The following is a 144,179-nucleotide window of genomic DNA, read 5'->3' as shown; positions in this document are numbered from 1 at the left end:
CATACACACTATAAACTACTTTAACGTACATGATTACCATTGATCTTTATAATCGCCTTAAGAGGTAAAAGAAGCAGGTGTTATTGGCCACATTTTCAAAGGGTTACATCATAGAAAATGACAGCATAGTCTTTGGAGAAAACCAGATCTGGGTTCGAGTCCTGATTCAGCCACATGAGAACCAGGACTTTGTGTGCAAGAGTCAACCTTGGTTTTCCTGTCTCTGCAAAGGAGAAAATAATGGTACTGGGAGAGAGGATTGGGAAAAAAAATATCAATAGAAATGCCTAGTTTAGTGTAATCAATAAATAACTTTAGTTGCTACCTTTTCCACCAGCAAGGGGCTGTAGAGATCATCCAGCTTTGAGGATTTCAGAGATAGTCTTTGGAGAGCTGCATAAACACATATTGGGGTAAATATATGGATTCCTGGGCCAATGCCAAACCTACTGAATCTCAAATTCTGTTGCAATGGAGCCTAATTTCAAAGATTAACAACCTAAATGAATGTATTGACAGAACAGAATAGCATAGAGGTAAAGTGAGAATAATAATAATATCATCTACCACCAAGGGTAGTGGAATGATGCCTGCTCAGCCTCACCTAGAATGCACTAAATACCTATCATGTTAACTACAAAAAAAGGTTCTTGAAATTACATTATTTGTACTTAAAATTAACTCACCACGAATAATAAAATTCATTTGCATTACTTTGATTATTTTTTTCACTTAAAACATCAATATTTAGATGAATAGGAACATCATATAGAAATTATTATCTATGTAACCTCCAAAGTCATCCTGCAGATTCACTAGGAGGAATGCAGCAGGGATGACAAGGAGTAATATCAGGATCGTGTCCTTTGCTAGTGCTTTTGTCTCAAGGCTGGGGCCAGTCCATAACCTGTTGCCTGGGGCAGATGGAGAAAGGGAAGGATTCCTTCCAGGGAGGCTGAGAGCAGACATGTTGGTGCCAAGCTCTGGAAGGTTTACACAAGACAGGAAACTTCCCGGTGCATAGGACTACTTTGCCCAGGGAGGCCTGGCAACCAATTAAAGTGGTTGTCAAGCTGTGGGACTTGCAGTCTACAAAAAAGAGCAGGCCTGCAGAGGTTCAGATTTATGCTCTCGGACTATAGGAGCGCCACTCAGAATACACAGCTCACAGGAACTCTTGGCTGACTCCTGGGACTCCTTGCTTTTTGTCTGCCTTCTTGGGTTAAAGCAGCACTCAAATATTTATGAAAAAGAAACAAAAAATTTGGCTGAGGTCCTGCACAGTTCGGTGTGGTCAACCTGCCCCAAGCCCTCAATACGCCGGGACACTGATTTTGTTATTCAATAAGTAAACAGGGCTGGAGAGAACCAAACAGAATTACTCCCAGCCCCAACCACTCATCCAGCACCTGCCTCATGCCATGAGTCTTGCTAGAGACTTTTTTCCTGTTAGTATATGCACAGCGACTCTCATTCAGCCCATTTAATGAGGTGATGTGACTTGCCTAAAGTCATATGGCAACTTAGCTGCAGAGCTGTGTTCAAATCCCAGCATGCCTCATGCCAAAGCCCCATTCTGTAGATGTTCTGATGACAGACAGGGTTTAAGGACAGAGAGAAAGACAACCAGGCTCTAAGGAGGGCTAATTTACTGAGGAAATATGTAGAAACTGGGAATTTAATGGTGGCTGTCCTGGTATTGGTAAAACAGAAGAACTGTGCACAATACTCAATCACCCATCTGGTCCACATGCTGCAGAGCCATTAATCCTGGAAGACAAGGAGGCAAGTCTCTTGGAATGAGCTCCTCTGCCGGCCAGTGACACACCTGCTAGCATCATGCCACTGTTGTCTTGGGAAGAGTTTGCCCAAGCCACCTGGCTGTGCCCCTGCACACAGGTGGAATTTGGTGAGAGTGGATAGAGTATTGTGAATCCATTTTCCTATCAGTAGTTCACACAAAAAGCCCACTTGGATGTCAATTTCAACTTTGAAGTGTGGTCATGTGATCAGGTAAGATTCAGATATGAAAATCATTCGGCAGTCCTTTGGCATGCTCAGACGGGACATTTGATAATAACGACAATGATATGAACATAGTGCTTTGCATAGTGCTTTCCAGACACTATTCTAAGCACGTTATCATGCGATAACTCATTTAACCACTGAGGAGACCATGATAATCCCCATATTACAGATGAAGAAGCAGAGAAGTAACGAGATCACATGTCTGTGAGGCGACAGAGCTTGAATTTAAACTAGCCTTCCCAGTTTTCAGCCTCCATGAGTCACGCTGAAGATTCATGATTTAGCATCATTTGTCATTCTTCAGGGGTGATGCATGAGTTCACTTCATTTGCCACAAGGGGCTTTGTGCAAGAAGCAAGAATCTGCAGGATGGCTTAGCTAGTGACTGAGCCCAGCACATTGAGCAATATCCGAATCCCAGAAAAGTTTTATTGGTTTCCAGTTAACCTATTGTGAACCTTTTATGGGAAAATTACATGCCACAGTAGATACGATCATTATGATGCTTTTGAACTACAAGTAACAAATATACCAACTAACAGTAGCTTTGAAAGTAAAGGCAATTAAAATTTTTCTATATCAAGAAGTTTGGAGACAAGTAGTTCTTGGTTGGTACAATGGCTCCAAGGTCTTTGGCCTATTGGTGCCATTGCCCCTCACAATCCCAAGACGGTTGCAGTATTCCAAGCATCACACCTTCACACCCCAGCATTCCAAAAAGATAGAAAGGAGGCAGGGGCAGAAAATATTTCTACTTTTTAAGGAGGAAAATTGTTTTCCAGAATTTTCTCTACCTCTTTCCTGTGCCATTTCATTGCTTAGAACTGTGTGGTATATCAATTCCTACACCAGTGTTTCTCAACCTCAGTCTTGTTGAAACTGCAGGCCAGATAATTTTCTATTGTGGGGGCTGTCCTGGACATTGCAGGATACTTAGGGCATCCTGAGCTCGACTCACAACCCAAAATTGCTAATGGCCTGTGCATGTGTGCACATGTGTGTGTGCATGTGTGTGTGCATGTGTGCATGTAAAATTGCCTGGGTTGAGAATCCTGGCCCTGGACCAATGACTGGTAAAGAGTAATGGGATCGTCAACATTGGCTTAGATCCTGGTCCCTACCCTGAGGCTGTGCACACTGCTGCCCGGAAAGGGCTCTGTCTAAAGGAGAAGGTGTCATGGTTGTGCATTTCGCAATCATTCCCCATGTTGCTTTTTTGTTGTTAAAGAAAAAGCTCTTCTTGGAAGTTGAGAAGGGGGCTTTCTCTCTTCTCACATCCAAGCATTCATGAGGTATGATTCAGGAAGAATCCTGCCCAGGAAAAATGACTTTCCATCTGCAGCTTTGGTGGCCACAGGAGAACAATGAGGAGTGAGGGTAAGCAACCTTCTTCATTTAGAAAATCTACACCCAGCTGCCTTTCTTTGGAGGCAATCCTTTCTTTTCTTCTTGCCCTATCCCCCTTAAAAAAGGGACAAACCTGTATTTCCAGGGATATTTTGGAAACAAGGACTTTGAGTGGAAATTCCTGTATCTGCTTCTCAATTATATGCACTGAGCATTTTAAAATACATGCTGGTTAAAGTATAATTGGTGATTTCATTTCTAAGGTCATTGTAATATGATTATTGGAGGGTATAAGTTTTTAGAACAGCGAACTTGCATTGAGCTCAGATAAACTTCAGGACATAGACTAATGCTGTGAAGTAGGTGGCAGGGCTCCATGTTACAGAGGAGGTGACTTGGAAGTTCAGGGACTTGCCCAAGAGGCACAGCTGGTAAAAGAAGGGGCTGACCTCCATACTCAGAGAGTTTCTATCATGACCTTTGTTGTTTCAAAGCCACTTTCAAAATAAAGATTATGATTTTATCAGGTCAATGCCAAAAAAATCTAGTTTATTATCTTATGACTAGAGGCCCGGTGCACGAAATTCATGCACGGGTGTGTGTGTGTGTGTGTCCCTCAGCCCAGCCTGCACCCTCTCCAATATAGGACCCCTTGAGGGATGTCTGACTGCCCATTTAGGCTTGATGCAGGACTGCTGGCGTCCAACAGCTCACCTGCCTGCTTTCCTGATTGCTCCTAACCACTACCCTGCCAGCATGATTAATGCCTAACTGCTCCACTGCCAGCCTGTTTGCCCCTAACTGCCCTCCCCTGCAGGCCTGGTCACCCGTAACTGCCCTCCCCTGCAGGCTTGATAACACACCACTGCCCTCCCTTGCAGGCCTGGTGTCTCCCAACTGCCCTTCCCTGCTGGCCATCTTGTGGCAACCATCTTGTGTCCACATGAGTGAAGCCATCTTTGACCACATGGGGGCAGCTCTCTTGTGTATTGAAGTGATGGTCAATTTGCATATTATTATTTTTTATTTATGTTTAAAAATATATATTTTTTAAATATATTTTATTGATTTTGTACAGAGAGGAAGGGAGAGAGATAGAAAGCTAGAAACATCGATGAGAGAGAGTCATGGATCAGCTGCCTCTTGCACACCCCCTACTGGGGATATGCCCGCAACCAAGGTACATGCCCTTGACTGGAATTGAACCTGGGACCCTTGAGTCCACAGGCCAATGCTCTATCCACTGAGTGAAACCAGTTTCGGCTTATTCTTTTATTAGATAGGAGGATTAGATAGGATAGAGGTGCACAGGTGGGAGCCAGCTGGTTTGCCCTGAAGGGTGTCCTGGATCAGGATGGGGATTCCCTTGGTGTGTGGGGCAGCCTGGATGAGGGGCCTGTGGTGGTTTGCAGGCCAGCCATGCCCCCCAGTGACCCAAATGGAGGCCCTGGTATCTGGGATTTATTTATCTTCTATAATTGAAACTTTGTAGCCTTAAGTGAGGCCAAGACTCCTGCTTGCTCCATGGCCACAGCCATTTTTGTTGCGATTTATTCATCTTTTATAATTGAAACTTTGTAGCTTTGAGCGGAGGCCTGGGCTGGCCAGGGTATGCAGAAAGCTTGGCTTCCTCCATTGCCGGGGAAACCCAAACCTGCTAGCTCTGTGGCTGAAGCCATCTTCTTGGTTGAGTTAATTTGCATACTTTCTCCTGATTGGCTGATGGGCGTGGTTGTGGGTATAGCAATGTATGGTTAATTTGCATATTACTATTTTATTAGATAGGATTACACACACACACACACACACACACACACACATACACACACCAAGCAAAAACCACTCCACAATTTTTTTAAAAAAATATTTTCAAATTAATTTTTTACAGAGAGGAAGGGAGAGGGATATAGTGTTAGAAACATCAATGAGAGAGAAACATTGATAAGCTGTCTCCTGCACACCCCTTACTGGAATGTGCCCACAACCAAGGTACATGCCCTTGACTGGAATCGAACCTGGGACCCTTCAGTCTGCAGGCCAACACTCTATCCACTGAGCCAAACCAGTTAGGGCCACACTTTTCAAATTGTTTGTTTGAAAACCATTGGTAAATTCTGTCAGGTTGGGTGCCCAAGGTCATTTCCATTTTTCACCGCCTATTTCTGAACTTCTAATCAATCTCATGTGGAAGGTAGAATTTAGAACTTGCAGCTGGAAGACACTGCCTGGGCTTAAAGGGCCACAGGCAGACTTCTCTGGGTTTCAAAGAGCAGCTCTTCAGATCATGGTTTTCATCAAAGTCATTTTCTACATTTTTGTAAACATGTTTAATAAGAAAAAATTCAAATAGCAAAAACAATATGAAGGATTGTTCTAAATATGGAAACACTGGGATGAATGTTATGCTTTAAAGGCTCTCGCTTATGAAAACACTAATTAAAAAGTCTACACTGTGTATCTTAGGCAAGGGAGACTTTTCTTTACTGCTTTAAAATTTTTCTTTTCATTATCCTTTAGCAGAAAGAAGGAAACAATATTGGGAATTCTCAACGGAACCCAAATTTCACTGTAAAAGGGGAAACCCAGAATCAATATGCAACTCCTTAAAGGCAACACACTCCAAGGAAGGCTGAAAATTAATTGTAATAATAGAAAAATCTGCTAGTTAATCCTCCCAAAACCCTGGAGGCAGAAACGCTTCAGGAACTGATTAATTTCCTTTTACTCAAATACTTTATAATGATTCAGCAAAACAAGGTTATAAATACTTCAGCCCTGAGTAACGTGAAATTGGGAGCAGATTTGAACCTACCTCCGCCCCACAGCCGGCGCCTCGGGAGTCGGCCGAGTCAGGGCACGCTTCAGTGGGAAAGTTTATCCTGAATTGATTGGAGCAGACACAGCAAAACCTGGTCCACATATTTGAAAGCTCCTATTCCTCATCCTGTGCTCAGAGCATCTCGAACCTCGTTGCAATCTTGCAAATATCGGATTCAAAATATTTAAATGAAAAACAAGGTTAATCAGGCGTTGTAGAACTAAATCAAGAGGATCTCTACCGTGAGTGTGGACGTACACACAGCCTGTTCTCACTTTCCGGCGGGAGTTCTGTTCTGTACAGTGACAGCAAACACCGTCAGTGGACCCTCCAGGGCACACACAGGCTTGGGTTCCTGTGAGCCTTTGGCCATAGGATTCGGATAACTGATCAATACAACCTGTTTAATGTGTGTCCCTGTTTGAAGACATCTAACTTCATATACAGTGCTGTTCATTACATTGAACTATGGCCGGCAGCGCTGTGAGTGATGGGGAGGGGGACTAATAATCTGATAGAGCACCTGTATTAATCTGGAAAGTAATCACATTATTTTAAATCTTAGAACACATATACTTATGTGCAGAGGGGGTTAAGTTTCTTATGTATGAATAGAGGGTTATGTTTTTATTGAAGTTTCCTTTTCAAGGCCTGCACAAAGCGATCGGAGAGGTGACTCAGCTGGGAATCCGGCAAGCAGAACTGATAAGCATGGTCAGGCCGACCCACCGGGAGTCAAAATATCATCTCATCAACATCATCTCATCGCCTGATGACTAATTACAATAGCTGACGTTTGCAGACCCCCAGGCCTGCACGTAGCTGCATTCCTCACCCCAGCCCCTTCCCCTTTACAGTCCTGTCCCCTGCGCCTTGCTGGAAGACAGGATTGGATGCTTATAAGTGCCCTGTCTTTCCTGGCTGGCTGGCTGGCCTTCCCAATAAACGCATCACATGACCCAACCCTGTCTTAGTTATTGGACACAGGACAGGCGGCCGGAGCGCACCGGGCTTTCCCGAACACGAGCCAGTCCGCAGGAAGCTTGTCCAGCGCGCACTCCTCATGAGCACCTCCTGGGTCCCTCCCTCCATGTGCGGAGGAGCAGCGATGGCCCTTCAGCATGGCGGGGCCACCCCGAACAGCAACATCACCAGTGAGAGCTCCACAGTGTGGGGAAGGGGTGCTGCAGGGCCTGCGGCAAGGACCCTGGTTTGGAACGCAGGAGCTGGAGGAGAGGGCAGAGTTGCCCTTGACCTCGGAGGGGCCTGTGTAAGGTGGCGACCCGCTCCGCTCAGTCTGCGAGGGGCCGTCAAAGGGCTGCGAGGGGCTGTGTGGGCGCAGGTGCATGATAGCGAGTCAGGTGACACATGGATGCGTTAACCAGGGCTGGCCCTGTGTGTGCATGTGTGTAAATGTGTACACACACACACACACACACACACACACAGACACACACACACACACACACACACACACACACACACACACACCGTATTTGATGGATGAAATGCACGCTCTCTGGTTGAAAGCAAGGCTGTAAAAGGTAAAGAAGCAGAGAGGCCAGCAAGGACCGCCGCCTGCGGCACAGGGTTCTGGAGAGTGGCCAAGAGGAGCTGCTATCTTGCCCCCCCCCCCCTTTTTTTTTTAAAATATATATTTTATTGATTTTGTACAGAGAGGAAGAAAGAGGGATAGAGAGTTAGAAACATCGATGAGAGGGTCATCGATCAGCTGCCTCTTGCACACCCCCTACTGGGGATATGCCCACAACCAAGGTACATGCCCTTGACCGGAATTGAACCCGGGACCTTTCAGTCCCCAAGCCGACGCTCTATCCATTGAGCCAAACCGGTTTCGGCAATCTTGCCCCTTTTTAAGGAACCTCCAGGCACCCCACTGGAGGGCCACCTCTGGGTGCGGGCACCGCTGCCTGGCTCAGTGCTCCGGCCGGAGGGACAGGACTCCAGGCAGCACACCTCTGAGTGGCGGGGAGGATTACGTGAGATAACCCATGTGAGGATTCAGAAGCACACATCTCTCCTGGGACAGGCAGACATGCGCCAGCTCCTGATGCGATGCAGTACGTGAAACAGACGGCCCGGGGAACATACTATCGCCAAAAAAGGTGAAGGCTGGTGAAGGCCCCCGAGCCAGCCAGGGAGGGAGAGGAACAAGCCTGACAGCTCCAGGCTCAAAGCCGACTTTTTCTACAATTACTCAAGGGCGTGGAAACAGAAAGGGAGGGGGACTGACTGTTCTAGAATTGGACATGGAAGCACGCAGCAGTCAAGGGCAACAGGCAGAGGAACCAACTGTAAAAAGACCCTTTTGAGACCACTGGGGACATTTGAATGCCGACTGGCTAGTCAATGGTATTGAGTAATTGCTGTGGCTTTATGGCATGAGGTCACGGTATTGCAGTTCTGCAGGAAGATGTCCTTATGTTTAGAGACGTCTATAGAAGAAGTGCTCACGGGCAAGTGACGTGTCACCGGGGATTTGTTTTAAAGTTTTATGGAAAGAAAAAGAAAAAAGAGAGGACTGGTAAAAACTGAAAATCCGTTGTTTGACTAAAATTAGTAGTAAATTCTTTCAAAATGATTGCTCTCTAAAATACTTTTGGAGCTAAAAAGTGAGTTTTGCTTAATTATGCTCCATAGTTGTTATTACTTAGAGTGAATAAGAGAGAGAGAAAGAGGGAGAGAGAGATGCAGTCACTAAATCAGCAGAGATCTGAAACATCTGGGGTCCCTGAGATTTTTCAATGATTGGTGAGTCCAAACGTCTTTTCACAGCAATGCCAAGGGCCTGCTTACACTAAGAAAGGAGAGTGCGGGGTGAGGGTGCTGTGTGGATGGAGGTCTGACTGAAAGGGCTTTTGTGTGACAAGGGGCAGTTCTCTGCACACTGTGAGAGCACAGCCTGGAATGCGGGGGGAGGTGCCTGCCTCAGTCTCCCCTTGGCACAGGGGGAGCCTGGAGACTGGTCTTCAGGACTCTTACGAGGAGGTGAGGTCCTGTCAGGGTCTGGAAGGCCCGCCTGCAAGGACCGGAGGCTGTACGTTTTTCTGTGCGCCTAAACCCATTGCCCTTAAAGACACTCAGGTTCGGCAGAGTAATGACAAGCATCCCAGCCCACCCAACAGAGCATTTGTGGGTCTATAAAGTTCTATCTTACAAACATTTCTGCATGTTGGTTTTGAGCCTACACAGTAGCCACAGTGGGCAGCTTATCCCCACTTTACAGAGCAGGACACTGAGGATCTGAAACATCAAGCTTTCTGATCAGAGTCACCCAGTAAATGGGTGGCCAAGCCAGGACTTGAAGCTTGGCCTCTAGTCACCAAATCATTACAAATCTGTTCAGTTCATGAAAATGCTCAGTAAATTAGCAAATTCTTGCAAAGCGATTGCTCTCTGAAGTATGATTTAAAGTGGTTCCGGATGATTCTATCACAGGTGAAGGCTGAGGGTGAAGGTGAGGAAGACAGTCCTTGCCCTCGCGTACTTCATCCCAGCGGCTCTGCACACATGAAAGCACAGGGTAGGGTATTACAGACCCGCAGGGCCCTGTGTTCCTCCACCACCCAATCCTGATTTTTTGCCTTCATGAGTGGTTGCTGGGTCTGACAGACGAGTCTGATATTGCATGCTAACCGTGAGAACACTGGGGTGATAAGAAGGAATTGCCTACTGGACATTTCCTAATAACCCATTCTCAGAATCCTCTCCATCAGATGCTTCAGGCTACCTGCCTTACTCCTTTTTTAACCAATATTTCATACAACTGCACATGGGGTCAAAAGAATGCAAAACTCTATCACCTCTGAGCTGCCCATAGCTTCCTGCTCTCTAAGTGGCAACAGGCCAGATCCAGCCCTCAGGTGACATCATGCTCACTGCCACAGTGTGGGGCCCTCCCCAGAGGTGGTCCTTCGTTGTGCTTTACCTTGGAATCAGTCACCAACATCTACAAACAGGGAGCGGAGCACATTGGGATCGGGACTTGGCTCCTTTTGAGCATGGGGAGATCTGGCAGTGTCAGCCCTGCGTTGTCCCAGGCTAACAACCGGCTGGAGTGTTGACTGGCCTTTGTCAGTGACTCAAGCGCACTCCTATTTGCCACAGTCCCCTTCACTCTCTCTTATCCCTGGGCCGCTGCAGTAGTTCACATCACTGCCTGGTCTTGGCGTTTATGTACACACACTTGGGCCTAGAGGATCAACTCACTTCTGCCTTTTTCCCATTCTGAACTTCAGACTCTGGCAATGAGAAGATTGAAATGTGCCAGAATGCAGCAGACCACACTGCCTCCTGGGAATGCCCTTGACCCTTTCCAGCAAAGCCACATTCATCCTTCGAGGCCCAGTTCAGATGTCATCTCCTCCAGGAGGCCTTCCCTGCTTGAGGTTGGATAAGGACCTCTTTACGTTCCTCTAGTTGGTGCTCCTTCTAACCAATGATGCTGAGATGATTCTTGTCCGGCTGCCTCCCCAGGGAGGAGGCCCCCTTATCTCCTCCCTGGGGAGGCAGCCGGACAAGAATCACTTTTGCACCCCTTAACCTAGTGCAGGGCCAGGCACCCTGGGGGGCCTGTCATAGACATCCATTGAAGACCCTGAGCTGAAATGCCTCCAATGGAGAAGGCCTGGAGTCTCAGACTGGGGGGCTCCTGGAGCTTGAACCCCGTCCACAGCCTTGTTCTCCTTTTCTCTGCTGGTCCATCCCAAGAGGCCCCGGCTGTCCAGATAAATATCACGAGTTCGGCTCCATGGAGGAGATGATTTCTAATATCAACTCTTTCTGGCTTTTTACCTCTGCACACCTGGGTGATGTGGAGGTGGGAATGTAGGTGAGTCACAGCCCCACCTCTTAGCCTGCCTCATCACAAGGATGAGGAAACCAGGCTCAGGGAAGGTGCCTCAGGCAATCTGGGGAGGGAACCAATTCAGAGATGCCAGCCTGAGGCTCGGATGGGTTAGTAACTATAAATGCTCATTGCAGTTATTTAGAGAGGAAGTCATTAATCTCCACTAATAAGCAGAGGCACTTAGTGTGGAATTAATACCTCCCTTAAGGCCAGCCTGTGCACAGAGACAGGGAGCACGGCAGATCACTCAGAGTGCCTAGTGCAGGCCAACTCCAGAAACTCCCCGGACGGGACTGGCGGCCGACCGTCTTTTTTACAATGTACTTCCAGGCTCCACCGCTAGGTTTCTGTGGACTGGGAGATAGTGTTTTTCCCAGACAATGTAGCGAATCCCACTTCCCTTTTTGTGTGAATTGCTGGAGAGCTCAGAGCCGACTTTGTAACTTGCCTGTTTTCATCTTTATAATCCTGATTTTTAAAATAAACTTCATTCTTAGCTCCTTACTGTTATTTTCCAGTCTTTTGGTCTACCTATTTATAAACACACACACACACACACACACACACACACACACACACACAAAAGGTTTCTACCCTGCCCTTTTACAAAAGTAATATAAATTCATTTTTAGAAAATGTTGGAAATATATATATATATATATATATATATATATATATATATATATATATATGAAATTAGTAAAAATCACTCACAGTCATACCTGGAGAGAACCATCATTTATGTTTTGGTGTATTATCTTCTGCTTCCCCCTCTCCCCACCCTGGTATGCACATCTGTTCTTCAAAATGATGATTTAAACATTGACAGGTTCTTAGAAACTGACTTTAAGCGAAATAATGTATAGCAGAACCAATTTTACCATAGGCTAATTGATATAAACAAGAGTAAGATTCTATGATGTATTTCTGCTCACAAAAACACTACAAACTTTCAAATAAAGACCCCAAACACTTCCAGTATTAAACACTGAGACAAATGTGAGCTGTACACACACGTAAGAAAGATGAATGAAACCAAGTAAGGTAATTATTTTCCTACCCCTTATTCCAGTTCATGGTCTCAGGAGCTGTTGTAGGCAGTTAGACAGATACTTGCAGAGCAAGGACAATGGGCCAGGTACGGAAGGTCACCAGGTGGGAAGCCCCAGGTGCCTGGCAATGGGACTGCACCCCAGGCTGACTTTTTCTCCCCTAGCGTAGTGATAGTCAAACTCATTAGTCAACAGAGCCAAATATCAACAGCACAACGATTGAAATTTCTTTTGAGAGCTGAAAACTGACTTCTGCACATGGGCCACGAAGTTTCAATCGCACTGTAAGTGTGGGCCCGCACGTGGTATTTTGTGGAAGAACTACACTCAAGGGGCCATAGAGTTGCATGTGGCTCATGAGCCGCAGTTTGCCGACCACTGCCTTATTGTATCACTGGTCATGCAGCTTGGACCCCCTGACCTTTCCTCCCTAGACATAACATCTAGGCTTCAGTTGTATGTCAGCTCCAGGCCCAGAGGAACAACAAAATGAGCCACAGCTGACGTCAGGACCAGCTGCCCTGGTGCCAACCAATCAATCAATGGAGTCTACAACTCTGAATGGACACACTTGAGAAGCTGCTGCATATTCTATAAAGATCTTTCTCTGGGATCTGCCTAAAATCCCCACCTTAAAAACCCTTAGGAAGGAGGAGCCAGTGTGCTTTTCCTCAGAGCACGCCAGTGCTTTCCCCCTTCCCTTTCCTTCCCTCTCTACCTTACTCTCCCCGTCCCAGCTCCAGGCACGTTACCATTAGTTTCCTTACTCCCACGCTCCAAGGGCATTCTTTACCTCTAGATTCTAGATTTTAGAGTCTAGAACAGTGGTTGGCAAACTGATTAGTCAACAGAGCCAAGTATCAACAGTAATAAGGATTGAAATTTCTTTTGAGAGCCAATTTTTTTAAACTTAAACTATATAGGTAAGTACATTATTATTAACTTATTTAGGGTACTCCTAAGCTGGCCTTTGCTAAAAACTCAAGGAACCAAAGAGCCATATGTGGCTCAAGAGCTGCAGTTTGCTGACCACTGGTCTAGAACATGCTTGCTAAGCCCGTTTCTTCTAGGAACTACTTTTTCTACGTCTGTAATTTACTTACCAAAGAAATATTCTCTTACAGTTTGGGTCTGGACTTTGAATTTATTCCTAGCCAGAACCCAAATACCAAGGCTGCTGAACTCAGGTTTGGTCTGACCCCTCTGGTTAGACATGTGGTACCATTCCTGTCGCCTACAATAGAAACAGCCCTGGACAGGACAGACCGACACCCTTCCACACAGGGCCACTCACACTCACGCACTCTGATGGGACGATTCAGACACACCCATGCACCTCAGGTGCACAGCTTCAAGATGTGGAGGAAACTGAAGTCCAAAGAAAACCCCTGCAGACCTGAAAAGACCATGCAGACAATGGCCCCACTGGGAATCGACATTATAACAAAACTGCCTTGAATGAAATATGTTATTTGAGGACCTGCTGTAGTGTTTTATAACAGTCCTTCTCTCCCCCCCCCCCCCCACCACTTATTACATTAAGCACATCTTCAGTCCTATAGATGTCCCATAATTTATTTGGCAAATGTAGGACAGTTGAATTTTAGGCTATTTCTAAATTTTCCCTTTTATAAAAAGACACGTTTTCATAAAGTCTTGTAGCTGAATCTTTATACACGTATTGATCTTTCTTTCAGTCAAAATTCTTAGAAGTTCTCATTGGATTCTCAGTGTTATCTGCCATATTTAACGTATCCTGTTGAGCACTTCTGCTTTCTGAAACAAGGTGAGCTATAATTACAGAGAGCAAGTCAGATCAGCCTAACCTTTGTCCTCTGCTCAACACAGCTTTCCCTGGCCACCCGGGTCAGCAGGGCACCACCTTTTCTTTCCTCTCCTCTGCCGGCTCCAGATGCAAAGAACAGATGTTCTCTGCCCTCAGGGAGTTTCACTTTTACCAACAGCAACAGATAAGCTATAAAAACTTACCAAATGCAAGGTGGTAGCTGAAGGGTGCCAAAGAAGGCAGGTTGGGCCATTCAACAAATATTTACTGTGCCAAGTGCCATATACCATCATTGGGGATACAATGGAGATTAAGACACAGACTTTGCCTGAGCTCCAGGTCTATCGGATGAAAGGCTCAAGGGGTAGGGTCTCTGACAAATCATTGCAAAACCAACTTGTACATGGAGGCACCCATGTTAGGGTCGTCGAAGGAGGAACGCATGAGGCCAAAAGTGATAAGGGATTATGCATTTATTAGGTCATCTGGAAACCCAGAAGGGCTGAGCCCCCTAATGGCACCAGCTCCATGGATTGTGAGTCAGAAGTTTTTAAGGACTCTACGTGGGCTTTTTTGGCGAGGACTCTCTGGAGGTGTCCAGATCCTGGGAAAGTCTGGAGGGAAAAGATAATGGTCTTAGCAAGTGGAATGTCAGTTGTGAAATGGTCTAAAAGCCAGTTCACAGGGGAGGGGTATCAATTCAATTATTTGATCAGACTTAACATTCCAGCCTTTTTGTTTTATGGACTAGGGATAGAGGTCATATCATCTGTAGTTGCTTTCTGCTGAGGGGAGGGACGTTGAGATCACAGAAGGATGGACTTTAATTGCGGTCGGCTGGAACACTGTATAGATTCCTCCTGGTTGGATCGAGGGGTCACAGCTGCATGATTTCCCGAGAGACAGGTTGGTGAAGGCTCAAAAGCGGTCCTGAAGGTAAGATGAAACATGACCCAGAATACATGGGCCAAAAACGAGGATGGGGACTAGGAATGTTAATGGTCCGCCAGGTATACCAATTTATATTCTTTAGCCAGTAGTCCCATGAAAGGCCAGACTGATTGACATAAAAACAGCCTTCTTCCTCTGGAAAGAAACATAGACCCCCTTTCTCTGCAGTTACGAGGTCTAGTCCTCTCCGATTTTGGAGGCTGACTGCTGCTAGTGAGTCTATCTGATCCTGAATTTGAACTAAGCCTTTAGCAATGCATCTGGGCTTTCTTGTAGATCCTGAGACAGGGTTTTAAAATATGACAGAGCAGTGGTTAAGCCTTCTATGCTAGTTCCAACCCCTGCTGTGCTGCCGAGGGTTATGAGGAGAGGATTATCTGAACTGCCCTTTTGTGTTGGATCTGATGGGTTACAGGGATAGGTAAAGACTGATTATTGGGGGCTACACCTACATTGGATGAGAGATAGATGAGAGAACAGGTTCCTGTCCAGCTGGTTGGGAGGCAGAGGTATGCGTTTTCCCCACAGAGGAAGAAGAATCCCTGATCATGGCAATTTGCCAGTCTTGTCAGGGATTTGGCCCCTTGCCTGATGAGTGGGGAAAGGAGGAGGTCCTTGGGGAGATACTGAGTAACAAGTAGAACAGGTTTGGGGGATATCTTGCAATAGGGAGTCTGCACTAGGACATGTGGTGAGGGGTTTTAGGAGTTGTAGAAGCAGTTTGTACCTTATATGTAGGAATTGTGAATAGCTGTAAGATATCGCGGGCCTGTCCCTGGGGAAGGATATATTTTCCCTGAAATTTTAACCATGGATCTTCCTGAGTGGCCCCAAGAGCTAATAGGGACTGAATTCCTCTGGAGTGTATTGGGGTGCTATATGGGGTATAGCTAAGAGCTGGGGAGACCCGGGGGGGGGGGGGAGAAGAGGGGAAGAGGGTTGGTGTTGGTGGTGTGGGGGGCGGGGGAGGGGACCTCCTCTAAGCCGCTGCCTTGGCCTCCTGGTCTGCTTTTTATCTCCCTGTGTTATGAGATCATTCCCGACTTGGTGTCCTTTGCAATGTGTGACTTTTAAGAAGGCGAGAAAAGGGGAGAGAAGTTCTTAAACACCAAGCAGGAAGACCTGTGAGGCTTTCAATGGCAGTGTCAAGCACTGTGAATGAGCGATGGAAATAGGAAAGTCTGGGCTCCAATCTAAAGACGTAAGAAATAGGAGAGAGTCTGGACGGGATTGTTTTAGCTTCCTAGGAGAGAAGGGGTCCCTTTGGACGTCACGGTCATCAGGTCCTAACTCACTGGACAAACTTTCTACAACTTTCACAAACCTTCATACTCATTCAGAAACCTTAATTCCCAATGATAACCAAAAAGTAAACAACCAGCGTTTCTTAGATTGACATTTAAAAACACACTTTAACACATTTTTCTTTCAAGAAAATAAACCTTTAACAAGGAACAAAAGATCTTCTGTAATAAAAGCTAAGAGCAGGTGAATTTAAAACTTGTCTAGCAATCAATGTTTCAGTATTTTATGTTATTTAAAAATATTTAGTTGTTTGTCATTTAACCCAGCAATAATCCAAAGCTTTTAAGTTACCAAAGACTTTGGAAAATTATACATGGGCATACGAGGCTGGAGAAAAGGTGGATGGGGAGCCGGGGAGCAGGCCACGCAGCCTGTTCTGGGACTTGGATTTAAAACTGCTAAGGTTTGGGTGATTAGTTCAGCTCTGATAGTAGCAGGACTGTTAAGTAATTGTTTGCAGTTCTGCAGTAAAGAGAGTTGTTCTTTGGGAGGGAGGGGGTGAGAAAGCTCTGAGGTGAGAGCAGTTTTCAGAACATAAAAGGGGTGAGAACACTGGCCTTGGGATCTAAGAGCTCAAGTGAGGGGTTCCTTAGCAGAGTCATAGAGGAGCTTTGCGAGAAGATGAAACTTGGGAACCCAGGAGTGAAAGTACCCATCGAGCCTGAGAAAGGAGAGTATTTTTTGTCTAGAGGAGGGGACAATCATGGAGGAGATAAGGCATTTATGGTCTAAGGCAGTGGTCGGCAAATTCATTAGTCACATGCGGCTTGCGAGCCACAGTTTGCCGACCACTGGTCTAAGGTAATGGTTTGATTTTGTGGAGTGAAAGTGAAACTGAGGTAGGTGACTGTGGTTTGGGAAAACTGGGGGCTATGAGGGGATGTGCAGTAGCCCTTGTCTGGCACCGAGGTAGAATGACAAAAGAGTGGACAGAGGAGGTGTCTAGTAAGATGCAGTGTAGAGGTGAGGCGGCTAATGGCTGTTGAGACTAATCCATCAACCTCCATAATAGAGGCTGAGAAGGGGACAAAAGTCCCAGTGAATTCGGGGAGGGCAGAATAACTGGCCACGAGTCAATTAAAAGGGGAATCAGCTTACCTGCCACCAAAATCATTACCTGGTAAGTCTCTGGGGCTCTGTCAGGGCCTGGGCAGCTTCAATCTTTGGTGGCAAGACCCAGGATGTCTGGAAGCTCCAAACCAGATCCAGAAGATGGCCTTGCTGGACTGGCCGAGGCCTGACCTGGAGGGCCAGACCACAGTCTGCTTTTCAGTGGCCTTCACTTCCGCACCTTGGGCAAGGCCCAGGTGGGGGTCTCGGGTTGGGCAGGACTTGGCCCAGTGTCCTTCCTTGTTGCATGGAAGCATAGGCCCAGAGGAGGCTTAGCCCCTGACTTACCCTTGGTTGGAGGCCAATCCTTCATTTGGGGTTCATGAGAGCGGTGGCTAGGAGTTGGAAGGCCTCCTTCTGGGCCTCAGCCTTGGCCTGACCTCACTTTTGTCTTTGCATTTAGGTCTCCTAGTTTCTATTAAAGACCTTAAAGGCCAGGTTAATGAGGTCTTTTTGAAGGATTTGTGAGCCTGTGTCTATTTTTGAAGTTTATGGCATATGTTGAGGGCTGATTTGGATATAAAAAGACTGTTCAGAAGAAGAGTTCCCTCTGGGGAGGTGGGGTCTAAGGTGGCAAATTTCTGTAAGAACTCCGTGAGGTGGGAGAGGAAGAGAGCTGGGTTTTCATCAGGGCCATGAGTGATTTCATTAAGTTTGTCATAGTTGACTACCATATGGACAGCCTTTTTAAGCCTGGCAATGAGACAGGTGATTGATTATATGGCTATGGAGCCGGTGCCCTGGAGAATTTACCTGATAGTCCCTTCTTAGGTCAGTTTTGGGGGATCATGTGAGGGCCCATTGGGTTGGCCAATGTGTTCTGCCTATGAAGGGCATCGGCATTGTCCTAAGCTGCTGGTGTTCCTTCTCTTTTGGAGCAGGATGACATAATGTTGTTCCAGGTCAGGTCATAGGACTGGGTCAGGTATTGAAATTCCTTGACTTTGAACCATACTTAAAGGTGGCTGGGTAAGTGGAAAAAGAACCTAGTCTTTTTTCAATCTGGGAAAGGTCAGACATAGAGAATGGGATGTGGACTCAGACTATGCCCTCAGTTCCTGCTACCTCCCTCCAATGGGCATGGGAATAGAAGCAGCTGTTGAGGAAGGTGGTCTTTGGTGGCCCGAGAGTGATTGGGGAAAAGTTTGTATTGGAGCTCACATTCTCCAGATTTGGGCTCTCAGGGGCCTGGAGAAGGTGGTTGTTGATTAGGTTGTTGGGTTTTGCAGGTAAGGGAGGGGGCGCATAAGGGGATGAAGGTCGGTGGCCTACTGGGTCAAACGTAGATTCAGAATCAGAAGTGTTTGGGATATGATGTTTTGTGTAAAGGAGAAGGATCTGACGGGTAGAACAGGACTGACAGAGAGAAGGGTGAGACTGAAGGGTTAAAAAGGCCTGGATTAGGGAATCTTTAGCCATTTTTCATTGCAGTGACAGCAATTGTTTAAATTGCACAATGTGTTAAAATCAAAAGTGCTATTTTAAGACCTTTGAGATGTATTGTCTAGTTTATATTGTGAAGGTACTTGGGCCTGAACTCCCCCATGAGTGTGCAGAGGGAATGTAGTGTGGCCCACACGAGAGAAAGCGTGAGTGACAGACCACAATCCAAAGGTGACTGTTTAGGGCAGGCATCCCCACTTCTAAACAAATTACCATGAGAAATAAGAGGTGACCTTCCAGACTGGACATTCCCAGTCCAGAAGGACCTAAGGCCTAATGGCTGAGGAGTCTCCTGGCCTAACATAGGACTTTCTTGACTTGAGGACTTTTGTGAAGTCAGTGAGAGTGAGTGGGCAGAAGACTTGAGACAAGGGAAATTGTGGACCATCAGTCACCTAGAGAAGATTGGGGGAGTGGGATAGTGCTGTGGTCAACAAACTGCAGCTCACAAGCCACATGGGGCTCTTTAGTCCCTTGTGTGTAGCTCTTCCACAAAATGCCATGGCCTGGGTGAGTCTATTTTGAAGAAGTGACATTATAAGAAGTTTAAGTTTAAAAAATTTGGCTCTGAAAAGAAATTTCAATCTTTATACTATTGATATTTGGCTCTGTTGACTAATGAGTTTGCCTACCACTCGAATAGAGGGTCAGCAATGAAGAAGTAGAGGTCCCTGATCTGCTGTCCTCCTTGGCTGGTTCAGGAGTGCCCATAACGAAGGGAAACCTAATTGAAGCCAGCGATTGAGTCACCCAAGTAAGATTTGGAGGTAAGTTCAGGACAAGCTGCCACTGCCTGCTGCTCTCTCAGTAGCAAACTCAGGGTGACCACATTCGGGGTGATGGCTTCCATTCCTGGTGGAACCCTTCCAGGTTTTGTCACCAAATGTTAGGGTAACTGAAGAAGGAATGCATGAGGCCAAAAGCGGTAAGGGATTATACATTTATTAGGTCATCTGGAAACCCAGAAGGTCTGAGCCCCAAAATGGCACCAGCCCCCAGAGATGGGGAGTAAGAGGTTTTAAAGAACTCTAGGTGGACATGTCTAGATCCTGGAAAACTCAGGAGGGAAAAGATAATGGTCTTAGCAAGTGGAATGTAGTCTTAGCAAGTGGAATGTTGGTTGTGAAGTGGTCTAAAGATCAGTTCCCAGGGGAAGGGGTATCAATGCAATTATTTGATCAGACCTCACAACCCACAGAACCTTCTGGAAGCTTGGCAGCCAGGCTCTTAAAGTAGACTTCTAGGAGTTTAGCCTAAAGAATGCATAGAATGTGCTCTGTTTGGAGCACAGCCAATCTTTTCCTACCCCCTTCCTCTAGGTGCATTTTCCTTGCCTCTTTCTCCTAAACTCCAAGGGCCCTTCCTTTGCCCTTCCTTTGTTTCCTGAGCCCATTTCTTCTATGGCTTTCTTCTACCTCTGCCACTTTCTAAATGACCTTTTCCTTGTAAAATCAATCAATCAATTAACCAGTCAATCAGTGAACACCAAAAAGGAGGGCTGTCTCAGTAACAAAAAGACCTTTTGCAGAGAGCAGGGGATTCAAAGCATTTGACTTTGAACCACACTTAAGTTCATTAAAAAGATGGACTGAGCCCCCAAATGGTACCAGCCCCCAGGGATGGGGCATCAGAGGCTTTAAAGGACTGTAGGTGAGCTTTTTGGTGGGGAGCTCTCTAGTGCATGTTGCTCTTTACAGGTCCAGACCAAAGGCAGGTTTACTGGCCACAAAGCAGAAGTGAAAGGTGGAGGTTGGCTCAAGCTCCAAGCCTCTGGAGCAGATCCACAGTGTCAGAAAAAGGCTCTTAAAAATGAAAGCCTAAATGGGCTTTGCTCGTCTTGGAAAAGGAAGTAAAGAACACCTTTTTGTCCTTTTGAGCAGTTTAAAAAAGCCCCTCACCCTTTGTCAGGTAAAGCTGGTGCCTGGGAAGACAAGCCCCGTGTGGGAGTCCAGCCTCTAAAAGAGATCTGGGCTGCACTGGATGGCCTCTCCCAATGGCTGGACTGGGCAGCTGAGGTCCTACATAGTTACCTGGAGAACCACATAAATAATTTAAAGTTTCTAGTAAACACATTTAAAAAATTAATTTTAATATATTTATCCAACCTAATATATCTAAAATAATATTTCAACATGTAATTCATATGAAAATTATTAATGGACTACTTTACATTATTTTTCATATTACATATTTAAAATCTAGTGTATATGGTTATACTTACAGCACATCTCAAAAATTTATTAAAATTTTTTTTAAAAAAATATATTTTATTGATTTTTTACAGAGAGGAAGGGAGATAGATAGAGAGCTAGAAACTTCAATGAGAGAGAAACATGGACCAGCTGCCTCTTGCACACCCCCCACCGGGGATGTGCCTGCAACCAATGTACATGCCCCTGACCAGAATCAAACCTGGGACCTTTCAGTCCACAGACCAATGCTCTACCACTGAGCCAAACCGGTTTCGGCTAAAAATTTTTTTCAATTACAGTTGACAGAGAACAATCCTATCTAATAAAAGAGTAATATGTAAATTGTCCACTACATCCACAAGCCATGCCCACAAGCCAATCAGGAGTGAGTATGCAAATTAATCCAACCAAGATGGCTGCAGCCAAGGAGCAAGCAGGAGGTTTTGGGTTTTCCCGGCAATGGAGGAAGCCAAATGTTCCACTGACCTTAGCCTGCCCTAGCCTCTGCTCAAGGCTACAAAGTTTTAATTTTTAAGATAAATAAATCCCAGATACCAGGGCCTCTGCTAGGGTTGCCAGGGGGCATGGGTGGCCTGCAAAGCACCACAGGCCCCTCACCCAGGCCACCCCACACCCCAAGGGACCCTCCACCCTAATCTAGGACACCCTTCAGAGCAAACCAGCCAGCCACCACTTTGTGCACCAGGCCTCTATCCTCCTATCTAATAAAAGAGTAATATGAAAATTGACTGTCACTCCAAAACACAAGATGGCTGCCCCCATATGGTCAAATATGGCTGTCCCCATATGGACACAAGGTGGCTGCCACAAGATAGCCTGCAGGGGAGAGCAGTTGGGGGGGACCAGGCCTGCAGGGGAGGGCAGTTAGGGGCAATCGAGCTGGCAGGGGAGAAGTTAGGCATCAATCATGCTGGCAGGGGAGTGGTTAGGGGGTGATCAGGTTGGCAGGCAGAAGCAGTTAGGGGCAATCAGGAAGGCAGGCAGGTGAGCAGTTGGGAGCCAGCAGTCCTGGATTGTGAGAGGGATGTCCAACTGCCTGTTTAGGCCTGATCCCAGTAGGGCAGTTGGACATCCCTTGAGGGGTCCCAGATTGGAGAGGGTTCAGGCTGGGCTGAGAGACACCCCCCCATACACGAATTTCGTGCACCGGGCCTCTAGTATTATATAAATTTCAGGTGTACAGCATAGTAATTAGACATTCATATAACTGATGAAGTAGTCACTCCAATATAACACATCTCACATTTGGTTAGCTGCATGTTAGTGATTGAATTGCCACATCTAGCCAGGGGCTGTCCTGGTGGACAGGTGGGCCTGCCCATACACTGGGTATTGTAAGAATGGTTATCATCATCATCATCACCATTGTTGTTCAGTGTTGAGTCAGGGCACCGGGACCTCCTGCAGGTGGTGGCTGTGTGGAGAGGTGGGCATTCCTTTCCTGCCTTCCAGGCGCCCTTGCTGGGATGTTCCTGCCGCATGGCTGAAGGTCAGAGAGTGTGGCCATCCGGACGCTTGCGAGAAGCACAGGGCGTGGCAGCACCTGTGTTTATAATAAGGTCATGTTGGAGTTGTTCTTTTAAAAACAAGAGTGAAAGAAAGGAACAAAAAGACCTCTTCACTTTTTCTTTTGTGTTCTATACTTTGGTTTCTGGTGTGAATTAATAATTTACTTATGATATTTAGTAAAGCCCAGACACCCCCTCCTTTGCTTTCAAACAGCTGTTCATCGTATTAATTCTGCAAGGTCTTCTTCTGCTGTGGGGTTCAGAGGGTGGGGATGGGCAGCAGCCTGCAGGGTCATGTGCCTACAAGGTCAGGGGTCAAAGTTTTGGCTTCTTACTCAGGTGGGTCTCTGGGGGCCACTGCTGGTGGTGGGTGTGGCTTGGGGCTGGGCAGAGAAAGCAGCAGTGCCTGTGGCTGTGCAGCCAGGACATACCGTGAGCGAGCTCTTCTCCTTTGTGAAGGAGAGGGCTCTCACAAGTGACACCAACAGGCCTCGGTGCTGTGCGGTCAAGGCCGCGGCTCTCAGGGAGGAGGGGGAGGGGGTGGCTCCAGCTGTCCTCACTGCCCAAGGCCAGGGCATCTGGTTGGAGTGGGCAGCAAGGGCCACCCCCTTCTATCCTCAGGAAGTGGACGTTGCGGGGCTCACACTCTCCTCCCTTGGAGTTCTCCAACTTGCCAAGTTCTTCTCTGCCTCAAGCCCTTGGGGCTGGCTCTCTCTGCCTGTCCTGTTCTCAAAGTCGCCTTTCCTGTCCCAGCAGGTTTGGCTCAGAGGATAGAGCATTGGCCTGTGGACTGAAGGTCCCAGTGTCAATTCCGATCAAGGGCACATGTCTGAGTTGTGTGCTCGATTCCCAGCAGGGGATGTGCAGGAGGCAGCCAATCAATGACTCTCTCATCATTGATGTTTGATGTTTCTGTCTCTCTCCCTTCCTCTCTTAAAAAAAAAAAAAAAAAAAAAAAGTCGCCTTTCCTGACCCTCCAGAGAAGCAGCTTCCCCCACTGCGTCTGCTCCGTCCTGGCCAGTCCCACTCATCATTCGTGGGTGTGCTCGCTGCCTGCCTGTCTCCCAGGAGAGGGAGGCTCTATGAGGCAGAGACAATGTCTGTCTGGCTTGTCTGTGAACCCCTCGCCCATGCTTAGCACAGTGCCTCGTCCCACATAGACTCTCAGTATTTCTTGCACAAATGAACAAATTAAGATGGAGATCCTTCAAGATTTATGCCCCCGGGTGAGCCTGCGTGAATTCCTTCTCTCTCTGGGTCTCAGTGATCTCATCTGTGAAATGGCCTCCAGGTGACCTGTGAGCTTCCTCCAGGCGCAGACATTCCACAGCTTTCTGATCTGACACTGGAAACTGCCAGCCCCACCCCACTCAGTCATTCTGCCTTTATCACGGGAAAACTTCTTTAGAAAAGGGGGTGGGAATGTTCTAGTAGAACCTGAATTCCCTTTTTGAGCTTTTGGGCAATTTTCCAATTCTTGTAATTGTCCCAGAAACAGGCAAAGTTAGCTGAGGTATTGATCCTGGAGTTTCGAGTCTCTGCTGCCAACCAAGGCTGCCTCTTGGTATTCTTTTCTTTCCTTTTCTTTCAGTAACGTTTGGAGATTACAGGCCCATCCACGAATCAACAATCCTTCCACTCCGTAATGAAGCTGTATCTTTACATTTTGCTTGTGCCTTTAATTGCAGCCAGGCATGAAAGGAGAGCGTGAGGGTGCCGTTCCAGCTGAGCGCACATTCAGAATCATTCAAACTCGCCTTGGAAGAGGAGCTGAAAATGAGAAATGAGAACAAACAGGCCTTTGGGACCAGGCTCCCCCTCCCCCCTCCTTTGGAAAAGGGGACCCCACTCCTAACAGAGTAAATAGGAAGAACACCAGAGCAAACCAACGGAAGGAGGTGCTAGCCCAGTTGGACCTTTTGGTCCAGGCAGACCCGAAAGAAGTGAAGACTGAACGATAGACATGATAAAACCAGGCAATTCAATATGCATTCATCCTCTCACCAACACATGTTTATTGATCACCTATTCTGTGCCAGACTTTGGGCTGGGCAGGGGAATGAAATAGTGAATAAGACATATAAAATCCCTATCCTAATAAAATAGTACTCACTATTCATGACAATGGTACATACAGTGGACCCTTGGTTCTCAAACTTAATTCATTTCAGAAGGCTGTTTGAGAAGCGATCTATTTGGAAACAGAATTTTTCCCCGTTAGAAATAATATAAATTGAATTAATCCGTTCCAGACCCCCAAATGATTCCCCGTGTTAACCTTTCTCAGTTGCCTGTGATCACTGTTTTGGGAGCCATTTCACACCCTTCACAACATCAGCACTCTTACGGCCTCTTTGTCTTAAAATAGTGCTAATCATCGGACTTCACCATGCCATACTCGAGACACACGAGCGCCTCTATCCTTCTTTGCAATTATTTCTTCTTAAAGCTCTATCGTTGCTCTCACAGCTTTCCTTTTACTCTGCTGCTATCACTAACCTTCTTAGGACCCATGGTGACTTGCTGCATTTATTTAATAATAATAAGCATCAATAAAAGCAAAAGAAAAACAAACCTAAAAATATTCACAGCACAGTTTCCTGAGATGTTAATAATCTGGTCTTTAGTGGTAAACGGACTCACATTCGCGAATTCTCTCCTCTGTTAGTTGCCTGAGAGATGAGTGACTGATGATACAGGTATCAGCATGAAAGGTCTGTCAGGTTGAGAACCGAAGTTTTGTTTAACAACCAAGACATTTTTTCTGTGAACAACTTGGTCCAGGAATCAAATTGTTCAAAATGGGAGATGTTTGGGAACTGAGGTTTGACTGTAATAATTGTTATTCATACTTACTATGTGCTTGACATAATATAAGTGCTTTTAATGAATTTTCTCATATATTAGTTGTCCTTATAATACCTTTACGAAGCAGGCATTATTATGAATTCAATTTTATTTTATTTTAAAAAATATTTTTTTTTTATTGATTTCAGAGAGAAAGGGAGAGGGAGAGAGAGATAGAAACATCAATGATGAGAGGGAATCATGGATCGGCTGCCTCCTGCATGCCCCCTACTGGGGGTCAAGCCCACAACCCGGGTATGTGACCTTGACCAGAATTGAACCCAGAACCCTTCGGTCCGAAAGCCAATTCACTGAGCCAAAACAGCTAGGGCCTGAGACCAATTTTAGAGAAGGGAAAACTGAAGCACAAGGGAATGAAATGAGTTGTTCAGGATCACATGATTAAACAGTGCAGCAGCAAGGATGGCTCCTGAGGCTGAGCTCTTGAGCAATGGAGTTTAGAGTCTGGTAGAGCAAGTAGGTCACTAATGTGGTTTGAGAAGTGCGAAAACAAGCAGAGAAAGGGCTGGCTGGAGAGGCTGAGGAAGGATTTGTGTTAGGTGAGATGTCTAAGCTGAGATCTGAAGGGTGAGAAAAAATTGCCAAGCAAAGATTATGAGGCATTAGGAAGCACTAAAAATACTAGTATCTCAGATGAGGGAGGGATGGGAAAGAGAGGAGTGGGAGGTGAGTCTGGCAGGGTGACCAGGAGGCCAGATCGTGTAGGTCTATGAGGCCAGGTTGGGCCTGTGTTTCCGGGTGGTAATGGTAAGGCCCTGGAGTAGCAGTGCCAGATCATGCCTTGGAAATGCCATGTCTGACTGCTCTGCGCACAGACTGGACTGGAGGGCTGGAGGCAGAGATGAACCAGGTCCAGGAGAGAGGTGACTGTGTCTGACTTGAGGCTGGGGGCAATGGTGAAATAGACCAGTGTGTTGGTTTGATAGCAGTGAGGACGGAGAAATTACAAATAATTCAGGTCTCCATTCTTCAAACCAGGCAGGAGACCTAATAACTGTGGCTGCCTGTGATAGCTGTGCAGACAGGGTTACATATGCAAACACTAGGGAACCCTCTGCCTGTGAGGCCCTCTTTCCCCAAAGGCCCAACTAACGTTGGTCTGAAGAACATAGCTGCATCTGTATCATAGACTTTGACATTGTTCTTTCTTCTGTTTTGAATGTCCTTCATATGAATTCCTCTGCCAATTTATAACCAGGATCTACTGTTTTTCCTTTTAACTGGTGCTTAAAAGTGATTTAATCCACCATGTTTGACTTTTTCCTAGGATATTGAGAAGTCCAGGGTGAATTTTTATACTCATAATGAATATATTAGCCTAGATACATGAGCCATATGTTTTCCCCTTTTAAAATGTAATTTCTATCATTTTGTACACATGTCTTTCTTAGAGTCACAAGTGGCCTCCAATACTATTAGGAAGAAGTGGTGTATAAAAATAATAAATACAGCCTGGCTGGTGTGTCTCAGTGGTTGAGCATAGACTTATGAACATGGAGGTCACAGTTTGAATCCTGGTCAGGACTCGATCCCCCATTGAGGCGTGCAGGAGGCAGCAGATCAATGATTCTCTCCCATCATTGATGCTTCTATCTTTCTCCCTCTCCCTTCCTCTCTGAAATAATAATAAAAAAAGATATTAAATACAAATTGTTCATTTGAGTGAGGTCACAGGGTGTAGCTTCTAAACCAACTCTTCCCTCACCTGGTACAGGTCCTACAATTCCCCCAATGGACCCACTCTTTTTTGTTGGGGCACCATCTTCACAAAAGCACACATATACTGCTTTAGAGGGTGACTCTCTGCACTTACTCTAAGTCAGAAGCAATTAGTTTATTGAGTGTAATGTCTGCCACTCAGCAGAGTGTAGGACTTAGGAGGGATGGGAAATCGGACAGGAGGTTTTGGTGGAGACTTGGAGGATAGGGGTACTTTGGAGGCTGGAGCTTTGTGAAGTGGCCCCAGGATAAGCCTTAGTGGGAGGCCAGAGAAGGACTGGCTAGGTCACCCTGCAGGAGCACAAGCGTCATCGGCAGGAGAAGTGGCAAGCCAGAAGTCTGGTCCGGAGAGAGTGGGCTTGAGTGTGCTGTTCAGCCTGTGTTTCTGCCATTGACTGAGGCAGGATAACCAAGCTCCGCTTTTGACTGACGTGAATAACAAACTCAAAATAGCACAAGCAGGTGCTTGCCCACCTGGACTGATGTTAAAAAGGCTTGGAAAGAGATTCCCCCTTTCTCTTGTGCAAATATTTTTATTATGTTTTCAACGTTGGTGGTTCATTCATTGTATGAAGGCATTGCCATTTCAGGAAGTCTCTGCCAAAATGTGAGTCCCCATGCGTCCGTCACACACCAGGGGGCAGATCACAGACCCCGGGGCTTCTGAGTTGAAAGGGATCTTAGAGATAATTGAAGGCAACCAGCATGTGTGTGATATCTGGGGACCCTTAACCACAGGGAGGTTAACCTAATCAGCTCAAAGTCACCTGGAATCGAAGGCAGGGAGGTGTCTGGCCCCCAGTAGAAGCTCTTTCCATATTCTATGTTTAGAGGTCACTTCACATCCAATTCCTTTCTAAGGTAACTGCCACATGAAAGAAAACTTGAGATCTAGGGTGAGCAGGTTTTGATACGAAAAGAGAGGAGAGACCAATAGAATGTGGAATTGGCTATGGAGAGCTGTACCGTTTTTGTGAAGGTCTGTTGTGTCTGTGGAGAATCATCCTTTATCCACCTGGCATGATTCTGGGTGGGACCATCAGTCACCAAGCCTTGGTCTCCCCGCCCTCCCAGCCTGCGTGTACAGGGGAGGGCGCTGGCCGCGCCTGGTCAGTTACAGTTCTCTGAGCCTATTTTGTAGGTATTGGTACAAGCCAGGGGCGGGTTCCATTTCCAGTCAGAGTGCCTCCATGAAATTGGATCTATGGAAGTCTCATTCCATCTGTAAAGACTGTTTGACCTAGAACTAGCTGCAAGCGGCCATCTTTCTCCTGACATTAGAGAGGGCTTATCCAAGTGAAGCCTACACATCTGAAAGCCCAACCCAAAACAAGACACAACAGCAAGAATGGGAAGAACGTACGTAGGGAGAGAAGGAGGAGAGAGAAGCAGATTGAAAAAGAGATTGAGAGATTGAGGCAGAGAATACAAGAGCAAGCAAACATCTGGAAGAAATCATTTGAGTAACTGGACCCAGCCGTGCCTGAAGCCAGATGCACTCCAAGACTTCTCAGTTTATGGAAGCTGGTGAGTACATTTTTTTTTTTTTTTTCTGTTTAAACTATAGTTTAGGTTGAGGTCCTCCTACTTTTAGCTGTAAAGATCCTGTTTATAATAAGCTTTTTATATAAATTACCCCACTTAATTTTCTCAAGTACACTGTGAGAGAGATATTACTAAGATCACCATTTTACAGATGTGGAAATTGAGGCTCAGGGATGTTTAGTAATTGGCTCAAAGTTATAGAGCTTTATGAAAGCAGCCTGTGCTACTCGTTATAAGAACTTTTCTTATTCTCTTTTTCTTTTTGTTAATCCTCACCTGAGGTTACTTTTCCATTGATTTTTAGAGAGAGTGTAAGAGAGAGGGAAAGACAGAGAGAAACATCGATGTGAGAGAAACACATCAATTGGTTGCCTCCTGCACATGTTCCGACCAGGGCCGTAGCCAAGGAGGAGCCTGCAACCAAGGTACGTGCCCTTGACCAGAATAAAACCCGGGACCCTTTGGTCTGCAGGCCTACGCTCTACCCACTTAACCAGACTGGCTAGGGCAGACCCTTTCTTTTTCAACTGTGACACCCTTGCTGTTCAAGGATTTGGGCTGAGAGGCCTGGACACTAGTGTTTCTTTCTGTGGCCGGTGAGGTGCTGCGTCCTCCTTGCAGACTGTTCTTCCTAATCTGGCGTGTCCACTTCTTAGTGGCTAAGATGGCATTAGTGGGTGAGACAGTCACACTTGGCCACGGCCACATGTGGGTTATTTGAACCATTTATTTTTCAAAAATATATTTTATTGATTTTTTTACAGAGAGGGATAGAGAGCTAGAAACATCGGTGAGAGAGAAACATCGATCAGCTGCCTCAGCTGCTTCTTGCACACCTCCTACTGGGGATGTGCCCAAAACCAAGGTACATGCCCTTGACCTTTCAGTCCACAGGCCTGAGCCAAACCAGTTAGGGCTATTTGAACTATTTAAACTGCTGATCTCCATGGTCTGCACACTCAGCAGAGGCGGTGGCCTCCAGCTCCGCGGGGTGCTCCCTGGCCAGCTGCCCCTCCAGCCTGGCAAGCCCGCGGGCAGCACAGCCCAGATCAGCTCTCCTGTGCGGTCAGCATGTGGCAACCCCAACAATACGCTGGCCAGTGTGTGAAAGCCACAGCCCAGTGTCTGCCGGCCACGATGGTCCTTGGCTGGGAGCTGGGCAGTGCCCGTGGCCCCGCTGCGTGTGCCTGGGAAGCTGGTGACGGCAGGTGGCTGTGCAGAGGAGCTCTTGCACACAGGCGTAGGGGCCTGACTCCCTCTGGTTTGCCTCCCCAGCATCCAGAGCTGGACAAGGACATGGACACTCCTTCTCTGGCATCTGCTGTCCATCCCCTCAGAGAGCATGCCGTGCCCTGCCCCTCCCCAGTGAAGACACAGCCCCGTGGGCCTGACGGCTGGTCTCGGACCAGCTCCTTGGATGTCTTGGTGCGCCCACCTCTTTCCGTCCGTGCTCCTGCGCGCCACATGGCCCAGCAGTGCAGGAAGGGAGTCTGGGAGTCACCATGCCCCAACTCGCGAGCCTCTGATGTCTTTCCTGAATGCGGCTCAGCTTTGCTCTTCTGATTCTGTCTCTCCCATCTGGTTTCTATCTGACCCAAGCAGCTGTTTTCTCCATTTAAAGTAACACACTCATGTCTTTCTTCTTTACATGACTTGTTTTCGGTTTGGAAACGCTTTTTCATATGGACTGAAACGGATTGGTTTGTCCCCCTTCTTCTGCAGAAAAGAAGGCTCTGCCATGGGGCTGAGTACGTGCGAGTCCTGTTCGCAGACCCACAGAACAATCGCAAGAGTGTCTTTGCTCCCGGCCCGCATGCCATCCGCATATCCACCGTCGCGGTGCTCTGTGCACGGAAAGACTTTAAGCTGTGACTAATATTAGCAAAGTGCAGTATATATTACAGGGCCACTCGTGTGTCCTAAATATTTATAAATGCGAAGGAACCTCTCGCCCAATGCAGAGATGTGCCTAATAAGAGTTGAGCAGTATGGGCTGAATGCTTTTGGAAAATGAAGAATGGATAAACTTTTATAAAAGGATCCCCCCTCCACCCTCACCCAGGATTTTAAAGCTGCCGAGAAAGCAAAGCCCCGGGATTCTCTCTGCTGACTGCAGGGAGGGGTTGCCATCAGCGATGGAGGAATTTATTCCCATTTTAACTAATGTATACACCGTCCAGCCACACTGCAGGGAACAGAGTACAGGGGAAATCAGAGAAAGACAGGATTCAATATTCAAGACAGTGTCTGATTAAATGAGAGGCAGGATCAGAAGGAGAGCCGAATCCTGACTCCACTTTTCAGCTTTGCGATCTTTTTGTCCCCAGATTTCCCTTCCTTCCCAGTGTCTTTGCTCATGCTGTTCCCTCCCCGTGCAACACTCTTCCTCCGTTTTGCACCGTGGTTCCTCCAGGTCTCTGCTTTGATGTCAACCTCCTCAGAGAGGCCATGTGTGTGCATTGTTTGTTTCCTCAGTGTACGGAGCACCAGCTCTTGTTCTGTCTTTTTCTCCTGTTTTCTATCTGTTTCGCCCTCTGTAAGTTTTCATGATGGCTGTGGCCCGCCTCTCCCATTTATTTACTCATTTTTTTAATTAGTGGGCTATATTTTGTAGCAGCTTTACGTTTACAGAAAAATTGAGTGGCACTTTCCACCTGCCATATACACCATTATGCTGACTCCTCCCCAATCCCTCTAGTATTAACATCTTGCACTAAAGTGGTACATCTATATAGATAAGATCCTAATATACAAATAGACCAAACAGCCGAACAATTGGTTGCTATGACATGCGCTGACCACCGGGATGGGGGGTGGTGGTGTGTGGAACATGGCAGGTGTTGGCAGCAGTGGGATGGTAGAGCAGGTGAGTGGGGGTGCCAAACCAAGGCAGGGTGCCGGTCACTGTCATCAGGGTGAGCCTCTGGTGGTTACTGAAAATTCTTTGCTCCTGCATGCCATGGTCCTGTCCGGCACTTGCACCCGCTGCCAGCACCCACTGCTAGCACCCAGTGCCGGTATCCTCAGTGGGTGCGAGTGGCAGCTGCCAGCCCTGGTTACCCCTCAGGATTTCTCCACCTCCCACTGCACCTGAGGGGCAATCGGGGCAACAACCGCTGCTTGCACCCGCTGACGGTGCTGGCCCTGCTCACACCTGCTGCTGAAGTCAGCCCCAATGGCTCCGCTCTGTCAGCAGGTGTGAGCAGGGCTGGTGCCATTAGCATGTGGGAGCGGTGGTGGCGGGAGTGGGGTTGCCGGCAGAGAGGGGACTGGAGGCATGGAGGATGGGCCCTGTGCCCACTGTAGCCTGGTGGCCCACAGTTCCTTTCTAGGTGCACAAATTTGTTCACAGGGCCCCTAATTTGTTATAATTGATTAGTAGCCCTGTGCATGAATCTGTGTGCCAATCAATAGCTCTCTGCAGAGCCTGGCCGCTCTGCACCCGCTACCCAGAGGCTCTCCGAGACCCAGAGGCCCATCTGTGGCTGGGTGTGGAACGCTTGCCTCATCACCATGGTGACGAAATAAGGGACTCCAGTGAGGCTGAGATGACTGGGCACCACCATCTTGTGGCTATGGGCGCCGCCCGCCACCTTTGTGACAGAGTGATGGTTAATTTGCATATTACTCTTTTATTAGATAGGATGAACCAATGTTGATACATTTTAAACTCAAGTTCATAGTTACATGAGGGTGCACTCTTAGAGCTGCACATTCTATTACAGTATCATTCAGAATAATTTCATTGCCCTAAAAGTCTCCTGTGGCTCCACCTCCTCATCCCTCCATTCCTTGAACATCTGGAAACTACTGGTCTTCTTACTGTCTCCATGGGTTTGCCTTTTTCAGAAGGTCATTTGGTGGAATCATAAAGTACGTAGCCTTTTCATGCTGGCTTCTTCCACTTAGGAATTCTTTCCCCACTTGATTTTTAACCACTGAATTCCAGAGTCCCTGACATAAGAAGTGTCCAGTAAGTATTTAGGTAGTGAACAAATGACTGAGCCATAAGTTATCCTAATACATAAAATGGGTCTACTTTTTGAGTTATGAAGGTTCATGAAGGTAACATGTGGGAAGGGCTTGACAAGAGTATGGCCTCTGTAAGCTCAAAAGTGTTGACCGCTAATTTTCCTATTCTACGGGCATCACCCAGGTCTTGGTGATGCTGGTGTGAGGATGGGGAGCACTTAGGGGCTTTGTCAAAGCTCTGGCAGGTAGAGCCACCATTTCTCCATTAACCTCTGCATCTCAGAACAGCCATCCCCTAAAATTATGGGGCCTGGAGAAGTGTTGTCAACTGTTGATGCAATGTGTCTGTCCTTTTTTTCAGTGAAAAATATTTGCACTCTTTGCAATTATTCTGAGTGAGGCTCCTTTCCAAATAGTTCTGGGCTCTGTTTTTGGAAGGTTCTTGTTTCTTTTCTCTTACATGCAGTTGAGTAACCCCTTGAGGAGTTACTCCACAGGCTTTGCAGCCCCACTGCCTTTGGCTGTGACTGGGCATTCTGATGGCGTTCCCCGGGGGACTTGGTGAGCCTGGCCTGGTGGTGAAAGCGTGGGCTGCACATGTGATGTCTGAAAGTCCCAGGTTGCTGAAACAACATCTGCAATGTGAAACGTGCAAAGCATTCCACAAGAGCTCTTATCCCTGGCCATTTGAAAAGCTTTTTGGGAAATGGAACATTGTTTTGGTCCTTTTAGGCCAAGATAGAAATTGTATCTTCAATTACTGAGTTTTGTCTATCTAATGCCATACCTCTGGATACTTAGGACTGGCCAGGTGACGTCCCTATGAATGCTTTGGCTTTTCCTGGAGTGTTCAAATCGTTTTGTAAAAATAAAGTGCAACTCCTTAAATTTTTTAAATGGCTTGTGCCACAATTGTCATTTTAGTTGGAGAAAAAAGAAACCTATTTTTTGCTCTGGAAAGAAGAAAGTTCTGTAACCAGATTAACAGGGTGAAACTTTTTAAAGCAAGTTTTCTTCATGGAACTATCTTATAATCTTTATAGTCTATTGGTTTTAATAATGTAACATCCTGGTTGTAGTCTTGCAACTTTAGACATAAATGTGATTTCTTTTAGTGACTTGGTTTTTGAAGGTCAGATGAAGCCCAAAGGTGATACCCACTGGCTGTGGGTTAGAGGAGGCGTCAAACACGAGGGTGTGGAGGATCAACATCTAAACCTGGATAATAGTTTCCCCCTTTTTGTCTGAATGAAAATTTGCATGTCTGTGTGACTAGTTCAGCCTTGTTGAATAGAACAATCAGTTGGTTATCAAGATGGCCGGGCATATAGGTTGAAGGCCACTTAAAAGTAATTGAACATACCCCACAGAATGGCAATAATCAGTGTTGGTGAGGATGTGGAGAGACTGGAACCCTGGTGCATTGCTGGTGCGAATATAAAATGGAGTGGCCACCATGGAAAACAGCATGGCAGTTCCTCAGGAAGTTAAACATAGAATTGCCTTGTGATCCAGCAATCCTGCTGCAGGTCTATATACAAAAGAACCAACAACAGTGACAAGCACAGTCACAGCAGCTTTATTCACAACTAGAGGCCTAGTGCACGAAATTCATGCACGGGTAGGGTCCCTAGGCCTGGCTGGCAATGCCCAATCTGAGGGGCAACCAGTGGGGTGATTGGGGGAAGCTTCCTGCTGGCACCCACCATGGCCAGCTTGGCACCGCCTGCTCTCCGGCCCCACCCCCTGATCACCTGGGTTGCCACCAGTTGCTTCCCTCCACTGGCACCCTCCTAGGCAGCTCCTGCATTGAGCTTCTGCCCCTGGTGGCTAGTATGCATCATAGTGATAGGTCGTTCCACGAGTTCTGCTGTTTGGTTGATTTGCATGTTAGGCTTTTAATATATAGGATAGCTAATAGGTGGACACAACTCAAATGTCCATAAATGGATGGATAGATAAATTAAAGGTGGCATATCTAAACAATGAAATATCATTCAGTCACAAAATGAAAAAGGAAGTGCTGACACATGCAAAACATGAATAAACTTTGAAAACATGCTAAGTTAAGTAATCTGGCCCAAAGGGACTAATATTGTATGATCCCAGTTACACGAAGTATTTAGAATAGGCAAATTCAGGGAGACAAAAAGGAGCTTGGGCTGGGGATGAGGATAATGGGAAATTATTGTTAAATAGGTGTAGAATTTCCGTATGGGATGATGAAGAGTTCTGGAAATACAGACAGTGGTGATGGTGGCTCATGTTGTGAATAAACTCAATATCACTGCACATTAAAGTGTACACTTAAAAATGGCTAAACTTTATATTATGGATACTTTACCACATTGAAAAAAAAAGAAGAAGAAGAAATGGAAAAGGGAGATCACCAGCCAAATGAGAAGAGATAGTGAGGCAAAGGGACTTTGGATTTGATTCTGATTCTCATCTCAGCTCTTGGCATTTTATCCTGATAATTGTCTTCATCATTATCTATTTCAGTGAGTGCATACACTCAGTTGGGGTAACTTCAGAGACACATCACTGAAATCCAACAAATGTCTATGTTTCTTCTAATTCTTGTACTGGGTGGTTATCTCAGTGTTGCTGTGAATTTGGTGGGTATTATAATGGCTCATTATAAATATAGGCATGTGTTATTAGAAACACAACAGTCAACCTTGACCTCCAAAATGATGAGCCCTTGCCAACTCAAATAAAAGAACCATTTGTAGGTTATAGCCACAGTTTGGTTTGAACAAAGACAAACATTACAGAAAATAATCTTCAGTCCTACAGAGGATGAGTCCAGTTTTTAAGAGCTCAGTTCAACATATGTAACCAGATATGGACACCATGTAATTAATTTGGTTCACGCAACAGCATTTACTGTGTGTGACGACCAAATCCATCATGAACCACGATGTTCAGAAGACAAGCTTCATGCCTCTGGAATGAAGGAGTGGCCTCTGGTCGACAAAGGGAAGGATCCCACTCAAGCAGGATAAAAATTTTGTCCTTGTGAGAGCACTGGGAAGGATAAGAAAGCTTATGGTGAATTCTAGTACGTACTCTCCACTACATGGAAGATGAATGAACTCACAGGGTCTCTACCCTCTTACATGGGGCACTTGTACAGTCTTCTTCAATCATTCAACAGAAGGAGCAATGTGCTAACCTTTGATTCAGTTTATGACTTCTCAGTGCTGTGTCAACAGTGAGACAGCTACTGTCTGCAAATCATCATCACTGTAGAGATAAAAAAGTAATGAGAACAACTAATCAGTATAATTTAGGAAATCCCATAAAAAAACCTGTGTAAGTGCTAATAGTTGTTTCCATCTTTGAGCTATTGTGACTACAGCTGCTGTGAATGTATTTGTCACTGCCTGTGGTCTCTATAGAAGATATAGTGACAGCCTGGCAGTGTTGCTCAGTGGTTGAGCGTCAACCTATGAACCAGAGGTCACAGTTCAATTCCCAGGCAGGGCACATGCCCGGGTTATGGGCTTAATCCCCAGGAGGGGTGGTGCAGGAGGCAGCTGATCAAGGATTCTCTCTCATCATTGATGTTTCTATCTTTTTCTCTCCTGTCCTTTCTGAAATCAATAAAAATATATTTTTAAAAAGAAGATGTAGGTGGAGCCATCTTATTAAAAAACAAACAAACATGTGCATTTTTTAGGATTCTGAGCTAGTTTTATTAGTATCCAGACACCCCATTAAATTCTACAATCATGACAATGAGGGGAAATTGGATTAATCATTTAACCTTCATTTGTCTTTAATATGACTTTCCCAACAGATGGGGAACCATGCCAGCCTTGTAAATAGATTTATAAAATTTGCAGTCCAAATGCAACAAAGCAGTTCCGTCATTTCCCCCCTTTCCTGCTTTTATTCTTCTTCCACTCATCGTGACCAGGAATCAGTGCAGCATTGGGCAACAGCAGGTGTGGGGATGCAGTGAGGACATGAGCAACGAGTGACATGAATCCCTGCAAACTCCTGCCAAAGCCTGGCTCTCAGCTAAGTCAACCCAAGCCAGAAGCACAGACAGAGGCTGATGGTCCTTGTAGCCATGGCTTCATGTTCTTAGACCCACCATGAACCAGGCAGCCCGAACTGCTCTAAGAAATGACCCCCTTTACCCTCATCGCTCTCCGAAAGAAATGCCTCAGGCTCCGATGAGGTGGAGATTAAACCAGATAATCATGGAAAGGACTTTGCAAGTGCATGACACGTACAGCAAGTGCTCAGCCTGTAGGCAAGCATTCTTAGCATCAGCAAGGCCCCCCCCCGCCCCCCCCCCCCGGGGGCCCTTTCCAGTACTTAGGGTTGGAAACTGTACTGCTCAGCTTAGAATGCCAGTGGCCAGTTTTTGGTAGATCAGATCTAAACCCCCTCTCTACTATCCAACAGTCTTTTGTTTCTTTTAATAGTTCCTCTATTTTTCTTGGAAAAAATGAACTTAGAAAGTAAGATGTACTATTTCATGACGACTATGTCAAAGAGCGTTGGGTGAATTGTCAGACCCTAGCAATTAGCCAACTGGCTAAGCCTGGATTTCCCTTCCTTCCCATCCCAGCCCTCCTGGTTGGAGTAATTGCATCAATTCTACGCTTCCCAGAGTCTCAGCTGTGCAAAAAGGGATGTCCTTTAATGGCTTCCAGTGAATGGCTTTCCATCCGGGAGGACGAGGGCCCCTCTTGTTCTGTATACAAAGGAACCATCCATCCCCTAAGACCTTTCTTCCCCCATGAAGTATCTCTTGAATTTCAAAGGCGGACTTGGAATTTCTGTCCCAATCTTAACCGCAGCTGATTTCTTTTGTCCCTTTAAGACCAGAACACACTACAGGCGATGAAATGACTGCTCTGGTTTTTCTTGGGTTCAAAAGAGGACCAGATTCCAACCTGCTAATGCTCGCCATTCCACAGTAAGCAAGCACTTTGTGATCATCGGCTCCAGCATGCACTTTCCTTCCAAACGGGGTATGGCTACCAGCGGCAGCAGCTGTATTCTGCTCCTCAGTCCTCCTGTTAGAGATTTACAGCCTGAATTCTGTCACTTGGTCGGCCAACTGTTCCTCTCCCCGGAGCTGATCAGTTGTTTCTCAGGGGCCTTGAAGTGGTTTCTTAACTATTTGCACTCCCCCTGCATGACAATGCGCCCTCAGAGCCCCTGAAGAATGGAATTCCTTGTTTACATCCACCAGACTTCTCCCCTCGCCTTCTTTTAAACATATGCAGAATCACCGCAGAAACTGGAACCAGATGAAAAGAAGTGCTGGCTTTTAAGGCGAGTTTGAAAAACCCTAGGCTGGGAGCGGCTTTGCGCTCTCCGGTCCCCTCGGCGTGGTGTGATTCATTTGCTCTAATCCATCACCAATTCCTCATGCCCTTCCGGCAGAGCCTTCAAAGCAAAGCCCACAGCTGCTTTTGCCATTTATCAGTGGGAAATAAAAGAGAAAGGGGGAAAGTAAGGAAAACACATCACTGCGTTCCAGGCTGGGATAATGGGTGTGAAAAAAGGGTGGAGGGCGAGCTTATCTAATGAAACCCAGAGCCTGCCGAGGACACAGTTCCTGACAAAGGATCCCTGGTAAACCTGAGAGCGAGACCAGCACGGTCTGCAAGAAAGGCATGAGAGACCGGGGCAGGCACACAGGGGGCAAGGGAAAGTGCAGGAATGCACACAGAATGCGCCTGCACCAGAGGACTGCAATGCTTGCAAATGCAGCAGCAATGCATTCCCTGGGCCAGCCCTGTGCTCTCAGCTGTGAGGACTGCCTTGCGGGTAGGAAGCAAACATTTGACCTTGTGCCCTTGCTGGTAGCCTGGAAACCACAGGCTGGCAATTCACATGACAGGCCTTGAAGTCAACTGCCATGTATATATGTATGTATGTATATATTTATTTTTGACTGTTATTATCTTATTTATTGTTTCATCTGCTATTCATTTATTTATTTATTTTTACTGTGTTATTTTTTATTGTTTAATTATTTATTTATTTAATGCATATATTTTTTTTTATTGTTGATAGCATTACAGATGTCTCCCAGTCTTCACTACCCTATTTCCCATGTCCATGGCTTACGCATATCGCCTGCCATTAAAACACGCTGATGAGGGTCTCAGCGATGCACCACGTTTAGCTGAAAGATCTGAGGACCAAAAAGCAGTGATTTCACTTCAAGGAGATCAGACTGTGTATTTATAAGCATGGGGAATGCCAGGAGGAGGACTGAAGCTCCTTGTGACAGGAGAAGGTGGAAGCAGTTTAAATGTACAACGACAATGGCATAATATGTGGTTATGAAGAAGGATGAGGAGGGTACACAAACTGTGGGAATACCAGGGGATATATGCCACATTGTGGGAATACTCAGCATCAAAAGGGGAAAAAAACCCACACTGATATTTGGACCAAAATGAGAGGATCTCAAAACCAACAGTACATGCGATATGATCCCATTTATAGGAAACTTTAGAACAGGCAAGGCTACTCTACGACAGGAAAAAATCAATAGTTGTCTCTGGGGGTGCAGGAGTCAGGCTGACTGGCAAAGGGCAGAGGGGAGTTCCCAGGGTGATGTTAATATTTCATATCTTGACAGAAGTTTGGGTTACACAATGTTTTCATTTGTCAAAATTCATGAATGTATACCTACAATTTGTGCATTTGTTGGAACTCAGAATATGTATTTAAGATGTATGTATTTTGTTACATATTAGAGGCCCAATGCATGAAATTTGTGTGGGGAGGCGGGGGGCGGGGGGCGGGGGGTGCCCTCTCGCAATCTGCCCACTCACACCTTCCCTCCTTGCTGCCCGCTTGCTCGCTCCTTAACCGCTTGGCTCACAGCTCCTTAGCACTGCTGTGGAGGCGAGAGAGGCTCCCACCATTGCTGCTGCACTCGCCAGCTGTGAGCCAGGCTTCTGGCTGAGCAGTGCTCCTGCTGTGGGAACATGCTGACCACCAGGGGGCAGCTCCTGCATTGAGTGTCTGCCCCCTGATGGTTAGTGTGTGTCATAGTGACCAATTGTTCTGGTTGTTCCACCATAAGGGTCTCTGGGCTTTTATGTATATAGACTAGGGGCCCAGTGCACGAATTCATACACCTTGAAAGGAACTGTGGACCATGAAGCTGTGGTGGGCACAGGGCCTAGTCTTGGCCCATCCTCCGTGCCCCGGCCTGGCTCCTCCCACTGTGGCCCCTGGTCCCCTATCTGCTGGCAGCCCTCCTCCTGCCACTGCCTCTCCCATGCACCGATGGTGCCACCCCCCCCCTTGCACCCGCTGATGGCATGGAACGATTGGGGATGGCACCAGCAGCAGGTGTGAATGGGGCCAGTGCTGACAGCAGGTGTGAGTGGTGGCTGCTGCCCCAATTGCCCCTCAGGAGCAAGGGAAGGTGGAGAAGCCCTCAGGGATGATCAGGATTGGCAGCCGCCACTCGCATCCACTGATGGCGCTGAGCGATTGGAACTGGTGCCAGGCACCAGCAGCGGTTGTGAGTGGCTGCTCTGGTGCTGACTGTTGGTGCAAGCGGGGCTGGCGCCAGCAGTGAATGTGAGCACATGGCAGGACCATGGTGCATGGGAGCAAAGAATTTTCAGTAACCACCAGAGGCTCACCCCAATGACAGCGACTGGTGCCCCACCTTGGTCTGGTGCCCCCGCTTTCCTGCTCCACCATCACACCGTGGCTGATACCCACCATATTTCTCACATGCCCCCTGGTGGTGAGTGCATATCATAGCGACTAGTTTTTTGGTTGGTTGGTTGTTCTGCCATTTCAGTAGTCTATTTGCATATTAGGGATATATATATATATATATATATATATATATATATATATATATATATATAAATGTTACATAAAAAGAAAAAATGTAAACAATATTGAAGTCCAGCTAATAATACACTTGCTAAAGTGTTCAGGTAAATGTGAATTTATGTCTTCAATTTACCTTGAAATGCACCAAAAGTAATAAGTCTGATGGATGGATAGAAGGGTGGGTATCTTTAATAAAGCCAACATAGTACAATGTCAGTGGTGAAACCTAGCTGGAAAGTGTTCATATTAAAACTATTTAAACTTTGCTTTATTTTAAAATACTCATAAAATGCCAGGGGGGAAAAGAATGAGGAAGATTTTCGTGTCCTGATATGGACTTATCTCCAGTTTTATTGTTAAGTAAAAAGGAAGAGTATTCATGGTATGCTACCAATTGCTGAAAAAAGAACGAATACATCTGAGTATTTGTTACTGTGTGTATTCCACTCCGGAGGGAGGCCCTAGAAGTGGATTCCATACAGGCAATAACTTGAGAAAGAATTGCCTTAGAGGAAAGGCAGGTATGAGGCATATTTTAAATCATAAGGTAAATCATTGCATACCGTTGAATTTTGTATGTGTGAATGGATTACAAAAAAACCCAAAAAGCAAGAACAAGGATATATGTCTGAGTCCTCTCAAATATCTACAGCAGAATTCTTTTGCATGGCTGACACTTGGGATTTATTTTTTTAACATCCACTTACTTATCCTATGTTCACTAATCTCTGTATGCCAGGCACTGTGCCAGACCTGGCAATAGGGTGAGGACAAAAGACAGAGCTGGTCCTTGCCCTCATGGAGCTTTCTGACTGGTGGGCCTAACTGAAGGCCACGTGCATGTGCTGTGGGTGGGTGGTTTGGATTGTGGAGGGATCTGGGCAGGGAGGGAGCATGGCGGTCCCAAGTCTCTTGGAAGAAGGCCAGGAAGAGGGGCAGGTCACAGAGAGCACATTGGGCTGGCCTGAGGTAGGATGAGGGGATACCAGCAGGGGCCAAGTGTTCAGCACATTGATCTTTAGCTGTTATTTAACACTAACTTGCATTCTGATCATCTTCTATATGTCAAGGTACATGTTTTTTTCTTTCTGTATCTGCAAAATTTTTAAAATATATTTTTTATTGATTTCAGAGAAGAAGTGAGAGGGAGAAAGAGATAGAAACATCAATGATGAGAGAGAATCATTGATTGGCTGCCCCCTGTGCATCCCCACTGGGGATTGAGCCTGAAACCTAGACAAGTGCCTGATCAGGAGGCAGCTGATTGATGTTTCTTTCTCATTGATGTTTCTAACTCTATCTCTCTCCCTTACTCTCTGTAAAAAAAATCAATAAAATATATATAAAACGAATAATTTCTTATTAAAATATTTTATATAATAAAGATGTAATATGCAAATTGACCATCACTCCAACAGACAAATGGCTACCCCCATGTGGTCAAAGATGGCTGCCCCATGTGAACACAAGATAGCCACCACAAGATGGCTAGCAGGAGAGGGCACCTGGGAATGACCAGGCCCGCAGGGGAAGGCAGTTGGGGGCAACCAGGCCAGCAGGTGAGAACAGTTATGGGCAACCAGACTGGCAAGGGAGGGCAATTAGGGGTGACTGGGCCAGGAGGAGAGGGCAGTTGGGGGTGACAGGACCTACAGTGGAGGACAGTTAGGGGCAACCAGGCCAGCAGGGGAGGGCAGTTAGGGGTGACCAGGCCAACAAGGGAGGGCAGTTAGGCATTGATCAGGCTGGCAGGGGAGTGGTTAGGAGCAATTAGGCAGGCAGGCAGGCTAGTGGTGGGGAGCCAGCAGTCCTGGATTGTGAGAGGGATCCCAGATTGGAGAGGGTGCAGGCTGGCTGAGGAATATCCTGCCTCCCCATGCATGAATTTTGTGCACCGGTCTGCTAGTATTAAATAAATAAGTAAATACATAAATAAATAAGAAGTACCAACTTTGTAATAATTCAAAATGCATATTTATTTCTTTGGGACACCCTGTGTTTTTAAAGTAAAAACGAGATCACATTATACATATAGCTTTTGTAAATTAAAAACCATTTCTCAGGGTTTATTTATTCTTCTACCTAACATTACTTGTTTCCTTCCAGTGTTCAGGTACACACAGGAGAGGCAAAATAATGTCATGCCCTCACATAGCTTTCCACAGCATCGTGTTTTAGTGACTGCATATCGCTAACATCAAATGGCTGTGCCGGTAATTTATCCAACCAAGGCTCTATTTTTGGACATTTAGATGGCTCCTTATCCCCCTTTTTCTATTCTCCTTGCTGTCATAAACCACACCATCCTAAACATATTATATTTGGGGCCTCGCCTTTACACACGTCCCTGATGATGTCTTCAGAATCGGTTGGGCCCTCACTGCTTGGAAATCACCTTGTGTCACTGACTTGAGGTGAGATCACATGACCAACAGCAAACCTACACACATTTCAAGTGCTGGCTCTCTCTAACCTGGGTGGGAGAGCCCAGGGGTAAGGGAAGGAGGCAGGGCAGCCGGTTCCCTCAGGAGACCTGGTGCTGTGGCATCTGAACCTGCTGGGGCAGGACAGCCTGTGGTAGCGAGTGACTTCATGGTCTTTCAGCTGGAGGCTTCCAACAGTTCTCCACTGCTCCCTGGTTCCCTGCTAAGGCCCTTCATAAGCAGCTTAAAGAAGAAAAAGACGAGCTCTCAGACAAATTCAAACAACAAACACCAATGGGCGGGAAGTCCTCTGTTCTGTGTGTGAAAGGAGGCGGGGGCAGGGCAGAGCCCTAAGTAAACAGCTCACAGAGACAAAGAGGAGGCTTTTCTCCTCTGAGGGCTGAATGTTCGAGAACAGCTTATGTCAGACTTTGCAACCTTCAAGTGAGTTTGGGTATCACAACCTTTTACTCCCGGACAGTCTCAGAACTAATCACCAGGTTCCTTGGCCTGAAAGCCACAGATGGCCATGGAGTCAACCCACACCAGGTTCGAATCAGGGGACTGGTGGGGAGAAAGCCAGGGTGGGAATGAAGATGTTGGAAATAGCATGGTATATTTGTAAAGACGCCCAAATCAGTCCCACTCTGACAGCTGCTTGTATGTGGTGTATGTCGTCACTTTGAACTTACAGAATTCTCCAGGTGAGCACAGGACACGGAAGTGAGGACGTGTTCTGGTCAGACAAGGAACATACCTACCTTATAAATGTGGGAGGGTCTCTGGGATCATGCTCCCAGGATGTAAGGTGCTGAGACGCAGGAAGAAGCCACCAACCCCAAAGCATTTAAAGTCGCCTGGTTTTCCCAGGCACAGGGGCAGGAAACACTCCAGGGAGGGCACAGTGCTTTGTTCATAAACAATAAAGCTAAGCCAACAGGCAGGTCGGCAAGGAATTGTCGTGTTTTAATTCTTGGAAACAGGAGCAGCCTGGGAATAGTTCAGAAAGCATTTCTCCGAGTCCTGGAATGAGTAAGGTGGTGTCCTGCCCTGGACCTGTCCTGTGACGTGTGGTGACCTGTATGTTGGGCAGTAGGGGGAACACCTCCCCGGGGTCAGAGCTCTCCTGCAGATAATTCACCCAGCATCCATGAGAGGTGACAGGATGTTCTTGTCTGGGATTTTATTTATTTATTTATTTTTTGAGTTAAAACCCCGTGGATCCACTATTGTCCATTGATATTTTGGTGTGGATATTCCATGCTCTGCACCCTGCAGGTGCTCACAGGTGCACTCTCTGATCTAGAGTACATTCCCGGTCTCTTGTCACCTATTTTATCCCTTATTTTATTACTACTAGCTGAACTTACCTCATTAATGAATTTTTTTTTTTTTTTTACTTCAACCAAAACATCCGCTGATTGGTTCATGAAGGATATAGCATTTGACACATAGTAGGTGCTCAGTGAACATTTGCTGAAGAAATCGACACGTTTCTATCTGACACACTTTCTAGGTGGGAAGTCGGGGCTCCCTGAAGACTCAACACCAGCTGAGCTTTCTGAATGATGTTCCACCCCTCACCTCTTTTTTTTTTTTCTCTTTTAAAAAAATTCAGGTATAAATTACAAACAGTAACATGTATCTCTCTTAGGGTACAAGTGTGCAAGTTTTGACAAATGCCTATAGTCATGTAACCACTTGACATAGTCAAGATGTGGAATGACTTTTTTTTTTTTATCACCCCCCCAAAATCCCCTTGCTTGTTGCTTAGTAGTTAACCCTACCCTGTCCCACCTCCACTTACCCTCCCCCTTCACACACACCCCCCCCCCCCCCCCCCCACTGATCTGATTGAGCCCTGCAGTAGCAGAGCCTTTGAACCTGGTCCTTGCTCACTCAGCATAATGCCCTGGCTGTGCGTTGTGCTCTATCATTCATTCATTCCTCCCAGCTGCTGAGTTATGTTCCATGTGTGGCCGCACCCGTGGGTTTATCCACCTCCTGCTCAGGCCTCCGGATGCGCTCATCTCTCCTGAGGTGGGAAAGCTGCTCTCACAGTGGCTGAGGGGAGGCTCTGGGGTCAGCTGGACACCAGACTGAATTCTAGGCCTGACCCTTTGGGCAACTCAGTGAAGTACTGTGACTCTTTCCTGAGCGGCGGTTGTAGAGGAGGAATTTTTATATAAAGCGTTTAGCACAAGGGCTGGCAAGTGAGAGGTGCACCCAAAAGGGCACCTTGTCTCTTTTGAGAGGGTGGGGAGAGGTCCTGCCCCAATTTCCCTTCCTCTGATCACCTAGTCAAGGTTTAGTCATCCAGTCATTATGTAACTGGTCTGAACCTCCTCTTCTTTAACTGAAAAATGGGGCGAATAATACTAACTTCAGGGCTGCTTCTCAGAGGAAGTGTGCTGGTGTATGAACTACCCGGAGAGCATGCAGTGCTGGCCAGGAGGAGGGGCTCCGTTGGGGTGCAGAGAGCACTGGGTGACTGACTGCCGTCTCCAGGCCCGAATGAGGAGGAAGCAGTGCTTTGTAGGTGGTAGGGAGGACGGGCTCTGGAGTCAGACTGCCGGGGTTTGAGTCACTGCTCTGCCCCGTCCCATCTGAGGGGTTCTGGAAGCTGTCTAACGGCACTGTGCCTCAGTGCCCCGGCCTGGAACCCAGGGATGGCAATGCCCGCCTGCGCGCTGCTCTGGGCGTTCCCTGTGGCAGTGGCTGTCAAGTGCTTGGGACAGTGCCTGGAGGAGCTGTGAGGATGCTGCTGCTGCGGGTCAGGTCCTCGGGGGTCTGGCTCAGGAATCACCTGCCCTGAGGGAGTGCTGTGTCACCATGGACCAGCACAGCGCCCCCCAGCACGGTCCAGCGCATGCTTGTGGGACTGAGTGAATCCCAGAAACATATTTCCCTCCATGACCTCAAATTTTATTGCATATATTGAAACGCAATGCAGAGCAATTGCTCAGAGGCTACATCCCACAAAACCGTTAGCAAGGACACACGGAAAGGCAGGGGAGGACATCCATTCCCCTGGCCGGGGCCTTTCGTTAGGCGGTCACATAAACCTCCACAGGCACTCTGCTTTCCAGGATTCATCCTGCTCTCCTGAACGAGCTCCTGGACAGCTCGCTGCGTTTCCCTCCACAGAAGAGCACATGGAGTGCTTGCCATGGCCTGGTGGCCTTGGGAAAGCAGACTTGCCTGGTTCCTTACTCTAGGACTGGCCTGCTGTGTGACTCCAGATAAATGATTGCTCTCTCTGTGCCATGAGTGCTCCATCAGCAGAGTTAAATCAGCAATGCTTGGAAAGTTGCTCGGTGTCCATGAAGGCGGCAAGTATGTGCTGGGGTGGGGGAGGCACTGTTAAAGTGACTGTCATTCGTCAGAAAGATGTGAGGGGTTTGAGACGTTACTTGGTAAGAAGACAGGCTTGTGTGGACTGTACTATTCATTTAAAAATATATCTATAATTGATTTTTTACAGAGAGGAACGGAGAGGGATAGAGCATTAGAAACATCGATGAAAGAGAAACATCGATCAGCTGCCTCCTGCACACCTCCCTATTGGGGATGTGCCTGCAACCAAGGCACATGCCCTTGACTGGAATGGAACCTGGGACCCTTCAGTCCGTCAGGCTGACTCTCTATCCACTGAGCGAAACTGGCTAAGGCTAGACTACTATTTTTGCATGTTAAGTTTCTCAGCCCTCGCTGGGCTCTGCGTCTGGACTCATTTATTTTACTTGCTCACGCATCTACTAAGCTCCTCCTTAGCAGTAAGACTGTCTGCCTTGGGTGGGCACAGGCAGGTTTCGCATTTGCTTTCTGGCCCCTGTGAATGATCGGGGATGTGTAGGAGTCAAAACTGGTCCAACTGGAGAGAATCTCTAAATTTTGGCGGAAGCTGCCAGAAAAGAGGCTCACTGTGCCCTCCTGGACTGGGCATCGGAAGCAGCTGCAGGTGGCCATCCTGCCACGCAGGGGAGACTGCCCGGAGCGGAGCCCAGGCAGAGGAAGCTGGCTCCGGAACAGAGAGAGGGAAGAGGGCCTGGTGACAGGGTCGGGGCCTGACTCCAAGAGTCTATGAAAGCCACACTTTCTGTCAACGCGTCTTTCTATCGATGTGCCTAGGGATGAGCTTTTTAATTTTGTGAGCCTTTTTTTTTTTTTCTATGTTGGTTTGGGTTGGGTTTTCTATGGCTGGTACTAGAAAGAGTCCTGTTACTGGTTATGAGATCTGGGGTCACTGAACCACTCTGAGCCTCGATTTCTCCCTCTGGAGCAGTGGTTTATACTGTGTGGTGTTCACTGAGTCTGGGCTCCATCATGGACTTGCTTTGGCCAATGAGATATTGGTCACTATGATGCGAGCAGAATATGCATTTTCATCTGCCACTTGGCGGGACTGGACTGCTCACATCTGTGTCTGCCCGGCCCTGAGAGCGTGCCTAGGGTGTCTTTCCACCCCCGAGGCTCATCTGCTGGGGGAAGTGAGACACCCCTGACCAGAGGGCCTGCTGCTGCAGGTGACCCTGGGTGACTGGCTCCGCTGCAACAGAGCTGTGGGCAAGCCCAGCTGAGACCAGAGGAGTCACCCCATCCACGCTGACCTGCAGACCAGGATCTAAGAAACGGTCCTCGTTCCACGCAGCTGAGAAATGCTGGTCTGTTAGTCTCCAGTCACCCCCACCCCCCCGCCCCGGTCTCCTTGCTGTGCTGACAGGTGGATCAGTGGCCTCAGCTGCCAGTCCCTGGCAGGGAGCCAGCAGCCGCACAGAGGGCTCTCTCAGCGCCGGGGCAAGGCCCCCCAGAAGCCTCCTGCCCCCTTTCCGTATAGCCGGCCCTCCAGCCTGCTGGGGCAGGAGCGTTTGGCTGAGCGGCTGGGAATCCAGCTGTGGCCGCCCTGAGAACAGCTCCCGATGACGCAGGGGCCTGGCGAGATGGGCAGGAAATGCATGCCAACAGCCCGCCTCCCGCCCTAGCCAGCAGCCCTGGGAGAATGTGGTTGGCACGAGTCCAGAGGGGCTCATTATTTCCTATCGGGTGGCCCGGAAGGGCACTGGGCAGGCCCAGGATCGCGGGTCAGGAGGGTGGGCGAGGCAGCCGGAGCCTGGCTGGGCAGGTCCCAGGGGGCAGGTGGCGGGAGGGGCCCGGTGGCCAGCAGCCGAGCCGTTTCCCTCTCAAAGGCTGGCCTTCAAGCAACAGCGCTTGGGTTTGGGGTTTGGAGGTTCAGGTTACATCCATTTGAGCGAGATGCTTGAGAATGTTATCCTTCTCTTGTTTAGTAAAAATGGGATTCATGAAAATAATAAGAATAGAGTGTCCATTTGTGAATTCTTCGTTGGAGGGTGTACACGTACAACCTTTCGTCAGATTTTTATATTCGATGATCTGTCCACGTCAGGGTTGCTGGGCTCAGCACATGGGCTCGGGTCTGCCGAACCTGTGGGGGTTCTGTCCTGCCCTTGGAGGGATGTTAGCAGCGTCCCTGGCCTCTACCTGCCAGATGCCAGGAGCTCCTTTCTCCTCCCAGGTGTGACAGCCAGCCCTATCCCAGACAGGCCGCGTGCCCCTGCGGGGAAGGAGCTGCAGATGCGCCACCAGCTGTGAGAAGGGGCAGCGGGAAGCACAGGCGGCCAGCCGCGGGGGTCGTGTCTGGATTCTGGATTAGGGCTCTGCGGTTGATATGCTTTGCAACTTCAGGCGCATTGTCTAACCTCTCCGGGCGAGCCTCAGTTTCCTCTCCTGTGCAGTGGAGATAACGCTAGCACCCACCTGATGGAGTCATCGTGAAGGTGAAGTAAGTTGCTGTCTGCATGTATGTATTTAGCATGCTCTGGTGCATAGCAATCTCCCAATCTCCGGAAGCGGTCATTATCGTCATCAGCAGCGCTCTTGGTTTTTTCCTTTTTCCCTCCCAAACTGTAAACTCCTTGGGTGCAGAGTCCAGGCCTCCTGACCTTGCACTCACGATGTTTAGCCCAGCAGCTGACAGAGCCTGACTTCGGAAGGAAGGAGGAAGGTGGGGAAGAAGAGGGCGCAGGGGAGATTCCACGCAGACACCGGCCACGTGCAAAGGGATTCAACCCAAACCTCACAGTGGGCCGGGGGCCTTGTCTGCCCAAACCCCTCAGCGGTGGCGGATGGGCCCTCTGCTGGGCTGTAGCCGGAGGAAGATGCCTCGGGAAGCACTGAAGTGGGGCCCCAGCGAATGATTTCCTCCTCCGTTCACAGGACTCCCGGAGCTCATTCATGGGCTGGGCTAGAGCCCCGCATGTCGGGCCGGACAACCCAGGAGGGGACCAGCCTGGCGCGGCTCCGAGGGCAGGGTGGGGGGCCCCGGGGCACCGCCCGGCTGAGCTTTGCGGTGAAGGGAACACTTTGGACCCCCATGTCCAATGTAGTGGTCCCTAGTCACATGTATCCCTGGAGAACTTGAATTGTGGCTCCTGTGGCTGAGGAAATAAAATGAAAATGAAGTTGAGTAGCCACTTGTGGCCAGTGCCCACCGATTGGAGGCGCAGGGGCCTCTCCGAGGACTGGCTGGGCGATGCGGGCTCCCTGTCGCCATGGGGAGGGGAGGCGCATACACAGCAGTGACCCTGCCAGGCCCATTTCATCCTCCTGGGCCGCAGGAGCCTGGCGTGAGGGGAGAGAGACAGAGGCACAAACAACAGTGCGGATTGTTCTGGTAATTAGCAACATTAACAGCCCCCAGGCTACGCCCCGTACTGCCCTAAGCTTCTCACATGGACCATCGCTGGCTGGCGGGGTCCAGGCGTGATCGCTGGCTTAGCGGTGCAGAAACGGGGGTCTGAGAAGCTGTCAAAGCCACCCAGTCAGTGCACCTGGGAGCTGGGCTCAGTGGTCAGAAACATAGGCTTAGGGATTAGGCTACTTAATGAGAGACCGCATCACTGTGGGGAGGGATCTACAGGAAAGCGTAATGTAGGCTCTTTTGCAAAGAAAGCTTGGGGCTTGGGTTGAGCAGAGGAGTTTTTCCCCTCTTTCTGTATTTATAGCTGTATCATATAAAGAAAGTCACCAGTGTATGCTTAGTTAAAAATATATATATTCTTATTGATTTCAGAGAGGAAGGGAGAGGGATATATATATATATATATATATATATATATATATATATATATATATATATATATAAACATGAATGATGAAGAGAATCCTTTGATTGGCTGCCTCCTGCAAGCCCCCTATTGGGGATCTAGCCTGCAACCCAGGCATGTGTTCTTGATCAGAATCGAACCTGGGACCCTTCAGTCCCAGGCCAACACTCTATCCACTGAGCCAAACTGGCTAGGGCAGTACATGCATAGTTTTTAGTTAAGGAAAAAAACAGGGTTTATCTTGCTGTTGGGTTGTGCTCCTTTCAATTAAAAAAAACCCAAAACCCCAAAACTTCTGTATTAAAGCCACCAAATTATTTTAGGATGAAGAAAGGCCACTTTGTGCGTGAGGCCACAGTGGGCTGCACAGCAGGTTCCTGGGCTGGCACCTGGGGGTGGGGCATACACTGTGTCCGTCTGCCCAGGGCTGGGGCTTTCCTGGGACATGGACTTCCACTGCTGGTGGGGAAAGTCCTGGGCAAACTGAGCCGGTTAAACCCTCCCTGCAAGAGCCCTCTTTTCAGACCCACACAGCTGGGGGGCGGGGGGGAGGGGGAGGATAAGGAGGGGAAGGAGGAGAAGAAGAAGAGACAGAGTCCAGCAGGCCACTCTTCAGGCGGAGGCAGGGGGTGGTGGTGGGGGCTGACGAACTCAGGGCATGGGTATCTCCTGACAGGCATCTATCTCCCCACACTGCTGGTTTTATACGTTGTCTCAGAGACAGGGCGCCAGGAGGGCCGGCAGTCCCAGGCAGGGCTGCGGCATGGCCTCCATGAGCTTTAGGCACCTTTGCCTTTGTGGGCCCTTCCTCCTAAAAAAACCCAAAAAACCCCAAAATTATATTTAAGACTGCGTTTGTACAAATATGATGTACCTGCAGTTATTATCCATTTATTATTATTACGTTCTCTTTTTTTTCTATTGATTTTAAAAGAAATTAAAACATTTTTATGAGCCCTTACAAGTATTCATTGGTCCGAGGCTTGTGCCTAAAAGTCAAGTGGCCCTGCTTGCAGGGCTTGGCCTGCGCGGGGAGAGGGGAAGGGGGGCTGGCAGCATCTAGGCCAGGTTTCCTCCCCTGGATCCCCTGGGGTGGGAAAAATGTGCCTTAATTCCAACAGCCTCCACCTGCAGCTCAGAGTGTCCTTGGGCAGCACACCCTCCCCGCCGGCAGTGCCAGCTCCGTGGACAGCAGTAGAAATCACAGGTGTTTTGAGGTTACCTTATATTTCTGACAAACGTCTCGAAATAGCATTTTCCCTCATCACATCTTCAAAATTGTGGTGGTTATTAGACCAGCCACTAGACCATGCTACTTAAAGTGTTACTAAATAAGCTTACCTATTACACCACAAATTTAAATCTTAAATAATTTTAGTGTACGTCTTTTCTTTTATAATCTTACGTATTTTGTGTTATGTGTTTCAAAACTGCCTTCTGAGAAGTGGTTCTCAGGCGTCAGCATGTTGCCCAAGGGTAAGGTGACCAGATGTCCCACTTTTGGGGGGACAGTCCCCCCCAAAACTGGGACGTCTGGTCACCTTACCCAAGGGTCCACGTCAGCACCAAGGCGAGGCAAATCCGGTCCTGTCCTTAGCTTCATCCCTCCACGCAGTGAGGACCGTCCTGCTCAGCCTGCCCCCCTGAGAGCAGGCCAGGACAGGGTTAAAGGGACTGGTGGGGTGACGTCACTTCCAGGTGTGCAGCCTAATGAGGTGTTAATTGGGAGCCAGCTGTGCTGGAGAGGAAGCCGGGCAGGTTGCACTGGGTGTTTTCCCTGTGGTTTGGTGGTTGACAGAACATCGTTAACCCTTCCTCCTGGGTGCAAGCAGACTGAGTGCCTTCCTTTGCCAAGCCTCTTCCTCAGAAAATTCCATGCCGTGGCCCAGGAGTACGCCTTGATTTTAGTTCAATGTGTCTCACATCTTGCTTGTTTTAAACCTTCCTTGAGCACTTCTTGTGAGCCATGCAGTTTGCTAAGCACTCTTCAAACATCATCTCATTCGAGCCTCACAAGAACTCCACAGGGAAGGTACTCATCCTATCTATTATTATGTCTGAGGCAATAGAGAGAGGCTCAAAAGAACAAGCACCTTCCTTAAATCCATACAGGCAGCCAGTGATGGGCTGGGACTTGAACTTGGTCAGACTCTTCAGAAAGTCTCTTCTCTTTAAACTTTTGGGTAATTGTTTTTATTCAATAGAATTTTTTGTTTTGTTAGTAAGCCACTTTATTTTCTATGTAATATAATATTAAATAAAAATCAGATAGTGGCCATCCTGGTTCCCAGCTCTCTGCTGGTGAGGGTTCTGTCCCTGGAAAACCTGTCTCCTCAGAGGGATGCTTACTTATAGACCTGTAGCATCCTGCCTTGTAGTTCCTGCTGCTCCAGGGTCAAGAGGGCCTACCCCACTCCTCAGCCAGTGAAATGATGGATAAAGATGAAATATAGCTTAAACTTTCCGCCCTAAATTGTGACTCTGAGAGTTGGGCTTTCTCCTCCTTTAGGTGGTGTTACAGAAGCACGAGCATGCGTGGTTTCCCGAAACACAGGGCAAGATTTAAAGTGATTATAGGTCATTTCATGTGTTTATTTCCTATTCCTTTGTGTCCTGAATGTGTTATCCTGTCTGTATGACTTGCTGTTTCTGCTCAAAGAACATCAATGATATTTTATCAGCTTATCTTTCCCTAGAAGGAAGAATTTTCTCAGGCAAATAACCAGGAAGAACACTGCCCACTGAGAAAAACCTAGGATCCCTTCTAAAATTAGGCATGTTGACCACTAATATTTTATTTTATTTTTACAATCTTTCTTTTACTTGATTATAGTTGATGTACAATATTATGTGAGATTCAGGCATCCTATATAATAAAAGCCTAATATGCTAAGTGTCCAGTTGGCTGTTCAACCAATCAAAGTGTAATATGCTAATGATATATCAAGGCCACTCAACTGCTCGCTAAGATGTTCACTGACCACCAGGGGGCAGATGCTCTGAGCAGTAGGTTAGCTTGCTGCTGGGGTCCAGCTGACTGGGATAGAGTGAGACTGGACACACCCTGGAGCACTCCCGTGGTCTCTCCCTGCTGGCCAAACTCCCACCTCTTTCCCTGGCCCAATTGTGTACCCGTAGGGTCCCAAGACCTGGCCTGTGCCCTCTTGCAATCTGGGACCTCTCAGGGGATGTCAGAGAGCCAGTACACAGGCCAGGTTGAAGAACCCCACTGGTGCATGAATTCTTGTACCAAGCCTCTAGTATGACATAGGTAGTCAAAATGTACATACCTTACAAAGTGATAAATGCAACAAATCTAGTAATTCTCTGTTGCCATACAGAGTCATGACAATTCTATTAACTATATATCTTAGGCTATACCTTACATCTCTGAGACTTATTATGTGTTTTATAATTGGAAGTTTGTATCTCTTATTTCCCTTCACCTTTTTCATCCATCCTCTCACTTCTTTCCCCTCCCCTTTGACAACCATTAGCTTGTTTTCTAAACCTGAGTCTATTTCTATTTTGTTTGTTCATTTGTTTTATTCCTTAGATTCCATATTAAGCAAATGCATATGGTATCCTTCTTTTGACTTATTTTATTTAGCACAGTACTCTCTAGGTCCATCTATGCTGCCACAAAGATCAAGACTTTATTCTTTATGGTTGAGTAGTATTCCATTATGCATCTCACAAGCATCTTCTTTATCCACTCATCTACTGATGGACACGTAGTAACTTCCATATCTTGACTATTGTGAATAATGCAGCAGTGAATATAGGGATACATGCATCTTTTTGAATTATTGTTTGTTTGTATGTGTGTGTTTTTCATATAGATACCCAGAAGTGGAATTGGTGGGTCATAAGCTAGCTCTATTTTTAGTTCTTTGAGGAATCTCCATACTATTTTTCATAGTGGCTGCATCAGTTTGCATTCCCACCAATAGTGCACAAGGGTTCTTTTTTTTCCTATATCCTCCCTAATACTTGTTATTTGTTGTCTTTTTTATAATAGCTAATCTGACAGGTATGAGGTGACACCTCATTGTGGTGTTCCCTGATGATTAATGATGTTATCATCTTTTCATGTGTCTGTTGGCCATTTGTATGTTTTCTTTGGAAAAATGTCTATTTAGGTCTTCTGTCCATTTTTTTTTTATTAAAAAAGTATGTATTATTGAAAGTATTACATATGTCCCCTTCCTCCTCCATTTACCTCTTCTAGCCTGCCCCTGCCCTCCACCCCAGGCCTTCACCACCCTATTGTCTAAGTGCATGGATTATGCATATTCTGTCCATTTTTAAATTAAATAGTTTATTTTTTGATGTTGAGTAGAATGAGTTCTTTATATATCAACCCTTTATTGGATATATCATTGAATATCAACTCTTTATTGGATATATCATTTGAGAATATCTTTTCCCATTCAGTGGTTGCCTTTTCATTTTGTTGATTTCCTTCACTATGCAAAAGTTTTTACTTTGATATCATCCCATTTGTTTATTTTTGCTTTTGTTTTCTTTGCCTGGAAAGATATATAAAAATATATTTCTTAGACTGATGTAAAAAAGTTTACTGCTTAGTTTTCTTCAAGAAGTTTTATGGTTTCAGGTTTTACATTTAAGTCTTTAGTCCATTTTGAGTTTATTCTTGTATATGGTGTAAGAAAGTGATCCAATTGCATTTTCTTTTGCATGTTATCTGTCCAGATTTCTCAAACCATTTATTGAAGAGGCTGTCTTTTCTCCATTGTATATTCTTGCCTCCTTTGTCATAGGTTAATTGATCATGTAAGTGTGGGTTTATTTCTGGGCTCTCTATTCTGTTCCTTCAATAGAACTTTCTTAAATTTTCAGCATATCTCAGAGACATTGGCCAATAAGCAGTAACACAGATAGAAACAGCTTGTGAACTAGAGCCCAAGATGAGGTAAAATGTGACCATAAGCACAGTGTGGTCTACCTTTGTCTCCCAAGACCTCTGGTGGGGAGTACAACTTGCATCACACCCAAACCTTATTGCTCAGTGATGTTATAGAGGCTGATACTAGACAGATCAGGTCACATGAGTGTGTGTGTGTGTGTGTTGGTAGGGTGCTAAGGCTGAAAGAGGAAAATATTCTCTCATGTTTGGGTAAAGGTCATACAACTCCTGTACACATCTTCTTAAATATTTAATTAAAAAGTCAGGGGGGATCAGTCACCCCTCTCTCCCTGTAGCTGCCTAGCTAAGTTCAAGTCTCATAGTGCTGGAACTTTGAGAGGAGTAGCTGGTTTTTCTCTGGGACACTAGGTTGGGAGGGTTTGCTAGCAGATTTCTACTCTCCTAGGTCTGGGTCAGCTTTCTCTGTCCTACCTTCAATCCCCCAGACCCGTCAATGGTCAGATGCAATGACTCAACAAGGCACCCACCCTTTGTCACCATCTGTTTACATCTCAAAGATAGATTTGATGTTGCAAAACACTGAAACTTAGAGTAAGCGGAGAAAGGAACAATTCATTCCTTGTTTTAAATCAAGTTGTCATAATCCTAAAGCAAGCTCCAACTTTAATAACAAACACCCAATGTTATGACATTTTACCTTTTCCAACTATTTATGTCAGCACAAATATTGTGTTTAAATTTTAAACTATACAGTTAACATAAACCAGTCCACTTACTTAAATAGAGTAAAAATCAAGCTAGGTATGCCAATTTTGTTTCTCTTGAAGGCCCCATTCTTTAAATAGATCATTCATTCAACAAATGTCTGTTGAGTGCTCAGTGTCAGGCTCCGTGCTTGGCATGGTATACCCTAAAAGGAACCAGAAACAGTCCTTGTGCTCTGGGCATCATAGGGAAGCAGTAGGAAAAGGTGGGACCCACTTTTACTCTGTCCATGCTTTTCCATCTCTAACATCTCAAAAAAGAGATATAAAAAATAGTTTGCATTCCTTTTCATTCTCCTCCAAATCAAGCTGTAATGGCAGCTGGAACCAGTCCACTGGGAGTATGGTTTTTCCACAGTTTTGTGAACTATGGCTGTGAAACACAGATCTGAGTGGTGGAGGAAGCTTCATGGTCACCCGAAGAAGACTCTCCAGACTGGGCCTCAGGACTCCATCGCACACTCAGGTGCCAATTGGATTTTAACAAGGAATGGGCTTGTGGTTTGGGAAATAGGGCATTTTTACTGCCTTGGATCATATTTGAAATATTTTCAGGCATTTAAAATAGCATAATGTTATTTTTTCCCTGGTTTTCAAAACAAACCCAGCAAGCTTTCAAAACTCAGAACAACAAGCATACACGTGGGACGTTGGCAAAGCCAGGGGCAGGGCTTTGGAAAATCCATTCTCCCTCAGGACAAGTGAGAGGACCATGAGCTTCGTGGGGGCCCACCTAACCTTACATGACTTTGGGATCCTGAGGAAAGGGGAGCGATGGCTGGGACCTCCCATCCAACCACTCTTCAGTGCAATGACAGAAGTGCAGGCTAGGGCTTTGGAACATTCCTTTCAGCCAAGATGTCCTGTTTCCACTCTGGAAATTTCTTTGAAAGAAAAATAAAAACTCATATTTATATAAGTGACCAATTCCCAAAACCCATTGCCTTGGGATTTGGTCCCTGAATCATGCAGTCTGAACCTATTCTTGTCAAAGGGTCTAAGGTGGGGCAGCCAATGAAACAAAGATGTGAACTGTTCTTGAAAGCAAGGCCACCCAGCTTTCTGTTTGTTAGGAAATGAGGGGTGGTCAGGCTTTGCCCAGAAGGAAATATGTCAGTCAATACACATATATTAATACTACAGGCACATGCATGATTCGTGCACAGGTGGGGTCCCTCGAGGCCAATTGGGGCCTTCTTGCCCAGTCCCAATTGGGGCCAACTAGGGGGAGGGATCATAGGAGGTTAGCTGGCCTGGGGTGAGGTGGTGGGGGAGATGAGGAAGGACCCCAGGAGGTTGGCCAGTAGTGGGAAGTTGGTTGTGGAGTGCACTGACCACAAGGGGGCAGATCCTGCATTGAGTGTCTGCCCATTGGTAGTCAGTGGATGTCATAGCTACTGGTCGGTCATCCGGTCATCCAGTTATAAAGGTCACTTAGGCTTTTATATACATTGAGTGGCCAGATTATTATACTCTCTGAACGCATAATAATCTGGCCACTCAGTGTATATATATATATACACATTAGAGGCCCAGTGCATAAATTTGGATGGGGTCCGGCCAGCCTGATAAGGGGAAGGGGACATGGGCGGTTGGCCAGCCTGCCTGCTGGTGGAACTCCTGGTCGAGGGGACAGTTTGCATGTTAGCCTTTTATTATAGAGGATATACACTGAGTGGCCAGATTATTATGCATTCAGAGATCATAATAATCTGGCCACTCAATATACATAGATACAGTAAATTTATAGTTACATATTCAAGGCAAGTTTATATTACTTGACTACCTAGGAGCATCAAACCCTATTAATTCTCATAATAATTCCATGAAACATATGTGATTCTTATCCTGACTTTATCGATGGAGAAAACTGATGCACAGAGAGGTTAAGTAACTTGCCCCAGGTCGCACAGCTGGGAGGCAGCAGAACGAGGAGGATCTGGACCCAGAGGCCTGGCTGCAGGGGAGGAGCCTGAGCACTCTGCGGCATGGCCATCACTCGCCCTGGGCTTGTTAGTCAAGCCCAAATGTAGAGAAATCCATATCTGAGTATCTGAAGTTCTGCACACCTAACGGCAAGGGAAAGTTATGGCGTTCTTTCTGATTTCTCATATTAAAAAATAGATTCGTACAATTCTTAGGTTCTTTGGACGGTGTAAGAAGAACAAACAAATTAAGAGTGATTTAAAGCATATCCTCCCCCAAAGAGCAAAAGAAGGAAGAGAAGGGGAACTTGTCCCTATTTTTTGAGATCATCTTTTCAAACTTTTAAGTTCCTGGTCTTGGGAATGGGAGAAGGACAAACCAAGGCAGAAGTGCTTTAGGAGTGATTGGAAGCGGCAGTGAAAGGCTGGGTGGCAGCTGCTGGGCTGGCTGGGGAGGCCCCTCCCCCAGGAAGCACTGACACCCCCTCCCTCCCGTCCTCCCCTGGGTCCCCCCTCTTCAGCATCCGGATGAAAGGCTGGAGAAGAAAGGCCCTCCAGGAATGGTGCTCCCCGCGGGCTGGAGCACAGGGGAAGGCGCCTCAGTGAGAAGCGGGAAAAGGGCCTTTTTGTTGGTCCCCTCGCTGTGAAGTGCTGCGCCCCTTCCTCTCCAGCCCCTTCCCCAGCTCGTCTGGCTGGGCGCAGAGAAAAGCCTTCTTGTTGTGACCCCATCTGCCTGCTGCTCATCCACATTCTTTTATCTGTGCCCAGGGCCTGGCAGTGGGGCTGGGGCTTCAGCTGCCAGAAAATTTGAGTTTCAATTGAATATTCCCAAGAAGGGCGTCTGAGAAATGTCAGTTTACATCAAAACTGCCTTCTCTAACGAATAGCCAGGACGTTTTTTTTCTCCAGCGAGGTCCCGGAATAATACTCTTTTCAAGATCACGCCAACACAAACTCCAGTTCACATGTGGGATGATCTGACTTAAAGGGACAGATACCACTTTGGTTTTACACTTAAAAAAAAAAAAGGATTTAATTTTAAAGTTAAATTAAGAGAGAAAATGAGTATTGCTTCCTTCCTAACAGTGCTGATTGCACTGTAACAAATTCTGAAGAATTTGTGGCCATGGTTACAGAGAGCAATTTGGGGAAAGTTAAAAAATCACCAATAGAAAACACATCCTAAGGTTGTCGAGTACAAAGGGTACCGGGGGTGGGGTGGAGGTCAGAAGATAAAGAAGAGATGGGAGAATGTCTTGGGGAAAGCTCGCTGATCTTTGGAAAGTTCTGAAGCAAACAGAGCAGCAAGGCTCTGAGGCAGCAGGTGGGTTGAGCGCCCAGGAGAAGCTGGAGGAGATCTGGTCTGTGGGCCCTGCAGGAATCTCTGCTCTAAACGCCTGTGTCCGGGGAGAGAGAGTCAAGCTCGGTGCGCAGCAGAGCTGCCTGGATGCGGAGCGTCTGGGCTGCAGACTGTGGGTCACTGTTCCCAGCCCGAGCTCTGAGCCAGCTTCCCAGGGCCCAGGAGCCGGCCTGCCCTGCCAGCGGGGAGCTACGCCTCCCAGGGCCCTGCTTTGTTCGCTGGGCTTTCACCGAGGGGTGAGTGTGGGGGGTGGGGAGGCTCGGGGAGGTGAGGAGAAGGGCTGGAGGGGTGGGTGTGAACGAACAAAGGACTGAGGTGGCTGGTGCAGCCACCCTAGCCCCAAGCTTGGCGTGATAGCCTGGAATTGTGCACAACTGTGCAGGCAGGTTTTGAAGTCCTTGGCAGGACTCTCCTCCTCGACCCTTCGTGGAGAATAAGCACGACCTTCAGGCCGGCCTTCCCTCTTCCAGCAAGAGTTCTAATCCCAAAATCTAGCAGGGTGCTTGTAAAATAAAAAACGAGATCCTGACATTCGCTCAGATGCTGCCCAGGGCTGCCCGCCATCCTGTAAGGCGCAGTCCTCAGCACGCTCACGTGGTGGGCTGTTCTGTTAGCACCCAGAGAAGGCGTTTCTGCCAGAGAAGGGCAGGCAGTGAGAATGGCCGGGCAATGGATGTGTGCAGGTCTGCCCATCATTCACCCAGCAGCGGCCGCTGCAGCCTCTCCCCTCTCCCGGTGCCCGCTGCCCTGTCCATCCACACTGCTGTTGTGCCCTGTCCCACCTCAGGGCCAGGTCCATCCTGCCAACCGCTCTTCCTGGTCTGTTGTGCTGGCCAGTGACTGTCCCCTTGGAGGCCACTCTGCCCAGGGAAGCTCTCCTGGCTCCCACGGCCTTGCTGGGCCGCCTTGTCTCATGGCCCCCAGGACCAGGGGAGAGAGCCAACACATGCAGGACTCTGAATGAACGAACAAGTGGACAAATGGATGAATAATCCTCTCCCTCGTCTTAGTCAGCAGGGGCTGCCAGAACAAAATGGCACCCGGGGTAACTTAGGCCACATGTATGTCCCAGCTCTGGAGGCTGGGCGTCTGAGCTCAGGGGCCACGTGGCTGGGCTCTCGTGAGGACCCTCTTCCTGGCTTGCAGATGACTGCCCTCTCACTGAGCCCTCAGACGGTGGAGAAGGTGGGAGGAGCAAGCTCTCTGGTCTCTTCTCACAAGGGCACTAACCCGATGGCCAGGGCTCCATCCTGGCCTCCTCTAAAGCTGGTTTCCTCCTGAAGGCCCCACCTCCAAATACTCTCACATTAGGGATTGGAGGTTCAACATGTGAATTCTGAGGGGATCATAGGTCAGACTCTAGATCCCTTTAATTCTCTACATAAATTAATGTTCAATAAATCTGCTCAATGAGTGCTATATTGCAGTGTAAATTGTTCATCAAATCAGTATAATACTTTCCAAATGACTTTACAAAACCTACTTATTGTGAAATAATTATAGACGCATAGAAAGTTGCAAAAATAATACAAAGAGTCCCCATGTCCCCTTCACTAAGTTTCTTCCAATAGTAACATTTTATGCAGCTACAGACAACATCAAAACCAGGATCTTGGTATTGCTAGAACCCATGGATTTTATTTGGATTTCATGTTTTCCTTGTACTTTATATTTGTGTGTGGTGGCATGTGTGTGTGTGTTGTGTATGTGTGTTGTACATGTATGTGGTATGTGTACATGGTGTGTGGTCTATATGTTTGTGTGTGGTGTAGTGTATATGTGAGTGTGGTGTGTATATATATGTGTTGCATATGTGTGTTGTGTATGTGTGCTGTACATATGTGTGGTGTATGTACATGGTGTGTGGTGTATATGTTTGTGGTGCATGTGTGTGTGGTGTTGTGTATATGTGAATGTGTTGTGTGTATATGTGTGATGTATATTTGTGGTATATGTGTGTGTATGGTGTACATGGTGTGTGGTATATGTGTGTGTGGTATGTGTATATGGTGTGTGGTGTATGTATATGTGAGTGTGGTGTATATGGTGTGTGTTGTATATGTGAGTGTGGTATATATGTGGGTGGTGTGGTGTATATGGTGTGTGTGTGTGTAGCTCTACAATTGTATCACAATTATATCACATGTGTAGATTCGTGTAACCACCATGGTCATGCATAGGACTGTTTGTCACCACAAGGTCCCTGTGCATCCCTTTACAGTGAGACTCGTCTACGTCCTCGCCATTCCTACCCGCCTTACCCCAACCTTGCGAGCACTGTTTTGTCCCCATCTCAGTAATGTCATCTTGAAAGGGTAATGTCAGTGGAATCCTATATATAGTATGTCACCTGTATTTAAACCGCACAATATGTAACCTCAATTTTAAAAATAGTTGGTGCAGTGTTTTCTTTGAGGTGGTTCCACAGGCTACATGTGTCCTATGGGTCATGCTCTGACACAGGAAGCTGTATCAGCATTTTCCAACAACTTCCCTGTGAAATTGACAGCTGTGAGGCCCCGGCAGCTTGTTCCAGCAGGGCACTGCCTGCCCGTCTGGCGGAGCATCCCTGTGGGCGCGGGCTCCCAGGTGGCCCGGCGGACCCCTGAGCGGCTGACTGAGTTCAGTGTCTGTCCTCTAATGCCCTTGAAGGCAGGTACAGACTTGCACTTGTCGCCTGGCTAGCACCTGGCTCCGTGTCAGCGCACAGTAAGTACACAGGCATGTCTGCTGGGAGCAGGCGGCCTTTGTTTCTCAGGGAGCTTGTCGACTCTAAACTGATTGCTGTTGAGAAGTGACTATTCTTTCCCCAAAGATGCTTCCCCCTCAAATTCCCCAGGAGCTTTTTAAATGTATATAATACATTTTTATTGACTTTTACAGAGAGGAAAAGAGAGAGATAGAGAGTTAGAAACATCGATGAGAGAGAAACATCAATCAGCTGCCTCCTGCACTCCCCTCAACCCCCGACTGGGGATGGAGCCTGCAACTGGGCATGTGCCCTGACAGGAAATCAAACCGTGACCTCCTGAGGTCAGCCGCTGAGCCATGCCTGGAGTTTTTTTTTAATTAAGAAAGAGGGGGCCGTGGCAGGAGCTGCAGCCCGAGTGGCCTCCTTATGGCGTCCGCAATCTCCTGCCCTCAGGACGATCTGGAAATAAGCTCAGGAAATCATGGAAATGGCAGCGCGAGTCCAGCCGTGGGCCCGGGAGGCCTGCTTGCTCTCCCGGTGCTCTCTCCCGGCCCAGGAGCACAAGCGCCGGCCTGCCACGTGCCTCCAGTGCCATCGGAGAGAAGTGTGCCAATAAGGTGGAAGCAGCAGGTTGAGTGCTTCCCTCCTTATTCCGTCTGAAGGTGAGACAGAGCCACCTCCCCACCCCCCCATCAACCCTCCTCCCCTCCCCCCCCGCCCCTGCAGCTGCCAGTCCTGGAAATCCTGCCCAACTAGCAGGGCTCTGCAAGGGCAGCCCACCTCCAGCAGTCCATATCCACCTCTCATTGCTTTGACCGGCTGTACTGTGTGTGCTCTGTTCTGTCACCCACAATGGCTTGTAAACCCGAAAGGGACTAAGCTGTATTTGTCCTTTTCCCTACATGTCCCCAGTGCCTAGCTTGGTCCCTGGTCCAGGGAGGGGCTCAGCACATATTCGTTAGATGAATGAATGAATGAATGAGTGAATGAATGAAGGGTGAGAAGAGCATTAGGCAGAGCTTATGGCAGTCAGACAGTCACTATATGTTCTGGTTCTTGCTGAAGACTCACTGGAGAGGCCGATGCCTTGTCATCCATTGGTCAGTGTCTCAGTGTGGAGGTCACGTGGAGTCACCTGGAGGAGTGGTCAAACCCAGGCTGGCGGCCTCTGCTGCTCCCGCTGTCTGTCAGGGCAGCTGGGGAGCCGCATTCGAGCACATTCCCAGGTGCTTGCTGCTCTGTGACCAGCCGGAACCACTGCGATGAGAGAGGAATTGCGCTGTAAGAGCATCTTTTAACGGGATTTTAAAGAATGGCAGCACCGCTGTCTGTGCTGTAAAATGGGCATGATTGATACAAGTGGGACTCGAACTTAGGGATCTCTGTCTACAACCCATGGTAGTTGCACCGATGGGCGTTTCATATTTGCGGTGAGTTCCATATTTGAGAGGGACGCAGAAGAAAGGTCACAGCCTTTGGAGCCAAGAGACCTGACTTTGAACTTCACTTCACCATTGACTGGCAAGGACCTGTTAACACTGGGCAAGTTACTCTGAGAATCCTCATCAGAAAGACGGGGATGGAAAAAGACTCTCCTCAGTTCTGAGAAGAAACAGTAAACAACAAAAAGTATCCCTACTTAAGCCAAAGCTTAATTAATCAGATTATGAGATTTAAAGTATTGATTTTGTATAGCAAGGGATGTAGTGTTTTCTAAAGCTATTGAGCCCTGAATTTTAGGTAGTGAGGATTTTATTGGAAAAGGTATCTCAGTTTATTTGGTTACTGAATTTGATAGAGTTTGGATAGAAAGGAGTATTTGCATACGTAAAGTGGCTTTTCACTGAGTAGATGCTCAATAAATGATAGATATAACAGAAAAAATAAAAATCAATAAAAAGAATTACCCTCCTTCCCATTGTTTCAGTTCCCCCTCCCACACTCCCAGGCCCCCTGCCCCCTGCACTTCTCTCCTTCTAACTTTGCATTTGTATTTTAAAAAGTTGTTAGAGAGGCCGCAGGTGAACAAGGACCTCACTGTTAGGTAAATTTATTTATTTTTTTATAAATATATTTTACTGATTTTTTCTACAGAGAGGAAGGGAGAGGGATAGAAATATCGAGAGAGAAACATTGATCAGCTGCCTCCTGCACACCCCCTACTGGGGATGTGCCCACAATCAAAGCACATGCCCTTGACAGGAATCGAACCTGGGACCCGTAGGCAGATGCTCTATCCCACATGTGTCAAACACAAGGCCCGCGGGCCAAATCCAGCCCGCCAGGCCTTGCAATGTGGCCCGCACCGTGCTGTCATCACTGCACTCCGCTGTCAGTTTATGACATTGTCAGTTTATGACTGTTCAGTAAACCATTCGGCCCGCGATTTAGGCTGGATTTGAGATTTTGGCCCCTTCTCTGATTGAGTTCGACACCCCTACTCTATCCACTGAGCCAAACCGGTTAGGGCATACATTTACACCCAAAGAAGAGACAATCCAGAAGACGATGCTATCACAGTTTCAAAAGGTAAGTATTTGGCTGTCAAAGGATTGGGCAAGGCTCAGGGGAAGGTGAGGAAGCCCTCCAATATTTTGCACAATTGCCTTTTTATTTATTTATTTTTTAAATAAAACTGCTGACATGGACAGCAATGATACTGTATTACATTAGCACACATTTTGTCAAAAATATTAAGTTAAAAACCACAATTCTTGCTTTGTCCAAGAATGAGCATACATTACAATTATGATCCAAATCAAGGGTCAGCAAACTACAGCTTGAGGCCAAATCTGGGCAGCCACCTGCCTTGCAAACAAGTTTCTGGCGGAACACAGCTGTGCCCGATCTTGCTCACTGTCCATGCTGCTCGGGCAGTGGGGGGAGACGGTGGTGGGTGCACTGCTTGGGCACCTTAGGGGAGGCCGAGGGGGCAGAGGCAGATCTGATTGCTCACAGAGCCAAAAATGTCTACCACCTGGTCCTTCACAGAAAGTGTCTGTGACTCCTGGCCCAACATGATTTTTTGAAACAAACTTTCTTTTTCTTTTTAAAATATATAGTTCTAATACATTTCCACCTCCGTTAGTTACATTGGCATTTTGATTTCCCTTTTCAGTTGATTTCTTCTAGGTGATGCCTGCCTCTCTCCTCCTCACACTGTCCTTGGCTGGAGAGGCCCGCCTGAGATCCCGGACAAACATGACTGTAAAGAGGAACTCACTAGTGCTGGTTCCGGTGTGAGAGTGCAGGCAATGAGGCTGAGTGCTGGGATCCTGGTACCGCTGCCTCCTTCCTGGCCACTTCCCCTCTCTGGCCTCAGGCTCCTCCTCTGACCAATGGGACAATAGCACTCACCTGAACTAGTTGGTGAACTGAAGATAATGAAGGTCAGGCTCACACCCCAGGCGGTGGCCTGCAGCACACGCACAACCATATGGTGTGGAATGGCCACGTGGGCAGCCTGGGTTCTGAGCTCTGGTTCTCCAGCCTCCCCAAGGCCTTGCTCTGAGATCCTCACCCCTCTCCCTCCCTCCCCGGCACTGTGGTTTATAGAACCCAACTGGGAGGGGAGGCAAGTCCTTCTGCAAACCGTCAGTCTGCTCTGCTTGGAAAGGGAGGGATGCGCGAAGAATTCGCCCTCCCTTTGGAAGGTGCTTCTTTTGATCAGCGGGAGGGGACTTCTCACAGCAGCCTGGCCCCAGGAGAGTCGGCCCAGCGCAGCCTGCAGGGATATACTCCCAGGTGCTCTGCCGCCAGGGCTGTTGTGCCATCCGGAGCAGTGGGCAGACGTTACAGTGTGTGGCAGTGCTCATGCAGATCACAGGCTGGCAACCAGCAGGCAGGGGAGAGGAGATGGCTTCCTGGCTAGATGGTGGCAAGGAACAATACTGGCCTTGCTCCTCCAGACCTGGTCCTGGTTCGCCATAGCTGCAAGGACAGTTCTCGGTGAGTCCCCCATAGGCAGCTTCTGAATTGACCACCAAAGATGCCGCCTCCCTTACAACGCTGTGTAACCCCCTGCCCATGAGTGTGGACCTAGGGACTTACTTATTTTTTTAAAAAAAGTGTTTTTTTAAATTGATTTCAGAGAAGAAAGGAGAGGGAGAGAGAGAGAGATACAAACATCAGCTGCCTCCTTCAGTCTGCAGGCTGACACTCTATCCACTTGAGCCAGTGTCGGCACACTCATTAGTCAACAGAGCCAAATATCAACAGTACAAAGATTGAAATTTCTTTGGAGAGCCAAGTTTTTTAAACTTAAACTTCTTCTAACGCCACTTCTTCAAAATAGACTCGCCCAGGCCATGGTATTTTGTGGAAGAGACACACTCAAGGGGCCAAAGAGCCGCATGTGGCTCGCGAGCCACAGTTTGCAGACCACGGCACTGAGCCAAGCCAGCTAGGGCCCTACAGACTTACTTTTAACCAACAGAAAAGGGCAAAGGTGAGGGACGCCACTCCCATGATTAGGTTTTAGCTGTGTCTAATGTCTGTCTTACTAGCAGACTCTCTCTCTTGCCTTCTTAGCTTGTTCATTTTCTGGAAACAACCTGCCAGTGGGACAGACCCACCTGTCAAGGAACTAAGGCCCAACAACCCTCCATGTACCGAATCCTGCTGACAACGGTGGGTATGAGTGTGGAATGCCTCCCGACGAGCCTTCTCCCCAAACTCCGGTTCTGGTTCTGACTGGGTTTTGTACTAGCTTGGGGTGACCCTGGAGCAGAGGGTCTGCATAGGGCACCCCCAGACTCCCGGGCCCACAGCTGTGCTCTAATAAATGTGGGCTGTTTTAAGCCACCAGGCTTCAGAGGAACTTGGTATGCAGCAATAGAATCTAATTCAGGCTTCTTCTTAAAGTTAAAAAGTAAGTGAAAGTAGATTTCTGCGGAATGTTTGTGATTAGACTGTCACTTATTTGATTTCCTCTCAATTTTCCGTTAGCACTGCTGCATCTAAGGACAGCACGGTCTGATAGAGAGACCCCGCACACACCTCTGGTATGGATGGGCCCTCCTCTATTTAAAACGTGTCTGTTGGCTCTTCGTGACTGATGTTCAGCTTTTCCCTTTGGCTCCCAAGGCTCACCTGGACACCCACCTCCCACCCGCTGCTGGGCGGTCACAGAAAATGCCACTGGGCCAGGTCACGTTTGTTAGAAGTCTTGGCTGGAACCCCGTTGTTGACCAGGTTAAATCTGTGTCCCGTGGCCTGGCGGGCAGCCAGCCACCACCGGGCGCCCCTGCCACTCAGCCTCACACTTAACGTTTCAGCAACACAGAACGGCTCATCCTGGGCCCCAGATGTGCTTTCTCTTCCTTTCATTCCCCACACCCTCATCTCTGAACACTGGTACTTAGAGACTCAGCTCAGATCCCTGTGAAAGGAGGAAAATCACAGAACCCAGACGTGCTTCCTGTGTGGTTTTGCGTAGAGCATCTCCAGCGGGATCCAGAAGGAATGGTGGCATTGCAGGTCTCGGAGGGGTATTGTGGGTCCTAGGGAGAGAGCATTGTAAACCCCTTCTTACCTTGGTCATTTTCCAGTGTGTGGCCGTATTTCCTACTCACACAGCAAGCGAAATAATTACAACGAAGGAAAGAGAGTTAACTTCTTGCCTTGCCTTTGCTGGGAAGCCTTTCCTGGCTCGCAGGCTGCACTGTGTCCTGACTGTGTGTATCTGTCAACCCCTCTCCTCCATGAGGTCCTGGAAAACAGGGTTCCCCCTTACTCACCCCTCATCCCTGTCCCCCACTGTCTAGCACAACGCCCTCCCGCTACTTCAAAGGCCCCCCAAATACCCGAGTATAAAAACCCAAAGTCCTCATCACTCAGCAGCCAGACGCACTAGTGACTGCCTCCTGGCACTCTGGCCCTCCCTGCCTCTGGCCTTGGCCCCTCTGTTTCCTCCAGCACCCTCCCTTCCCCCCTCCCGTATCTCAGGTTTGGGTCTCCTTGTCTCCAGCTCCACTCTCATCTCAGGAGGCCATTTTCTCCGCTGCTGTGCACAGCGATCCCCAGGGTTTTATTTCTGTTCCCTTTACGGCAGACCCAGGCCTGCTTCTGTACGTGAAGATGTCAGATGTCCTCTCACTTACATACTAGCAGAGCTTCGGGCCGTTGTCCCTCGAAAAAGGCAGAGTTGAGTGGTCCCAACAGAGACCTTAACAGCCCCTCAAGGCCAACATATTTACTTCCTGCCCTTGGAGAAAAAGCTGTTGACCTCTGATTTATGTCAAAATTATAACTACGACTGTTCTGCTCATTAGGACATGAACTCTGTGTTGGATCTGGCCAAACTCTTTACCCTGCAAAAGGCTGCCTCCCCATCTGCAGGGCATGCTGAGTGTCATCCCTGCACCCCTTCCTATCCCCGTGCCCCTGCCCTGTCTCAGACTGGAGTTGCTGTCCCTCTCTGTCTGGAGCTCAGCTCGTCCCTGGCCGGTGTCTTCTCCTCCTCACACCCCAAGTCTGGCTTAGAGAGGAGGTACCTGGCTGCTTACTGTAATCCCACGAGGCAGCTCGGCTAGTCCTGCTGTGTCGTTCCCGTGTGGCACACTGCACACTGAGACCATTCTTATTTGTTGTGGAACTGGCTCTCTCTCCTAGCGGGCCAGGAGCTCCTTGAGGGCAGGGAGCTGTCTAGTTTCCCACTGTGCTTGCAGCGTCTTGAACAGTCTGTCACAGGGTACACACTGTAGGAAACACAACCGACTGGCTAAACGCATGAATGAATGAACACATCTTTGTCTTCATCAGAGTGACTACCTGAGTGTCTGACAGGCACTTCAAACTATTTGTTAAATTAATAATGTAAGAGAGGACATTTAATCATGATAATACTGATAAATGAAATGGCATGGTTCTCCCCACCCATTAATATCAGCTCATGGAAAAGAATAGCTTCCTTCAGCTGCATTTAAATTATTCAGGATAAGGGAAAGGAAGTAGGCTCTCTAGGGACATACTAGAATATCCTTCTCTGATTGTGTGTGTGTGTGTGTGTGTGTGTGTGTGTGTGTGAGAGAGAGAGAGAGAGAGAGAGAAAGAGAGAGAGAGAGAGAGAGATATCAGTCTAGGCCTAACTCTAAATCAAGGTGCTGTCCACAGAGTAGGGGAACAGGGATTGAACTAGTTCCATGCAAATCTGCAGCCAGTGGACTGTGAAATCTGTGTTTCCTCAAAGCCAGCAGTTCAGAAGTTGGAATACTTATTGAATATGATTTTTAAAGCAATACTCTTTTGGATTATGAAATTGGAACATGCATTGCAAAGCGTTTAAAAACTAAAAATGTAAATAAGAAATAACCATCATGGTTATTTTTTTCTCATCTGTATGTTTTTTAGATTCTCTGTTTCCCTCCCTTTCTTTCTTTCTTTCTTTTCTTTAACACATTTGGGACCCATTTAGCATTTTATCCTAAAAATTATCTCTTAACATTAAATGTGTTTTGACAAGATTGTCAAGAACTGTACTATACTGTTCCAACGAGTTTACCTCAATTCCTTATATTAGTTGTTTCTCTTCATAGCTACAATCATTCTACAACTAACATACCATTCTACAGTGAGTAAGTTAGGTAACTGAATTTCCTTTAAGTAGATTCATTAAGGTGACATTATTGGCTAAAAGAATATAGAATTTTAAGATATTGTTTATAGGTGTGGTTATATTAACTGTGTAGAAGTATAGACCCAGGTTAGGAACCTATTTTTCCACACCCTTCTGAGGACTTTCACCAATATCACATAATACTCTATATTTAATTTAAAAGGATCAATTAAAATATGTTTATCAGATATTTCTTTCACTAGAAATTTGTTTTTCCTAATCCATGTACTACTTATGGATCTTAAATATTCTAAAATTCAATTAAACTTAATTAATTATTGATATCATCTATGTGATGTGCTTGATTATTCTTCCAATTAAAAATAATATTTTAAATATGATATACAGGGACATTTGATGTAAATAATCATGCTGGAATAAATGACAAAAAAAATGTTGTACATTAACAGCTCACTTTCTATTGGCTGATTTACTAATCCATTCTAACTCTTCGGAATATTGAGTACATAGCGATTCAAAAGAATGGATTTGAGAAGCCTAAATCAGGATCAAAGACCACACCCTAAGGCCGTGATCCCCCCAGAGATAGTCCAAAGACAACACCCAACAGAGACACCTGGGTGGTGCTGTGCTTGGGGTATTGGGTCTTATCCCACACAGACAATTAGGTTATCTTCTTGGTGAGGCCTGGGAGTCTGCATTTTAACTGGGATCCTGCATTGTGGGCATCGCTATTGACTTTCTCCTTCCTGCTGACTCTGTGCTTTACCCTCAGTCTAGTGGGCCTATCATGGTGTGCATGTCCCCACAAGATGGCCTGTATTCAATCAGAATCATAACGAGGGGAACTTGTCACAAGGGCAAAGTATTCCTTTTCGGATATGAGATTGACTCAGAGAGAAGCCCTATGTCCTAGGAATATGGTATAATAAATACAATACCTGGAGGCTGATCTTTAACTTGAGAATCTATAAAGATGATCTGGATGCGTTTGCTGCCAATGGACAGGCTAGTCTTTGACTTGGGGGTACAGCCTCGCTGGGGTTGGGGTAGGAGTGGGGTGTTTCGTGTGTGGGTGCTCATAAAGCAAGGTGGAGACAGACAAGGAAAAGGCATCCAATAGAAAACAGGAGGTGAAGCCATAGAGAAATATTGGAGTAATACATTCAGAGGGGAAGTGCCCTTGTTTGCAATGCTCTTCAAATACTGTTGTTCATGTGGCCCCTAACAGCATTTTGAAAAATCACTTATCCCTCACATTTTAAAACTGAGAGCTAAAATATTTCATCATAAGGTTAAATAGTTGGGCAATTCCTAGCACCTGTGAAAAAGTTGATGCTGTAAATATCACTCTATTATTATTATTATTATTATTATTATTATTACTACTACTACTGCTACTACTATTACTACTACTAGAGGCCCGGTGCATGAAATTCATGCACGGGCGTGTATGTCCCATAACACAGCCTGCACCCTCTCCAATCTGGGACATCCTTCTCACAATCCAGGACTGCTGGCTCCCAATTGTTCACCTGCCTGCCTTCCTGATTGCTCCAAACTGCTTCTGCCTGCCAGCCTGATCACCTCCTAACCACTCCGCTGCAGGCCTGGTTCCCACTGCTCCGCCTCCTCCCTCCCCCCTCAACTGCCCTTCCCTGCAGGTCTGGTTGCCTCCAACTTCCCTTTTCTGTTGGCTTGGTCATCCCTAACTGCCATCCCTTGCAGGCCTGGTCCCTCCCAACTGCCCTTCCCTGCTGGCCTGATCATCCACAAATGCTCTCCCCTGCAGGCCTGATCCCTCCCAACTGCCCTCTCTGCTGGCCATTTTGTGTCCACATGGACACAAAAATAAACTTTACCTGGGGCAACGGGAGTCTCTACAGTAAGGCTAAGGGCTCAGCCATGGCGGTGAGCTAAGGGTGCGTGTGGGCACTGCCCAGGTAATATGTTAGGAAGCAGCAGGGCTGGTAGCAGTGGCAGGTCCTGGACGGCTTCATTTCTGGGCCTCATTCATCCATAGCCTGGCCCTGCTCCAGCCACTGCTCCATCTCAATGAGCAACTTTACGCCTTCCACCACCATCTGCACCAGCTCCACCTCTGAGAAGCCCAGGCGTTTGCGTTAGAAATGTCAAAGACTCCAACCACTGCGGCCAAGTCCGCACCACCTGTGCCTCGCTTCTGAAGCCACAGACGCTTGAGCACCTCCTCAAACTTCTCATGCTTGCCCAGTGGGGCAGCTTGATGTGCACATCTGCCTGCAGCCTTGTGCCCAGTTTGGATGGTCAGGTGAGGATGTAGCCTAGGTGAGGGTCCACAGGAACTTGTAATTCTTAGACTTGAAGCGTGCTTCAATCTAGTGAGGCCATTGCAGAACTGGGTGAACGCCTCCTTCATGTCGCCCCCTTCTGCATGGAGATGACCCGCAGGTGGTCCTCCTCTTCGATCCACATCAGGAAGGTCTAATTGTCATTGTGCCAGATGCCATGGGCGTCAGGCCAGTCCCAGGCCATGCCTGAGGCCAGCAGCAGTGGTGTCACGGGCTTGTGGAAGAGGAAGTGGTCATCGAGAAGCTGCTGCTGCTCTGGAACATCATGCTCTTGAGTGTGTCATACTTGCCTGCCAGGTCGCCATCCAGGCTTGACAGTGCTTCCACTGTGAGCTTCTCACTGACACAGTGCTCCCTGTGGCTGCAGTGCAGGTGGGGGGTGGGGGATGTGGGGACTGGGTGGGTGGAGACAGAAGCTGTGGATGCTGTGGCTGTGGCCCATGCACACCCGAGAGTTCAGCACGTACTAGGGGGTCCAGATTGCCGCCGCAGGTTGTCAGGGTTGAGGTCAGTCTTGTGTTCATCTCCCAGCTTGTAGCCGCCACGCTGGTCCTCAATGATGGGGTCTAAGAGCTCCTTGGCCACTTCGTAGGATTCCTCATCGCCCATCATGGAGCCCACGGTCATGATGAAGGGGTGGCTGGGGTTGTCCACTCTGGTCTGGATGACATCATCTAACGTGAAGTTGCTTGACAGGCATACAGCTCAGGGGTCAGCACCTTGGCCAAGTGGTTATTGTGGCTGTTGGAGAAGGGTATGGCGCCTTGTGGGTGGAGAAGGCCATGGCCGTGGGTGGCGGGCCCGCAGCAGGGAGCTCGGTGCTTCCATAGCTCCCGGAGTGTGGCAGGGGGACAGCCATCACTCTTAAATTCGTCCCAGGGAAGCTAAATATTGCTTCTCTTTCTGTTTTCATGCCACTCTCTGCACAGAATTTACCACAATGGGATATAGTTTAATGTATGAAAGGCTTTTTATTGATAAACTCTGACACCCTTTTTTGGATCAAGATTCTACACAAAGTTAAACTTTAAATATTTCATATTTTCTGTGAATTTGATGTTAAATGTTAAACAATTTTTATGTGTTGTTATCAATTATTTTTATCTGTACTTAATTGCTCTAAACAACAAATACGCTATCAATTTTTGTAAATAATTATGAAACATGAGAAGTAAAATTGTATTGAATGAGATGGATGAGACCTTCCCCCACTAACTCCTGAACATTTCTTGTTGTCCAAAAGCTATCCCCCCACGTTTTCTTTCAGTTGTGTTTAAGAACTGAAAAACTTTGTTCACGTAAGTCGATGGGAATGCCAAGAATTTTGTTATAGCAACATCACTCAAGTCTTTATACTTTTTCAAGTTATTTACCAAAAATCATATGGTGATCTATCATCAAAAATTATTTTTAATGATCTACCAACTCCATCAGATCATTCTTCAGTTTTGTTGAAAGCAGAGAATTGAAAAGGATTTGTAACCCAACCATTAGGACAATTCACTTTCCCAACACTACCTGCTCGGTTCTGAATCCTTCCTTTGTTCAGAGTCCTGGCTTTTTCACCTGGCAGAACGTGCCACTGTGGAACTCAGATGGGTGTGAGGTGGGTCTTTCTTTGGTAAAGGGAGACAAGGCAGACGTGAAAGGGGCCGTGGAGAGGGACCAGCTGGGGTCCATGGCCAACCCCAGGGGCACCCTTCACTTTGGGATATCCTGCAGGGGGTGTCCCCTGCAGGTCTTGGAGGGAGACACAGCATGCTCTGAGAACAGTTTTAGAAGCATCTAGTGAGGAGCTGAAAATCTGGAAATTACTCCTTTAAAGCCATTCATGCCAAAGTTGCCCTTAAAAATCTTCGTGGGTACTACCAGAATAACAACAGATGTAGGCAAGAACAGTCAGCAGAGGCTGGACCTGGCTGGGGAAAGTCTGATGAGGAACAGGACAGTGCTGCAGCCTCAGAGTGTCTTCCCACAATGCATGAATTGATGACTCACGAGGACTGGATTCTTCTATCGTGTGTCTGATCTCATGTGGGCTCTTGCATGCTGTAACGTGCACTTCTCGGTTCTTGATCCTTACAAGGAGATAGTTCTCTCTGAGGCATTATCAATTGATTTCTGTTGTAGGCTGAGCTTCCTTCCATTGACTTGGTACATGATGGCCATGTTGTGGTTCTGTTACCAGCTAGAGCCACCTGTTTCTGTCCATATTCTAGACCAGTGTTTCTCAAACTTTTGACCCCTTCTATATGTGTACCTTTTCTATAATTTTCGTAACGCTGAGTACCTCTCATTCTCATGAGAATGTAGAATTAGGCGCAGCTAAGCACGGTGCAGTGCATATCCCCACCAAACTCTGGTGCAATGCGTACCCCCAACAAACTCTTCCCGTACCCCTGGGGGTACGCATACAACACTTCGGGAAACACTGTTCTAGACTAAATATTTCCCCCTTAGCAATTGTTTGGAATAGTTACTGTTTAAATAAAATAAAACAAATTACCTTCATCTCACCAACTGATTGGTAACAGGCCTCCTGGAGTCCTCCACTAGGTGGGATTTTGAAGTTCTTTCTGGACTCAGTGGGAGAGAGCACTAGAAGTGATTAGTGATGCTTGCTATGAAAAATAATGATATGATGCTTGGTATGTGGGGTAAGCAGCCTCCATGGTGACCCCAATGATCCCCCTCCTGGTATGCTTCCCCTTGAATGTGGGTAGGACCCAATGACTTGATTGAAATCATTAGAATACAGCAAAGGTGACAGAATGTCACTTTTGTGAGCAAGCTACTGAAGACTATGGCTTCCATCTTGCTAGCAGATGCTCTCTTGTTGGTTTTGTTGGAGAGGCTCATATAACAAAGCACTGAGGTGGCCTTCAGACAACAACCCGCAAAACATGGAGGCTGTCAGTTCATAGTCCTTGGGGAACGAGGTCCTGCCTTTAGACGTGACCCCATCCTGGCTGACCCCTGGATTGCATGCAGCCATATCAGAGACCCTGAGCTGGAGGACCCAGCAAAACATGCTAGATTCCTGACCCACAGAAACTGTACAATAATAGATGTGTGTTCTTTTAAGCCGGTAAGCTTTGGAGTAATTGGTTATTCAGCAATAGATAACTAATACTCCAGGTATTTGCCATCCTTAGTTTAACCACTTTATTCACATTATTGTGTAAAAAAAAATAAAATAGTGGGAGCAGCACCACACACCGAGAAAAGAGCAAGAAACTGGACTGACTTTAAAGGAGAAGATAAAGTGACCGGAGATCAATCACAAGAACTCAAGTCATGGACAGCAGAGAACATTTAGCAGAGAGGGAAGCAATCTGGAGAACCCAGCAAGTGTGAATTCAACTGTTTGCTACTCAGTTCGGTGTAGCTCACAAGTGTCTATGCTTCTCTTAGCACTTCAGTATGACCCGTTGCTTATCTCTCTTCTCCACCAAAACAAGGTTTAATAAGGATCGGTCTCTGCCTCTCGTTCATTCATTGCTATATTGCCCAAAGCAGCCATAGTGCCTGGTACATCATAGGCTTCAGTAAGTATTTATTCAATGAATAAAATGTTTATGTTTTATAAATGCCAATAATTCACAAAATATTGCCACACATTTTAGAAAAATAAGCATCAGAAATGGTTATAATAAATGTGTGTGTGTGTGTGTGTGTGTGTGTGTGTGTGTGTAAAGGAAGCAAGTTTCAGTATCTGGCAAATTCAATTATTTAGGGCATCTAATTCCCTGATAATGTCAGTTAAATGGGCATTACTGTACTAGGAACTATTAATTATTCATTGCTAACACAGTGTTCAAGGTCAAATGAAATCTGATGGAAAATCTCCTCATTGTGGAAAAATCACTTGCTGATGGTTATAATTTTCGCTGCTGCTGTACAGAGCTTTTCTCCTCCAGCATTTTCAGGAGGAACCAGAGCCATTAAACAAGGCTATTTCACTTGTATGATCGCACATTTCTCTGTTGCCCTTCCTTTGTAAATATTGTGTGTGTGTGTGTGTGTGTGTGTGTGTGTGTGTGTGTGTATGTATGAGTGTGTGTATGTGTGTAGTTTTGAACTATTATAAAGAAATAAGCTGCCGGGACCGGTTTGGCTCAGTGGATGGAGCGTCGCGTCGGCCTGCGGACTGAAAGGTCCCGGGTTCGATTCCGGGCAAGGGCATGTACCTTGGTTGCGGGCACATTCCCAGTAGGGGGTGTGCAAGAGGCAGCTGATAGATGATTCTCTCTCATCGATGTTTCTAACTCTCTATCTCTCTCTTCCTCTCTGTGAAAAATCAATAAAATAAAAAAATAAAAAAGAAAGAAGCTATGGTAGGATAGATGCAGAATAGGTAAAAAATATATTACTTATGTGAAAAAGAAACATAGAAAATACCACCAAACTTCTGAGATCAACCCTGGACTGCTGAGTGTAAGTTAACCAACATAGAATCCAGAATCTACACTGAGGAGGCAAGTTAAGTGTCTGCTCTGCCGGCACAATGGCACGTGGCCGGGATGCCTTTGTTCATGGAGAACCAGGAATGACACTTAGGCTTCCTCTGCTGCTCCTGTGAGAAGGATCCAGAGACCCTTGGAGGAGCTCTGTCATTGTTTGATGACGGCACAGAGTCCAGAGCAGATGTAAGAATACGGGCACTTATGAGCCTTAATTTTTTCTAACACAATACAATGAGCTAGATTCAGGGCAAACTGTAACTCAGTGAAATCCAGTTATGACTTATGTTCTGTATTGCAATAGTATGACCGGACAGAATCTGTTTCCAGATTCAAGTTAATATCCAAAATTTAGATTGAATTCACATAACTCAACAGCAAAACCCCAAACAATTGAATTAAACATGGGCAGAAGACCTGAATAGACCCTTTTCCAAAGAGGACATGCAGATGGCCAATAGACATATGAAAAGATACTCAATGTCACTGATCATCAGAGAAAAGCAAGTTAAAACTACTATGAGATATCACTCCCACCTGTCAGAATGGCTATGATCAATAAATCAGTAAATAACAAGTGTTGGTGAGGATGTGGAGAAAAGGGAATTCTTGTGCACTGCTGGTGGGAATGAAGATTGGTACAGCCACTGTGGAAAATAGTATGGAGGTTTCTCAAAAAATTAAAACTGGATTTGCCTTATGACTCAGCAATTCTGCTTCTGGGAATATATCAAAAGAAATGCACAACACTTAACTCAGAAGACTATTTGCATCCTTATGTTCATTGCAGTGTTATTTGCAATAGCCAAGCTATAGAAACAACCCAAGTGCCCATCAGTAGATGAGTGGATAAAAAGTGATGGTACATATATACAATGGAATATTACTTGGCCATAAAAAAGAATGAAATCTTGCCATTTGTGACAGCATGGAGGGTATTATGCTAAATGAAATAAGTCAGATAGAGAAAGATAAATACCACATGTTACATTTATTTGTGGAATCTAAAGAGGAAATAAGCAAACATAAAATAGAAAAAGATTCATAGATGCAGAAAAGAGATGGAAGGGGGGCTTGGAGGCTGAATGACAAAGGTGAGGGGATTAAACACTACAAATAGGCAGTCACAGCCTCGTCATGAGGATGCAGAGTGCAATAGAGGGGATATAGTCAGCAGTGTTGTCAGAACTATGTGCCAGGTGGGTACTGGAAATACCAGGGTGTTTCTGTCAAGTATATGATTGTCTAACCACTATGCTGTACATCTGAAACTGAGAAAAGCAATATTTAATATAACTTTAATTGGAAATAAAATTAAAAAAAAATTATATCTCTGCTCTTATAGTCTTCACTTGGTGTACATTTACTTCCAACAGGTTCTTTTAGCTTAGGGAAGGATTTCAGGCTCTGAAATATTATCAGGCTTTCCATGAGTGAAAAACAAAGCCCATAAAAGAGCGAATGATTTTTCAAAGGCGACACTATCTAAGGATGCTGCTGGCTTACATGTGTGTATTTCACCATAAAACGGTAACTATGTGTCCACTGGTGATTTGCTTTAATCTTAAAATAAATAAAACCTGTTGGAGCAGAAACTGGGGCTAGAAGGTCGAAGGGTGAACAGTACTGGGAGTACTTGGTTCACACATTGCACATGATTTCCTGGAGGCCTCCAGCGCCCCCTCCCCTGAACCAGTGCACCAAGCCTTTCACAAATGCCAGTTAAGACAAAAGGAGCCAAAAGCACTTTACAACATGGCCATCGAATTAGCGATTGTAGATTGCTTAAAGGCAGTAAATTTTTTTTGACAATTTCAACCTCTCAAATCCATTCTCCTCTCTCCATTTTGAAACTGGCAGTGGCCTGACATCCGAGAGAGTAGAGCCACAGGTTTCTTTTATGTGGAAATTCTGCAGATTATCTGGATTTAGTTTCTCCCACAGTTTCTGCTAAATGCATCAGCTGTGAGGCCTTCTATGCCTTCCCCTTAAATCCAAGGTGTGGAGCAAATACCCTCTCCAAGGACCTGCCTTCTCTTGATCACCCCGTACCAGGCCCCCAGCTTGCTGAACTTCCATTCACTCATTCACATATAAGATTAATAAAATGTGCTCAGAGCCCCGCACATTTACAAGGTAGCAATGCTAGCTACAGGATGAAGTGACAATGGTAAAGGAGATAACAGGCTGCCACTCTCCTAGGTGACGTACTCTGGTGAGGAAAACAAAAAATAAACTAGTAAACAAATAATGATAAATTATGTGTTTCAAAGGGAATACATGAGGGACCAAGAAAGGGAAGAGTAGTCAGGGATTTCAGTTTTTGGCCTTATGGTAGACTGGATATTTGCAGAAATCCACTCAGTAAAGTGCAACAAAAATTGCTAAGTAAAACGATGAAGACAACAAAACAAAACAAAAAAGAAAAACCACATGGCTTGATGGGCAGCAGAGTAAGGGTGTTCTGTGGAGGCAGAAATGACCTGAAAGCAGGAATCATCAGGGGAGAGGTAACGCTGGAGTGGTCATCGCCTGGGGTAACTTTTACCTCTGGCAGCCTACATCCTACATTTTAATTGGCCATGTGTAGGAGACAAGAGGTAGAGCATAGCATAAGACTGAGCTAAGGTTTGGATAGATGGACATCTGTACAAGACCAGGAGACAAAAGGGCCACAGTCTTAGGGAGTGTACTAAGAAGGAAAAAAACCAAACCAAATCCTGGCCACGGGAGAGCTCTGGGGGTACAGTGCCTGCTTCCACCTTGGCTTTAGGAGAAGATGAAAGATAACAAATCCTTTGAGGATTTCTTATCATAAACCCATGGTAAGGGCAAATAAACTATGTTATTGACAAACAACCCCAACTGAAAATGTAATTTTAGGTGGTCCTAATATGGCTAGGGGAAGGAAAATCTGAAATTCTCTGAATAGAAACATAACCAATTTCAAGCCAGGTTTCAATGAATATCTAGAAACTACATTCACTAGCAATGGAGGGAAATGGGATATATCCACAATACTCGCAACAATAAAGATTTAAAAAATCCCACTACAAACATGAGGAAATGAAGTCATTTTAAATGTAGGGAGAAACGTGTAAAATTCCCAAACCACCTAAGAGAAAAAATATGGAATTAGGAAGTCTTGCCCAGTCTGAGATGGGATGCAGTCAATAGAAGACTTAAAATAAGATTGCAGAAATAAATCCAAATATATCAGTAGTCATAATCAAATAAGTAAAAATAAGAGGGTTACTATATTTTGATAAAAGTTTCAATTCATCAGAAAGATAGAATAATTCTGAACTTATGTTTCCAAAAATATAACTCCAAAATATCTAAAGCAAGAGTTTCAGGACCCCAAAGAAAAACTACCCCCCACCCCCGCCACTATAGTGAGTAAAAACTTCTTTATCAATAATTGATAAATACCAATAAAATAACTAAAAATTTTAATAGATAAAGGAAATTAAAAAGTAATAAGAGTATAGAAGATTTAAAGAACATTAATTAGCAAAAATAATCTAGTGGACACAATCAATACTATTCCTAACAACTGGAATAAACTCATTTTGTGTGTCTGCATATATGCAACATATAAAATTTGGCCATATACTGGGGCATAAAGTAATTATCAACAAATTTCAAGCAATTGGTATCATACAGACAATGGTGTGCTGGTATGCTACGTGTGTAGGAGAAGAAAGAGCAGTGATTTGGAATGTTTTCAGATTTCTGTAGTATAAATATTTCTACCAGAGCTGACTTCAATCTATCAATAGTTTAACAATGCATTTGCAAAATCCCTGAATCATTAAAAAATGTAATCTTGTGAGTCACTACAAATTGGCTGCAGCATTCTCCAATTACAAAAAATAAAGTTAGCTATTAATAACAAAAATACAACTAAACCCGTCATTCAGTTAGATATTAAAAACATACTTCTCAATGGCACATATGTCAAAGACAAAATTACAATTCAAATTTAGAGATAATGAAAACACTATATTAGTAAGGTGAAAATTGTGAAATGCAACTAAAGTGTTTATCAAGGGAAATTTATATCCCTAATTATTATACTTAAAAAAGAAGAGGTTAGGGCTAAGATTAATTTGAAACAAAACAACTCGAGTAAAAAACAAACAAACAGATAAAAAGCCAAAGAAAGTAGAATGAGGGACATAATAATGAAAAGGCAGACATTACTGCAAAATAACACAATATACAATAGAGATCATTTCCACAGACACATATTGGTTGGTTTCTTGAGGTGATATAATTGACAAACCTCTTATGAGGTTGAGCAAGTAAAAAGAAAGCCCAAACAAAACAACTAAAAGGAGAAAAAAGATAGGTGCATAAAAAAAATCCAATCTAATTAAAGAGGTAATATGCAAATTGACAATCACTCCAACACACAAGATGGCTGCCCCAATGTGGTCAAAATGGTTGCCCCCATGTGGACACAAAATGGCTGCCACAAGATAGCCAGCAGGGGAGAGCAATTGTGGGCAATCAGGCCAGCAGGGGAGGGCAGTTGTGGGCAATCAGGCCTGCAGGGGAGGGCAGTTGGGGGTGGTCAGGCCTGCAGGGGAGGGCAGTTGGGGGTGGTCAGGCCTGCAGGGGAGGGCAGTTAAGGGGAAATTGTGCTGTCAGGGGAGCAGTTAGGCATAGATCAGGCTGGCATGGGAGTGGTTAGGGGGTGATCAGGCTGAAGCAGTTAGGGGGCAATCAGGCAGGCAGGCAGGCGAGTGGTTGGGAGCCAGCAGTCCTGGATTGTGAGAGAAATATCCAATTGCCTGTTTAGGCCTGATCCCATTGGGCAGTTGGACATTCCTCAAGGGGTCCCAGATTGGAGAGGGTGCAGGCTGGGCTGAGGGACACCCACACCCCCATGTATGAATTTCATGCACTGAGCCTCTAGTATAATAATAAAAGTGCAATTTTCTAATTAGACTGGACAGCCAAACGACTTTCCAGATGTCCTTCAGGATGACCTATGAGATGAAGCCAGGGCTTCGAGGGAAGCCTGGGCCCCAGGTGCCAGAGGGAAGCCAGTGCCAGCAGCTGGGGGGAAGGAAGGCCTACTCTTGCATGAATTTTGTGCTTCGAGCCTCTAGTAAAAATATAATATGAGACTGTTATAGACACATTTATGCCAATACATCTTTAAAATTTAGGTGAATGGATTCATTTTTAGAAAAGTATAAATTACCCAGAACTGATTCAAGAAACAGAAAATATGAATGGCCATATCTATTGCTGCAGAGCAAACCACCCTACACCCTATAACCTAAAATAATGAGTTTTTATTATTGCTCAGAAGTCCACCGGTCAGCAAAAGCATTCCCTGGTCTGGTGAGGCTCACTCATCTATCTTTGCTCAGCGGCAGGTTGGGTGGTGTCTCTGCGAATGGAGGTTGCACTCTCCTCACACTCCTCCCAGGGCCTCTGGTTGTGGGCTGGCATAGTGTGGTGTCTGTTGTGACAACTGAGCTGACTCCATAGGGTCTTATCCTCCAGCAGGTGAGGCTGGACTTGCTCCTTGGTGGTGGCAGGTTCTGAGCGAGTTAGCAGAAGGGAGAAAGGTAACTGGTCCAGTGGAAGAGCTACAGTCTGTTCACTAAGACATTCACAAGGCTGGCCAAGATTCAAAGGACGAGGGGACAGGTACTTTTTCTCTACTGGATATAGAGAAGAATGAAGGATTGTGGGCATTTTGTAATCTATTCCACCCTAAAAACCATTAAAGATACTGACTCAGCAGTTAAAAAGTCTTCTTCAACTAAAAACAACAAAACAAAACAACGTTTGGCCTAGATGTGTTCACTGTCAAGTTCTACCAAACATTCAAGGACCAGATACATCCAATCAAACATAATTTCTTCCAAATGAGAAAAAGAGGGACTACATCATAATTCATTTTTTGTGAGGCTAGGAAAACCCAGACACTAAAATTAGACAAAATACTATGAGAGAAGAAAATAGCCCAAATGCACTGTGGATCATCAACACAACAAGGCTAAGCAAAATTTAAGGAAATTAAATTGCAACTGGGCACTGGGATCCTGGCTCTCCTGTGGCAGTGGGTATGCTCCCCTGTGCCCACGTGGCTTATGGCCATATGGAACTCCACACATGGGCTAGTGGGCATTAATTAGCTGGGATGCTGAACTATACCCGGCTACAACATGGAACAGAAGCTCTGGACACCGGCCTGCTTTATGCATGTGTGTAAAGAGAGGAAGGAAGAGAAACATCAATGATGAGAGAGAATCATTAATCGGCTGCCTCCTGCAATCCCCCCCCGCCCCCCGGGATTGAGCCCACAACCTGGGCATGTGCCCTTGACTGGAATCAAACCTGGGACTTTTCAGTTTGCAGCCTGACACTCTAGCCATTGAACCAAACCAGCTAGGGCTGGCTTACTTAAAAAACAAAACAAACAAACAAAAACAAACAAAAAACCCCCAAAACACGAAATTGTAACTATACAAAAGAAAAGAGAATACATATAACTAAGAGGAGATTATTTCAGGAAAGCAAGGTTAATTCAACCTTGGAAAATCTACTAATTCACCACATAAACAAAACATAGGCAATACATTAAATTAAATTCATTAGCTAAAGAATAAACATTAGATAAAAATTCAATAAACATTGATGGTAAAAACTCATGGTAAATATTAAGAACAGCAACAACACATATTCTACAAAAACCTTTAACCAAACAGCAGACTCAATATTAAAATGCTAAAAGCAAAGGGGGTGGAAGAGGGTAAAGGCAGATAAATGGTGATGGAGGGAGACTTGACTTAGAGTGGTGAACACATAATAGGATGCAGAGACTGTGTTATGTAATTGTACACCTGAAACCTATATAATTTTATTAACCAATGTCACCCCGATAAATTCAATAAAAATCAAAACAAAATCAGAATTAAAAAAAAAGGAATGATTGTTATTTCACATTGTTTTGGAGGTTCTAGTTCATGCAATAAAATAAACCAACTAAATAAATGTATAAATATTAGAAAGGAAGAAACCAAAGGCTCGTTATCTGCAGATGATACCTATGTATATGTTTATGTAGAAAGCAAACACATAAAGTAATCTATTATTAATTAAATACTAGAGGCCCATTTGCACGAAATCCATGCAAGAGTAGGCCTTCCTTCCCAGGCTGCCTGCACCGGCTTCCCTCTGGCACCGGGACTCGGGCTTTCCTCATAGCTCCGGCTTCATCCGGAAGATCATCCAGAAGAATGTCCAGTCTAATTAGCATAGTATGCTTTTATTATTATAGATAATATAACAATTTAGCAAGTTTGTGGGCTATACCTATATAATGTACAGTTAATTACAGTTCTCTGTACTAGCAATGCATTGAAAATTTAAGTAAGATTATGTTTATAATAGCAAGATTTTTAGTTTACCTTAGAAACAAATATAATGAAATATGTATAAATTAAAAAAATTGAAAGAATTAACAGCACCTACATAAGGGTAGTTAATCCCTATTTATGGATAGGAAGACTCAATAGTTTAAATACAATATGTCAGTTGTCACCAAAATAATGTGTAAATATAAAGAAATTCCAATGAAAATCTCAGAACTGGATTTTTCTCTTTTTAAAATTTATTTATTTATTTATTTTTTAGTGGAACTTGACAGGGTGTTTCAGAAATTTACATAGAAAAGCAAGAATTAGTAAGACACTCCTTAAGAAAAAAGTTAATACAGATGACTTGCCCTCACCTATAGGCAGTTATTACTATGCCAGGGTCTGCCTAACGTACCACAGAAACAAAAGGCCCATGTCAGACCAGTGGGGGGAAATGGACCAATCAATAATTGATTTTAGGACATTTAGTTATCCATATGGAAAAAGAAAGGAAATAGAATCTCTACCTCATGACTTTCACCAAAGTAATTCCAAATGCATCAAGGGCTTATGTGTAAAAGGCACAACTTAAAAACTTTTAGGAAAAACACAAAAGTCTATCTCCATGACCTAAAAGTAGGATGTGATTTATTAAACAAGAAACAAAAAGCACAAACTACCAAGAAAAAGATTGATCAACTGACTAATTAAAATAAAAAATTTTGCTCACTGAATGATTCTATAAAGGTGAAAAGATGAGCCCCAAACTGCGAGAAGATATTTGTGATTAATATGTAAAATATATAAATATATAAGTATATAAATATGTAAGAGATATTTGTGATATCCACAACCAAGGAAGGATTAATATGTAAAATATATAAAAAATAAAATGTATAACAATATAAAAAATATAAAAATATAGAAGATATTTGTGATACCCACAACCAGGGAAGAATTAATATGTAAAAGAGAGCCCTTACTTTGATGAATTAGTCATAGGAGCCCTCAGTGAGGTGGAGACATGCAAAGGGAAATCACAGGATGGGAAGAGTGTAGGGAGGAAGAGCGCTCCAGCCAGGAGAAAGACCAAATTCACAGGCTGTGCGGGGGAGAGAGACCAGTGTGGCTGCAGCAGAGGGAAGAGAGAGAAGGAGATGGGCTCGGAGGGAGAGGCAAAGCCAGACAAGACAGTGCAGGGTTTCGGAGCATGCCTGGCTGCTGTGTGACCGGGGAGGGCTGGACGGGTCCATGCTCTGCAGTAGTCTCAGGCAGACGGCATGGGCCTGTGTGAAGGCATGGATCCTGGAGCCAGATTGCCTGGTTTTCTATCCTCGCTTGGCCTCCCAGTCTATGAGGCTGTGGATTCCTTCTCAGGAAGAATACTTTAAAATGAATAAAATTAAACACAGGATTCCCAAGGACACCAGCTACGTCAAAATACAGTCATCAGCCGAAACCCGTTTGGCTCAGTGGATAGAGCGTCGGCCTGCGGACTGGAGGGTCCAAGGTTCGATTCAGGTCGGGGGCATGTACCTTGATTGCGGGCACATCCCCGGTGTGGGGTGTGCAAGAGGCAGCTGATCTATGATTCTCTCTCATGGATGTTTTTGGTTCTCTATTCCTCTCTCTTCCTCTCTGTAAAAAATCAATAAAATATACTTAAAAAAAAAACCCAAAACAAAAACCAACAAAACAACAACAACAAAACACACACAGTCATCAAGATACAGAAACAGATCTAGTGATACATGCTTCTTACTAAATCACGAGCAGTTTAGGGTGGAATAGCTACCATACTTTTAAAGTCGTGGTTAGTAAAAATATTTCAAGACAACTACAACAGCTCTATGACTTCCAATGTGATCCCAGCAATTTTATAGCTTATATAGTTCACAGGCACTTCTCGTTTCACTGTGTGGTCTGTTGCCTTCATTCATAATGGGAGGAAATGTTAATTTAACATAAATTAAATATTCCCCTCCTCTTTCAAGTTGAAGGACCATTTAAATTCTAACTACCCATCCCTTGGCTGAGGCTGGATACTTGGATACAAATCCCTTGTCTTAGTCAGCTCAGGTTGCTGTAACAGAACAGGCTGGGTGTCTTACAAAGAACAGAAATTTACTTCTCACAGTTCTGGAGACTGAGAAGCCCAAGGTCAAGGTGTCAGCCAACTTGGTGTCTGGTTCACAACTGCCTTCTCCCGGTCCCCACAGGGAGGGAGTGAGGAGGGGTCCCCCCTGGTCTGTTCTGTAAATACACTGATTCCATTCACGAAGGCTCTACCCTCATGACCCAATCAGGTGCCAGAGGCCTCACCTCCTAACACCATCACGCTGCGGATAAGGTTTCAATTTATGAATTTTAAGAGAGATACAACATTTGGCCAATCACACTTGGCAGTTTTAGTTACTGGTGCTGTGACTTTTGCCGTCATTTCGAGGGGCGGCGTGGGGAAGAGTGGAGGTTTTACTTATTTTATTATTTATTTATTTATTTATTTATTTATTTATTTTTATTTTCTATTACAGCAGGCCCACAGCTTTGCCACCAGCCTCGCCTGGAAGCTGATAGAGAGCTAGGGAGGGTGGGGAATAGGAGGAAACAGCTCAGATGATCCTGGCGGACCACCTACTACCCAGATCATTAGTCATCAGCCTAACTGCTCAGTCTCTAGGCTTTATTGCTCGTTAGGAGCTGAGCGTAGAAGGTCCTTAATTGAAGTCAGTAGTTGGATGCATAAGAGAGGCATGGAGAGCATCTGAAATTCTGAACCTAAAATAACTCTTTAAACAGATTATTTTTGTAAGAAAGAGGAAAGCTTTGTATGCTCATGGGGAAAAATACTTTTAAAAAAATAGTTTGGGCCTGTGAAGCTTGTTCTGAACCTAGTGGTTCCATAATTCAGGGTTTTCCTGCTTGAAGAGTACTTGCAGATCTGCTATCGCTACTGGCTTCTGTTTCCCGCCAGGCTTGTAGGACAGGCACCACCACCTTAGCCGGAGCCGCCGGAGGAGTTTCTGTGGCTTGCAACCTCCTTTTCTTCACCACCCAGCTGCTCAGAGCCCCGAGTGCTAATGTGCGCTGGGAACCAGACCGGGAGAGCGTCACATTCTCCCACGCGTGACTCACTTTCCATCTGAAGGTTCCTCAGAGGGCAGGTGGGAAAGGCTGCTTCGCATACACGCTTACACAGAAGTGTTTTCCTTGGGGAGTTTACAGCCGCCATAGTTAAAAGGCGATCAGAGAAAAAGGAGGGGGGTTGGATGTGATAAGGCTGACTCACCGGTGGGGATGAAGCTGTTTCAGGAAGATCCCATGAATGTTGAAAGATCATCTTATTTGCCCTGGCTCGTTTTTCTCAGTGGATAGAGCGTCAGCCTGTGGACTGAAGGGTTCCAGGGTTGATTCCGGTCAAGGGCACATGCCTGGGTTGTGGTTTTGATCCCCAATGAGGGGCGTGCAGGAGGCAGCCGATCGATGATCCTCTCTCATCATCCATGTTTCTATCTCTCTCTCCCTCTCCCTTCCTCTCTGAAATTAATACAAACATATTAAAAAATAAAATAAAAATCATCTTATTTGCCTATTCCTCTCGTGGCTGAAATATTACTCATGGGCTCCTGGTTCTGCTTTTGGAGCCATCTGCTAGGTCCTGGGCCTCGCAAACAGCTCAGAGTAGCTTGCGGTCTCTCTGGCTGTGCTGAATGGTCAGGCATTGGCTCTTTCTTCTGCCCACCTCTCCATCACCATCTCAGTCACCCCCCCCCCCCGCCCAGAGGAGCTGCTGCTGCTCTGCCATCTGAACCACGTGGTCTCCAGGCAAAGCTGCAGGGGCGGGGCAGGGCAGGGAGGGAGCACACCTGGGCCCCCAGACTCCGTTTCTGTCCATCATGGAAGGAAGCAGCCGGAGCACTGCCCAGTTGGGGACGTGCCTGTGGGTAACTCGGGAGAGTGAAGGGATGACTCTTGCTTTCCCGGAAGAGGAGGTGGACACGAGCCTCTCACTTGCGGAAAGGAAGCCGGTGTTTTGAGAGGCGTCTCCTCCTCATCCCTCTGACCGATGGTAACTGGCCTCCTGGAGCCGGGCCTCAGTCAGGGAGGGCTTATCCTGCCCCCCACACCACGGACAGTGAGCGATGTCTGGGGACAGTTAGGGTTTCACCAATAAAAACGGCGGGTGGTGGGTGGGCAACCCCTGGCGTCTAGAAGGCAGAAGCTGGGATTCTGCTAAACAGCTTGCAATGCACAGGGGAGTCCCCCCAGCAGACCGGTCCCAGAGGGGCTCAGGCCGCTCCAGGCTCTGTGGCCAGGCCCAGCTCTGCGGGCAGGAAGGCTGGGGCAGGGGGCGGCCTGGCAGCGGCCGAGCTCCATCGTTAGAGAAAGAGCTCCACTCCCACCGCCCAGAAGGCGCTCAGTGGGCACAAGGCACTGGAAATGGCAGGGTTTTACTGTCTTGGTTCTGGAAAAGGTCCTGAGTGGCCCAGGAGAGACGGGGAGGTGCGGGTGTGGATGGAACCTCGGTGCCAGGCCGGCAGCACGCGGGTGGAAGCCGCGGAGTTGGCGGTAGAGAAAGCAGGATCCGCGGCCCTGCTCTCCAGGCTCCCGGACAGCGGCCTGGAGCTTCCCGGTGGGAACCCTCACGTCTGCGCTGCCCCAGGGGACGGTCAGGAGCCACGTGTGGTCCTGAGCACCTGCTCTGGTGCCACTGCAGCCAGGGTGATTTTAAACTCGTGTTCATTTTAATTACTTGCAATTAAGATGCTGCATACCTTGGACAGAGCAGATTTAGGAGAGGAGAGGAGAGGAGACTGATGGAGACCAAATATTGACAATGTGTATATGTGTGTGTGTGTGTGTGTGTGTGTACCTGTATGTGTGTATACCTGTGCATGTGTACGTGTGCGCACATATGTGTATGTGTATGTGTATGTGAATGTATGTTCACCCGAGCGAACGTGTTTGCAAGTGTGCATGCATGTACATGCTTGTGGACATATAAGCGCACCTGTGTGTTTGTGTGTGCATATGTAAGTGTGTGAGTATATGCGCACATGTGCGTGTGTGTGTGTGTGTGTGTGTGTGTGTGGAGGGTGCAGCTGTGGCACAGGAGGCCTTCCTGAGGAGCTCTGGGAGAGGTGGACCTGCAGGACCGCCCAGAGGTGGAGGAGTACCTTCCAGGGGAGGAGGCATGAGGACACGGGGTCGGGGGGGGAGGGGCAGGGGCTCAGGAGCTCAGCGTGTTCAGCGTGCACAGCTGTGCCATTCGGGTACAGCCCTCCTGACAGGCAGCATCGTGGGAACCGTGTGGCAGCACGTTCCGCCTGAAGCCCAGGAAAAGGAAGTGCCATGCTTTATGGGACACGTTTTTAGTGAACCCAGAACATGGTCAGTGTAGTCTTAGGACGCAGGTCTCAGTTCCAATTCAAAGGCTTCCATTCTACAATAGCTCCTGAGGGCAAGGGTCTTGTAGGCACAGAAGCTGGAGATGGATATGAGAAACTGGCAGACCGCGGGAGACAAAGTTCCACCGTCTGACAGTTTGCCTCCGGCTGCGCTGGCTTCTGGAACCCAGTGGAGGAAAGATGACCCGGATGGGCAGCGGATACTTGGCACTAGGAAACTCCTGTCTCACCCAGTCTTACTGCAGACACCCAGACCCTGCTGTAAACGCTTCTAGAAATCTATTAAGTATCGTGACTCTACTAAGCAGTATGTGTTCAGTAGCCGCTGGGCGGGACTCAGATGGGCCATTACTTTGAGGAAGAGGCTTCCTTCGCGCGTAAAACCTGAGGTTTGCAGCGGAGCGTCCTGCGGGAGAGAGGAAGACTGATCTCCCAACATGAGGAACATTTGCCAAACGTGCCCAGCTGTAACGTTCACTAAAGACAAACAAAGGGCTGTCTGGAGGGCATACACTTCGCACAACGTGAGGAAAACATCTTGTGCAAACCAAAACTTTGTCAGCTCTGGTGTCTGGCTAGAACCAAGGATTCATCTATGGCTGGAAAGCAGCTCTGGCTGCAGAGGACGGGCAGAGTTTTGAGGCTGTGCCTGAACACGCATGGCTCACCAACACCCCACCATTTTGGTGAATAAAATGAAAACAAAAACTTCAGAGTCTGTGGCCTGGGTACTCATTTTGGAAGGAAAAAAATAACACGAGGTAAACCATATTCACCTCAAAATGAATGTTTGGATGGTACTAACAGAGAGAAAGAGCTATCCACCTCAAAACCGTCTTTGGAGACTTAGCGGCTGCTCCTGGGGAGAGTTACAATGACGTGAGGCAAACGGAAGCTCAAGGACATTATCCATCTTTGGTAGCTCCACTCACGGTTTTAGCCATCTGGTATTAATACAATATTCCATAACTTAAAAATAAATTTCAAAATAGCTTCTAGGTCACCAGGAAGGCTTGTAGTTTTCCTTCATCCAGAACCCTGACAAGAACTCCAGGTGACCGGGCTGCTGCTCTCCCCCTCCCTGGCTCACAGACATCTAGTCCTTTCTGAGCTCAGACACTTTGGGTGAAGTCAGATGTGTTTTCAAACTACGTTGCCTCGTCATTCTTAAACCCTTGTTTATTTTAAATAAATTTAATCCATATGTTTCTGATTCATTTACACTTAACTCATCAAAATGCTGTTTCATAAAAAACTCTTTGATGTTCAAATTGCCTTTGGAGCTATTTCTAATAAGATTTTTTTAAAGCCTCCCTACTTAGAAACAGAAAGTCCCATTTCATTGCTATTTAACAACTAGGGGTCCAAAGGGTTGGGTTCAGTTCATTATTTAAATGAAATAATGTATGTAAAATGCTTCATAAATTTTGAAGCCATCGACGCCTGCTAGTGATTAGAGTGGCTATTGTTACGGCCACGCAGAGGACAGAAGGTTTGAGGTTTCTGCTTCCCACAGTGGGCTGTATGCAATCATTTCGTGGCTTCTCCTATTTATTTATAACACTAGAGGCCTGGTGCACGAAATTTGTGTACTGGGCGGGTGGGTGTGTGGGTGTGTGTGTGTGGAAGGGGGGAGAGGCAGCAGGGAAGGGAAGTTCCCTCAGCCTGATCTGCTCCCTCTCACAGTCTGGGAGCCCCGAGATCGATTGCCACCACAGAGGGAGCCTGCTGGTCGGTGGCCAGGTCCTTCCTCTTTGGGGCAATTGTGGAGTCCCCTGATTGATCACCCTGCCGGCCGGTGGCCTGGGCCTCCCACTGCAGGGCGATCATGGGGCTTTGGCTGGGCCCCTAACCAGTCACATTGCACCCACCTTGGCTGGCCTGGTGCCTGTGGGTGTCATAGCATGGTCATCCGGATGGTTGTTGCGCTGTTTGGCTGTTTGGTCGATTTGCATATTACGCTTTGATTATTATACATTTTTAATTCTATGGCTTTTTCATTCTTAGCAACACAGTCATCAAATGACTAATAAAATATTAAGGAATATGTCAGACAGTGAGCTGCTACTCAAACAAACCCCTTTTACAGTTGAGGTCCACTTGGACCTTCTATGTGTAGCATATTGATTTTCAGTAGGGTACAGAGTATGGCTGGCTGCTACTGACTTAGGAGTTAGGGTCTTCTTGCATACATGGACTGACTTGGGCAGAAAAATGATTGACTAAGAAGGACGTTTTATGAGCAGACACCGGGGGGAGGGGAGGGATGGCCAGCACCAGGTGGGTCTGTTCTCCAGTGACATGGAGAGGTGGCGGCTATTTCCGAGGCAGGCTCTGGGAACATGGCACATCCACTGCTGCTCAGGGTCAGGTGGCACCATGCGAGCAGAGCCCTCTCCCACTTCTGGGTGGAACCAAGCTATGCCTTGGCCGCACGGGAGTCCTTATACGTTGGTGCCAATGCCTGGAGGAACTGCGGGCTGAGATTCTGTTGTCTTGGTAGGAGATGGTGTAACTGGACATTCAATGGGTCTGAGCTGCCTGTCACTATTTGAGCCAATGAAGCAGAGACAGGGTTGGATCATATATGAGTGTTTATTCCAATAATGCCGGCAGCATGGGAGAGCAGCAGGTCAGCCACAGAAATCTGCTCGGCACCCCACCATATAAGGGCTGCTTACATTGGTAGAATTACAAAGGACCACATGGGGAAGTAGACAAAAGGACAAATGGGCAGTGAACAGGTAAGCAGGGGGCTGACATCTTCAAAGGGCTCAGTGCTATGCCAATAGGGCTGGGACCTTCAAAGGGCTGGCGATGCTGGTGTCTGCAGCAGAGTTGTCAATCTTTCCATGGTAACAGGCAGCCCAAATGGGGAGGGCGGGCTGCATTTCCAGGTGAGCTCCCAGGTCCCAAGTGCAGCTGCCAGCCAGGTTAGAATGTGCCTTCTTTAATCAGAATAAAGCAATCACGGTTCACAGAGCATGATTAATATTTCTTACAATTCTGGCTGGTTCTCCAACATTCTATATCTGCCCCTATCAATGACTGAAGAGTTCTGGCAACACACTGCACTTGCTAGCATATGTTAGTTTATGCACCGGTGAGCCGCCCCTGGGTCTGCACCAGTAGAAACACTTGAGGTGTTTGCTTGTGTGTTCGTGTGTGTCCCAAAGGTCTCTCCGACCTCATTCCCAGCCAGAGTCTGGTGAGGACGGGGGCCATTCAGGCTGCATGTGGAAATAACAAAGTGGCCATTTCGTTGCCCCTGTCTTGGTGATCACACAAAGGTCCGGACCACCCTGACCCAAGCGAACAGGAAACCTTTGTCCCCCGGAAGCTGACCCCTGGCTTGTGTGAAGGTCGCCCTTGCAGCTTTCGCATGCTCTTCCCGTGGCTCAGCCCCGCACACCAGGCCGCCTGCAGGAATGTGGAGGCAAACATGAAACTCTGTGCCACACAATGAAGGGAACACGGCTCTGCCCTTTCGCACATCAGTCTTTCCTGGTGAATGGCTCACCGGCCCTCTGATTCTCGCCGTATGGAACAATCGGTCCCTTCAGTGGACTTGCCAGCAGCAATCAGTTATTTCTCCTCGCCATAAATTTCAACCATTCTTTTTGGAGGGGGAAGAAATGAGAGAAACAAAGGGAGGTGGCTATAAAGAACAGAACTGTCAGAATGGCAAATGTTTGAGTCATTTGTTGGGTCCTCGGGTGAGGGTTGACTGGTTTTAGCACTAATTTGGGGTTGGAGTAGTTCTTGGGACAAAGAGGCCCTCCTTTAATCTCCAGTGAAGAGTGTGACTTTAAGTGTGGAGAAGCTTGTAAGGGAGATTTTATTAAAACTTTTAGTGATTTTTCTTCTTTTTGGAGAATTCTGGTATCTGTCGGCTACCTCCTGTTTTCTAAAACAAATCAAATTTTGGATAACATCCACCAATGTTGGCCCATTAAACGCATTGCCAGAGAAACCACTTGATAAACGGTAATGACCGCTGAGCATTTAATCCCAGGTCTCATTTGGAAAAGTGGGGAAACTCCCTATATTACTAATGCTTTTAGGTCCAGTGGCAGCTCTGTCCTTGTCTTCACAGCACCTGGGGTAGCCTGCTTGCTTTCAATTCTCCCGAGAGCCTGTGCACTTGAAATGAAAAAGAAAACAGGCTATGTCCACCGGGCACGGCAATCTGCTTTCATGACAAAAACACCGAACATTTCTGAACATGTCCCTAAGCCTCGGTCAGGGTCAGGTTCATGTATCTGCTCTGGAACCAAGCTTTTTGTACACCAGGCAGAAGGCCTTGGAGAATTACAGTGCAAGCTGTTTTCCTACAGCGAACAGCTGCTCCGCCAAGCTCCGCAGGCCGGTCCCCGACGTGGGAGCCAGAGCCTGTCCCGGAGCAGGTGGGCGGTGAGCAGGAGGAGCCCTGCCTTGGGCCTGACTCCCTGGATGTCGGGGCATCTCCTCCTTCCAGAGATGCAATCGGATGGCTTCTGAGAGCCTCTGAAGAGGCACACATTTTCTTCCTTTCCCCTCGATAAGAAACATTTAAAAAGGGTCCAGTTATTACAATCAAAAGGGAAGGGCTGGGTGGCCAGCAGAGGAAGCTGCAGATAAAGTCTGAGCTGTTACAAAGGCACTTTATCTTCATTTTTTTCTTTTTTAAAAAAGATTATTTTACTTAAGAAAATTCCCCTCCCTCTTTTCTGGCTGGGAGGGTGGAGGCTTTGGGTAGGCGCTGGAATCTGTGAGGGAAACAAGAGGCAGAGCAGGGGGCGGCTCTCCCGCCTGGAATTGCCTGGCTGCCTTTGCTGGTGAGAAATGCCTGGCTGGTTCCTCAGCGCAGGTGTGAGTCCACCGCGTTCCTGGTTCCTGCAGACAGAGCTTCGAACTCCAGGGCGGTGCATGGGGGCCTGGGGTGACTCGTGGACTCACACCTCCCCTAGATGCTTGTTAAGGACCCACTTGGTGTTGGGGGCTAAGGTACCTGTCAGTGAAGTAGGAAACAATCTCTGCAGGAAAGCAAAGATGGCTCCTTCATTAGCTGACCTCAATCCTTCATAACTCCCCATGCCTTCTCCCTTTGGAGAAGAGCTGATAAAGTGGAAATGTTATGTGAGAATGGTACACCTATAATAATAAAAGGGTAATATGCTAATTAGACAGGACGTCATTCTGGACGTCCTTCCTGAGGAAGCTGGGGCCAGAGGGAAACCAGCCCGGGTCCCTGGTTCCTGCCAGTAGCTGGAGGAAGGAAGTGTGGAAGCCCCTTTCATGTCCTGTGTGAATCAGGGTTCTGGTTAGGGTTTGGGTTCTGGAGAAGGTTGCACACAAATGAAAAGAGACTTTGAAAAGATTTAATTTGGGAATGGGGGACAGGCAGTAGTCCAACTCTAGTGGGAGAACTACTACTCTCTCTGGCTTTTCCATCCCTTTTATTAAGATTAAAATTATAGGATACACCCATATGCCCTAGGCAGGAAACTCCAATAAAAGCCAATCAGTGAATTTAGGACTAACAGGTGGGGGCTTCTTCAATTACCAATATCTACCATAGTAATTAGCTCTGACCCTTTGAGCAATTAAGGTTGACCAGCCCTCAGAATTCGAATTCCCTGTCCACAGCTCTCTATTATTAAAACAATGATTGGCTTCCGGCAGGGAAGCAGCCCGGGTCCCAGGTGTCTGCCAGTGGCTGGAGGAGGGAAACCAGGTCCCAGGTGCTGGAGGGAGGCCAGTGCTGGCAGCCAAGGGAAGGAAGGCCTACTCTTACATGAATTTTGGGCCTCTAGTCCTATATAATATAAGGGTAACATGCAAATAGACCTAATGGCATAACAACCGGTTGCTATGATGTGCACTGACTTCCAGGGGGCAGACACTCAGTGCAGGAGCTGCCCTCTGGTGGTCAGTGCTCTCCCACAGGGGGAACGCTGCTCAGCCACAAGCCGGGCTGACGGCTGGTGAGCACAGCAGCTGACCTTTGCAGTAGCGCTAAGGATGTCTGACTGCAGCTTAGGCCCTCTCCCCATGGGTTGTGCGTGGACCTAAGCCATCAGTCCGACATTCCCTGAGGGCTCCTGGACTGTAAAAGGGCACAGGCCAGGCTGAAGATGCACCCCGCCTCCCACAGTGTACAAATGTCATGCACTGGGCCTCTAGTCCTATATGATAAAATAGAAATACACAAATTGATTGTCACTTCAACACACAAGATGGCTGCCCCCATGTGGACACAAGATGGCCACCACAGATGGCCTGCAGGGGAGGGCAGTTATGGGCAATCAAGTCAGCAGGGGAGGGTAATTGGGTGGGACCAGGCCTGCAAGGGAGGGCAGTTGGGGGTGACAAGGCCTGCAGGGGAGGGCGGTTGAGGAGGACCAGGCTTGCAGAGGAAGGCAGTTGGGAAGGACCAGGCCTACAAAGGAGGGCAGTTGGGGGAGACAAGGCCTGCAAGGGAGGCAGTTAGGGGTGACCAGGCTGGCAGAGAGGGCAGTTAGGGGTGACCAGGCTAGCAGGTGAGGACAGTTAGGGGCAATGGGGCTGGCAGGGGAACAGTTAGGCATTGGTCAGGCTGGCAGGGAATTGGTTAGAGGGTGATCAGGCTGGCAGGCAGAAGCAGTTAGGGTAAGGTGACCAGATCATCCGCTTTTGGTGGGACAGTCCCGATTTTCAACAATTTTTCCCGTGTCCTGCGGCGTTTGAAAAAAGTCCCGATTTTTGGAAAGAATCTTAGTGGTTATGAGAATCCAGCTGCCTGGGATTAAGCCCACCATTAAAATTTTTTGCATCAGTGTAAAATAATGCTAGTCTTCTCTCTCATTTTTGTCTTGATTTGGAAAATATAGTTATTTTTCATATATTTCCAATCTTTCAAAAAAATCAAGACTTTTTAAAAACGCTGTGGGACTCGGGAAAATTTGTTAGAAATTTTCCCTCCAAAAGCGGGATGATCTGGTCACCTTAAGTTAGGGGCAATTAGGCAGGCGAGCGGTTGGGAGCCAACAATCCTGGATTGTGAGAGAGATATCCCACTGCCCGTTTAGGCCCAATCCCATTGGGCAGTTGGACATCCCTTGAGGGGTCCCAGATTGGAGAGGGTGCAGGCTGGGCTGAGGGACACCCACCCCCATGCACGAGTTTCGTTCACTGGGCCTCTAGTATAAATATAATAATTCTATCCTATTTACAAATCTTATTTTGAATCAGGGGATCCAGCATAGCTGGAAGATCACAAAATCACAGCTGGAGCGGTGAGCTGTTGCTCTGGCTCTGCTCATAGTCGGCTGTGCTATGTGACCATTTCCTCCTCTGGGCCTCAGTTTCCCCACAGGCACAATGAAGGGGAAGGGCTTTTAACTGGCTTTCAGCTTTATGATTCTACAGTTTGTTAATGGTTTAAAAGCAGATATCCAGAAAATAAAAATGTGGTGGGTGGGCTGAAGTGCTTGGCATGTGGTCTAATCTGAAAGAGAGAAAGGCAGAAAGGAGAGAGTCCTACATATGCGGATTAAGGCTGCCCATGGCACTATCGCCGGGTAACTGGGGACAGTGGAGGACAGGAAACGGCACAGCATATGGAGCCTACTGCTGTCCTTACCTTTCCTAGCCCTCAGGGTCCTCGTTAATAATGGGTTTAAGCTTGGTCCCTCCATTGAGCATTGCTGTGAGGAGCCGGGCAGACTGCCCGTCCAGCACAGAGTGCCCGGACACACTCATTCTCTGTTTTGGGGATCCATGCGGGGTGGCCTGGATCTGGGGAGTCTGTCAGGAGGGGTCTGCAAGACCAAAACTGTTTCCATGATAATTCTAAGGTATTATTTACCCTTTCACTCTTACTCTCACATGAGCGTCCAAGGGAGTTAGTTTTCCAGAGGCCACATGACGTGTGATTCTGTCGCAGATTGAATGCAGCAGTGGTTATGAGAATCCAGCTGCCTGGGATTAAGCCCGCCATTAAAATTTTTTGCATCAGTGTAAAATAATGCTAGTCTTCTCTCTCATTTTTGTCTTGATTTGGAAAATATAGTTATTATTTTTCATAAATTATGCATGTTTTGTTAGCATGGAAGAAGCTTATTGCTCTTTGAAGTGCATGAACGATTACTTGACACATTCTCAGTTTAAATTTAAAGTAAGGCAAATAGCAGAGGCTCTAACTCACATACTCAAACACGACATGGAGTGGTCGATAATTTTTAAGAGTGTGATTTAAAAATAAAGAAAAAAGATTAGTTCTTGCATTAGTTCCCTATTGCTACACAAGTGCCATAGCAAAACAGCACAAATGTACAGCGCCTTAAAAGGAGCACAAATGTGTTCTCTTGCTGCGTTGGAGATCCAGAGTCTCAAGCAGGTCCCCAGCTGTGCTGCCTCTGGCGGCTCCGGGGAGGGTGGGGGTGGGGCAGCTGCTTCCTATCCTGTCAGCGGCTGCCACTGCTTGGGTCCCAGCCGGCCTCTCCCTCCGTCCTCCAAAGCAACAGCGCAGCCTCTTAAACCTTTCCCCCTTTGTGGTCACATTGTCCTCTGTCTCTCGGACCTCCTGCCTCCCTCTTACACGATCCTTTAGTTACATGGTCCACCTGGATGCCTCAGGAAACAGGCTCCCCATCAGGTCCTTGGTTTAATCACAACTGGAAGTCCCTTTTGCCATACAAGAGAATCCGCTCACGGTTCCTGGGGAATAGGAAAGGGATATCTTGGGAGCCGCTAGTTAGCCTACAACAATTCCATTTTGAGCAATTCACAAATTGGATCCTGAGCCTATAAACAAAATAAAACAATGAAAATTCCCAACGGTATATATCAAATTGAATGCAGATACATATATTTTTTATTTAAAATACTTTTATTGATTTCAGAGAGGAAGGGAGAGGGAGAGAGGGATAGAAGCATCAGTGATGAGAGAGAATCATTGATCAGCTGCCTCCTGCAAGCCCCACACTGGGGATCGAGCCTGCAAACCAGGCATGTGCCCTGACCAGGAATCAAACTGTGATCTCCTGGTTCATAGGTCAATGTTCAATCACTGAACCACGCCGGCTGGGCCAGATATATATTATTTTATTAATTTTGTGAACAGCTATTCTTAAGGATCTATGTACATCTCTGCCCAACTTTTCAGTTGTCAGTGTAAGAGCCTCCTCTTGTTGATGTCTTCTCTACTTCTCCCAGGTGGGTTTTCTTTCCTGGGCACCTACCCAGAGCCTGGCACAGAATAAGAACTCCATAAATGTTAGCTGACATTATTTTAATTACCTTTCCATGCTTCTCTCTTCTACCAGCCTCTACACCACCACTCCCAAAATCAGGTTTCACAAAACACATCTTCCATGAGATTGTACCACACAACACAGTTATATGGTCAAAACGTTTCAGGAAACACTACATGTCTCCTTTGTTGGAGACTCATGGTGCACAATAGCTTAAACCCTCCTACTCCTTCACAGGACTGAGAAGTCCTGTGCTGTCAGAGAGGTGATGTGGGGTTAATTTAACACACCATTTTCCAAGTTTATTTACCTAGAAAATCTCTTTGCCTATAAAATTGGGTAACATTCCACTGTTAGAAACACTGCTCTAAGCTCTTTTGTGTTCTTCCTTCCGTCTTTTTGGCTGGCCTGTTCCTGGGATACTGAAGGTACTTGATAAATATATGCTGAAGTAGTACATTGAAGAAGGGGAAACAAAACTATCAAGATAAGATCTTTTCCCCCAAGTTGCTAAAAAGGAATAAGATAGATGCTTAACTAATTATTTATATAGTAGCAGATAAATGAAAAAGTGATCCAACCCAGGATTGCTAACAAGAAGGAGAAAATCAAATCCAAATGCTGAAAACCCACCTAAATGCTAACTAGAACTGAAATAGGTAATTCAAGCAGCCCTTTGCCCCCGGTTGGACTGCCCTCTCTCAAAAAGGAAACAAGACAATTCAATCTGTATCGCCCAGAGCAGGATAGGAAGAAATATATGTCTTCCGATAAAGAATGAAAATTGTTATAGAAAAGATTAAGTTAGGATTAAAACTCCAAGTCAGGTCCTTATTGTGCCCTAGGGGTGGCTGAGAACCCAGTGCTCACATCCAATCATGCCCTCGCACCTGCAGGCCGTCAGTTTGAGGGCGCGAACTTGTAGCTGCTGCCAAAGGCTGGGCATGAGCTTTCCAATCCCGACCGCCATCATTTATCAGAAAGGAAGGGTCTCTTGACACGAGAAGCATCCATGGCCCCGCTCTGAGATGGAACCGAAGGCCAGGGCAATCACTGGATGAACCCGCCATTCCAACAGATGCCTCCCGGCCACGCGGGGTCCCTTTGCTGGGTGACTCTGAGAGCTGATTCAACCAAGGTCATGAAGGGGCACCAGCAGTCTTTCCCATACGCTCCGCCAAACTCACTGGGAGGGGGAGCGAACAGAACTAGTTCAACAAGAGGAGAAAGAAGTTGGTATGGCTCAGTGGAAAGGGCAGAGGATTTGGGTTTTGAATCATGACCCCAACCATATTCCAATTATTTATCCTCTATGAGCTTGTGTCTTCAGTTGATAAATGTGAATATAACTTCGGTGTGGGTTAAGTCCCAGAATTAAGTTCTATAAAGAACATGTGGTGGCATTCAATAAATAGTAGTAAGATAGCATGTTAATGTTTAATAATGTTTATTAATTGGTATATAGTAATATTTTATAGTTTATATTAATGTAATAAAGTATAATGTAGTAAAATAAACATGGTAAATTTACTATAAGGAAATACCAAATAATGGATAAAAAACGGCACAAAAATAGCTGTGAGTTACTACTCTTTGCTCCCTTCTTCCAAGTGTTCTTTTCACCCCGTAACCAGGGTCCCCGTTGGGGAAGCTGTCCGTTCCGGGCTCACTATGTCAGAGAGCAGATGTACTAGCAGAAAAGCAGATAAGAAGGATGCTTTTCTAGATTTTGTGTTTCAAAGGCAAAGGAATGAAAGGAAGACTACGGCATAGACTTGTGCCACCCAGGTGGTGCCCACGTGGCCTCCACAACCGGAGCCACTCCTCCCAGAGAAGCCCAGTGGCCCCGGGGGCACCCACAGCACCTGCTGTGGGCAGGTGTCAGCGGGCGGGCGCAGCGGAAGCTCCTGGCAGGGCCTCGCACAGCACAGAGCTCATCCTCAGAGCTCAGCAGCCCCGGGAGAGGGGAGGCCACCAGTGGGCGGGGATTAAGTTTCCTCTGTCTTTCTTGAGAGGGGACATGAAATGGTAAGTAAAGCAAGGCATTGAACAGTGAAATTATAGTCCTTGAATACCTGAATCTTGGATTGAGATTCACTCCTTGTTTTAGTGATTACTAAGGTACAGCAACTTCATATAAAGGTGGGGTCAAAGTGTATGTGAGGAGGGGAAAGGGACATTTGGTGACAAATATATATATATGACTTTCCTATAAAGTAAAAAAAGAAAAGAAAAAAGAATTACATGGTATTGGTCCAGTACTAGCTATTGATGATGCTGGAGAGAAGCATTTATACATCCCGGTGGCCACGTGATACAGTATCCAGGTGGGTGCTGAATGCCTTGTGGCGAATCTGGAGTGGTGGTACTGCCACCGTGAATACTTCGCTCACAGAGTGTCACCACCTGCAAAAAGAAAGCCATTATTGACAGCATTCATGTGGTGAAGGATTCGGGCTTCTCAGGAATTTTACAAACATTTAGATCTGTTGAACTTACGAAGAAAACAATCTGGGCCAGAGGAAGCTGTCAATAGCTCAGAGGCTTTTAATTCTTCCTTTGTGTCACTTAATAAGAATCTATACAGCAGGTTTTTGGTTTTTGTTTTGTTTTGTTTTTGTTTGACTGATTCATCACATTAATGCCAGTTTATGTTTTGTTTTTTAAAAAATATATTTTATTGATTTTTTACAGAGAGGAAGAGAGAGGGATAGAGAGCTAGAAACGTCGATGAGAGAGAAGCATTGACCAGTTGCCTCATACACACCATCTACCGGGGATGTGCCCGCAACAATGTACATGCCCTTGACAGGAATCGAACCTGGGACCTTTCAGTCCGCAGACCGATGCTCTATCCACTGAGCCAAACCAGTTTTGGCCCAATTTGTTTTATCCTTCCCTAATTTATGAAGTATCAAATGAGAACTTTAAAATCCCAAATTCAAATTGTAATTGAAAAATAAAATAATAGCCGAAACCGGTTTGGCTCAGTGGATATAGAGCGTCGGCCTGCGTACTGAAAGGTCCCAGGTTCGATTCCAGTCAAGGGCATGTATTGTACTTTGGTTGCGGGCGCATCCCCGGTAGGAGGCGTGCAGGAGGCAGCTGATCGGTGACTCTCATTGATGTTTCTAACTCTCTATCTCTCTCCCTTCCTCTCTATAAAAAATCAATAAAATATATTTTAAAAAAGAAAAATAAAATAATAAGCCCTAACATTCAAAATAGAACAAGGTCAAGCTCCCAAGGTTGTATAAAAAATAATCACTATTTTGCCAAATATTCACCAGCGCCAAATGTACTAATGAGCTCTTCCTCCCAGGGCCTCCCCCTCAAGCCCTCCTGCCCTTTCACTAGTCTCCCCTTAATCTGAGTTGGACTTGTCCGTGTAGTGTCCCCTCTGAGGCCCCTAAACATTTTCTGCTTCTTCTGCTTCATTGACCTGGTCCCTTTGGGTCACTCACCCATTTAATTCCAGGCACGTCTCCTGCGTCCCTGCCTCGTGCGGGGCTAGGCACCACGATTCAGTGGTGAACCGAACAGGTCCTGCTCCTGCCTTCATGAAGTGAACACCAAGCAAACTGCCATCAGCCGACTGACAGAAGCAGCCTCAGATCTGTATTTTGAACCTGGTTTCTTTCCGGTGGCTTTTGTTCAACCGAACAGTTGTAGCTAGTCATGGCAGTAATGAATAATGTCTACTACCCATCAAGGCTTTAAAACAGACTCAATATTTTTTCCTCCCAATAACACAATTTCCCCCATTTTACAGAGGAGGAAACTGACCCCCAAACCCCACAGCAGACCAGAAGTGGTCCTAACGTCTTTGTCTTATTGATCCGCCCCTCGCCTGAAATCACTGATGGGCTGCGTGTGTAGGACACTTTATTCCTTTTATTTCGTTTTAGAAATCCCTGCCCATTAGTGGTGACCCTCCCTCCTGCCATGACATCACTGGATCTTGATGTCACATTGGAAGGGAACTGAAAATGAATGCCTGCTGAGGACTCATGATGTTCCCTAAGAGAGAGCGTTGGCTGTCACTGAAAGTCTCTCAGCAGGAAAGGTCTGCAGTCTGACCCAGGCTTCCAGGTGCTGCAGCAAAGGTTGATACTGTTCCTGCAGGTGAGTGTGCCCCCACTGCCTAATAACAAAACACCATTTTGTAGCTGAGACCATGACTGCCCCAAAGAAAAATTGCACCCGCAAGTCTCCCTCATAGCTAAGGTGACCATGACATTGAGTTTTGGCCAATGGGATACTAAGAGAGTGGTCTGTGCAACTTCCAGGAAGTGTCTTTACTGGAAGGTGTTATGATCTTTATGTCTGCTCCTATTGGCTGGAACTCAGACATGCAGGCTGGGGCTCAAACAGTCAGTTTGGATCATGAGGTTAAAGTTGTGTTGATGACGATGGATCAGTAAGCTGGAGGAAGCCTGTGTCTGGTGATTAGGGAGCACCCACCAGCCCTGAGCATCTTATCTTGGACCTTGTTTATGTGAGAGAGAATTCAGCTTCCATCTGGGTTTCTGGTTGTTGTTGTGTTTTTTGTTGTTGTTGTTGTGTGTGTGTGTTTCAAAGACAAAGGAATGAAAGGTAGACTATGGCATAGACTTGTACCACCCAGTATGGTGCCCACAAGTCTTAATCTAATCCTAATGAAACAGGCACCAGGACAGGCTTGTGGGGAAATAAAAATAAGGACCAGTGACTTCCCTGGTACCCTTGAGTCAGATGGTTACTGATTCTCCCTACTTGGCCCATAAACTGTGCTTAATTCAGAATGAACTTGACAAGGGAGAGTTTATCAATGATCAGAATGCATTTTGCTAGCCATATGTCCAGTGGCCAACCCCTTGCTCCTGAAAGATCCTGAGAGAGCCATCCTCCCCACAGTCTGGCCTTTGCAAGCTTCCTCCCAGAGAGCAGGCCTGTTTGTGATCGCCACCATCAGCTGTTACCTCAGTCCCTGAAGTCACTTCCTCTGAGGAGTTACAGCCTACCTTCGCTACCTCATACTCAAGATGACCTTGTTCAAAGGAGCCCAGAGGGCAGAGAGCAAAGAACAATAATATCAAATGTGCAACTTGAAAATATTGGTACAGGATAGATTGAAAAGAAAAGATGTCAAATTAGGAGTAAGGAGAAAAATAAGGAAGGCATCAAAATAATCCAGGAGGCCAGTGACAAGAGCTGGAATGAAGGCTCTGCCATAATATTGTGAAGGAGGCAATAGCTTAGTCATAGTTGTTGTGGGCATAGGATTATTCATGGAGGGAAGAAGGGACGTTTACTAATGAAGTGCCATTTCAAGGGGACTTAAGAATGAGAGCTGGCAAAGGAGATGGAGGTCTACCCAAAAGGAGGAGGAAGAGCAGGGGAGAGGGCATCACAGAACAGCTTTTGCTTTTAAAGAGGGGGTGGAAAACAGAATAAAGGCCACCAAAAGAGTCAAGAAGGACAAGGAGGAAATGTATCTATTGGCTTGGCAACACGGTGGTCCTTGGAAACTACCCTGGGCAGATCTGATGGGCACAGACCAGACCGCAGCTGCCTGACGAACCAAACCTCTGCTCCAATGAAAGGCAGGGGGTGGAGGGTTGTTTCTATGGGAATGCAGAAACTGCTGATCACAGAATCAGGTGAAGGCAATTTTTATAAGAAGGTTATTTTGGTAACATTGAGCCCTTCCAATTCATATTTACATTGTCTTTGGCTCGTTGGAAGTGGTATGAATAGAAAAACATCAGCATTGTGACTGCCCTCAACTGTTTTGGACATCTTCACTGCTACCCAGTTAATTGGGCCAAAACCAGCTGAGAAATTTTGCACCTGGGTGTAATAGCAATCTATCAAATGTTTATTATCCACACCAAGAGATAGTAATGGAAAGTCCTCCTAATTAGGTGCTGTTTATATTTCCATTATCATGGCTAATTACCTGTTTTATTCAATGATACGCTTTATTAATGATCAGTGGTGCTCTTGTTTCTCAGTACACTTTAAACATCTTACAATGCTTTCTCTATTTCCCCAGTGTCCTTACAGCCAAGATGTTGTCTGGATTAGAAAAAGCAATAGATAAATGGATCATCACATGCAAATCGTTCTTTCACTGAGAAACATGGGCATATGCCGGTATCTCAGAAAGGATGAAATTATAATTTTATTAGTGGAGCAGTTTTCACCCCATATATTGGCAGAAGATTTCTTGGAAGAATGTGGGAATTTTATTCTAGTTAGAAGACAAAATTGGATGTCACCATGGGATGCATTTCTGTAAAATGACTGCCGTTTTCTTCCTTAAAACTTTTCCTTTGTGGGCCCAATGACAACATAAAATTGTATTTCTCAGAAAATAAGGTAGACTTTTGGTTTTTATCATGGTAAGCTCCAGGTGTTTGAAGAAGTGATTGGTGGCTTCTAAGATAATTAGGGCCATATCTGCATTTGAGGAATGAGAGAGGCTGAAATCCAGATAGATCACAGGGACTGTCTCAGAACTGCCAAGTGTGGGAACGGCCATGTTTGAATGGAATCCCCATCACCTGCTTCTTCCCACGGACTATCCTATGCTGGAAAGGCAGGGGTGATGGTTGCTTTTATAGATCAACTTGAATGGGACTAAGGGATGACTGGATTGATAACAGAATATTACTTCTGGTGTACCTGTGATGGTGTGCCAGGAAGGGAATTTGAATCTGTAGATGGAGTAAAGCTCTCCCTCATCAATGCAGCGGGCATCATCCAATCTGCTGAGGCCCCGGAGAGAACAAAAAGGTGGGGGGAGGGGGAACTTGCTCTTCTTGCTTGAGCTGGGACATCCATCTGCTGCCCTTGGGCATTGGCACTCCTGGTGCTCAGGCCTTTGGACTCAGACAGGAATTTACACCATTGGCTTCACTGGTTCTTGTCTTGGAACTTGGAAGGACTTATACCACCACCATCCTGGGTCTCTAGCTTGCAGATGGCAGAGCATGGAACTTCTCAGTTTCCACAATTGTGTGAGCCAATTTCTATAATAAATCTCCTTTCACATCTATCTTCATATGTCCTACTGGTTCTGTTTCTCTGGAGAACCCTAACACCACAGGGTAGCTCAGGTTCTGGGGTCATGCAGGCCTTACCAAACCCTGGATCCACTCTGTACCTCATTTACCTCATCTGGAGAATGGGAGCACAGTAGTTACCACCACTTCCCTGGGGTGGTTTTGATGGTTAAATGACGAAATGTATGGGAAGTTACCAGTGCTTCACACGTGGTGATTACCAACCAAAGTCAGCTGCTGTAACAACACAGAGCTGACTGTGGCCTTGCTGCCAATCCCAGAAAAAAATACAAATAAATAAAAAAAGCCTAGAATCCCTGAAACTGAAGCATGATTGGTCCACACAAAACTCTGGTCTGTGCTCTTCAGACACTGGCTGTGGGTCAGATTCAACTCAGACCCAGTCATAGTTGCATTCAAACGTCAAAACCATGTGGGTGAAAGCGTACTCCCTTTCTTGTTGTTTTCTACTTTGTGTATCTGACTGGGTTAATTGGGGGCTACGACCTTATGGGATCCTGTGTCTAACTGAAGCCAAACCAGTGGGATGGAGTTTTGTGCTTCCATCCCACTGTCTAATTTCCCTGAGGGAAAATAACCTCTCTGTGCCTCTGTTTCCTCATCTACAAAAGGGGGTGGGGAATGGGAGAAAGGAAAAGAGGAACTACCTCTTGAGTTTCAGGACACAGTGAGATGTTGCACATAAAGCATTGAGCCAGAGAGCCCATCCTGAGCTCTCAGCCATTAGTTCTACATCCCCTGACATTTCCACCATCTCATTTGAGCCTGGTTCTAATCTGGAGAAGGATATGCAAATGTCACCCTTACAGATCTGTGAGGCTGCTGACAGCGCCCGGCAGGCTGGAAGTGGGCCGGCTTCTCCTCTACTGCAGCCTGTGCGTCTGGTGTCTTCGAAGTGGCGTGGATTTTGGGGGGTGAGAGTGGGGGAGGGAGGCGAGCAAAGCCTGTGTCTCAGTTCTTTGGGCCTTTGAGATTATGGGATTGGATTTCTCACAGAAGCCAGATTTAGGGGATTAGAGCATGAGGGAGATATGGTCTCTCCTGACTGTAATTCCCTGTTCTCTCCATTCTCAGTATTTCCTTGACTGGTGATAAAAGATTTCCTTTTGCCTGATGGCTCTGTGTAAAGATCTCCATTTGATTCTGGACGCATGTTCTAAACAAGATGAGGATGAGGAAAAGTTGTGCATGTAAAGCAGCAGTTCCAACCTGTACTGAGCATGCGGATCACAAGGTGGGCTTGTTACCATGCAGGTGGCTGGCTCCTCCCTCAACTCTCTGGACTCAGTCCAGCCCCACAATCCATACCTTTTCTAAGCACCAGCCCAGGTGATCCAATGCAGGAACATCCCTGAACTTCATGGTGAGAAGCATGGTTCTAACCCATCTTTAAAGCTTCTTGCTAACCTCAGAGTACACTGGCTCAGGTGTGTAGGGGCTGCGTGCAAGCCATGTGAGCACTTCTCCTCCTCCCACAGCCAGGCCATTTCCCTGGACAGGAATCGGTATCAAGAAACACTTTTAGCCCTAGCTGGTTTGGCTCTGGATAGAGCATTGGCCTGTGGACTGTAGGGTTCTAGGTTTGATTTTGGTCAATGGCACATGCCCAGGTTGTGGGCTCATCCCCAGTAAGTGGTGTGCAGGAGGCAGTCAATCAATGATTCTCTCTCATCACTGATGTTTCTAACTCTCTCTTCCTCTCTGAAATCAATAAAAATATATTTAGAAAAGAAACACTTTTAAAGTCTATTTTAAAAAATAATTTTTACTTTTTGACTGAAAGAAGAAATTTAAAAAATTATAGCATTTGAGAAAAAGGATACTATTTAAGTAGAAATTTTAAAAAATAATTATTTTCAGATGTCAAACTTACTGATTTGAAGAAAACAAGGTATGCAGAGCCCACTGGCTAATTCAGCGAAAATGTAATTCAGAACTGACTTCTGTCACACAGACCAACCTCCTGAAGGATGGAGGCAGCCCAGTGTAACAGAGAGGGCACACATATTTCCATCAGAAGACTTTGATTTGGATCCCAGCTCCATCAATCCACTGATGGGACTTGAATGTCCTTGAGAAGTTGTTCCTAGAGTGGTAATAAGAGTGTGGTAAACAGAGATAAAGTATATCACTTGCTTAGCCCACTATTGGTATTAGTCATGACCAATTAGTCATTGCTATTGTCATTTATCTTCTCTTACCTCAGTCAGTAAGGTGGTGAACATTATGGCATTATCTTATAACTTTGTTATGAGAATTATTAAATTAGATATTGGTAGGCTATGTATTTAGTACTTAGGATGTGCCAGGCACTTTTCTAAGGACTTCATATACATTAACTCACTTAACACTCAGAACTCTATGAGGTTTTCCCCATTTTACGGATGAGGAAATGGAAGCTCAGAGATTCTAAGTACATTATCCAAGGTCATAGCTACAAAGTGAAGCTGGACCGTTGAATATGAAAAACTCAGCTCAGTACCTGGCACACAGGAATGTCAAAATGGTTAGCACTCATTGTGTTGTGTAGAGAGTAGTCTTCTTAAGGTACTGCCTTGCGGGTGGGGTCAGAGTTACGGCCAACATGTTAATACTGATGGAAATTCATACACTCATGAAAATGGGTTCAGTCTTGTCTTGCCTGACAAAAAGAAATATCTCTGGTGTGTGAGCTGCAAACAAGAGTGCACGTATATTTAATAGGGGTTAAGTTCACCTCATGTTATCCCCAAATTAATGATCTCTGTCTACAAGGAAACTGAGTAATTGTTACACTTATAAGTTTTCCCTTTTAGTCCTGAGAGAATGATTATGCTACAAAAAAAGGAGTTCTTAAGATGGGCTAGGAAAACAAAACAAAAAAACAAATCTCTCTTGTAAGTTATATTTTGATGGGCAAGCGTTAAACACAATAAAAGCGGTGATATTTAAGTTGATCCCAGGGACAGATGTTTAACATATTTCATGTAAGAATCATAGACCCCCGTTAACTGCCAAACTGACTGTTTCCTGAAACACTGGACACATGGAAGGAAGCAAGGAGATGAACTCCCGAGGAGTCTGAGCGCCTCAGTGTGACCCTTACTAAAAAAGTAATTAATTTGATCAAAGCCCTTCATTGATTTTTTTAGTTCTTTTGTCTCTGTACTTTGCTCACTCTGTCATGTGAACAAAGGTGTTTGGGATGTAAAATTTCTCTTTCTCCCTCTCTTTGTGTCAGTGTGCATTACACATGTGTGAGTATTCCTGGTTTCAAAAGCATACTTTGTTTAATTTTCCTCCCATCAGTCACTGTGGGAAGATGGAGTGTGCTCTGCACATGGTTGGCTGTCTCCCCAGCATCTGCTCCCCTCCCCGCTTCCCAACAGGGCCCGCTTCCTGTTTGGGGATCTGGGGTTCCAGGGATGCTGATTCCAAACCCAGCTCCATGCCTTGTCTCGCCTCTGCAGGAAAGCCTCCCATAGCTCGCTTTCTTGTTCGGAGTAAAACCCAAGATCGTCCCACTGGCCTGCAAGGCTCAATACAGTCTCGTCCTGTTACCCTAACTTCATCTTCGACAACTTCCCCACCCCCGCTCTGCCCCTTCACCCTGGCCCCTGCCCTTCCTTAAATATGCCAGGCATGCGCCCACCTCGAGGCCTTTTTAACTGATCTGTTAGGGACCATCTCACAGAATAAATCAAGTGGAAGACCTGGACTGGATTGAACAGCTTCCCCAAATCCCTCATGTTTTGCACAAAAGAAAAACAGCAATAAAATCAGATTAATTTTACGTATTCACCGTTAAACGTCTCGAGGAGTTTGCACCAGCATTCTGCCCTGGTAAGAATTTCAGGGGATGTGTATGCAGCCTTTCTTCTTGTGTTCATAAAGAACAATGTGCAATTCAGTGTGGAGGGAGGGTTTCTGGAAAGCAGCTGAGAGTTATGTACAGGGTGGGGTTTCAGTGGTGCTGCCCTCACATGGCATCGGCTAGTCTGCTGATATTCCTATAACGAAACTGAAAAATAAAAACATCTGGAAAGTGTGCCAACCTGTGCCTGTTTCACCAGCCCGGCTTTCTGGCTTGCCTCAAGTAATTTTAATAAAGTATGTTAACTCGACCGGGGTCTTGAAAGAATTCACGTTCTATAATCTGGCCTTCTTCTCTGCATCAGGAGTTTTGGAAATAGGCCCATGAATTTAATGAAATACTTAAAATAATACTTCAGGAGACTTACATCTTGATAATTATGCGAGGAGCTGCAGTTCAGGTATATGATATGTTCTTAAAATGACGCATTTTGCCCAGAATTCTGATTGTTGCACTTTAAAGGAGCTATGGTTACCAGGATCGAATTTAACTAGAGTTTTCAAATCACAGATTACACAAAATAAAATTCATGCAACTAGCAGTGGGGCGGGATGGTGCTACCAGTCTCCTGAGTATGCCTTATAATGACTCTGTTTAATTTCCTGTTTTAAAGAGAGAACCTGAATGGAATTTCTTCCGAAGGGATTGTTTGGTTTAAACCTGATCCTCTCAAATGCTTTCCTAAATCCCTCCTTTGAGGATTTGGACTCCGGACTCACCTGAAGGTATCGTTTCAGTTCTTGGATGAGAGACGCACGCTTCATCATTCCAAAGCAATCCGAGAAAGGCCTTCTCTGCTGCCGAGGGCACGGGCAGGGGCACAAAGCCCACTTTGTTCTGCGGGGGTGGGGGGACACGACACGTGAACAGGGCATCCTCGGACTGAAACGGGAAGAGCCTCCACCTGGACGCTAATGAAGGCAGAATCATGCGCGTTCGTCACCACAGTCACCTGTATCTGGGTCTTGTTTCTTTCGATAACACAACATCTGCACCGACGAGCAACTCCAATCTGAACGTTTCGCCGTTAACCCAGCCGGGAAAATTAGTAGTCAAACCGGAGAGTCTAAGGCCAAGGCCTTCGTTCTCCTTTCCCATTGGCAGTGAGTGGAGCCAAAGACCTCGCGATCCATCCACCCTCGCTCCTCGCACATCCCAGTGGAAAGCTCATTAATCGAGTGATACCAGTGAAGAATCGGTGTTCAAACAGATTCTTTTGGGATTCTGCGTCTATTGGCTTCAGTGGTACAGTTGAGGTTGGGTCATGCTGAACCACAATGCAGAGGATGCATGCAAGTCAAGTGACTGGAAAGTTTTAGGTGGACATACTGCTCATCCAAATAGGAATTTCTACATATTATCAAGTGAAGCACACAACTCTGACAATATTCAGTGAGTCACCGTGAGGCTAAACCAAGAGCAATTTAAGATTAACAACGGCAAAACCAACACCAGCAGGAGGAACTGAAGTGCCCTCAAGTACGGCAGCAGTGCGATGTGCTCTGCTCCCTAGCTCAGCGGTTCCAGGATCCCACGATGCGTCCATGCGCAATACCAGCATCCCTGGGCAGCTCTGCCAGGCGGGCAGCTTTCTGTTAGAATCTGCAATTAAAAGTTACAGTAACTTTCTGGTTCTAATGAATGAATACCAAGTTTTTTAGGAATACTTATTAGGCTACTATCAAGTAGACCTCGATTATACATACAAATCAATGACCATAGGATTACAAATCATTCACCCAGAAGCCACAAAATAAAAACATACATTTAAAAAAATTTAACTTTTTATTTGGAGGTAATTGTATACTCACAGACAGTTGTCAAAAATAGTACAGAGGTCCAGTGTACCCTTTACCCAGATTCTCCCAATGGTAATATCTTGCAAAACTGTAAATATCATAGCCACACTATTAACACTGATACACTAAAGACAGACAATTTCCACAAAAACAGGAATCTCTAATGTTGTCCTTAGCCATAGCCACTTCTCTCCCAGCCCCATTTTCTCCTTAATCCTGGGTAACCAGTATGCTGGCCTCCATTTGTATAATTTCCTCATCTCCAGAATGCTAGATCCATGAAATGGTACTGTATGTAACCTTTTTGGAAAATGCCAATCATTTTCCAGAGTGACTGAACCATTTTACTCTCTCACCAGAAATGCATGAGTGACTCAGTCTCTGCACATCCTCACCAGCACTTAGTGCTGTTTCTCTTTTTTTCTAGTCGTCTGGTCATTCACCAATCAAAGCATAATATGCTAAAGATATGCTAAGGCCACTCAACCACTCACTATGACATGCACTAACCACCGGGGGCAGATGCTCCAACCAGTCGGTTAGCTGTTCTGATGGGTGTGTAGTGATATCTTACTGCATTTCCCTAATGGCTGATGATGTGCTTACTGCCATCAGTATAGCATCTTCAGGAAAATGTGTTTTGCTGATTTTCTAATTGGCTTTATTTACTTGACTTTTATTTTTATTTTTTTACTGTTGCATCTAAGAGTTCCTTTATAGTCTATAATAGATATATCTTTTGCAAATATTATTTTCTCAGTCTGTTGTTTGTCTTATCATTCTCATACAGATATTTTGCTGAGCTAATTTTGATGAAGCCCCTCTTGTACTTTTCCTTTTATTAATCATACTTTTGGTGTCAAATCTAAGCTAAGAATTGTTTGTGTAGCCTTATATCCCAAACATTTCTCCTATTTTTTAAAAATTGTTTTATAGTTTTACATTTTCCCTTTAATTCTGGGATTGTTTTTGAGTTTGTTTTTGTAATGTATGAGGTTTAGGGTGTGGTTCAGTTTTTGCTTATGGATGTCTGCTTTCTCCAGAATCATTTTTTGAAAAGGTTATCTTTACTCCATTAAATAGTTTTTACACTTAAAATCGACCGAGCTTATTTGTGTGAATCTATGTCTGGGTTCTATTTTCAGTTTAATTGGCCTATGTGTCTGTCCCTCCATAAAAGTCCCACAGAGTCTTGATCACTGCAGCTATATAATAAGTTTCAGAATTGGGTAGACTGATTCTTCCCATCTAGTCCTTTCTAAAATTACTTCAGCTATTCTAGTTTCTTCGCCTTTCACTATCAATTTTAGAAAAATCTTTTCTTTATATACAAAAAAATTGCCGAGATTTTGATAGGAATAGCATTAAGCCTGTTTTAAATTTGGAAAGAATTGACATCTTTATTGTGCTGAGTTTTCCAGTCCATGAACACAGTATGTCTCTATTTATTCAGATTTTCTTTGGTTTCTTAATCAGCTTTTTATACTTGTCAGAATACAAGTCCTGCACATATTTTATACATCTTAAATAAGTGTACTTACACATCTTAAATGCTATTATATGTTTCATTTTAGTGTCAACACTTTCATTGTTAGTATATAGAAATAAAATTATTTAATAATTTTATTAAACTCACTTTTTATTTTCTAGATTTTTTTTTTTGGTAGAGTTCTTGAGTTTTTTAAAATAGAAAATTGTGTCGCCTGCAGAGAGAGAAACTGTATTTTTTTTCTTCCTTTTAGGTCTCTATTCCTTTTCTTTTCTTATTGCACTGTCTAGAACTTCCAGCCCCATGATAAATAAAAGTGGTGAGTGTGAGCATCCTTACCTTGTTCCTCATCTTAGGGAGAAAGTATTTAGTCATTCTCTATTAAGTATAATGTCAGTTTTCATCCCCCCCCCCCTTTGTTGGTAGATTCTGTCTATTCCTGTTTCTCTGAGAGTTTTTCTCATGATAGGTGTTGAATTTTATTTGTACCTTTTCTGCACCCCACCAGTGCATGATCAGGGCTGGGGAGGGATGTGGGAGGTTGGCCAGCCAGGGAGGGAACATGGAGGGCTCCAGCCTGTCTAGCTCAGTCCCAATCGGCTGGACCCCAGCAGCAAGCTAACCTACTGGTTGCAGCATCTGCCCCCTGGTGGTCAGTGCATGTCATAGTGAGTGGTTGAGTGGCCTTAGCATATCTTTAGCATATTATGCTTTGATTGGTGAATGACCAGACGACCAGACACTTAGCATATTAGGCTTTTATTATATAGGATTTTGAGAGTATTAGAGATGTTTCCCTCTCCCCCCCATTTCTCTCCTCCATCAGATCTTGCCCTACACCAGGTCTTCACCACCCTGTGATCTGTGTCTATGGGTAATGCATATACTATGTAATAAACAGGTAATATGCAAATTGACCATCACTCCAACACACAAGATGGCTGCCCCCATGTGGACACAAGATGGCTGACACAAGATGGCCAGCAGAGGAGGGCAGTTGGTGGTCACCAGGACTGCAGGGGAGGGCAGTTAGGGGTGACTGGGCTGGCAGAGGAGAGCAGTTGGAGATGACCAGGCCTGCAAGGGAGGGCAGTTAGGGGTGACCCAGGCTGGCAGGGGAGGGCAGTTAGGGGCAATTGCAAGCAGTTAGGTGTAGATCAGGCTGACAGGGGAGTGGTTAGCGGTGATCAGGCTGGCAGGCAGAAGCAGGTAGGCAGGCAGGTGAGTGGTTGGGAGCCAGCAGCCCTGGATTGTAAGAGGGGATGTTGGAAATCCCTCAAGGGGTTCCAGATTGTAGAGGGTGCAGGCTGGGCTGAGGGACACCCCCCCATGAATGAATTTCATGCAATGGGCTTCTAGCCTATATATATAAAAGCCTAAGTGACTGTTATGACCACACAATTAGAATGACCTGAATGACTTGTCACTATGACACACACTAACCACCAGGGGGCAGATGCTCAATGCAGGAGCTGCCCACTGGTGGTCAGTGCTCTCCCACAGCCAACCTCCCCTGGTCCTTTCCCCTGGCTAATGCTCTGGGCAGCAGAGAATCTAGATCCGAGAAGCCTGATTGAGACAGAGTAGCAGCTCAGAAGGGCAGAAGGGACAAGGCAGCAGCCTAACTGCAAAGACATAAAGTAAGCACCACCACCATCTTACCTCTGCCATCACACCATGTACGCCACTTATTCTTCTGCCCCCATCAGCCACTTCTAGCTTGGCCCAGCGCCTTCCTGGGCTCTAAACTGTTGATTGACTAATGCTTCTATGATGGTGTGCCACCATTGGCCTAAATCAGCTATCATGCTTGGGGGTGGAGCCCTGAGAAAATGTGCAACTGAGGTAGGAGAGACAACCTGTCTGTCTGTCTGTCAGCAACTCTCACCTTGGGGAGAGTGAGGCTGCCTGAGCATGGGCAGTGAAGTAGAGCTGTATTTCCACCTCAGAGTGTAGCTGGTGTTCAGGCTGTTTTGGGGTGCTCTGTCTGTGGTCTTTGCTTGCCACTACTTCAGCACATCTACACAACTAGATCAGGGCCTGCAAGCCAACCTCCCATGCCCCCTCCCCCCACCCACCCCCGGCCCCATGCACAAATTTGTGCACCAGGCCTCTAGTATCCATATAAATTCTTTGGCTAATCTATTCCCACCCCTCTTTCCCCCTTTCTTCTGAGATTTGTTAGTTTTTTTCATTTTTCCATGCCTCTGATTCTATTTTATTCATCAGTTTATTTTGTTAATTAGATTATTCATTTATTCCGATTTTTAGATTCAATTGTTGATAGATATGTATTTATTGCCACTTTATTATTCATAATTTTTATCATTTTTTAATTGTGATGAACTCCTTTAGTTTTTTCTTATCTGGGAAATTCTTTATTTGACCTTCAATTCTAAATGATAGCTTTGCTGGGTAGAATAATCTTGGTTGTAGGTCTTTGTTTTCTATCATTTTGAATATTTCTTGCCACTGCTTTCTGGCCTGAAAAACTTCTGTTGAGAAATCAGCTGACTGTTGTATTGAACTTTCTTGTAGGTAACAAACTGCTTTTCTCTTGCTGCTTTTAGATTCTCCCTTTGCCTTTTGCTCTTGGCATTTTAATTATGATGTGTCTTGGTGTGCACCTCTTTGGGTTGACCTTGTTTGGGACTATCTGCATTTTCTGGGCTTGTATGTCTATTTCTTTCACTAGATAGGGAAAGTTTCCTGTCATTGTTTCTTCAAATAGGTTTTCAATTTCTTGCTCTCTTTTCTCCTTCTGCCATTCCCATAGAGTGAATGTTGGTATGCTTGAAGCTATCCCAGAGGCTCCTTATATTACCTTCATATTTTTGGATTATTTTTTCTTTTTGCTATTCTAATTAGGTGTTTTTTTTTTACTTCCTTATATTCAAAATCACTGATTTGATTCTCAGAATCTTCTACTTGATTGTTGATTCCCTGTAAATTATTCTTCATTTCAGTTAATGAAGCCTTCATTTCTACTAGTCCCTTTTAATGTCTTTGATGTTCTCACTAATTTCCTTGAAATTCTCACTAATTTCCTTGACATTCTCACTAAGATCCATGAAAAACTCATTAAATTCCTTGAGCATTCTTATAACCATTGTTTTGAACTCTGTATATAGAAGTTTGCTTGCTTCCATTTCACTTAGTTTTGTGTTGTTGTTTTTTCACAGTTGGCTGCTTCCCTGTGTGTGTTTTATGTATTAAATAGAGCTGCTAAGTCTCCTGGAATTGATAGAGTGGCCTTATGTAGTAGGTGTTCTGTAGGGTCTAGTGGCTCAGCCTCCCCAGTCACCTGAGCTGAGCACTCTAGGTGCTCTCCTGTGTGGTCTGTGTGCACTGTCCTGTTGTAGTTTGGCCTTGATTGTTGCTAGTGTTACTGGGAGGAATTGAACCCCTGGCCATTTGGTTGTGAGGACCAGCTATAACTACAGTGGAAGAGCTGCTGTGCTATGGAGCAGGACTTGATTCAGTGGGGCTTTGGTGCTCACTGAGTCTGCCCCTTGAGTGTGTCACTTGTGAATGTGTAGAGTTGTAATAAAGTCTGATCTGCAGCTGTCCAGCAGATGTACTGGACAACACTCAATCAACTAAGCCACACTTTCCAGAGCCAGAATTGTTATTTTTTACTACATTAAAAAAAACAACAAAACAAAACAAAACAAAACAAAAAACAAACAAACAAACAAAAAAAAAACAACCAACAAAAAACCCCAGCTTTTGGTTTTATTAATTTTCAGTATTGTTTTTATATTTTCAATTCCATTGATTTCTGCTCTTTATCACATATTTGCTTTATATTTGGTTTGCTCTTCTTTTTAAAGTTTTTTTTTTAATGGTAGAAACTTAGATAATTGATTTGAGACCTTTCTTCTTTCTTAATATAAGTATTTAATGCTACAGGTTTCCCTCTAAGGACTGTTTTAACTGCATCCAACATTTGTTTTTATGTTTTCTTTTCTTTTTTTTTGTCAGTTTGAAATATTTTTTAATATCCCTTGAATGATGAGTTACTTAGAAGTGAGTTGTTTAATATTCAAATGTTTGGGGAAAATTTTTTTTGTTATCTTTCTTTTATTGATTTCTTGTCCAATTTCATCATTGTCTGATAACATGCTTTCCATTTCAGATCTTTTAAATGTTAAGGTTTGATTTATGACTATCAGTCAGAGTTTGGGACTCTGGCCATGTTTTATCTGTTGTTTCAATTTTCACAATCTGGTTTGCTGATTGGAATCAGACTCCTACAAATATAGATCAGGGCGAGCCCACATGTTTATAGATAACTTTGTGAAATTGCTTTCTTAAATCCCTCCTTTGCATTCTCCCCGAGGCTCCTTATTTTGGTCCTCTGGCCTGAGAGGTGGGGTTATATTAACCCTTCTGTCATGCATCTCTGCAACTGCACCCAGGTCTGGGCCTAGCAGAAAGAGGATGGAGAAAGAATGAAATGCAATAGAGAGCTGCCCCACTCTCCCGGGACCTCATCTTCCCAGGCCAGAGAGGAAGGTGCCCTCCCCTCACTCTGGTCTCTGATAGATCCAGGTGCGGTTTTAGTTCCTGCCACCATGGCGTTGCTTGGGGAAGGGATAAAACAAAGAAAAGAGATAAAAGGCAAACACTGTCTCCAAGCGTTAGGGAGTTCCCTTCTGCCTCTTGTGAAGCCAGAACTAGGACTCTTGTGGAGCCCTGTCTGCAGCCCAGTGTTCACTTTGGGGTGCTGCAGTGTGCTCAGGCCAGGGGATGTGGGGAAGAAAAATTAATGATGAACTGATAACCGTTTTGGTGGTACTTGAAATTCTAGTCTTCCCCATCCACCTGCTACTTTTCAAAGTCCTCAGATAATGGCTGTATGCATTCTATCCAGGTTTCCTTCAATGGGAGACACAGGGTGGAGTGTGCTTATTCCATCTTGCCTGGAACAAGTACCTTAAAACATGCATTTTTAGAAATAACTTATACTTTTTAGACATATGTTTTTATTGATTTTAGTGAGAGAGAAAGGGAGAGGGAGAGAGAAAACATCAATATGAGAAAGAAACATCATCAGCTGCATCCTATACTCCCTCTACTGAGGATCGAGCCCACAACCTGGGCATGTGCCCTGACCCGGAATTAAAGTAGTGACCTTTTGGTCCATGGGACAATGCTCAACCAACTGAGTCACACCAGCCTGGGCAAACATGCATTTTAAAATTCATTTAACGCCTATCATAAAAAGCCTTACACCATTCTGCGAGATTCACTAGTCAAAAGCAAGGTAGTTCCATCTCCCAATTTTTGGTAAAAGAACAATGACATGTTTATTTGTCTTTTAGTCATGACACAGTTAACATTAGTTAAAGATATTTTACTTAAGTTCTTAGATTCTGTAAGCATCTTTAACAAAACTTTATACCTGGATGATATTACTTTGGCTCTTGGTTGAAATGTACTCAAGACAGTGATTGAAAACAGACTTTGGTTTTTATCCAAAGTTGAAAAAAGCAAAAGTAATCTATGTTATCTTTTGCAGCTCTACTTTGGAAGACATTGTCCATTTTGTTCAATGTTGTTTAAATATAACATTCCTCGCTTAATGTCCAGTAAAGAAAAGGTTCATCACTTCTCATGAACACACATGCTTCTTATGCAACTTAGGTTTTCTTTCGTCTTGCCTTCCAGGAATATCAGAGTCTCATCTATTTCCTGTTCAATTACCCCTAGCTCTTCTTAGCTAGGTTTTCTGGAACGACTGTTTTTTTCCTCTATCATGTTATTTTTGATATAATATTATTATTATTATTTTATACTTATTTTAATGATAGAGACTAAGTCATAAATTAATAAGTGGAAAGATTACTAAATTCCTCTCTCCCTTTTCTTTGCCATTGCTTTTGTGTGTGCGTGTGCGTGTGTGTGTGTGTGTGTGTGTGTGTGTTTTAATAGTGTTGAACTTAGGTGAGGAGTTCATAGGATTTTATAATGTTATTATATTTATTTTGCATATTTTTGAAATTCTCCATAATAAAAATAATGAAAGTTAAATAAAATACAGATATAAATTATTTTCAAGTTTGCAAAGGATGTTCACCAAGATAAAATACATTTGAGGACATAAAACAAATCAAAGAATTAAGATAATTAAAATTATGCAAGGAGCTGAAACCAGTTTGGCTCAATGGATAGAGCATCGGCTTGGGGACTGAAAGGTCCTGGGTTCTATTCTGGTCAAGGGCATGTACCTTGGTTGCGGGCATATCCCCAGTAGGGGGTGTGCAAGAGGCAGCTGATCGATGACTCTCTCTCATCGATGTTTCTAACTTTCTATCTCTCTCCCTTCCTCTCTGTACAAAATCAATAAAATATATTAAAAAATTATGCAAGGAAGATTCTCTGATTGTAACTGAATTAAAGAGTAAATCTCAAAGGGTAGCTGTTAAAGACTGAAGACACACCTGAACATGTGTAGGGTCTGGCAACATAGCAAATGATTCACATATCACGAGCAAGTTGAGTTCATTCTTGACATGTAAAATTTGCTTACCTTTAAAAAAATCAATAAATGTAACATAGAAAAGTCATATACTTACCTCAACACAGGCAATAAAAAGAAGTGATAATTAATTATTAACAATAAGTATCTACAAAAAAGGAAGTCAAACAATATTGAACAGTGAACTGTTGAAAATACTCCTTTTATAATCTGAGTCAAGCACTAGTGTCTTCTTTCACCCCATCTGCCCACCATTGCACTGGAGTCCCTAGCTAGCCAATCAAGCAAACAAAAAATATTGTAGTATAGCCCTAGCCCAGTGGTCGGCAAACCGTGGCACGTGAGCCACATGCGGGTCTTTGGCCCCTTGAGTGTGGCTCTTCCACAAAATACCACGTGCGGGCGCACACATACAGTGCAATTGAAACTTTGTGGTCCATGTGCAGAAGTCGGTTTTTGGCCTGGGCAAGTCTATTTTGAAGAAGAGGCGTTAGAACACTCAAGGGGCCAAAAAGCAGCATGTGGCTCACAAGCCGTGGTTTGCCAATCACTGCCCTAGCCAATTTGGCTCAGTGGATACAGCATCAGGCTGCAGACTAAGGGGTCCCAGATTTGATTTCGGCCAAGGGCATGTGCCCGGGTTGCGGGCTTGATCCCCAGTGTGGGGCATGCAGGAGCCAACCGATCAATGATTCTCTCTCATTATTGATGTTTCTATCTTTCTCCCTCTTCCTTCCTCTCTGAAAGCAGTAAAAATATATACTGAGTGGCCAGATTATTATGCGTTCAGAGATCATAATAATTTGGCCACTCAGTGTATATCCTATATAATACAAAGCTAATATACAAATTATCCCCTTGTCTAGGAGTTCGACCAGCAGGCAGGCCTGCCAACTGCCCATGTCACCTCCTTGTGACCAGGCTGGCCGAACCCCACCCATGCACGAATTTATGCACTGGGCCTCATTAACACACACACACACACACACACACACACACTGAGTGGCCAGATTATTATGCGTTCAGAAATCATAATAATCAGGCCACTCAGTGTATTTAAAAAATAGTGTAAAAATTAGAAAGGACTAAATTAAACTATTATTCTTGATAATATGATTAGGTATGTTAAATATCCAAATAAATCTGCAGTTAAACTACTAAAATTGAAAAAATACAATAAGGCTGCTAGGAATAAACATTATTATAAATCACTAATTGCAGTCGTAAAATGTTTTTATCCAGTTTTATTGAGATATGGTTGATATGGCCTCTCTCCCTAGCTCTGTGCTCCCAGGAGACTGATCTGTGTGGTCTCTGTCAGTGGACTCCCTCGCTCTCTGACTCCCTGTTGAATGCAGCCAATCGGGTCTTGCCAGAAGATCTGAGGCGAGGTCATGATGCTCATTTTCTTTCTTCCTCCCATGTTTCTCCTGCCACACTTCAGTGTGTCTTTCTACTGAAGGCCACGCCTCCTGCCAGGCAGCCCTGGATGCTGTTCTGTCCTCTTACCCCTCCCAGCATGGGCTGATACAGCCTCAGCAGCTGAGCACAGCTTCTGCACTGCCCCTTGCTGGTTTCCCTAAACCCTACCCACCTTTTTAGAAACAGCACTGCACTTTTACTAAGTTCTGCTTCACTGTCCCATGGGAGGGAGCCAAGTGGCCTGGCCTATCTGACCTGTTTCTTCATTGGTCGAGTGCTGCAAGCCATGTCTGGAGGCTAAATGTGGGGGTTTGTAGACTGAGGAACAGGGTGCTCTGCAAATACTCCGCCCTCCCTCTGTGCTGGTCGCCTAAGTGAGAACTCCTAGACTCTCCAGTTGGAGGCTGAGTTGATTAGATGTTGGTGTGTCTTTGGATAGAAACTATCATTAGCCAATAGTTTTAAAGAGACACTTACCAAGATCAGAAGTCACTGAGGGCTGGGGGTGAGCACTGGCATCATGCCTTTTGCACATGTTGATTGACTTCGAATTGCCCATCTGGCTTCACATGCTTTTCTTTCGCTGAAAACCATTCCTTGTCTGACGGTTCTGTCACGAGGCCTCATCCTGAAGCCACACTGCATGCTCAGCTCTTCAGTGAAGGCTTGAGAGGGAAGCATCCCATCACAAGAAAAGTGTGGTTTGGGGTCCTACCAGGCCAGCAGGGGGGACAGTTGGTGGTGACCAAGCCAGCAGGGGGGTGCAGTTAGGGGTGACCAGGCTGTCAGGGGGGCCAGTAATAGGCCACCAAGCCAGTGGGGTAGTGCAATTGGAGGTGCTTAGGCTGTGGGGGGGGGCAGTGAGGGGTGACTAGGCCAGCAAGGGGGTGGGACAGTCGGGGACAACCAGGCAGGCAGATGAGTGATTAGGAGCCAGTGGTCCTGGATTGTGAGAGGGATGTCCGACTGCCAGTTTAGGCCTAATCCTGCAGGGTTCAGGCCTAAACCGGCAGTCGGACATCCCCCGAGGGGTCCCAGATTGGAGAGGGTACAGGCTGGGCTGAGGGGACCCTCCCCACCATGAAAAAATTTCATGCACCGGGCTTCTAGTGCTGTAATAACAACTCACATTCATGGACTGTTTACCACCTGCTGGGCACTTGACTTGTGTTATCTTGTTTGATCCTCACACTCACTCTTTGAGTATACAACACTGTCATTTTCTTGACTGAAAAAACAAGGTGCAGGAGTTTAGATAGCTTGTCCAAGGTCACACTGCTATAGGGGCTCAGTTGGGACCTGAATCACCTCCATCTCTAGAGTTTTAAAGCCCTCTAACACAGTAGTCATCAATCACAGGCTGAAATGGGATTGGTCCAAGCTGAGCTGTACTTTGGGAGTAAAACACACTGGATTTTGGAAATTTAACATATATATTATTCAGACTATCAAACCTCAGAAGGAAGGTAGGGGAGGGTGGGGGTAAGGAGGAGAGATCAGCCAAAGGACCTGAATGCATGCATATAAGCCTAACCAATGGGCACAGACACCAGGGTGGTGAGGGCATGAGTGAAGGGGAGGGTGAGGGGCAATGGGAGGGGGGATAAGGACACCTATGTAAGACCTTAATCAATAAAGAAAAAATCTTATAAAATATTTCATTAATAATGACACACTGGTTGCATATTTTGGATATGTTGGTTTAAAACTATGCGATTAAAATGAATCTCAACTGTTTCTTTTTACTTCCCAAAATATCAGTGCTAAATATTTAAAATTGCAAACGTGGTGATCACCTGCCCACTGGGCAGCGCTGGAGCTTCTCGGTCTCTGGGCCTTGGTACAGATTCCTGAAAGGGCAGCCCCACAGCCGTGACAGAGGACAGCAGACAGTCCAGGCCCCTGGCCGGGAGCAGGGGGAGCACAGGCCTGTGTGTGTGGCTGCGAGGAGGCCGCAGCCACAGCCCCTCGCCGCGGGGTCCGCTCTGCGGCTGCATCGTGGCTTCTCTAAACACGTGGCGGCCGCTGCGGCAGAAAGCAAACATCCCGGGGCCTTTGGCAGCAGAGGTTTAGAGAGAAGCTTCCAAGCCACCAGGCTGGCAGACGCTGTTTACTTCTTGTGACATAATTATCAAGTCAAATTTCAGTTCATGGCAGTCACTTTCATGAGCTGAGAGAGAAAAATCCCTTCAGATGGCCCAAACACCCGGACAACCCAAATCCCATTAAATAAATCTGTGGCTTCCCTGCTTTTGAGGAAAGCTCTGGTTCTTTCTTCCTGGGGGTCTGGGAGCATCCGGGGATGCTTCTAGCGTTAGCAGAAGTGTGTGTGTGCGCGTGTGCGCGTGTGCGCGTGTGTGCGTGTGTGTGTGTGTATGGTGTGTGTGTGTGTATGTGTATGGTGTGTGTGTTTGTGTGTGGGGTGTGTGTGTGTATGTGGGGTGTGTATATGTGTATATGGTGCGTGTGTGGTGTGTGTGTGTATGTGTATGGTGTGTGTGGTGTGTGTGTGTGTATGGTGTGTGTGTGGTGTGTGTGTGTGGTATGTGGGGTGTGTGTGTATGTGGGGTGTGTGTGTATGGTGTGTGTGTTGTGTGTATGGGGTGTGTGTGCGTGGTGTGTGTGTATGGTGTGTATGTGTGTGTATGGTGTGTGTGTAAGGTGTGTGTGTATAATGTGTGAGTGTGTAAGGTGTTTGTATATAATGTGTGAGTGTGTATGGTGTGTGTACAGTGTGTGTGTGTATGTGGTGTGTGTGTATGGTGTGTGTGTGTTGTGTATATGGTGTGTGTGTGTGTGTGTGTGTGTGTGTGGTGTGTGTGGTGTGTGTATGGGGTGTATGTGTGTGTGTGTGTGTATGTGTGTAGTGTGTGTGTGTGTTCTTTTAAGCAGGTTGATTCTGGCCACGTTCACAGGTATGGCACCAAGTCCAGTAGGGTGATTTGGAGATCTCAGGCCCTTCCTGGGGACAAGCCCTGGCAGAAGCAGTGAGCCATGCTGCCCTCACCATCTCATAGCACTGTCCTCCCCAGCCCCGTGAGGGGAAGGAGGGCGCTGAGGCCAGGCCGGCTGCAGCCCAGTCCGGGGAGAACGGATGAGGTTTGGAACCCGCGGGCTCGCCCTGCCATGTCCGCTCTGCTCCTCTGCTGTGTGACTGGGCAGCCTCCTGACCTCTCCAGCTTGCTTTGACTGACTTGTAAAATGCGGCTAACACAGACCCATAGGCTATACTCGGCATGGCTTCATTTAGGGAATAAAATGTTAGACAAGACAAACTGTAAGGACAGACAAACAGTGGCTCCAGGGGTGAGGGCTGGGTGGGGGAGGGTTTGACTACAAAGGGGAGATCTGGGGGAGGCAGAACTCTTCTGCATCTCTGTCATGGTGGTTGCACAACTTGACACATTTATGAAAACTCACGACCAACTGCACAGAAAAAAGGTGAATTTTACTGAATATAAATTTGAAAATATTTACATGGTTCAAAAATCCCAGCTGGTAACAAGGGCCTCTCTCCCAGGATGGCTGCGGCATTTGAGTTTACACAGTGAACATTGCAGCTGAAACCTATTCCCAACTAGGTATTTCTAGAAGTATAAGAAATGGAACCAACTAAGTTTCATACCAACTCTTAAAACCAGTGAAAAGGAAGGGGACCAAACCCAGGGCTCCTACTGGAGTGCCCACGTGGTGACAGTGAGACCAGCCGGCGGGACTCAGAGCTAATGGCTCATGCCCTGTGCTATGGGTGTGCCAGCAAGAGAACTCGAAAATGTGGGTCCCCTGTGCACCCACTTGCTCTTCCGCTGGAGTCCCACCTTGGCCCAGCAACACTGACCACCTCATGAAGCCTTACAGACCTGGCTGTTTCTGGGTCATTGGCAGCAGGCGCAGTGCCAGCTGGATTAACCTGCCTACGGCTGCAGAAAACAAATCTCCCCTCCATTTCTCATGCATTGCCGGCTAACAAATAAACTTCTGTCTACGTTTTACACTGATTCCTGCAAATGAGCCAGCCCTTTCCACGCACAGTGCTTTCTGCAGTCTGGGTTAAAAAAAAAAAATGAATGGCCGCAGTGTGGTCCTCAGAGCTGGCAAAGGGTACTGTCACTGCGAGGTATTCATGAATTACGCTGGCTGCTCCTGCTTTCTCCTGTCTTGCTGAGGGGAGCATGTGGCTTTGGAATAGAATGAGATGTGCCTGCAGGGTCCCAGCTCCGGTTCTCAGGGATGTCATAGTCATGTCCTCATTTTTAGAGCACTCTGAACTTCAGATGCCTTGTGGAGGGATTCAGGAGAAAGGCGAGTGCCCCTCCCTCCTCACAGCTTGTGTTCTTTCTGCCTTTGCCTGGAAGATAGGCTCAAGGTCTGTAGCTTTTGCCCTTGACCCCACTTCCTTTTAAGGGGGTGGTTGTCCATAGACAAAAATGTAGAATTCCTTCTTGTGGACGGGAGTTGGGGAGTTAGACTTCCAATAACATCTGAGGACAAAACTAGGAGCTTAAAGGGACCTGGGTAGTGAAGGCTTACAATGAGAAGTACTCTGACATGTGTGACTCCCTGTCAGCAGAAGCATTAAGAGGAGGCTGAACAGCCCCTTGCTGAGGATACCTAAGAGAATTAAAAAAAAATATATATATATATATATATTTAATTATATATATATATATATATATATATATATATATATATATATATATAATATATAATTATAAAATATATATAATTGATTTTTTTACAGAGAGGAAGAGAGAGGGATAGATAGAAACATCGGTGATAGAGAAACATTGATCAGCTGCCTCTTGCACATCCCCTACTGGGGATGTGCCTGCAACCAAGGTGGATGCCCTTGACCAGAATCGAACCTGGGACCTTTCAGTCCGCAGACCGACACTCTATCCACTGAGCCAAACCAATTTCAGCCTGAGAGAATTTTTATGCAACCCAGAGGGTTTGGTGCTTTCAAAGTTCCCCGAAGCTCAGGAGTCTGCTTAACTTGAGAAGTCTGATGCTGGCTCAGGGACAGAGGGCAGTCAACCTTTCTTGGAAGTCAGTCACACAGCCCTGGACTGGATAGCTTCTGCTTGTCCTCCAGCTCCACTACTCTCCCTTCTAGAGTCTTCTGTGTTCCAGGAGGCTGCCGGATATGAGTTATGACCCACAGGCTCCTGTGCCCTGTGGACTCCAGGCCGGTCAAGCCGCTAGCCCCAGGAAGGGGCTCAGAGGGAGGGAGGAGAACATGGGTAAGTTTTATCCCCAGCTCTCACATCGTGGGGAGTTGACACGGTGGATGTATTTCTTGGACAAAGGTAGCTGTCTGTCTGTCTCTCCGGCCCCCTTCGTCCTTGTGTCTCCTCCCCTGCCATGTCCCCTCCATTTCTTGCACCTTTGCAAACTGCCCCTCTGCTTGATTCTCCTCAAGGGACTCTATTGGGTGCCATTTCTTTGCTGGCAAGATCCCGACTGACAGGACTATGCCATGCTCACTGTGCAGTGGAGAAGGGGACGTGGCTCTCGTCTTGGGGCTTTCCAGGATAGTCATGGAGATAAGGTGAAGATGGGGAAGTCAGAGGCATTTTTGCTGTGGTGGCTGTTGATGGCGTTTTCATAACCTAGGACTGTGGTCTGCAAACTGCGGCTCTCAAGCCACATATGGCTCTTTGGCCCCTTGAGTGTGGCTCTTCCACAAAATACCATGACCTGGGTGAGTCTATTTTGAAGAAGTGGCATTAGAAGAAGTTTAAGTTTAAAAAAATTTGGCTCTCAAAAGAAATTTCAATTGTTGCGCTGTTGATATTTGGCTCTGTTGACTAATGAGTTTGCTGACCACTGCCCTAGAAGATGTATCCACAAACATATTGCTAGGAGACATGTCTGAGACTTTGCTGCCTATGGTTTCTTCTCAGATCTTAATGGTTTCATGACTTAAATTTAAGTATTTTATCCATTATGAGTTTATTCTTGGGTGTGGTGCCAATTGGTAGTCTAGTTTCATTTTTTTTGCATTTATCTGTCCAATTTTCCTAACACCATTTATTGAAGAGACTGTCTTAACTCCATTATATGCTCTTGCCTCCTCTGTCAAATATTAATAGAGCTTAATGGCTTGGGTTGATTTCTGGGGTCTCTGTTCTGTTCCATTGATCTATATGCATGTTCTTGTGGCAGTACCAGGCTATTCTGATTACAGTAACTTTGTAGTATAACTTTATAATATGTGGTATTGTGATCCCCTCCAACTTTGTTATTTTTTCCTCAAGATTGCTGTGGCTGTTTGGGGTCATTTTTGTTTCCATATAAGTTTTTGGAGTATTTGTTCTAGATCTGTGAAATATGCCGCTGGTATTTTAATAGGGATTGCATTGAATCTGTAGATTACTTTGGGTAGTATGGACATTTTAATTCCACCAATTCATGGAAATGGTTTATTCTTCCCCTTGTTTATATCTTCCTCTATTTGTTTTTCTAACATCCTGTAGTTTTCCAAGTACAAGTCTTTTTTTTTTTTTTTTTAAATATATTTTATTGATTTTTATGCCGAAACCGGTTTGGCTCAGTGGATGGAGCGTCGGCTTGGGGACTGAAGGGTCCCAGGTTCTATTCCGGTCAAGGGCATGTACCTTGGTTGCGGGCATATCCCCGGTAGGGGGTGTGCAGGAGGCAGCTGGTCGATGACCCTCTTCTACCTCCTCCCACCCCAATTCCTCTCTGGTAACCACCATGCTGTTTGTGTCTATGAGTTTTTTGTTTTGTTTTCTTTTGTCTTTGTTTAATTCTTTCACCTTTTTCTTTTTTCCCCCTTTCACCTTTTTCACCCAGTCCCCCAACCCAATCCCCTCTGACAGCTGTCAATCTATTCTCTATGTGAACACTTCTTAATGCACGTCCTAAAAGGTGCTGTGATGCTAAACTTACCTTTCCTTTAGCAAAGTTATTATGTTTGGACATTAGGCTGGATTAAAATTTCACATAATTTAGTAGCTGAACTTTGGCTATTACGAAGATGGGCATTAGGGCCAAGCTCTAGAAAGTGCTATGCATTTAAAGGCTATCATGAGAAAATTTTATACAATATTTTAATCTGAACACATGACTCTATCTTCAGAATGTTTTCAACTATCTTGAAATAGTGATGTTGAGACAGGAGACCGGAATGCCTGGTGGCCCTTGTGTGGGCTCATGAGGGAAAGCCAGCCCCACCACCGGGGCCTATGTGGCAGTGCTCGCTTGAATCGAGGTCTACTGACCATGCTGACTTCTCTGCCAGTAGTCCCAGGAGAGAGAAATTCCATTTTGTGTGACAACCAACAAGTAGGACAAACTTTTCGAACTTTCACATATACACAAAGCACCTAGAAATAGTGCTAAAATGTAGATTCTGACTTGTAACTCTGAGGGAACCTGTGAGCAGCAAGCAGGTGCTAGAGGGTGGGCTACTTAACCAATGGCTACATAGACCAACCAGCCTGGGCACAACAATGAGGTGCATGCACTGTTCTAAAGGGGATGAAGCAAGAACCTTCTAGAAATAAATACTAGAGAAGGAATTCATAGATTTAACAACAAGCATCCTACCAAGTGTCAGAGAGGTCAGGTTCATTAGCCTAAAGAACATATTTTCCTTTCTAATCTGCAAAGAACAGAGAAGGAGGGTGGTTACAAGTGGTTGCAGGCTCTGGAGTCAGACAGAACCAGTCCGACTCCCAGCGCTGCCTCTCACTCATCAGCCATGACCTTGGGAAAGTCGCCTTCTCTTGCTGAGCCTCTGGGAAGTAGGGATAACACCTATGGGGCTGCTGTAAGGACAAAGAAAGAACACATGGAAAGTGCTTTATTTTTTGTATGACACACACTAGCCAATAAATTGTAGTTTTAATTTTTTAATTAGGAAATTGATGAGTTGAGAATGATTGAGTTCTTGCTGGGTGAACACTATGGAGGATCCTGGAGAAAAGAGAGTGAGAAAGAGAGGAGGAGTAGGTGAAGGACAAGGAGACTAGATCACTAGTTCTCAAGTACATTCCAAAATATACCTGGAGAGGCCAACACATACACATGTGGAATGATTTAATATTTCCACAGCAACACGCCAAGAAGCAGCCCAAGTAGAGTTCTGTAGAGCGCTGTCATTTGGAGAAAGCAAATGTCTACAATGATATCACTGGAGGCAGGGAAACGGAAGGAGCCCTGGACCAGGTCAGTGCTGTATACACGTTTAAAACATGTTTTATTCTTTAGCAGGATCTTGACAAGTGCTGCTATCATATGGAAACTATTTTTTAGAAACACCTGACAGGGCCAATTTTGGGGATTGATTTTTTTCCCCACATGAATTTAACACAACAAAACATGAGTGTGTCTGAGATGCCAATCTGGTCGGAGATGAGATCACTAAAGGTTAATTACTCTAACGCCCATATTATTTTTGATGATGGTTTGAATGGGCTTTTATGGTCACAAGCCACCATTTTCAAAGGTCCCAAAGAAATTTTTGTAAAACTCACAATAGTCTGAAGGCTCTCTACTTGATGTTTTTCTCATAAAGGCAATTCTGCAAACAAACAGACAAAAAACAAACAAACAAACAAAAAACCAAAACAAAAAAATCAAGAAGGAAAAAAAGAAAGAAATCATACTAAACATTTGTTACTTTCCTAAACTTCTTCCTTGAGTTGAGGTTATAGTTAATTAAGTGTGACCACTTTCCTGGCCCCCCAGACCAGCCTGCCTGCAGCAATGGGGTGACCCCTGGCTCCTGCAGGGGTGGAAGAGGCGAGCTGGGGAGCCGGCCTGTGGGTGTGGTTAGTTGGTTGCTGAGCCTGAGCCTGTGCACCCATGTGACCATTCTCCCCGAGGAAAGAGCTGGGAAGAGTCACAGTTATAGCTGGTTCTCAGTCTGAGTCCATCTACTGGGTGGGACTATTCACAGCTCTTTCCAATAGCGTTTCAGGTTAGAGTCATTTTAGTTTTATTAAGGAAAACGTTACGTTTCCTCTTAAAAAAAAAAAAAAAAAAAAAAGCAGGTGTTTTCACTGCCTCTTTGTTCTCTCTCTGCTTAAGGCCCCATGTTCAGCTTCTCCCCTTCCTCTTCCTCCTCTACCTGGCTGTTGTCTGCAGCGTCACCAGGGTATTCAGCGGGCACCACAAGCTGGACCCGCTGAGACGCCGATGGCGGTGGACTAGCTCAGATGGCTGAGACAGGCCCCCTGCCCTCAGAGAGCTGAGTTCTAAAGATGCAGACACAGAAGCACGCCATTCCAACACAATGTTCGCTACGAGCTGGCGCTCCCCCGGGTGCAATGGGAAGTACGGAGGAGCCGTCTTGGGAAGGCTGAAGCTTAGAGGAGGAGGCAGGCTCTGGCTTTGTCCTGAACGAGGAACAGCTGTAATTGCAGACCCCTTCATGGCTCTCACTGTATCAGCCGTAGTTTCCTCATTTGCACAATGGTGATAGTAATAATCTACTTTTAGGTCATTGTGTGGACCTGTAATTTATACACAAATAAATGATTTGACCAATGCCTCATGTATAGGATCTCAATAGTTGGCAGAGTTGTACCCTGAGTGAGCGGTGGAGCTGGGTCTGAACCCCATGGCGGGGTCTCCAGGCTGTGCTCTTGATCACAGCACTGTCCTGTGGGGAGAGATGAAGGGGTGGCAGACTGAGGGGAGAGGGCAGCCAAGGCCTGGATGGGTGACGCTGCACACTGGTGCTGGAGACAGAGTGCCCGCCTACCAGAGTGGAAAGTCCAAGGCAGAGGGTGTGTGTGTGGGGGGGGGGGGGGAGGGGGAGAAACTGGAGCATGAGGAGGGACTCACACCCCTGCTAAGGAGCTGGGCCTTGTCGCCTGGGCAGCAGGATTCAAGCACAGGTGTGTGTGTGTGTGTGTGTGTGTGTGTGTGTGTGTGTGTATGTGTGTGTGTGTGAAGAGGCAGGCAGACCCAGCTTTTAGAGACCACTCTTGCAGTGAGAGGATGTGCCTGTGGAAATAGCAGGGCCTATTAGAGTGAAGCAGCAGCAGGTTGTAGGAAGCGAACACTGCCCTGGAGCAGTGGAGGGGGTGCGGTGAGGGGTTGCACTTTAACTTAAGGGGGGCAGACTTTGGAGCTGGTGTGCAGCATGGAGACGCCCTGGGGTCCCTGCCTCTGACAGCCATGCTCCTGTGTGTCCTCTCTCACTGGGCCAGCCCAGTCAGTGTGACTAATTGCACATGACGGAAGTGGTGACAGGTCCTCCTGAGATTAGGTGGCAGCAACCTGTGCCTTCCGCCCTGAGCTCCTTCTCTGAGCTCCCTTGCTGTGGAGAAACCAGCTGTGTGGTGTGAGCTGCCCTGGGGAGACCCCGGGGTAGGGGGCTGGCACCTCCAGCCAACAGCTGGTGTGGGAATGAGGCCTGCAGCCACCGAGTGGCCTGGGGGTGGATGCCCGGGAGCCCTCTGAGTCTTCAGATGCCTGACCCTGCTGACAGCTCGGCTGTTGCCTCATGAGACACCCTGAGCCAGAACCACCCTCCGAAGTCAGGACTGCCTGCCTGACCCCGAGGAATTGTATGAGAATAAATGGTTGGTTGTTTATGCTGCTTGAGTTTTGGGATGATTTGTCCCAGCGATGCTGACAGTGGCCTAAGGGATGGATGGTAGGAAGAAGAAGCCATCTATGATGGCGCCAGACGGGGTGGCTGAGCTGGCGGCACCTGCACGGCCCCTATGAGCTCACAGTTCTCCTCCGCCCACTCCTCCTCCTGATTTCCCATCCTACCTGGAGTGCCACTGCCCGCCCGCTGCCCAGGCTCACAGTCCCACAGCCCACAGCCCCACAGCCCACAGCCCACAGCCCCACAGCACAGTGCCTGTTGGAGGGAGAACTGATGCCCAATCTGCTGTCCTACTTTCATGTGGCTTTCACTTTGGCCTTCAAGGGCTTCACTTCCTCACCACATTTCACCACATCTTCGCTGGGAAACTGCAAAAACTTCTTCACTTAATCTCCCTGCCCCTCGTTCCTCTCCTTGCTATACATGGACAAAGGTCCATCTTCCTAAACCGCCACTGCCCACTGCCCACCAGGTAAGGTCCAGACCCCTGAGCTGCATCAGAGCTCCCGCTGCTCCCCAGTCTGGGGGCGCAGCCTGCCCCGTCCTCCCAACATGGGCCTTGCACCTCCTCCAAACCCTGTGGGTGCACCGGTGGGCACTCCCCTCACTTCTGCCTCTTGGCTGCTCTCCTCCTTCGGGTCAAACTCGCAGTTCTCGGTCAGAGCCCATTTTGAAATGTCCCTGTTTCATGAAAACGCGTTTGTACCTAAATGACTGGCTGTGACTTGGCTCTCTGTTGAGGTCCTCACCGGCCTTTCAGACCTTCGGTGGCACTTGAGCTGCCTGTCCATGTGCTCCTGCCTTTTCCCTCTTGCTGATGGGAACCTCTTCTGGGTGGAGCTGCATCTTCTCACCTTCCCCGCACTTGGAGGAGAGCCCAGGAGCTGTTTGCTTTCATGGCTGAGCCTCCCTAAACCCAGTCAACTTCCCTGAATTCCTCTGCTGTTTTACCCTCTCTTTGGTCAGAAATGTATTATCCAGCTACAAAATAAACCGCAGTCCCACCTCGTTTCACCGCACTTTGCAGATGTTGCTTTTACTTTTTACAAATTGAAGGCAAGACCCTCTCCAGGCAAAAAGATTACGACTTGCTTTATTGCGATACTCGCTTTATTGCGGAGGTCTGGAACCAAACCTGCAATATCTCTGAGGTCTGCCTGTACAGGAATGAAATAACTAAAAGGACGCAACCACTGAATTTTTATTACACTCAGTGCTGCAGTGACCGATGTCAAATAGATTAAGGAGTGTCTTTGGACCATTATTCGGGGATGTGGGGAACAAATGAGATAACATTCCTGCCCTCATGGAGCTTGCATCCTATTGTTGGAGGCAGACAATAGACACTAAGCAAGTCAATGTATAACTGTCTTATGGGGAAGGGTAGCACCATAGCTGCTGGGAGGCGCTGTCTTGCACATCCAATAAGCCCAAGTGCATGCTGTCCCGCCCCGGGCAGGGGACTGGGATAAAGTCTCTCGTTTGCAGCCAAGGCAAGCTCTGGAGGAGCTGTGGCTGGTCAGGCTATTTCTCTCTCTCGGTGTGAGGGTGGGACTGCTTTTCTGTCCATCCGTCAGCAGCAGAGGCTCGAGGCCTGCAGCATGGAGCTTCCCGAGAGGAAAAGCAGATGTTCCCACGGCACCAGCCATGTTTGTGCTGCTGTTAGTGACATGATCCGAGAAGGCACCGCTTCAAGGGGCCAAGGACAGCCCCCTGGTGCCAGTTACCCAGGCTGCCACCAGCGTGCACGGTCCTGCTGGCCGCGGCCTGGGGAGGTGCAGTCGCTGGAGGGAAGTGCCTCGCCCGCAGCCTGAGAAGAGGGCTCTTGGCAGTGTGCAGGGATAGACCCAGTCCTCACTGCTCCTCCCCGTGGCCTCGGTGCAGAGCTGCCCTGCAGGGGGGAAACTGAGGCAGGGAGGGATGGCTCACAGACTTGGATGGGTTCTTTTGCAAAAATTGCTGAGGGCGAGGCAGTGCCAACTGCTGAGAGCTGTAGCAGAGCTGGGAAGCCCTTCACTTGGCATCTAATTATACATTGACTTGCTTAGTGTCTATTGACTGCCTCCAACAATAGAATGCAAGCTCCATGAGGGCAGGAATTTTATCTCATTTGTTCCCCACATCCCCGAATAATGGTCCAAAGACACTCCTTAATAAATATGTGTTAGTAAAGGAATAAAGAACTACCCCTCCTTGTTGCGGAATCTTTTAAACACTTTTATTCAGAAAGTTCTTGGCTGCAAATCTGCCTCCAAAAGAACCAGATGCATTGATCTGACAGACATGGTTAGCTCATTGACTCAATGATGCTCAATAACGTCCCTCCTTTCCTCCCCCTCCCTCTCTCCTTTCCTCTCTCCCTCTCTCTCCTTCTCCCCTTCCTTCCCTTTTTCACTGCTCACCGAATATTCCCTGAACACATAGGGAACAAGGCACTTCGAAGTGTACAGTGCTAAGACATCATCTTAAACACATTTGTCTTTGCTCATTTAGTGGGCTTGAGAAAAACAAATAAACGGGAGCTTCTACTGTGTGAGGGATGGAGGTTTATTGGTGCTTGGAGAATCTGTTGAAAGATGGGATTAAAACTAGAGATACAAATTGAACTAGGCAGTTACAGCAATGTCCTGAAAAACCACCCAAGGGGAAAAATGCAAGAAGAGAACACATGATCTTGCTAAGATGTTTTTATGGTAGGAACATATCTGGGACTAAGTCACTGATTGAAAATACACAACCCAGATCCATTCTACTGAGAAACCCAGCTAACTTCTTGAACATAAAAGATAGGATGTCAGCAGTAATAGGAGTCGTTTGGGATCTGGGGTGACGAAAATAGAGTATATTGATGTAAAGCAGGGGTCAGCGAACTATGGCCCATAAACCAAGTATGGTCCATGACCTGTTTATATAAATAAGGGTTTTGTTTTTTATTGTTTGCTTGTTTTTGTTTTTCTCACCCGAGGATATTTTTCCATTGATTTTTAGGGGTCCAGGGTGGGATGTTTAGAGAGAGGGAAAGACAGAGAGAAACATTAATGTGAGTTGTCCCCTGCACGAGCCCCTACCAGGGCCCTAACTGGGGAGGAGCCTGCAACCAAAGTATGTGCCCTTGACCAGAATCAAACCCAGGACCCTTTGGTCCCCAGGCCAATGCTCTATCCACTGAGCCAGACCAGCGAGGGCCAGTTTATACGTTTCATTGGAGGGAAGTCATACTCATTTGTGTATGGACTGTCTATTGTTGCGTCCATACTATAGCAGCACAAGTGAGTGGTTTCAACAGGTTCCGATGGCCTGAGAAACTAAAAGCATTTCCTCCTGGCCCTTTACAGAGAAAGTTTGCTGACCCCTGGTCTAATGGAAAGATGTTCTGATGCCAAATGAGATCCTTTAAAAGAAAACCTGACCCGCGTTGAGAGTGGTACGCTGATGTTTACACACCTGCCTTTCCTACCAGGAGAGGCAGCCAGCAGCTCATTTATTACGTCACCAACCCCCAGTGTATTATTGTTCTCTGGAACTCCTTCTGCAACATGGCCACTAAATTAATGACCTGAGATAATTTTCCATAAACAAAATTGCCGGGCAGTTGAAGTATTTTCAGCCCCGGCTTCCCACGGCACTGCCCTTTTGCTCTCCCCTCCCCTCCTATCCTGAGGCGGACTTGGCCTACAGCAGCCTTATAACCGAAGACTTCTTCACCTGGGCTTGTTTTGTGGATGCAGGTCTCCAAATGCTCAGAACTTGACTAAACTTGTCCCTTGTAAGCCTTGCCTTCTCGTTTTGTAGGCGGATTGTTTATGATTTTGAGTTACATAATTCTTGGTTTCCCAACAAAGAAATCAGCAGGTGGTATGCCTCTTTGTTTGTGAAGTTGACTCCCTGTGTGAAAATCTGGGGCCAGGTGTCTCAGTGAGTTCATCAGACCCAGGCGTTCAGACCTCCTAGGCATTCCTTAAAACCCCACCCTGAACTTTAAAACATTTTTAAATAAATATTTTTACAGAAGGGCTGAAGGTTTGACCGTGTGCTCTTCTCTCACTGCAATGCAGAACTGAGAAATGGGACGCTCCTTCACGGCTTTGGGATAACGCCTTGCTGGGAAGATGCCTGACACAGAAGTTTCCAGATACACACTTAGTGCAGCCTCACAACCCAGGAGAGGTGTTTTCACCCTCCCACCAGTGAGATGCAGAGGTTCTGAGCTTTCTACGCTGTGGTTCCCAACAAAAGCATGGGCAAGAGCTGACAGAGTCCTCTGTGCTCAGTACCTAATTGATAGCCTATAGTCAGAAGTTTAGAGAATTTTATAATAAATGAAAGTTGGTTTATATAATAGCTTTTAAAATTTATTTTTAATTCTCACTTGAGAATATGTTTTGTGGGTTTTTGTTTGTTTGTTTTTGAGAAAGGCAGAGAGAGAGAGAGAGAGAGAGAGAGAGAGAGAGAGAGAGAGAGAGAGAGGAACAATGATGTGAGAGAGAAATATCGATCCGTTGCCTCCTTTATGTGCCCAGACAGCGGATCTAATCTGCAACCTGGGTATGTGGCCTGACTGAGAATCGAACGCACCACCTTTTGTTGTACAGAGCGATGCTCCACCCAACTAAGCCACATGGCCAGGACGGTTTACATAAGCTTAACCAATGTGCATTGAACAATTATTTTGGTTATCATTTCAAATGAAAATGAAGATGGTGGGAATCTGGAAGGTGATGGTGGAATAGGAATGAAAGAACAAATTAAATTCTATTTTCATTGGAGAACCATTGTAAATGAGGAAGCCCAAATCTGTATGACGAGGTGAAGTGTGGCCAAAGTCAGCTTTAAGAACAGAAGTATTCTTTAAGTGATGCAGAGCCTGTTAAAATGTAATGGAGCTCAACAAAAGGTCAGTGATAATTGCTCTACAATAATGGAGCTCAACAAAAGGTCAGTGATAATTGCTCTACCACAAAAAGGCCCTCCTGTCCTTTGACCCCTCTTGCCTTTCACCTTTTCTTCTCCTCCCTCTCACTCATTTGCACATTTATTGAGTGTTGACTAAAGGCCAGACTTTATGAGAGACCTTGGAGCTATAAAGACAAAAAGACATAAAAGACATATATCTTGGTCTCCAGGATCTTAAGTTTAGGGCTTTCATGTTGAAATCTCTCTCTCTCTCTCTCTCTCTCTCTCTCTCTCTCTCTCTCTCTCTCTCTCTCTCCCCTCTCTCAAGTAAATCTTTATTGTTGAAAGTATTACATACATACCCCCTTTTTCCCATTGACCTCCTCCAGACCACCCCCACCCTAAGATCACTTTTTCCATTTCCTACTTGTGGGAATGGAGAATGCAGGGGATATTATTTTATTAATTTTAATTTTATTGATTTCAGAGAGGAAGGGAGTGGGAGAGAGAGATAAAAACATCATGATGAGAGACAATCATTGATTGGCTGCTCCTACATGCCCACCACTGTGATCTAACGGGCACCTGGGCATGTGCCCTTATGGGGAATTGAACTGTGACCTCCTGGTTCATAGGTCTATGCTGGGTGTGCAGGGGTATTATTGAAATGAGATCCAAAATGTTTCTAAGGTCCCAACATGGCATATGCCAGGAAGTTTGCCCCCACGGTTCGAAGTTTTGTCCTAGGAATCGCCTTTCTGGGCATTTCTTCTGCCTCGCCACTCCTCTTTCAGCCCCTAAGACCACCACTCTAAGTTTAGCTTCTTTGATCCATGGGGATATAGGCTAACAAAGGGGTGGGGCGTAGCTGGTTCTTGTTTTTTTGTTTTTGTTTTCTTAGCTTCCCAAGCAACCCCAAGGTAGGGAGGAGAGATTCAAAAAAATATTGCTCTAGTGAGTTAAACCTACACTCTCCCTTCTAATGATTCATTCTCATTTAGGGATCCTCAGGAGATTAGGGTAGGTAGAGATGAGATGATAGCATAAAATTCTGATTTCCATTAATAACTCAGATTATTTCATTAATCCATTCTTCCAAACCTTTAAAATACTTATACTGCTTTAAAAAAAACCATACAAGCCCATAGAATGTACAACAGCAAGAGTGAACTCTGATATAAACCATGACATGCAATAGTCACATGTCAGTGTTGGCTCACCAGCTATAACATGTGCCACTCTGGCTGAGGATGTTGATAGTGGGGAGGCTGTGCATGCAGTGTGTGTGCCTGCATGAGAGTGGGGGTGGGGAACGAGAACTCACACATAAATTTTTTTTTTTAATATATTTTATTGATTTTTCACAGAGAGGAAAGGAAAGGGATAGATAGCTAGAAACATCGATGAGAGAGAATCATCGATCAGCTGCCTCCTGCACATCCCCCACTGGGGATGTGCCCACAACCAAGGTACATGCCCTTGACTGGAATCGAACCCGGGACCTTTCAGTCCGCAGACCGACGCTCTACCACTGAGCCAAACCGGTTTCGGCTCACACATAAATTTTGCTGTGAATCTAAAACTGCAATAAATTCATTGGAAAAACTTGCTAACATTGTAGAAAAGTACAGAGGAATGTAAAAATCCCTTAGTATCCTTCTGTTCCTCACGTGAGACGAGTTAATGCTTACGTGAACATTCCTTAAGGCATTTTTCTGCTCAAACCAGTATGGGTATAAATTTCCATAATTAAGGATTGACGTGTGTGTATTTTCTGTTTCATGCAACATGTTTTCAAATCAGTTAATATGAACTTACATAAAATTTAATAGCTGCCTGGTATTGCAAATATGAATATGCCATCATTTACCCAGCCAGCCTCTTATTTGATAGTCATTTAATATTTTTTGCTCATACAAATAATGTGGCAGTAAGCAATTCTTAATATATAACTTTTGCCCATTATAATATTTCTTATTACTTTCCCTCCTTTTTTATTGTGGAATAATCAACATATAACATTATCCTTCTTTTGTGTATACAACATAATGATTCAATATTTGTATTGCAAAATGATCACCACAATAAGTTTGGTTAACTTCTGCCAGCATACCATACATAATGACAGATTTTTTTCTTGTGATGAGAATTTTAAAAAATTTCTCTTAGCAACTTTCAAACATACAGAGGCCCAGTGCACGAAATTCGTGCATTGGGGATGTCTCCTCAGTCCAGCTTAGGGGATGTCCGACTACTGACAGTCAGGCATGCCTCTCACAATCCTAGACTGCTGGCTCTTAATCACTCACATGCCTGCAGGCCTGATTGCCCCTAACTGCCCCCCTGCCAGCCAGGTACCCTCAACTGCCCCCTCCCTGCAGGCCTGGTTGCTCCTAACTGCCCCCACTCCCCTCCAGCCTGGTTACTCCTTATTGCCCCTCCCCTGCCAGCCTGGTTACCTCTAACTGCCCACCCCTCACTGGTCTAGTTGCCCTTCACTGTCCCCTCACCAGCCTAATCATCCTCAACTTCTCCCCCTGCTGGCCTGGTTGCCCAGGCAGCCTGCTGTTCAGTTGTTTAGTCATCCCTCAATAACTCCCCTGCAGGCCTGGTCATAGACAGTCATTTTAGAGGATGTGATGGTCAGTTTGCATATTACCTCTTTATTATATAGGATAGTCACCACATTGTACATTATATCCTCAGGCTTATTTCTTTCATAAGTTGAAGTTTATACTTTTTGACCCCCTTCATCTATTTTGCCTACCCCTACTACCTGCCTCTGGCTACCATTTTGCGCTTTGTTTGTTTGTTTTCAATCCCATACATAAGTGAGATCATACAGTATTTGTCTTTTTACCACATTATTTTGAATCTGTGTATCTTTCCTTACCATGCCACATCTTGGGAGAGATTATGGGGCATGTATACTTAATACACACTGTATGAAGTAGTTCTCTACACAAAGTACACTTCTAGCAGAGAACCTTGAGTAATTTTAGGTCCAACACTTGTATTAGAGAATAAGAGAAGATGGTTTGACTCTGAGGTCACATATGTAATGGTTGCAGCACAAAGCCTTGCACAGAGTATGTGCTCTGTAAATAACAGCTGCTGACATGTCATTATTATTGTTGTTTCTTTTGTTCTGCTGAAAAAGATCTGTGCATGGCACAGTGTGGCTTGAACCACAGAACATGCAAAGATAACCAGGTTTCCATTCCTTAAAGGTTTCTGGCTCTGGCTGTAACACACTGTGAGTTTTAGAAACAAATAGTCAACTTGATAATGCAGTTCATTCAACCACCCTCTTTAGATACACAGTGTAAAAGCTATAAAATAGCACATGTGGGCCACATATTCATTAGCAGTGATAATAATGCCACTGTCTGCTTTATCTTGTTAATTACATGGCAGTTGTAAATAAAAACTCCAAACACCAACTAACCAACCAAACTAAACACACACACACACGCACACACACACACACACACAGCCCCCAAACAACAAATAATACTAAACCTTTTCTGCTGAAACTTACCTTTTTTTTTTTTTGTGAGAATACATGTGGCTCTTGTGTGTAGTATGATTTGGAACATGGACTTTGGGGGAAGGGAGTGGGAGGAAAGGGGTGAAATTGGCTCTTGGTCTAGGCTCAGATTTATGCCATTGTTCTTTGTCCCAAGAGGAGATGGAAGCAAAATCAATGAGGTTAGTTTAGGCTGCTAGAAGTAGGTAACATGAGCCAATTCTCAGTGATCTAAGATTAGCAAAGCAGGAAAATAAAAAACTATGTAAATGAAGAGAAAGAACTTCCATCTCTCGTTTGTGTCTGTGATAGAATTCACTTGAAACTTTGAAGTGATCATGTTTCATTAGCATTAAAGAAAAGAGTAGGTAGCATTAAATTTGATACTATTGATACTAATAAAAATATTAGAAATATTAACAAAAAAGTTTTGTCTGGTACCTTCTTGACCTTCAGCCTATAACCAGTCTTACCAATCATGGCACCTCCCCCACAAAGTCTCGAGCACCTTCTTCATGAACATAGTGAGACTTTCCAAATCAAAATCTTATGTCATCTCAATGCAATTAGCTATAAATAACAATTATGACTACCATATACTGAGCACCTATGGAGTGTCTGGCACTGTATTCGGTCCTTTGCACATACAAGTCAATCAGTGCTCAGTGAGAGCTTAATATGTGCCAGGCATTATTCTAGGTGCTAAATATAGAGCAGTGAACTAGATACCCAGAGTCCTGCTTTTTTAAAGCTTCCATTCTAGTCAGAGGAGACAGACAACAAGTTCATAAACAAACAAAAGGAGAGTCAGTGCTCTGCAGAGAATGAAAACACACCATGTGCTAGAGAGCGGTGGGGCAGTCAAGAAAGGGCCCTCTGTTGGGGCTATATTGAAGCTGAAATTTAATGAAAGGAAGTCCCACCTTATTAAGGGTGATGGGGCACAACTTAATGCTCATGATCACTCTACCAACCCTGTTTCAAAGAGGAGGGAAATGAAGCTCAGGGAGGCTAGTAACTCCTCCATGGTAGGCCTGGGATGCAGATACTGTCCCCATGTCCACTGAGCCTACTGTGCCGGGAATAATGATGGTCTGTTCACAGATGCCTCTCTCAAGAGATCACAAGGAGCCTGGCTGCTTTGGGTTGTGGGGGTGGGAAATGGAACAGACAGGTCATTTGGGAAATGGAATCTCCAAGTTTATTGCTGCAGGTGTGACCAGCCTGAGCGAAATGCATTTGAAAAGGGAAAGTGAGCTTGACTCCTTGGTGACCATCCAAAGGGCTTGCCCAGCTGCGGACCAGGGATTCCAGAGTCCACGCAGGCAGGGCCAGGCCAGCCCCCAGGTGGCCAGTGTTTGAACCTGGCTCTCGGCCAGGATGGCTCCTCTCATTGTGTCACTGGAATTAGCTACTTTGGGTTTTTGAGCCTCATATTTAATATCAATCTCTTTAAGGGGAACAATTCCTAAGAAAACTGGCTCTCTTTTGGGAGTTTTCATGATTTGCTTTCTTTAGTTCATTAACTTACTGTTTCAAAGAGTAAAATCTGAAGAAGAAAAAAAAATGCTCATTCGTTTTAAAGTGTCACATATTCTGTGCTCACTGGCCATGTCCTCTTTCAGGGAACTGTTTCTATTGTCTGCAAGTTTGTGACCAGGGATTTACGATAAACTTAAACAACCTCCTTAGAGAAGGGGCTGATTTTATTAATCTTTGTATCATCCATGAGTTTTGTATTCAAGTTTGAGAATCTCTGGTTTAGAATTTTTTAATTCTCAACCTCAGAAAAATATTAGTTACCCAATTAGATTAAAAACATTTGATGACCAGGCCACCGTATTTCTAAGTTCAGTCAATTTGACTCTGTGTGTGTGTGTGTGTGTGTGTGTGTGTGTGTGTGTGTGTGTGTGAGAGAGAGAGAGAGAGAGAGAGAGAGAGAGAGAGAGAAAGAGTCCAGCATCCATAATGTTAAAGCTCCTCAGGGGATTCTAATGTGCAGTTAAGGTGGTGATGCACTGGTTGTGAGCCTTTCTGGCATAATTTGAAATAAGGCAAATTCAATATAGGAATGTCAGCTTGAGTTACATCTATAGAAACACAATATTTCAAGTTCACAACAGCTGCCCTTGGGGTTAGTAATCTTTTGTCCTTTGACCAGAAAGGCAACTTTACTAAACAGGTAAAATTTGTGCCTGCAATTGTCTTCACAGCTATATGAGCATAAGAATTACTTGGTGATTTTGTTAAAAGGCAGACTCCTGGGCCCTACCTTTAGGTATTATTGATTTAAGAGGTCCAGGGATACTCTATTCTTAACACACACCTAGGGGATTTGGACCCAACTTGCCCTTGATCCAACTTCAAGAAACAGTGACTTAGACCAGTGTTTCTCAACAAGGGTCATTTTTGTTGTTTTGTTGTTTTCTCTCTCTCTCTCTCTCTCTCTCTCTCTCTCTCTCTCTCTCTCTCTCTCTCTCTCTCTCTGTGTGTGTGTGTGTGTGTGTGTTTTGCCTTCACGGGACATTTGGCAATGTGTGGAGACATTTTTGATGGTCATGATTGCTGTGAGCACGGCAGCTATCTAGTGAGTAGAGGCCAGAGATGCTACTGGATATCTTACAGGGCACAGGTCAGCCCCACAACAGAGAATTATCCAGCCCAATGTGTGGAGGTGGAGAAACTCTGCCCTAGAATAACATCTCTTCTGAATCAGCTTCATCCTCTGCTAGCCTCAAAGAAAGACATCCCCTCTTTGGAACTTCCATAGCTCTTCCTGATTTTAAAAATAATCCTTATGTGTGGGGTCATCTTCCTGAGGGAACAAAACTTTCTGTAGGCCAGGATCCTTGCTTCAGTCGTTTCTGAGTCCAGCCTCACCCCTTCTCCAGCATACAATCCTTTCTTTGTGAATGTTCCCTTAAAATACTCTCTGGGAGTGACCACAAAATGGTTTTGTGACTGCTAACTCTAACTAGTATCTACAAAAAGAAGGAAAACCTAGGGGCTTAATTTTCAGTCTAAAAGTTTAATACAGCCGAAACTGGTTTGGTTCAGGGGATAGAGCGCTGGTCTGTGGACTGAAGGGTCCCAGGTTTGATTCCGGTCAAGCATGTACATTGGTTGCAGGCACATTCCCGTTGGGGGGTGTGCAGGAGGCAGCTGGTCGATGTTTCTAGCTCTCTATCCCTCTCCATTCCTCTCTGTAAAAAATCAATAAAATATATATTAAAATAAATAAATAAATAAAAGTTTAACACAAATCTTCCAGTCTTCCTCAAACAAACTGGCTATATATTTTCCAACATTCACCCGATATTCCAGTTGCTTCTGGACCTGCTGGGGTGTCTGCAGGCGAGTCAGCTGTGTGAGCACATGGGCCACCCAGGAAGCTCCACGGTCACATCAGGAGCCTTGCTGGCTGTGTTTGCCGTAGTATCTGGCTACCAGTTGGCACCTTTGAGCAAACTAACTCAATCCCTGAGCCAACCCTGAATTCCAGGAAATCAAAATCCAGCTAATAACTCTACACAGGTCTGCGAAGGAACTGGGCAAGAAACAGTGCCCTCAGTGGCTCTAAAAATAGCCCGCAATTGCCTTTGAAGGCCTTTTAAGAAGACACACTTAAATGTAGAGTGAGAAGCAGTTTGTTTGTTGATAGGGGCTGTCTCTATGTAGTCAGCAGACTTCACAGTGTTGGGAACCAATTCAATATTTGGGTGCTATGCCGTTACTATGCTACTGAACTGACCATAGTTAAAAATAAGAAGCTACCCTTAGTGAGGCTGACCTGACCCGTTTTTCACTAAATCAACCATATTAGTTTTTCTGACCTTGCTTTTTATTCTAGTTGTAACCCTTGGCATGAGTACTGTGATGAAATGCACTCACTCCCTTTGCACTCCTTGCGCTGGAGCAGACTATCAGCACCATCGTTCTCTAAATGCTTTAAAGATATTACACCTGCAGCAAGATTGTTGAATATAGAAATGAAACATATCAAGATTGGTTGTGAGATTCAACTAGTTTCATAATATTCCTCCTGTGGTTAATCACCTAAGGAATAGTTTGCTCTTTTTCTTTTTCATGTTTTAATTTTCGGTCTTGGCAATGTGTGCTGAAATGACTTGGAGTTATGAAAAGTATGAAACTGTGTTTGTTTCAAATAGTTGGCTGAGTTCTTCACCAGCCGGAGGCCCAGCACAGGTGTGAATATTTGTTTATAATCCAAACACAGAAAAGTAAACAGTTTCATTTTGCACCCTTTTTTCTCCATACAATGCTTTGAATCTTTTCTTTGTGATGGTCAGTGACTTTGTTTAACTTTTAAAAAGGAGACTTGTAAGTGTTTGTACAAGGGCCTGCCGTGACTGACAGCTAAACTAAGCTGAGTATAGAGCCTTGACATTTTGTCAGCTCCCACTAGGAGTCAGACGTGATCTCTATGACTCACCTGTCAAGTGCTGATAGAAAAACAACTTTGTCATACATAGCCTTTAAGGTGACACATGTGACCTCTAACTCTGAAACCCCTTCTAGAGGTTTCCACTGGGTATCAAAATCCTCTCAGATATTTCCATCTGGACATCTCCTTGAGCTTTAAGAGCAGCTCATTATTTTAGCACTGATGGTCATTGTTGAGAGAACCCCTACCAGCTCTCATAATCTCCCTTTTGGCAAGGACCAGTTCTGAAATGTCAGTGGTGGTGGTGGTGGTGGTGGTGGTGTGCTCTCATTGTCCAAAACTCAGTCAGCCTTTGCTTCCCAGATGAATCCAAGTGTCTTTTTAAAAACAGTAATTTCTGTCCTCATGTCAAAGTCTGGAAACCTGTGAAGGATCTTGCAAGACAATGAACATTTCTATACTATGAAGTTTAGTGTTTACCCTGGTTTCCCTTTTTGCATAAGAGGCAACAACAAAGAGGAAGAAACTCAGATGAGCTTGATTCCAAGGTTTGGTTGTAGGAAGCCTAGTACTAAATGTAAGACAATTTGCAAATCTTCTGATCTTTATTTTTCTACTAATGTGATCAGTACCACCAAAAACTATTAAAAATAAATAAATAAATAGGAAAACAACCATCATAGGATATATCCTATGTAAAGAATT

The 144,179-nt window shown here is 45.9% G+C and overlaps 1 pseudogene across 1 annotated transcript; it reads right to left on the bottom strand.

Annotated features, from left to right (window-relative positions):
* Positions 1-71,144: 71,144 nt before the first annotated feature.
* Positions 71,145-129,458, bottom strand: LOC311632179 (creatine kinase B-type-like; annotated as a pseudogene). The gene is made up of 2 exons: positions 129,154-129,458; positions 71,145-72,206 (listed from the first exon to the last, which is right to left on the bottom strand). The product of its transcript is annotated as a creatine kinase B-type-like (transcript).
* Between the last annotated feature and the right edge of the window lie 14,721 nt (positions 129,459-144,179).

The sequence above is a fragment of the Pipistrellus hanaki genome, assembly GCF_964339955.1.
Source record: "Pipistrellus hanaki genome assembly, chromosome: 13".
Classification (NCBI taxonomy): domain Eukaryota; kingdom Metazoa; phylum Chordata; class Mammalia; order Chiroptera; family Vespertilionidae; genus Pipistrellus; species Pipistrellus hanaki.
Note: the sequence above shows the minus strand (reverse complement) of the source record. Positions and strands in the feature narration are given on the sequence as shown.